The sequence below is a fragment of the Galleria mellonella genome, unplaced genomic scaffold (genome assembly GCF_026898425.1).
Source record: "Galleria mellonella isolate WM207_F2 unplaced genomic scaffold, CSIRO_AGI_GalMel_v1 utg139, whole genome shotgun sequence".
Classification (NCBI taxonomy): Eukaryota; Metazoa; Arthropoda; class Insecta; order Lepidoptera; family Pyralidae; genus Galleria; species Galleria mellonella.
The window spans coordinates 7,928,391-8,047,974 of record NW_026441995.1 but is presented as its reverse complement, the minus strand read 5'-3'; the positions used below and the strand labels follow the sequence as shown (position 1 = coordinate 8,047,974).

At 30.0% G+C, this 119,584-nt stretch overlaps 9 protein-coding genes across 10 annotated transcripts; 5 read left to right on the top strand and 4 right to left on the bottom strand.

Moving 5' to 3' along the window:
• Positions 1–5,624: 5,624 nt before the first annotated feature.
• Positions 5,625–39,569, top strand: LOC113512533 (protein yellow-like). Of its 2 annotated transcripts, none has more exons than XM_026896436.3 (7): positions 5,625–5,784; positions 25,763–26,011; positions 34,191–34,360; positions 35,081–35,245; positions 37,196–37,364; positions 38,023–38,207; positions 38,750–39,569. In XM_026896436.3, the coding sequence occupies exons 2-7, from the start codon at positions 25,795–25,797 to the stop codon at positions 39,194–39,196; spliced, it is 1,353 nt and encodes a 450-aa protein (XP_026752237.2). In that variant the 5' UTR covers positions 5,625–5,784; positions 25,763–25,794; the 3' UTR covers positions 39,197–39,569. The 2 variants fall into 2 exon arrangements, with proteins under 2 accessions (XP_026752237.2, XP_026752243.3); XM_026896442.3 differs by lacking the exon at positions 5,625–5,784 and adding an exon at positions 24,772–24,928.
• LOC116413007 (ATP synthase subunit O, mitochondrial-like) lies at positions 39,481–42,899 on the bottom strand. The gene is made up of 3 exons (XM_031909553.2): positions 42,770–42,899; positions 40,987–41,178; positions 39,481–39,908 (listed from the first exon to the last, which is right to left on the bottom strand). The coding sequence occupies exons 1-3, from the start codon at positions 42,846–42,848 to the stop codon at positions 39,565–39,567; spliced, it is 615 nt and encodes a 204-aa protein (XP_031765413.2). The 5' UTR covers positions 42,849–42,899; the 3' UTR covers positions 39,481–39,564.
• A 1,077-nt stretch (positions 42,900–43,976) lies between these two features.
• On the bottom strand, positions 43,977–50,184 carry LOC116412981 (UPF0764 protein C16orf89 homolog). The gene is made up of 6 exons (XM_052903374.1): positions 49,871–50,184; positions 47,971–48,120; positions 45,785–45,931; positions 44,463–44,756; positions 44,207–44,376; positions 43,977–44,123 (listed from the first exon to the last, which is right to left on the bottom strand). Exons 1-6 carry the CDS (start codon positions 50,070–50,072, stop codon positions 43,977–43,979), a joined length of 1,110 nt encoding a protein of 369 aa, XP_052759334.1. The 5' UTR covers positions 50,073–50,184.
• A 2,362-nt stretch (positions 50,185–52,546) lies between these two features.
• LOC113513448 (uncharacterized) lies at positions 52,547–70,221 on the top strand. Its single transcript, XM_052903410.1, has 7 exons — positions 52,547–52,920; positions 59,076–59,247; positions 60,028–60,209; positions 61,013–61,938; positions 68,082–68,227; positions 68,916–69,094; positions 69,320–70,221. The coding sequence occupies exons 1-7, from the start codon at positions 52,695–52,697 to the stop codon at positions 70,219–70,221; spliced, it is 2,733 nt and encodes a 910-aa protein (XP_052759370.1). The 5' UTR covers positions 52,547–52,694.
• LOC113513438 (uncharacterized) lies at positions 70,180–75,179 on the bottom strand. The gene is made up of 5 exons (XM_026897434.3): positions 74,742–75,179; positions 73,830–73,976; positions 72,869–73,065; positions 71,377–71,535; positions 70,180–71,278 (listed from the first exon to the last, which is right to left on the bottom strand). The coding sequence occupies exons 1-5, from the start codon at positions 74,868–74,870 to the stop codon at positions 70,288–70,290; spliced, it is 1,623 nt and encodes a 540-aa protein (XP_026753235.3). The 5' UTR covers positions 74,871–75,179; the 3' UTR covers positions 70,180–70,287.
• Positions 75,180–75,738: 559 nt separating this feature from the next.
• Positions 75,739–94,786, top strand: LOC113514183 (uncharacterized). The gene is made up of 5 exons (XM_026898181.3): positions 75,739–75,939; positions 90,506–90,775; positions 91,137–91,213; positions 91,897–92,083; positions 92,617–94,786. Exons 2-5 carry the CDS (start codon positions 90,589–90,591, stop codon positions 92,715–92,717), a joined length of 552 nt encoding a protein of 183 aa, XP_026753982.1. The 5' UTR covers positions 75,739–75,939; positions 90,506–90,588; the 3' UTR covers positions 92,718–94,786.
• A 3,254-nt stretch (positions 94,787–98,040) lies between these two features.
• LOC113514164 (L-xylulose reductase-like) lies at positions 98,041–102,727 on the top strand. The gene is made up of 5 exons (XM_026898162.3): positions 98,041–98,234; positions 98,352–98,604; positions 98,807–98,921; positions 101,210–101,412; positions 102,019–102,727. The coding sequence occupies exons 1-5, from the start codon at positions 98,183–98,185 to the stop codon at positions 102,128–102,130; spliced, it is 735 nt and encodes a 244-aa protein (XP_026753963.2). The 5' UTR covers positions 98,041–98,182; the 3' UTR covers positions 102,131–102,727.
• A 1,515-nt stretch (positions 102,728–104,242) lies between these two features.
• On the top strand, positions 104,243–106,733 carry LOC113514174 (D-erythrulose reductase-like). The gene is made up of 5 exons (XM_026898172.3): positions 104,243–104,355; positions 104,454–104,706; positions 105,013–105,127; positions 105,209–105,411; positions 106,567–106,733. Exons 1-5 carry the CDS (start codon positions 104,304–104,306, stop codon positions 106,676–106,678), a joined length of 735 nt encoding a protein of 244 aa, XP_026753973.2. The 5' UTR covers positions 104,243–104,303; the 3' UTR covers positions 106,679–106,733.
• Positions 106,734–107,245: 512 nt separating this feature from the next.
• LOC113514154 (casein kinase I) lies at positions 107,246–117,083 on the bottom strand. The gene is made up of 8 exons (XM_026898151.3): positions 116,713–117,083; positions 116,223–116,333; positions 114,906–115,098; positions 113,448–113,590; positions 112,781–112,983; positions 111,639–111,798; positions 110,592–110,672; positions 107,246–109,708 (listed from the first exon to the last, which is right to left on the bottom strand). Exons 1-8 carry the CDS (start codon positions 116,786–116,788, stop codon positions 109,650–109,652), a joined length of 1,026 nt encoding a protein of 341 aa, XP_026753952.1. The 5' UTR covers positions 116,789–117,083; the 3' UTR covers positions 107,246–109,649.
• Positions 117,084–119,584: the final 2,501 nt, after the last annotated feature.

The window sequence follows — 119,584 nt, the reverse complement described above, 5'->3', positions numbered from 1 at the left end:
ATTATAGTAAGCCACAGGCAGTCAGGCTACTTGTAGTGTTTAAAAGGTATTAAATTAAACTATCTTTGGAATAATATCAAAACTAAAATTTTAGTGATATGTTCATTAAAATTAGCGTACCAATCCAGTAAAAAAAATGAAAGTCCGTATCTGTATTCGAATCTAGACACTAATGATCCGTAATCATATCCGTATTTGCAAATATTTACATTTTAAACAACCCGACATATCTCTAGTGAGTAGGTATTATAATAATGCTTACTAATAGAGACACTATTCCGACAAACTAAGCTTGTACTCTGATTTGTCAGATCTTATTCATTTCATCTTTAGACAGACGGTATGAGAATAGTGGCTTAAAGTTCCAACTTAAACTTTATAGTACGTATTAAGGACAATACTGGTTGGTTGGATGATATTGCCAAAGTGGTCGATAAGACAATCTTTTGTATAATATTTATCATCACATTATTCTAAAAACAAAAATTCTAAGAAATATTGGAGGATCTAAATTGACTGTTTTTTTACATGGATGATAATGTAATGATAACTCCGCCTGCGCCAACGATATACGTTGGTGAGGTACCAATTAGGGATGATAGGTGAGAATGAAACAACAGGGCAGTTAGCCCATCGTGATGAATTCACTTGGAATTGAACACGATGGCTTCCAGGGGGAATCGCGAGGAGGTCGACTTGACATATTGCCAGTAATGAGACTACTAATCCCCATTACTAAAAAACAATTTCTTCCCTCCAAGTTTTTGAGTTAGGCCAAAGAGAGATGCTATTTAAAAAAAAACATGTGCGCTATTAGCTAATTAAATTTTGACTCGGTTTTGAATCTCGATGCTCTACCCGTACAATCTAAGAATTAAATAAATTTTAGTTAAAAAAGAGTATAAAGTAGTTTAGGCAAACTACTCGTACGCAGGCAGTTCTGTAGAAGGTAGTTCTGATCTATCTATATATAGGTATATCTCCAATTTCTCACAAACAATTACAAACATATCATTCTGATGCGCACAATTTCATCAACAGTATAATTAAAAAAAAATTGTAGGAAAAAAAACAATATGATTATCTCTAGGAAAACCATGCAGTATATATGACGTTTATGATAAATTAGTGCATACTCTATACTCGTACATACTCATACTGAGTACTTAGTATGAGTTTCAGTCAAAATGTTAATATATGCTTTGACACCAATTACTCATCAAAATATCATACTGGTATCTGCAATGTTTCATAAATATTTATAATCGTTTGTTTACACAGCCATTTGGTTTCACGGTAATAGGGACTTTTTTTATATTCTTTGAAAGACTTATCAACATAAATATAATAATAAATATTTTGAAATTATTGTTTTACAAGAGAGTAACCATGTATTATAATATGAATTGCTGTCATAAAATTAAATGAGTGAATCGTGACCATAGGCACGGCTCATAACCTCATTGAATCATGTGTTTGCTAGTAAATCTATGCAATTTGCTTGGGAAAATACGCGAGAACGAAATAGTCCTGAATTCGCAAACAATTTATAGGTATTGGACAAGATGATAGAACCTTTTTAGTTTGGACATATATTTACTATATTTGTTTTATATTTTGAAAATTGGTAAAATGTACTTCAAAATGATCGGTCAAAATTGGTTTATTATTCGTCATTTCAACCATTTATATATATACAAGGTTTCTCCCATAATTTTTTATAAAGAACGGAAATTCCTGTGCAACATCTGCTTTGCATACATCGAGTCCGGTCTAATTGTTGTCAGCTAGAGAGTATCAATAATTTGATCGATATTCCCTAGTTAGCGATAGTAATACTATTACATTATATGTGGCTAGTCAGTGATCGACCTAGAGTCAAGAAAAAAAGTAATTTATTCTATACATTACTATAGATCAGCAAAGATGTATTATTTTTTGTTTGTATCTAGACGTAGAGGATTTAAAAAAATTGGTCTTTAATTATTATTGGGGTAAAGAGAAAGAACATTTTAGATTTATTTCTATTTTGAATTTGGAAACTGTTTCAGGTGAATTAGCTTCTAAAAGGCTGTTTGTACGGGAACTAGAGATCTTATATTTAGATTCTATATAACTATGAAATTAAGAAAATGGGCTTTAGGATTTTTATAAATTTATACTCATCATTTACTGTGGAACCATTGGACTTATTATAAAATCTTATATATTTTATTTGTTTACACTTAATTACAGACAAAAATTACATTAGTATACATTATTTTGAATGAAGATATTAAACATTTTATCTTTATAAAAGTTATTTCTAATGAACTTGGAATCCGAATATTGTAAATATACAATAAAAAGGTACAATATCCTTAAATAATATAAATTACATCATAATTTTTCCCGCGGGAAGATTTGCGCAGCGAAACTAGTTAAGGATAAATAGCTAAATATTTCAAATAGCCATCACTATAGCCTAGAGTAAGACTCTATTTGTTAGGTGAGACACTGCATAGGCATAATGATGTCGATAAATATAATAACCTAATGCATACAACAATGTTGAGTAAGCTATAACTGTACCTACATACAATGTAGGTTAAAAATATCACATCATTCATCTACAGTAAAAAAGTGACATATTGTTTTAGTTCAACCTTAGTTGCAGGGTCACTTTTATTTTACCTGGCGTTCTAGAGCAAAATTTTTATTAGCGTCTTAAAAAAATGATTTCTGGTGATACCGAGTAATGAATCGATAGAAGTTATTTCTGTTGCTGGTTGCTAGTCATCTAGTATCATTGTTGCCATTGGTCTATAAATACACCAATATTTAGAAAATTATTATAAAAGATAATTAATCAGGAGGGGTTCTCTTAAAACAAACATATCATTGGTTATATTAGAAAGCTCTTCTCACATCCTAGGATAGACTAGTCAATTCTGTGGTGGACATGGTCCACCTAGTCCTCTCCTTAGGTATATACGTCTATAATGGTCACATTGATCAATTAAAACTACCGAAATCGAATTTGATACGTGACTTCTGGTGCTTCTCTGACCTCGGATATATAAGAATCATAGTATCAGGTCATCAGGTATATTTCAGCTATACTAACAGTAGTTAGTATAGATGAAATATTACGCCTGATGGAATGCGTCATAATAAAAATATTTTTCATCATATTGAATCAATATGATTGATTCACTCTTTACGTTATACTTACGTGTTCTTGGTTGTGACCATTGAATTTTTCTCTAATTCCTCATAACACTAGGTATCCTAACTTGAGAACCAGTTTGACATATACAAACTTATTGGGATGGAAAAGGACATAGGCTACTTTTTATCCTGCTCAATTAATACGAGTATATCTCCCGGTCATGCGGTCACATATATTGACATAATGCATAATTACATTCGAATTACTAAATAACAATACGTCATTACTAAATGTGCTGTCAATTATAGAATGTATAATCGTTACCTTTAATTTACCACAAAATGAGACAACATACGGTCGGCTAGCTTTGGTTAAAACTTATGAATACTAAAAACATAAAAGTAAGTTTATTAGTTACCTCTTGGTGCTTTAAAAGTTCAACCAGTCGTAATTTTTTTTATTTGTGTCCAATATTATTTGGGCAACAAAAGACATAAGTGCTACCTTTTAATCCAAGTTGCGGGCAAGGACTATGTCATAAGTATATATTTACGTTTATCCAAAGAAGATTTCATCATTTATTAATGATATTGTACTAAGTGAGTTTGTTTTCCGTAGCTGTTAAATTTAATAAATTATGATAATATTGTATTTTTAGTCAACTATCGAAGATAGGAGGATCATTAATATCACCAACGGTTGGTCTCATTTTTAGATGAATGAATTAATATTGTACTATAATATTCTTTATTTACATAGTTTATATAAGTAAATCCAAAGGTAAAATAATTAAATTGTGTTCCATAATAATTGAAATTCTACAAAAAGAACCGACTTCAATTGTGGCAAAATCAGTTACTTTGATATATAAATTAAATTACTACACCGATTTTGATAAAATTTAATATTTGATAAAGCTACCTGTAAGCTATATCCTTTCAGATAAAAAAGGAATATTCCAAATCGGTTTAGATCTGACGGATTTATGAGGCGACAAACATAAGTAATAAAAAAGAACAACCGAATTGTAAACCTCCTCGTTTTTGAAGTCATTTGAAAAAAACCTACTTCAATTGTGGCAAAACCAGTTATTTTGACTTAAAAACTAAACTACTGAACCAATTTTGATAAAATTTCTATGAGACAAACCTGTAAGCATATCCTTTCAAATTAAAAAGAACTTTCCAAATCGGTTTACAAATGACGGAGTTATAAGGTAACAAAATAATCTTCTTCTTGAAGTCAGTTAAAAATCATTACAGCATTAAATAATTAACATATTTTTTATCTTAAGGTATTATGTTTACTTCTAAAATATACATATTTCATAACAATTATAGTAATTTTTGTTCAAATAGCAATGTCAGTGTCCGGGTTAGGTAATAATCGCAACCCATAGATTGAAATTGATAATGTATCAAATAAAAAATATATTTTGGATTATATATAGTCATCGTTATGGCAAAAACACCAATCAAATTGAAAACATTCTAAAGATCTATTTATAATATGAAGACCACAAAGCAACACACTTTTTGTTTAATTTATATGTAATAATATATATAATAAAGAAGAAAGATTTGATTGTTTGTGATGAACAAAGTCAAACACTGCTCAATCGATTTTAAAAGTTCTTTCCCCTATAGAAAGATACATTATCAGCAAGTACCTAACATAAATCATATGTTATTTTTGAAAATTCTATTTATCTGTGCAAAGCCGGGCCAGATCGTTAGCGATCAATTATTACGTTTAAGAGATATTTTATTAAGAATTTTAAATCCACTGGTGATTACGGAGAGGAAGGATCCATAGTTCATTACTTATATCAATCGGCGGCTGTTGACACTTATTGGAGTACATTTAAAATGCGAAAAAAGAAATATGTATAAACTTAATTTTATTTTTTAAATGTCTTCACTGTAAGGTAAAGTTCATATTTACCTAAACCATAAATAACTTTCTCACTTTAACATTTCGGTCAATACATGAGCATTAAAAATGCTCAAAATTGAAGTGTAAAATGCATACGTAACGTAGTTAATTAATAGCGCATTTTGCAGAACGCTAAGTGCGCATTCCATAGATTATAGTTAATTTCGTATGCATTCTACGGAACACTGTCAGCTATGCATGCATTCTGAGGATATTTGTTTTCTCGTTCTGACGGCTATATCATTGATTGAAAATCCTTTAAGATTTATGAAACAGATAAAATCCTGTTCATGAACACTATTCTAAAACCCTTTTGCATATCGAAAAGGTCGGATAATTAATAATTTTCTTAGTTTTATAACAAATTGTACATTAATGATTCCCAAAATATTGATCTTTAATAACGTACAGTCAGTTTAAGAATTCTTTACTTGTTTTGTTTAGAAAAAGGTTAAAAAAATATTAATCCGGAAAAGAACCCTTTATTGGATGTACTTATAGGTGCATGAGTTATAATCTGGGAATTCCTATTACAGATGAAGATGCAATAGCCGCGTCAAATTGATACCACACTTATCAACAGTCATCGGACCTGTTTCACAACAGTACTCACTCGCCTCTTGCTACAGACACGCGCACATTTATATAATTTATTATAATAAAATTTACATCGAAAACATCTCGACGATATTTTTAAGGTATGTTAAACTTTAGTTTTTGTATTACTTTTTAACTAATATTTATTGCTATATGCGATTATATATAAAAAAATACTATATCACTAGAGTATAAATCACTAACATTATTATGTGTATAATGTTGTATTATTTTTTAACTTGCATTTATTTTTCTTGGAAGTCTTTATTTTTAAGTAATTAAAAAAAATTAATAAAGTGATATGTTCAATAAATGTACATCGATATTGATAATTCTTTGTGTAATCGTTAGAATTTAATCCTTTATTGATTTTGTTATTTTTTATCACAGAAATTTTAATTAAGTTTGGAATGTGCCTTCGCTTTTTATAAGGTTTTTTTTACGCAACTTGAAATGCTTAGTGGGTTGACGGCCTACCTGATGGAAAGTGGTAACCTTCAGTTATACACAAGAAAAAGCACCATGGACACTACCAAGTACATTGTGACGCCAATTTTCATGTAAATATTGTCAATGTTTTCATAATAAAATCGTAGATAGACTGTATAAGTTAAACAAGAGCGTAGTCTAGTGTTAGTACCTAATTATACAGTTAATTCTATACTTATCTTGTCTAACTTTACCGATTTCATAAAATATTATATAAAATTTAAATAGGGATATCCCTAAAAGAGTAAATAGAGCAACTTATTATCTAAATGTTTATTCCTAACTAAAAACATCATACATAAATCGTTACATCGATTTTTTTACATTATTAGTATTAATTTCGTTACTTCCTTTATTTTTTTTAATATTTTATTCAAGTAGATATATCTAATATTCAAATTATATAGATGCGTAATCTCGAAATATTAAAATATTAGAATAATTAACGGTTTAGCTCTTGTCCATCCATTGTAAGTATTTAAATGAATGAAACTGGTTATTGAATAATATATTGGTCTATAATATTTAACAAATAGACACTTATACCTAATGGGTATTAATTAATAAGATACTTATAATAATATGCAAGTATTTCTAGTATTATTCTAAATAACTTATATTTACATATGTACTTAGGTGAGATATCTATACAAAAATGGTTTTTCGTTGATTAGGCCTCTGTGTCTTATAAATTTTACTATAGTTGTAATCTATCAAACCAAAATAAAGTCATGCAAGAACAGCCTTAAAAAGTATCTTTTTTTTAATACATACAGTAATTAAGAATAGATACCAATGATAGATAGGTTACAGGTACCAATTCCATTTTTGTTAATATTTCAATGCTTCAGTCATTATAATATGATTATTATTCATTTTTGTTATTTTAATTTTTGTATATTATTTAAAACTGCTCCTCGTATAATATAACATTTATGAACCTAATTCCCGAGTAAGATAATTGTCGTCATAAAATCTATATATTCTATTATTTTAGGACTAATCTAATGTTAATCTCTCACAAGCAAACATACCATCAAAAATATAATAGACGCTTTCTCATTTATCATGCAATTTACTACACTATCATCATTATCATCTCAGCCATTATCTGTCCACTGCTGTACATAGGCCTCCCCCTAGACTGCTATAAGAAACGGTCCTGAGCCACTTGCATCCATTGAATCCTGCAATATATTTGAGATCATTTTATTGAAAGAAAATTAAAGTTAATTTTGAAATGAGCGTATTTAAAGTATAGGTGACCTGGTAATTCCCGTCTCTTATAAACCATAGATCTTTATTTAAATACACTTTGTCGTACTGTAAAAATGAGATTTTCTTATACTACTAACTACTATGTGGTAAACAAGTTAGTATGGTCCGTTTGATGGTAAACAGGGTTACCGTACCCTCTGGACGTTTGTAACACCAGAGATGTCACGCGCGTGTTGACGTCCCTAAATTAACCTAACCCAGATTTCTGATTCAATAAATAGTCGCGACAATTTAGACATATTTTTTTCTTTTAAATTGGTTGATAATTGGAGCGAGTAATACTCTTATAATCTTAAATATTTCTTGTAGTTGTTTAAACAGATGATACTAAAATTGTAAATATGTATAGGTATTTGTTTACCTATTGTCAACTATTTGCATTGAAAGAGGACACAATTTGCTTATTCCGTACCATAACAGCTCACGTAATACTTAATTATATTAATTATTATTACTGTCGAGATTTCTAGGTGAAACCTGTTTTATCGATAACAAAATTAGACGTTTTTAGGTATAAAGTAATAATGACATTACATCCGAATACCTAAATCTCATATTTACGAGTTTTTTTTATGCGACTTAGAATGGCAAATAAGCTGAGGCCCCACTTGATGGATAGTGGTAACCGTCGTTTATAGACATGAGCAGTGCCATGGACATAACAGGGTATACTGTTTCGCCCATGACACCCTCCATGCTCCTGTTCCCTATAAATCTCTGCCATATCCCACCGTTCAAACCGAAACAACCATGCAAACACAACTGCTTCACGGTAGAAACATAAATGGGATAAAGGTATCCAAGCAAACGACTTTTGTACAATGTCTCCCTCTAGTGAAATTATTATTTAATACGAACATTGAAATTAATTATACTAAACACTTGAACAATAAAAATATCTTACCTATTATTATTTAAAAACCATGAGAATATTGAAACTTTTATCTGTAAGTGGTTACTAATATTATAAGAACGTAGATTATAATTAAGTAATTACTACTATGTTAAAACTACTAAAGTTACAGAAACCAGCATAGCGTAGTAAGATAATTCTTTATCTAATTTTAATAGATTAATCATAATACCTGCATCGAATTCTTTCTCTTTCAACATATTTTTTAATCTACATTCCTATAAAAAATAAATTTAGCCTATCCAGCCCAGTTAAATGTAGTAATAATGCGTCAAAAAGAAAAGTTGACGCGTAAACTGAAAGTTTCGGAATCCGAATTTGTTTATCGGTGTCATATTGCTCGTAAATAATTTATTGAGTTTTAAAATTTACTATTTTCATAAAATGCTGTAGAATAGTAAATATATTCAACTAGCTGTTAACTGCGTGGTGTCGTGTTTCCACTTTTAGGTTGGAATTTTCAAAAATTTTTTCTTGCTTATCTTATATAGGGTATGAAAAAAATGTGAAACACCATAGATGTGTGTATAGAATTTGAGGGTTGCCCTCGATTTCCTTGCGATCCTATCATCAGATTCTGACTTAGAGATCACCTCAGGAGTATACTCTTTTGTTATAATAGAAAGAATTTTTGAAATCTGTTCACAATTGATGGAGAAATCGGTGGGCATATATCACCTTTTTTATGTCGGTAAAAATAAACCTTTGTTCCAAATTTTTGCTTTCTGTAGAACTGTATTAGTAAAGTTTTGAGCAATTGTAATAACTTTTAATTTTCTCATCAATTAAATATAGTGATTATTGTATCACTCGGAAGAAAATACGATTTCCAACTAGTGTAATTGGAAGATCAGGCATTGAACGTCGCGATCATCGATGGAATCGGTCACTTCATTCTCTTAGTGAACAAGTGAACAGCAACTTAGGTGTTTTGTTATAAAAAATTTCACATGTTAATAATAAGTAGGTATATAATTGTAATATATTTTTTTTGTGCTCAATCATATGCTCATATATATTTAGTGTTTTCAAATTGTATATTTTCCAAATAATTATATCAGCCATTAACTGTCTATTGGTGAACAAATACCTCTTCCTATTGGGGAATTTTGCCAGTAGTTGCCACATTGGCAGGCGAGTTGGCAACTGCAGTTAGGCTTGGTGATATTTTAAGAGTGGCGCTGCTGGCGATCCCTCGACCATTAAATTTCTTTAGTCTCCTCTTACGACACTCACGGTGAATAAATGAGTGGCCCATTTTATGACGAGATCACACGCATTACCATTTGGGTTGATTGGATCAATTGATGAATTACGAGTATCAACAAAACAATATTTGCGAGAAATTGATATGACCTATTATGTAGTCGCCTATATGTATTATTGTTTTAATTTTTTTCAAATATATCTTACAGGCTATAAATAATTAGTGAAAATAGGTTATTAAATTAAAATTATAAAACTCGATCGATAAAACATGTATCAGCGCGATTGAAAAAAAAAATATCAATTATAATTACTCATTCAATGATCTTCATTTTATGATTAGGTTAACGGTTTTATATGAATTTTGACAAAGAGCTAATTATACCGAACAAGCCTAAGAATGAACGTGGATATATGACGTCCTCAAATATTTCATGTCAGTGTACATAGTTATGAATAGGTACCTATCATGTTAAAATGTAGGTATCTAATTGGCGGTTACATAAAAAATTACGTGCAGAATGATGATACAAAATATTTATGAGTAAAAACGATTTTTTACTTTTCTTCGAAACGTCAATTATTGTTTATTATCTTTTGATTTAGGTGTGCTGCTATTATAAAACAGGTAATGATATCGCATAATTTATTATGCACACAAATTTTTGTTTTGTGTGTAGTGTACTTACACACTTAAAATTTTGTTTGGGGGAACTCCAGATTTAAATTTCTGATTTTGTAACGTAATAAATAAATAATGGTATTACTTCATTATGTCGAGAATATGCATTGGAAGAGAGGTGTATAGAAGAAATTGTGACAGACAATTCAATATAAATGATGAGGTTAATAAATATAAGAAATTGTTTTATTAAAAAATATTGTTTGGCAATTGTATTTCATATTGTATTATGGACTATAAAAACATTTCAACTCTTATCAATCGTCCGATCGATCTTTCTCACAGATATTATAATAAAAGATTATACAATAATAGTTTATACAAATTCTAGTGCCTAGAGTTTTGTCGCGGAATCATGGTTGGCTGATTTGAAAGCATTAGGTACTATATTATTTGGGTTGATCGCGTTTATCGGTTTCAAACCAGTATAAAAACAATCTATAAACTCCTTGTCGGCAAACTATCATTTTCTAAGGTACCGTTTCTAATTTTTTAGAAAGCCCTACAAGAACGACGTAAGCGATGCCGAACGGTTAATTTTTTTAAATTAGTTTGTGATAAAAACTGCTGATCGGCAGCTTAAGCTTATTTTTTACTTTGTTGCTTTAGTAAAGCAACAAAGAAATTTAAATTTCATATGGATTTAGAGACACGTTACACTAAACTGCGAGATTAAATAACTTTAAGTTCAATGATAACAATCATACATCATATCATATCACAACACATTACATTACAACACATTATATCATATCATCATAAATAATAATAATGGTGGTGATCATATATAAATATCTATAAGTAATTGAATAAGTAATCTATAAGTAATTGAAAATTTGTAATAGATTACGAGTAATGTTGTATCGAGTGACGGATAATCATCACTTCTTTTTCATCAATCCTTACATTTAAATACATTTAGATTAATAATTGATGGATTATTCAGTTTTTATGTCATATTTTTCAGTACGTACTATTGTGGAACTGCATGAGAGGTACCATGAGCATTTATTATTATACCACCCATGGTAGATATACCTCATGCGAATCTTATCTTAGGAATCTCAATAGCATTTGAGATTATCACGATGTTGTTCGTTCAGGATTAAACAATTAAATGCCTTTGATTATATAGAGTGTATATATAGATACACAAATATTTTGCCAAAAACAGATAGACTTTTTTTATCTACGTTGTCGTGAATAGGGTTACCATAATGAATGAATAAATGAAACTATTTATTGTTTCCTTCGATGAAATAATCTATATTATTAGTGACCCGGCATAGTGCGACCAACCGTTGACAGTAGAACGTTCTCTTTTCGGTTGGTTGTATTTATGGATCATGTTGTCTCTGTGTTCGCTCAAGATGGTGTGGTCACATATATGAATATACATGTATATATAAATACATGTATAATTGAAAGAATAAGATAAACAATGCACAATAGCTTATTTTTATTGTAAACTTTGACATTTGAACATTTTTTTTTATCTAAAAAAGTTTGCCACCTTTCAAATTAGATGATTAAATTTTGATTTGTGTTTGACTCTATCTATTTAAGGCTATTTGGGGCCGCAAGTAAAATTCTACTGGTTAGTAAATTTGTGTATAAGCGGAAATAAGAATATTTAGTTTATTTTGTATTGTGTATAAGTCTTAGGTAAAAGTATATTTAATAAATAAATATAAAATATATAGGATATAAATAACTAAAAATATTGGAGCATTTTGGCATTTATTTATTTATGTAGTAGACTGAATAAAAATATTTAATTAGTAAAAATATTCAATTATTAGTTAAATATAAAATTATAGTAGACTAAAGTAAATATAAACTATTGTAATCCCTATGTATCGGAACTAGGATTATTATTGTTTACTTTAAGATTTTATCTTTGAAATATTACACATAATAGTATGTACATGCATTAATAACAACATATTAGATGTATTAATTATAGTTTTCATAACCAGTTATTTGGCCACGTGTTGATTTATCTAAAAGTATTATATTATGTAGTAATAGTACTCCTATAAAAATATTTAAACAGATGACATTTGACTCTTTATTATGGGATAATATTATTATTCAATACCAACAATAGATAGGTATCGTATGAATAAGATCAAATTAATTTATTTATTCTTGTGGTAGTACAATAAGGATACCTTATTTTATGCGGAAGTATATAATAATATATATTGTATAGTCTTCTTATCAGAATTTCCAAATGTGTATTTTTACGTACACGTGTATAGTGTGACACAAATATAAACAAGTATATATGTTTTTATTTAAATTATAATGTGCATTAGAATCTCCTTTTTCAAGCCATTTAAAGTATGTAAAAAACCGATCCGTTATGCTTTCAAACGCGATTTTTCGCTTATTAACAGGGAAAACTAAAGTTCAAAGATTAAATTGTTGTCTTTCATGCATTGCGGACGAACTGAAATTAATATAGTCAAGTTTCTTATTTCGTAGAATATACTTTTGTCTATTCTTTTATAATATGAACATCCATAAGAAATAGTTTTCCGAAATATGTAACTATTAAATTCTCAACTAAGCTTCTCTGCTTATCCCACCAAAATTAAAAAGAAAGAAGTAACAAAAACATGCAATGTATACATAATATTTTATAAATGAACATCTAAACATTTTTTGTTTATTGGTACTATTACCGTTTTTGCTACTTAATTTACACAATGCATTCAGTTCACTTGGGATGTAATTTAAACTCAAGATTTATCTTAGCTAGTTTTTACCAACAAACCAAATATGAGAAAAGCAATGCAGGTATTATCAACCGAACAGTATGAGTGCAGTACAATCAGAGTGAATTAACTTGCGTATAACTTAATGAAGATAAGTTGATTAGACAAATATAATAAAGCCTATACATAATAACTAGATACTTAAATTTATAAACTGATGAACTAATCATTTGTCTTTATCATATTAATGTAATTGCAAACTTTTTCTAAAGATTCGATGATACACACATATAAACACACAAAACATTGCTCTTCTTTTTTCGGTGTGATTGCCGTTGGAAAAACAACGGAGAAAAAATTTTAGGTTAGCAACTAATTATAAGGCTGTTTATTGTACAAGTTCATTGTTAGTTATTCTTTAGAGAACTATATATCAGTATAATAAGTATGACGTCGCATTGTTTACCATTAAACTATAATATAATGAGTTGAGATGAAAATAATAAATATTTGTTTATTTGATAGATATAAAACAAATATAAACATTTGTACTAACTAAATGTGCAAAACAAATATTTAATGATCTACACTAAATTAGAGGTCAACTGAATAACTTCTTCATCATGAATAAAAAATATTTAGAATTATGTTATAGATAACAAAAAGAATTACCTTTTGTTTAGAATTGGAAAAGATATCCTGTAATATATTAGAAAGATACCGTTATATTGATAATATTTTAGATCTAATTGACTTGAAACGGAAGTTATTAATAAGTGTAAGATTAGTAAAATCTTACTTTCTTTTGGTATCAGTCGCCATGAAATATTCACGGACAGAATTTGAGATAGTTATCCAACTGATTTAAAAAAAAGAAAGCTGTTTTAAAAAAATAGCATTGATTATGTTTTTTTTTTGTTACTGTTTTTATTTGTTTGTGTCAGTTCTAAACAAATTTGGATTTATTTTAACTTAAAGGCTTTACTTTTAGAATATTCTCAAAGAAATTTAATATAAATCGGTTATACAGGTTATTTTTTAAATCAAAATATATGATTTTGCCACAATTAAAGTTCGTGTTTTTTTTAAATGATACTTTAGTTTCGCGGCCGAAGTTTCGGACATACACCATCAGTAGATTTGGGTTTTTGTTTTTATTGGTGTTCTATATTAAAATATTGTGTGCCTATCACTGCATGAATAATAACTCATATACGTAGAATTTACAGTACACAGATAGAGTATCGAGTCTTAAAAACATGTCAACTTTTTGTTAGCTAATATAATCAAATTAGCTAACTCGTTTTTTTTTATTAGTGTTCTATATATTTACACTTGGGTATACGTCGTATATCGATGTATCTATATTTAATTATTTAATAAATAAGGCTAATAAAGGAGTCATTTATCAGCGGTATCTTAAATTTGAAGCATAAATATGATATTAAATATATACATTTCTATTCCCTTTAAATTATTTTTTCTATTCTATGGTATTTTCTTACATACCATAATTACAATATTTATGTAGGTATATACATAGATATATTATTGAGTATCATGCACAGTATTTAATGTTATTCATATTAAGTTATATTGTTATGACACAATTCAAGTAGAATTGTTATTAAAACGGTCACCATTTTTAAGTAACTTCATAAGGAAGGGGATTTTGGGATGCATGTCGAGTTTATATAATATCTATCAATAAAGCGATTACACATTTTTAAATAACAAAAATCCACCTACGTATTGAATTAAATTCGCTTAATTAAAAAACTCAATTTTAAATGTCGTTTAGCTTTGCGAATATCTCTTTCAAAAACCCTTATATTTTATACCTATTTATTGTACACTTTAGGGGTTTATTCTATATTAATTTTGTAATTACTGAAGTTTATTTGTGAAATAATTGTACAAAAGTTATGATACTTTTAACGCCATTTTAGTCGCCCGTCTATTGCTTTATTTGTGAACTAGCTTTTTGCATGATATATTACCTAGACCTAGAGAATTGTATTTCTCTATGGTAAGTAGATTGGCAATTTTCATTTCAATCTAAGAACAAATTAAATTGTTTGCAAAGAATTGCGTGGCGTCGCATGTTGCAACTTTAACTTCTTTCATTGAGATTTATTGGAATGAACTATGGCAGTGACTACTGTGCCGGGTCCCTGGTACTTAATTTTAGTTTATTTTATATACTCCATAGATTTTTTAAAACGCTATGTATCGTAATAAATATGTGATATTTTGTGAAAAGTGGGCTGATAAATACTATATGAAATCTTTCATGGAAAGCTAATCACCCAAAAAAATAGGTTTTTAATAATACCAATAAATTATTTTTATAAATTGCCAGGTAACCAAAAAGTCGTATGTTTTTGTGCAAAACGATCATAATCTTTACGATCGTACATTAAAAAATAGACAAATAATAGTATGAGTACAACCCTGCTAGCAAGACAGCGACAAAATCACGTTGCATAACAATGTAGCCCAAGCTTATATCTTATGAAATATACGGAAGAGATACGGACTTAGAAAAAACAGAAATGTTGTTCTTTGTGGAAGTCATTGATGAAATTCTATGTATTTTAGCCCGCAAACTTTCTTCAAACAAAAACAGCGCCATCTAGTATCGAGTTCTGTAATTATCTCTTTGTTTAGATAGATATTCAGGTACGTATTTTATTTATAAATTTGGTTTGGCATATTTTTTCCAAAATATCTATTTTTATTTGGAATGATAAAAATATTGTTGCTGGTACTTATTTTGATAAAGAGTTTATTTTTATAAATAAATTATCCTCATTATAATATGCTTATGTAACGATGAATTTAATTTCAATGATATAAAGATTTAAAATTACTCGTAACACTATAAAGACTTTGATCAGCATACGTTGTTAGCAAACATTTTCATCTTAATAAAATTGATCGATACTTTCAAAATTGAGACAAAATTATTACTAATAGATTGACTTTTACGTATACTTGTTTTTTTGTTTCAATGTATTTATTGATCGTAATTTTATGCAAACTAAATAACATTGGCAAAGATACTTTATAGCATGCGAATAAGAGAATTAAATAAATTAATAACATCCTACAATTTTTCGAAAAATTGCAACCAAAATTTTAAAATACCTTCACGTATATTAACGCTAGAAATATACAAAAGGCATTCGAATTAACAAAACTCAAATATCCACATGTTGTTCCTCTCGGTTTTGGAATTTATGAACTTACTTATTCTTACTTATTCTTAATCACTCTACCTATTTTCATTATTTAACGATTAAAGTTATCATTTTCCTTTGTATAGCAAAATATATAAACACACGATTCTACGTTCTAAATTCAAATATTTACAATATTATGTACATGCGAAACATGTCATCATTCTACAGCGTGTTCACGATTAAAGTCGTGTTTTTTGTGGAGTAAAATATATATTGGACAAGTTCAATGCCATGGCCATGGTCAACCACACACATACATTATACATATTTCTGGTAACTCTAGAATATATATATATATATATATATATATATATATATATATATATATATATATATATATATATATATATATATATATATATATATATATATATATATATATATATATATATATATATATATATATATATATATAAATTCAAATATTTACAATATTATGTACATGCGAAACATGTCATCATTCTACAGCGGTTCACGATTAAAGTCGTGTTTTTTGTGGAGTAAAATATATATTGGACAAGTTCAATGTATATATATAATTAGGTGACCTGTTTTTTTTTATTAATATTCTGTACACTTACGCACACAATGTATCTTGACGCATCTATATTTAATTATTTAATAAATAAAATGAGTTATTGCGCATTAAAAAGATGTAGAATTCATACGACAATATAAATATAGAAATTATAAAGGAATCACTCATAATTATTTATCACGCAAAATTGTATGAAAAAGTTGACCCGCTTTTTTTGAAGCATTTGTATAGAGACATAGTATATAAAATAGTATTTAAAAAGAAACTTGTTTTAATTATTGCATTTTATGACTATATTATATTAACTTATGACCAATAGGTATTATATTGAGTCATCAATTTTGCGACATAGTACTTTAAATAATACTCATATTATTGTGAGTATTATTAAAGTACATAGTAAAGATGTGTGGACAATTAAACAGAACATAATATGCTTAATTGCCATTCTCGTAGTAAAATTTTATTACCAGAATTACAACATATAGATATCAGGAAATTAACTATGATGAAGATTATAATAAAGTTCTTATTTATTTACATTAGCGGCACTTTTATGACTTTTGTACTGGAACCGAGAATGTAAATATTGTTTTTATCTTTTTACTAGGGAAATATTGCAAGTTTTTATGATCGCCCAACCTATGTAAAGTGTGAATTAATATGGGAATGATATTATGTTTACCTACAAAATTTTTATATATCTCTTTATAGCAATGATTAGAAACTTTTTTTCAATGACGACGAGGTCATAGACCTTATCATTTATTAAGTTTGTGCCTTCATCCACAGAATACTTGTGAACTCACCTTATGTGTACAAAATGATGTCATGAAGATGACCTTGACTTTCAATCTATTCGGTTACCAATTTTCGTTTAAATTGATTGGTAATATATGCATAAAAACAGAATTATCAGACAATACAACAACTTTGTTAGTAAACCACTCATTACACGTTAGATTTTGCTGTCATACACACACATACACAGTTAACTCAGTCATACACAGATTGGCGAAAACAGAACGTGTAATGTGTAAGTGCAGCACGAATACTCACAAATCCTAACTTGTAAAAGTATCCTCACAACTCAAATAATGTTCATGTAATTTCTCGTACTATTTATATATTGACTACTTTCATCCTGGTTTATAAATATATTTAAATCAAGTGGACCAGGTCGTGGGTAAAGGTTAATAGACGAATAAATCTTTAAGATTATTGCTTCAAATGATTAAAGAAACATATATACGTGTTAGAGGTTGTATACGTACATATCTGCCACACTCGTCTCCCATTAGGGTAGGCAGAAAAAAAAGGAATGCCAAATGCTTTGGTTCAAACAAACCTCTTTTGCTTCTTTCACATTCATCAATCTTTTCATACACGCTCGTCGGTTATGGGTACTTTTAATTTGGATCTTCTCCAGTACGTCGCCTATTTAGTCGACATACGCCCGGCTAGGGCGGTCTCTATCGACATATCGATTCATCCTTGCTCGATAAATCTCTTTCGTAATTCTTCTTTCATCTATCCTCTCCAAATGGCCAAACCAGCGCAACATTCCCTTTTTGTATGGTTTAATAGATGCGTGATTTCATTCCGTTATCTCAATTATTTGTAATCAACAAAATCTATAGTCTAATAGGCGCAGAAGTATTTTAAATACTCGTTTGCATGTCTTTGACTGCTCTGTGTGATCTTGACATCTTATTTTCAATTAATTATAATTCATCAGATATTAGAATTTTGTACCGTACAATGTTAAAGGTGAGCTTTATAGTATATGAGTTCATTAACCTAATTGAGGTTGTAAGTTCTTCCTAACTGATACCATATTTTAAATTTTCTTAATTTCCTGGCGATAAAAAACTATTTCACGAACTTAATTAGATAATTGAAATTACGGTAGTGGCATCGTGTACGACCTGCCTATTACCTTATTATATTTAGTGCTACTAAAATAAATAAAAAATACCACTAATGAGTAAAGTATAGATAGATGCTTACAATGGAAAAATATAAAGGAAACGCACACTTTATTAAAAACTAAATAATGGAATAGGTACGCTTAAGTATAGATAAATAATGTATATCTATTATATAAAATGACTATTCTAATTCTTACCTTCAGTTCTACTTTGACAAAAAGAAGAACATTGTGCTAGTATGGGTGACAACGTTAACATAACATACTTTCAATATAGGGTAGTGAAACCAACAGATGAATGTACCCTAATAATTGAACAAATGGCCGAAAATTAGAATAAAAATTTACGTGTAAACGATTGTGCAGAAATTTTTCCATAAACAGCGACATTTTTACCTGCTTGACATAAAAAAATACAATTAGGTCTCAAATGTGTTGTGAATAAGTGACTGTTTCTGCGGTTTGCGTCAAAAATGTTTTTAATATGGAAGTCTATTTAAAGCACTCATAACTTAAGCTCATAGCTGTATTTAAATAATAGATTGTAAGCATATATAATTGTAGAAGTTGTAATTAAATTAAAATTTTGGTTACATTTCCCTTAATGTTATGAATGTAGATAACCAATAATTATTAAACTTTTTTCTTTGCTGTTCTAGTAATAGGTTCTATATTTGTCACTTAACCCAGAAGTTGAAGTAATGGTTAAAGCTAATTTTATAATAGATTTAAATATATTTAAAGTATATACTGGTACGAATTATATATTTGTACTAGAAATAAACTAATAAACACCTATAACTAAAAAATGAACATATAAAATATCTCTCATTTTATTTGTTCTACAAACTTTATTTTTGGTTTGTTGAATAGTTTTTTTAATTCAACATCCAGGTATTGATAAGGTAGACTCTAAAAGTTGAACTAATAAAAATGTTAGTTCAACTTTTGCATAATCAAATATAAATTCTAATAAGATATTTATCTAAAGTTGAACTGTAGTAGTTTTTAGGTACCTCTGTCTAAAAATGAACTAAGTAATAAATTTTGTTTAGATTGATCAAACATTATTATAAACTTTTTCATTTTGTTTTGACTATAATTATTAGTATGATAAACGGTAAAAAGTATTACATTATTATTATTTAACTACATTTTGTTTAAATTTACATTATTAATTTGAATCTCTGCTCCAAAATTTTTTATAACAAGTAAATATACTTACAATAGATGTTTTTAAATCAAGTTGTGATTATTTAGCCACATGAATTATCATAAAATTTACAAAAATTCTGAACAAATTATTAACAATATTAGTCCAATAATAAGGTACAAAATGTTCATAATTAGGGCGCATCGTTCATTTCCGGAGCAAAATCATACTTTTTTACGAGTGCAATTCGAGTTAATTCTCAAGTATATCTAATAATATAAAAAAAAAAATAGACTGACCGTAGTTACCAAAACCTGCGAAAAACTAATTCAAAGTAACTAAAGTCACTTAAGTGTTCATTTATTAGTTCCACGTCCCTACATGTATTAAATTGTTTTCTTAACAAAATAATAGTATCGTTAGAAATAAATTCTTGAGAAATTCATTACATTAATTTGATCTTTATTCCGTAGGCAGTAAATCTTTTCGATAAAAAAATATTAAAAGTAGGTTCAGATTTATCCGTAAAACATAAAAAATAAAATAAAGAAGGATTCCTTCTATTTAAATCGGTCGATTGTTTATTCAAAATAACTAATATTAGTACCATAATCAACATTCATTAACATATATAACTACACAATAATACATAATAAATAATTCAATTGCATTTGATAATTATTATAATTAGATATATCTGTTATAGCGTGCTCTAAGGCCGCCCTATAATTTCTTTTCCATTGAAGATTCTTTCCTGGTACAATAGTAGACCTTCAGTTGAGTGATTAATAGCATAACAATAAAATTGCATATTTCACGACTAAGTACATAGTGCAATTATCAACTAGTTTAAAATCATGAAGATGTTGTATGTCAGTCTAGTTTAGAGCGTTTTATTAATAAGTTGTGACAGTTTTTTCATTTTTTTCGTTTTTTATGTTTTCGATTAAATGTGTGTAGTGTATGTGTGTCTGATGTGATAAATAGTTTTTTCATATTATTATTATTGCATACGTATAATAAATTTGGCATCTAAGGATTTACAAAAGTCATAATATAATTAATGGTTAACATTTCGATGCATGTTAACAATAAGTGTAGCACATAAAAATATAGGCATATTCAACAGATTTTTAAATAGTTTAAAGCAAATTTATTAGATGTTATTAATTAAACTAAATTTAAACTGTGAAATGAAAACATGTAAAGCCTATCACAGAATATTGTCATAGATAGGTGTTAAAATTTTTTTAAGGGCCACTAGATTCCATATACTGGTCTGTTCCATGTATCTCATATATTTCAAAAACTACGTCAATGGTAAACACAAAATAGGTAAAGTACCTTAAGGTAATAATATTTAAAATTTATCTAAGGCTTCTATGATAAAGGTAGAATTAAAGACCAAGGGTCTAAGGTCTCTATCCTTATATACATCTCTTGGTTTCCTCTTTTATATCGGTTTCAATTTTTTTCATTAAAACGACTTATTGCAATGAAAAATATAAAAAAATATAGATTCAAATTTTCTACTTAGGTTTTATTGATATAGATTTAGTATAATTAACATAGGTATAGTATTTCGGAATTTCTCTTGAGAAAAAAGAGTCAAACTGCTCTAAATTCTAAGTTAGTCATAATACTAGTTACTAAGAGGAAAAATAAAAACCGGTTAAGAGCGTGTCCAATTGTTTAAAATAAGTAAATAGAGTTCAGTAGATATTTGAATGTTTTATATTACATATTAGGTATAGATATTTCTGTATGTTATTAAGTGAACCGAGGCTAAAACAATATTATATTGTGATATTGTAAATGGCTAGTCATTAAATCTTTTTCTGTTTTAGGCTTTATTTTCCCAACACTGAATATAAGCTTTCTCTACTAAGAAGCTATGATATATAATAAAACAATTGACCAGATGTATCCTGAGGCATGAATAGCATCAATACGATTCTAGTGGGTCGTTACCTTCTTATTTTAATCATTCTTGGTATCTATTCTAAAACTTAAAATCTTCTTTGTCCCTCCGACTTATAAGACCTGGCCAACTGAACTTAAAATTATAATTGCGGTTAAACTCTACAATCCTGATTCTTAACCTAATAATTTTACCGAATACTCGTTCTTTAACGGAGTCTTATACTTATAGTTTAAACATAGTCTCAGGTTCCAAGTTTACAGTTTTTATTAAAAGGATGCCCTGATCGAACACATTTCACGTTAAATACAGTGGAAAGGTTTCTTAGAAGACATCGTCAAGATTTCTAAAGGCCATTTACCCCAATACGATCCATCGATCGCTGGATATTAATATTCTATAATATTCTCAGAGAGTTTGTTTAACATAAGATATTCGATATTCCTATTTAATTGAGATTTTTCATGACTAGTGATACGGCGAAGTTTCGTTTTATTGCCTACGGATCACTAAAAACATGAGCATGATTAATATAAACGAACAGATTTTATATAATTTTTGCCTACCCCGTAAGGAATACGGCGTGATACATAATTATATTCTATTAATATTATAAATGCGGAAGTTTGTAAGGATGGATTGTTACTTTTCCACGCAATAACCACTGAACGAATTTAAATTAAATTTGGTTCACGCGTAGGTTACATTCAAACTTAATAGGTACAAAGGGTACTTTATGTACTTACTGATTCACTCAGGCGAAGCCGCGTTAGGTATAGTTAGATATAAATAAATATGTAAATCGTTGTATGTTGAAACTGCAGGAATTTTACGTTGAAGTAATTAAATCTATGGGCATATTCGTGATGCCTAAGATTTTATAGGTGATTATTACCATTTTAATTCTGTTTGTCATTCTATGTGGTGAATAAATCTTTTTTACAATCTCAAAATTACACAGATTTTTTTGTGTGTAGAAACTACTAGAACTAGAAGTTCTTCATCAAATTAATGCATAATTATATTCACACTTCATTATTTTTGAGTTTTAGTAAAGTGAATATAAAAACGCAAATCTTTTATCGAATTAATCGAACTGGATTACTTTTATAGTACCTACATATATTTTTTATACCTATAAAAGCCTTTTTTTACAATCCTCTAAAATTGTACTCTATTTATTTCGTATCTGTCATCTATTTCACAAAAGTAGGTAAATTATTATGTATTAATATTATAATGTAGATGCATAAAACGATAACGAATGATACGGACGCTGCTGTGTTGTAATGAAACCATATACTGATATGTCATTTCATATAGTGTGTAGTACCGTTACACGAGAAAACAAGGATTTTGAGCATCGATGCGATGAGCGGTCAGTATTTTATATAAAATTATTCAAGACACTCGTATCGGAACGAAGATTCAAATTTAAGATAGAGTTCTTAATTCGAACTAGTTAAAAAATATATCATAGGCATAGACAAAAGACAAATCTAGATAATTACTACAGAAAGTTTTATGTAATTAGTTTTCAACCGGTTATATGAATACAAATGTGACAATCTTTCGGTCAATATTTTTTCATTTCGACTTCATAAATTTAATTTATATAAAACAAAAACTTTAATAGTAAAAATACTACTAGTATTTCTTTTTAATTTAAAGACTATTATTATAATTATTCAATAATTTTTTGTGTTTTCGGCGCACTTTGAGTAAAATTTTATCGCCATTATTTACTCAAATCAGGTAAAATTTATTATTATTATAATCCATGATATTTTTTAAAGAATTCAGACTTGAGAAAAATTTTCAGCGACCAAGCATTTTGTTTTAAAAGGGTTACCAAAATCTGTTAAGGTATTTAAATTATAGTAAAACGTTGAATCTTTTTTTTATTTTAAATTACGATAATTTGTACGGATAATGATTACGAAAATAACTTAATATATATATATATATATATATATATATATATATATATATATATATATATATATATATATATATATATATATATATATATATATATATATATATATATATATACCAGTACTCGATGAATGATTTTACTTAATCTTGATCTTTTATCTGCACGAATCATTTTTGCACAGATAATGTTCTTGCATATATAAGCACGCACGCTATAGTAATTTTATACCCAGGTAATAATTATTTTAAATTTGAATTCTAACACGCCCATGTTAGTTATTGCATTTAATCTGTTATCCATTTAAGGACGTATATTATTTGCTAATTCTACAATAAAAAAAAAAATAAGTATTTAATAATAAATTGATTTATAATATATCAATTAAAAGTTACTACTTGTAATTAAATTGTGAAATAAAAATTTAGTCTAAAGTGAAATATCTAGTTTAATAGATTTCAACATATCTAATAACCAACTACCTTAAAAGTATTTGTAAGAATAAGAATGGTAATTTTACTTCATCAATACTATTTTTGTATCTACTAATAATAATAAGTGTTATTGGCTATTAAAAAACTGTTAACATTTTAGTAGTCTATAAAGTGTATCATTTTAAAACCATAATTTTAAATACATCGGTTAATTTAGATACAATAAGTACTTGTAATAATGGAAAAGTAAACTTTTCTTCATAGTTCATTCGATAATATTGTCTAATAATATTGTATAATTAATAGTATATACAATTCAACCCAATTAAAAATAACTCAAAATAGACTTTAAATCCAATGACAACATTCCGAACAGATATTACTTTGGCTATGGGGTACCTACTTGAATGTATGTAAAAAACATACGACTGGATTCTGCGAACATTGCCATTCTACGATAATATGTTCTAATTCCCATTGAATTGTGTGCAGTTTTATGTCTATACATTCAATTCTTGCCATTCTGTACTAAATGTGTAGAATTATAAAATCGGCATGCTATCATCAGCAAAACGGAGATCATTTATCGGAGTCACCGTGTTAGTGAATTCACGTACGCCGGTTGTTTGATTTGTTAATATTTCTTAGTAAAGTGATTCTTCGGGTGTAAACACAATCGTGTTTTTAAAGACGTTTCCAGTGTGATCAAAGATAGGAGTGTGGTTAAGTGATATAAAACATTATGGGACCGTACGGTCCAGAAAATGGATTCTGCGCAACAATTCTTAGCCAATATGGTAAATTTTAATATAAATTCCTTATTACATTAATATTTTTACGTATTGTTACTATATTAATGATTATTGTACGTCATATATCTATGATGAAAATGAAAGCCTTTTCTTTCTAAATAGTTTACTTAACTTTTTTAATATATAATATTTCCCTTTTTATGTATTTATATATCTACATATATAAAATTTGTTAACGGCAATTCTAATAAGTTTTCTATGCTTATCGTTTCCAATAATTATTCGTGTCTCATTTAAATTGGTGTTAATAGGTTTAGAAAATATTTATTGTATTCAACATTCAATTTGTATTATTATCTGTTCCTGATGTAACAAACGAGAAACATATATCGAAGTCATCACGTGTGATTATATATTTTGTTACCTAATTTTTTAAGGAATTTTATAACCTTCTTTTTAATTAACCTTCTTGTATCTAATTCAATTTTGTGAAATCGTTGTCAAGAACATTCATTACTAACAATGTTGATAAAGATGACAGATAGTGAGACGAGCAAAAACAAACCTAAAACATTCTGAAATAAAAGAAATCTCAAAGATATAATGGATATAAATGTTATTTCATAGATTGTTGTTAAACGGAAACTTCTATGGTTGATATACGTAATCGAAGACTGACTAAATACTTAAATACTTTAGGAACATCATTGCTCAAAATTTGCATTTGTAATTAGTTAATTTTTATCTGTAATTCATAAAACGATATACTACCTGTTAGAAAAACAATACCAAAATCATAAGCACCCATTTTTTGCAAATGGTCAATTATAAAAAGTACTTATAATTATTTATTATATCCTCATTTATTATCTTTTTTAGATCCTCAGCTGCTGGATAGATTCAAATTGGAGATGTCTTACGGCATCGAGAGATTCTTCTTGCTGTCTTACTGCTTGGCCTGCTGCTGGCCAGGTCTAGGAGCCAAGTCAGAGTTGCGCATCGTTAGGCAGTGGCCGGAGCTAGAATTTGTGTTCCCCAATGAGCAAGCGTATAGAGAAGCTACTGACAAACGTTATTATGTGCCTGGAAATTCGGTGCCAATTGATGTCGACGTTCACCATAGACAAGGTAAATTATAGTTATACTTATTAAATAATATAAAGTTTATTTGCATATTGGCATAATAGTTTATAGTACTAGTCATGCACGATTACTTTACTGCCCCTTTTTTCGAGATACTGAGGCGAGATTCGTATTTATGGCTCGAATATGTCCATTGGGAAAGAAAACGCATCTCGCTCAGTGTAACTAGACATACACACACATTTGTTCGTGTAAAGATTACAATTGTCTTTGTAGTAATAGAAGTTATACTTAGATAAAAATAAATAAATATAATTTCTGTATAAAATATCAAAGGAGTGATATTTATTTTGTTCGCATTCTCAGTACGACTTTAACAATTTAAGGTATAAACCTCTCTACAAAACTTTCATTTGACTCGATCCTTCGTCATGCGCATTCAGGGTTTCCTTACTGTTTTGATATCATCAACCCAGCGCACAAGTAGTATCCCGACTTTCCTCCGATCACTCCTTGGTCTCTACGCGACCGTACGATCACGTTTAATTTGGATTTGGATGATGGCGTCTGCTAATTTTTTTTATTCACTTAGCCTATTCATTTCTATTACAACTTATACTTTACCAAGATAATATAATCAAAATAAATTTTATGGGTCTATTTTTATATTAATTGTATCAATTGAATATCAATTGTAATATAATCAATGCATGCGGAGGATTTATTGCAAAGTAGTAATAACAAAGGTAGGTACAATATTATTGTCTATTAAATATCGTAGACTACTATACTGCCTTTGTCAACACGATAAAAACTTTTTTTTATTGTTAATTTACTTTTAAGTTAATACATGTGTTTAAATACAAAATAAAAGAAGCTTGTGTGTAATTATTTAATTGTTACAAGGCCCATCTTTTGAAGTGAGGTCATGTTCGATTTTTACCTTTGCAGTTCTTATACTTATTTGTAGTAAAATATTTAAGTTATATTGAAAATTTTCCGTAATTATAAGTGAAAAACAATTGTCAAAGGAAATAGTTTTTATAGCTCTTTTAAACAATTTAGACCGATAAGGAAGGACGTTTTGTGTAAGTACTTGTTTATAATACGATGACTAGTTGGGAAATTGCTTTTTTTTACAATACAATTCACATAAAAAATAGCTCTGATAACCTACCATATCTATTTACAATTTGACATACTGCGCGTGACTAATCATTTGTTTTGTTACAACGTGGGCACAGGAAAAAATGAAATGTCATCAATACTTTTTTCTCTTTATTAATTTAGTAAAGAATTTTCTGACTTTAAAAGTTACGTTAGTTTCTTTGCAGATACATAAAAAAATACATATTTACTGCTATAAATATGCTAGTATAGACAGTACAAAAGATATTTTAATCGCTATTCTAATCAAGTTGTCCCTTTAATCAAACGGTAATTAAACTAATTAACCGAGAAACAAAAAAAAAAATAGCTGGTAATTTACATGAATCTCCTAATAGTCCTATGTACTAATATAATACTGAAAATTTTAAACATATTCAGTGGTTAACATATACGAATGTTTGTTATTCAGTTGCACTTAAATCTTTAATTGAAATATGAAACACAGACTAAATCCTAGATTGTTTCTCATCTTATTTCCGTGGTTAAAATCACGAAACACACCTGGGCTTACTAATGTTGAGTATTTAAGAGTTTGTTATCCACTCATGTTTTAACACGAAAACGGATTTCAATGATATTTGGTACACAGATTAATCGTATTATCTCAAATTCATATATAGGATTATTTTTATTATAATACACTACAACTCTGTGGAATATTATTGTTTAAAAATAACCACAAAGACAAAAATGCTTAAATTCAACTTTTAAAATTTGAAAGTAAATTGATAAGATAGTAGTAAAGTGTTCTAAGTATTTTTATATTCGTATGCCATTAAAAGAATTCTACAAAATATTTACAGAGCCAGTACTTAAAAAAAAAATTGCAAGTAAATTAGATAAAATAAGTGCAGTTTTTGTAATATATTAATATATGTATATGGAGCAGGTGATTAGTTATGCCATTAATCAGTCGTTTCGCGACACTGATAGTTTATTTTAGTTTTAATAATAAATATCTTTGTATTATTCTTTAAGTGGTGCTATAAAGAGTAAATAAATAATTAAATTTAAATAATAGAAAAATGTTGTCACATTTTGTAAGTTGTTGAAAATGATGAAATTAATAGGTATCACACTTGTGAATACTAATGATGTAATATAATAATAGTAATTCCTCATTAATAAAAATTTAAAAAAGGAACAATTAATAATTTTTATTTTCTCGTTGATCTTGTTCTAATTTCATATTTTCAAAATAGAAATTGTATATTATCCTTTTAAGATGCTGAGCCGTCTCGTGTAATGCCTGGCATTGTACGTTGATGTGTGGTTCGATTATAAATTTGTACTGTACGATAACCGGAAAGTCTGTACGCATACCATTACGACACCGTGTCAAGCATCAAGTTCAACGTTTAACCATCATCAAAATAACAAAATATGAAAATGTTCCAGCTACATTCAAAATTAAAACACTTTTGATTAAATTGTGTGTAATTACAAAACTTTCTCTAAGTTACTAATAAAATACCTACCTACCTATTGTTAGTACTTATTTGTGTTTGTTTTGTACGCTTTTTTATGAAATGGAGATTAAAGATTTTTTAATTAAATGGAGATTAAACAAAAATTAACAAATTTCTGTTATGGACATAAGAGCCATGTCTTATGAAATGTTCATAAAAATTATAGTTGTGTAGAAAACAGCTATTTATTTTCTGCATAACTCGCTTGTAATTGTCCCATTAAAATATTACCTAGACTCTGCACATTATAATACAAATTTCATTAGTCTATGCAAGCATAATTGTATTATAGTTTTGTTAATGCTCAAACAATCGGCAGCAAGGTTATTTCAAGGTATTCCAGGACGTTAAGCTTATTATTTAATATTAATTTATTAACCGTTTATCTCGTTACGAAGCTAAATATTGGTAAAGCATAATAGTGTTTACATAAGTTTTCTTATCGAGTAAATATTAGAGTATTTTAAGTAATTATACTAATATTATACTATAATATTTCTGAAAGAATGAGGGCATACCGAATATTATCCTATGGAGATCTTAATACTAATCCTAATAATAAATAAAATAAGTGACTTGGGCGAAAGGGATTGTTAGTAATGGAGACTGAGAATCCCATTGCTAGCAATATACCCAACCAGGTCGACCTCCTCGCGGTTCCTCCTGGAAACTATCATGGTTAATTCCTGATGAATTCATCATGACGGGCTAACGGGCCTGTTTTCATTCTTATCTTTCACCCTACACTGGTGCTGCGCAGGCGGGGTTTCCATACCATTTTCACCTATCAAAAAAAATACTAATAACTTTGTTTGTAATATTTAAATAGTTATTTTGATAAAAGCAGTATTACAATTATTATACAAATTTGAGAAATTTTTAACAAAAATTGTTTGTTCGGAAATTTCTATGCTTAGTTTCTTAACTTATTAAGAGTAAATTAATCTAGTCTACGACCCAGAAGGCCCAAAGGTGGCTTAGATTGTCGTAGAACTTTTGTGATTATGTAGCATTTAGTCAGCGCATGTGCAAGCGTTTCTGTTCATACATCCTAATTTAATAGGTTATCAATTATATAGTCATGGGTTTACCAGAAGACTGAGTACACTAGAACTATGAAATTACAATTTAATTGACGAAACAATTGTAATTAATATGTTTGTGAATAAGGACACTAAATTATAGAAGTTGGAGGAGCGGCAAAATTTCAATAGTCTACTAAGTAAAAAAAAAAGTGGCAAATGTGTAAATGTGCCACAATAATTAAATCTAGTTTAAAGATGTGTCTATTTAGTTGACTAAATACCAATCAGAATATCTATTAGTTTCCTGATCAACCTACCTAGTTTCCTGATATCTATTTTATTTACATGAGCAGACTATACGAGAACTTGTTGGAGGCTACCGGAACTGCCTTTTTAGTTTGTGATTTGTACTATCAGTTCATTATGTATTGTTGTATTAGCTAGATAGTATCTTAACCAAGAAGTGCCTTGATTACAGAAATAAGTACTGTATTTTCCTGTCCTAGATTTCTAACAGTAGCGTCTTTCCTTGCTTATTTCTCAAAGATTCGCTGTGCCATTTAAAGTTTACAAAGTCACAATTCTTCTTATTAATTCTATCTAATTATCTGGAAATATTTTAGGAAACATTTATGTAGACTGAACTTTCTTCAATTGTTAGTTACCGATATTTTATTCTTATGTGTTTTGGGGTTTTAGGGTTGCTTAGGAAAAGTTTAATTTATTAAATTTTAATTTTAAATTACTGAGCTCATGGTAAGCCGGTTTTGATACATACACACGCGGAGCACGTTCAGTGATGTCTCAGGGCGTGATGTTTACCTACCATAGCATCGAAGGCCTGCTTAGTTTACAAAGCGGATATGAAGAATTAAGGAAAATAGTAAATAGTAAACAAATAAATTAAACATATATATATCTTCACATACTTAATCCCGAGAAAAGATGGCTAGAACGTTATTAACATTTAAGAGGCCGTCATACACGAGTAAGAATTCTAAAACAGCAAAAATAGTTACATAGGTGGTCGCGACGTTTTAATCTTACCACAGATAATATAATATTGTATTGTATTGTATTGTAAAGTCTTTATTGTATAATATATATATATATATATATATATATATATATATATATATATATATATATATATATATATATATATATATATATATATATATACATATATGATAATAAATTAATATCAACAACAAAAGATGTAGTTAATATTTTTGAAGATTTTTTTGCTAATATTCCGATTGATATTACATCTTCTCTGGACTCATCTCAATCTCGAGCAAAAAAATTACTAGAGACTAATATCGGTTGTTGTTCTTTAAGATTTAAATTTTCACATGTTAGCCCCTTTCATATCATAAAAATATTCAAACAGCTAAATTTAAAAAATACGGAAGACCTTTGGGGCATGTCTGTAAAAGTAGTTAGTTCTTTCATAGATATTGTTGCTCCCATATCCTTTTTTAATAAATGTATTGATAATGGCGTTTTCCACATTTAATGAAATTTAGCAAATTAATCCCACTATTTAAATCAGGAGATAAATTTGAGCCAGGGAACTATAGACCTATATCTATTTTGCCAGTTCTAAGTAAGGTGTTTGAAAAGATAATGTTAAATCAAATGTTACATCACTTCAGGGTTAACGGACTGCTTCACAGTCAGCAATATGGTTTCACCGCCGGCAAGTCTACCACTGACGCAGGTGTTGCGCTAGTGACACATATTTTCGAATCTTGGGAGAGGTCACAGGATGCACTCGGAGTTTTTTGTGACCTATCAAAGGCATTTGATTGTGTGGATCATAAAACGCTTTTGTACAAGCTCGAACATTATGGTATAAGAGATAATGATCTAAAATTAATGAGAACTTATTTAGAGGATAGGGTTCAAACTGTAGATATTGACGGTGTAAAATCTAAGGGAGCTAATATTAAGATGGGCGTTCCACAAGGGTCAATCTTAGGCCCCTTTCTCTTTTTAATCTACATAAATGACCTTCCCTTTATGGTAGAGAAAATTGCAGATATAGTGCTGTTTGCGGATGATACTTCGTTAGTGTTTAAAATTGGACGTCAAAGTAATCAATTAGACGATGTAAATTGTGCTATGTCTGCAATATTAAATTGGTTTACATGTAATAACCTATTATTAAATTCCAGCAAAACAAAGTGTATAAAATTTACACTTCCTAATGTAAGACTAATAAATACACAGTTATTGCTTAATGATGAAATAGTAAATTTTGTTAATGATACAGTTTTTTTAGGTATAACAGTGTTTACAATGGGCCAGTAGACTCAGTTCTGCTGCATATGCAATTAGAAGAATTAGACAATTAACAGACGTTTGTATATTTTATTATTTCCATAGCATAATGTCTTATGGCATACTGCTGTGGGGTAAAGCAGCCGATATAAACACTATACTCGTATTTGTTTTACAAAAGAGAGCCATACGTTCTATTTATGGTATGGGTTCGAGAGAGTCATTACGTCAGTGCTTTAAAGACTCAAATATCCTCACAGTTACTTCACAATACATTTATGAAAATATTATGTATACACGGAAGAACTTAGAGAGTTTTAAAAAACTCAAAGACTGTACAAGTAGAAACTTACGCAATATAAATAAGCTTATTTTACCTAAATGCCGTCTGCACAAAATCAGTAATTCATTCTATGGTAATTGCATAAGATTTTATAATAAACTGCCGGAATCTGCATTAAATCTGACAGAGAGGCAATTCAAATCTTATATTAAACAATTTTTATGTAAGAAAGCCTATTACAGGATAGACGAATTCATAGATGACAACATATCAAGTAAATAATTAGTTTATTAGCATACAACGTTATAATTTTATTTTCTCATTGCTTTCTTGATTTAATTGATTAATTTTAGAAATATGAAAGCGTAGCGGTTTTTGTATTAATTGCCGCATGCATTCTTAGATGGCAATTGTGAGTAGCTTTGACGTGGTCTAGTGTTTTGAGTAGTCATGCTCACTAAAATGTCCATTGTGGCGGCGTGGTGGGCCGGGTCATTGAAAATATGGTCGAGCGCAGTGATATATATCTCATCCGTCATACTCGTGAACGGGTGCTGCTTGTAGGGACTGGTCTGCTCTAATCACTATGACTGATTTCCTCTTATTAATTGTTTAACCAGTTGGTTATGTATTCAATATTTTTTTCTTTTTGAGTATTTAATTGAATTAGTGCTAATTGGTGGTTTGTATTCACACAATTAAACTTGAAAATGTAAAGTAATAATAAAATTATTTAAAAGAGCAACACGCAAGTTTCTTGCTCGTTCTTCTTGTGATGAGACAGCTTTCCGAACGAGCGGTTGATTAAAAAAAAATGTAATGACTTTTCAAAAGTGCTTATATGTAAGTTTATTTGAATAAATGATTTCTATTCTATTCTTCTATTCTATTCTATTCTATACATATATATATATATATATATATATATATATATATATATATATATATATATATATATATATATATATATATATATATATATATATATATATATATATATATATATATATTATATTATATATATATTGTATATTTATATATAAAAATTTAATATACAATGGCGGACTTATTCCATAAAGGGATCTCTTACAGTCAACCTTTGAGAAGCTGAAAGAAAACTGTAGAATGTATAACCGTACAGCTAAAGATCTTACTATTGTAATATAATTATAATTAGATGATATCTCTACATGGTAGACATTTGAGAAAAAATAATATAAGTGGTTTTAATAAAAGAAATAGAAGCCTAAACAATAACTTAAACCTGTTGTTCTGGTATCATGCAAAAACTATTGCACCAAATTGCATGCGGTTTCTACAATCGTATTTCTGAAGTTTCTGGTATTCTGGCATGGCAATTCTTTTATGTTTTATTTTTATACGCCATCTAGAAGTGGTAAATTTTATTGGTTTACTTACTTCTAAAATCTACGTGAACGAAGTAGCGGACAAAAACTTATGGTAGTTCTTAATAAGAAATCATCTTAATTTCAAATTCAGAATAAAAAAAAAATATGTAAATGAATATTTACTAAGAATTAACAGTGATACTTAGCTTTTTTACGCGTAATTGAGATTAATTATTTAAGATGAAAGCCTTTATTTATTCTTATTATCATATATATAGGAGAGATATGACTATATAAAATATTTTAAACCATTGTTACAACATAAGATAAGGAAGATACTCGTATTAGGCTATTGTTGACACGCTAGACAGGCAGCTTGATATACGGCTTCATTTTGAGTTTTATTTTTTTACAGTGCTGTAATGTGATATACCTTTTATATTCTTTCTCTTTTTCATATGGACAAAAGAATGCAGGTCAAAATACTAGTAAGAAAGTTAGAAGTATAAATAAGAAATATAAATGTAATCTATTTACACAAAATATAAGCAAGACTATTTTTGAGACCTCAGTCCTTCTAACACTTTATATTCTTAATGTATGTAAAAAACATATTTGATATAATATTGTATTTTTTAACAGGTGATCAGAAGTCTCGAATCTTTATCACAATACCAAGGTTCGATGAAGGCCGTCCAATGACGCTAGGTACAGTCGATGATACTGGGAGAGTTTCTGCTTATCCCGATTACTCTTGGCACGAAAATCAAGGACAGAACTGCAATGGATTCACATCTGTATTTAGAATCGCTGTAAGTATTACATCTTTGTTTTATTATTTACTAATTGCATTTATATATGCGGTATACTAATTATCCAGTATGCTAAGTTAGGATTTAACCTAACCTTGCACCAAATTCCATTAAAATCCATTCAGTAGTTTAAACGTGAAAGAGTAACAGATGTCCATCCATCAAAAGGTAACAAACATTTCCATTTTTATAGTAGTGGTAATAGTATGATTAATAAGAATTAGAAGTTAGTAGAGCTCTTCCGTTCTCTCAACCAGTCTTCTGATTACGTTTGTGGCATAGAGATTTAATACACTGATTTACTTTGCGATTGTGGTGAGTTCGATCTTCGCACCGCCCCAATATTTGTATTCATATATAAATCCGTTTGTATTAGTAAGGGCATTTTATAAGTACCTATATAATAAACTTAATAATTAAATCACAATGTCAATAATCTCTAATACTCTACTTGCTGCTTAACCACATATTATATAATCTAGTAATTACATAGACCTATCTTAATTCCACAGTTATGGATAGTCTTACGTGAATATGTTATACTATGTCCATAAATAGTTACGAATAGAACATAAATAATCTCAGATTAAGATCTTATAGGAAGACATAATAATGCTAAGCAATTCAAACACATTATGTAACATCTATCTATCTGTCTATCTATGTAATAACCCCCTTACAAAGCTCAATAATTATTTTTTTCCTTAAATCGCTTTACAGATAGACGAGTGTAATCGATTGTGGGCGATGGATACAGGGAAGATTGGCGATAAAGATTACTGTCCTCCCAAAATTGTAGCTTTTGACTTGACCACTGATAATGTTGTCTACACTCACATCGTCAACGCTTCGAGTTATATCCCGACTTCACTATTCATTACACCTGTAAGTATTACTTATTTTCCTCAAAATTAAAAAAAAAATAACAGTAATATGTTAGAAGTTGTGATTGACAATTTTAACCGATTGTAAGGTTTCTTTTAATGATAAAAAGTTTTACTCCCGAATTGGTCCTACAATATTTTTGACATGATTGAAATTGCTCTACTTATGTAATAAATTTAGGTATATTATTTTTTTTAAATTAATATTTATAATTTTTATCTATGAAAATGTACTTTATAAAGTATACTTTATTCTATAAAATAAAGTAGGATGCGACTCAAGTCGCATACTGAGCACGCCATTAAAGTATACGTCAAAAATACTATTTATTGTTCCAACAAGGAGACAGATCGTAGTATACATAAAGACAAAAAAAAAAGTATAGACGGAAAAGTAGGAATATATTATTTTTAAATAATATTTCACAACCCAATAAACTTTATACAGTATGGAAAAAGGAAATGTAGGAATACTGCTTAATAACATCAATAGGTATCTTCCTACTTGAAGGCAAAAGATATAATGAAATAAAAGGATAAGGTCATTGTATATTATCAAGGTATTTGATTTTATGTAAAACAATATTGTATAATAAGTTTAATAGAGGTAAATGTGGTGAATATTATTATTATAATTGATATATTTCATATAATATTAACATATTAATATAATTCGTAAAAAAATGCCTTACGAGATGGCTATTTTATTATCGTAATGTGCATTTTACATTGAAATAGTAAAATAGCCATTATTAGCATTTTATAAGCAGTGTAGATGCTACGATTAATTTATTTCCAACTAGCTGACCCTGCAAGTTTGTTCTCAATATACGAGTACTACATAATCTTTAATTCGATTAATGTTCAAAATCTAATACTAATAATCGTATTCTTGACAATTAAGGTGATACATATTTTAGTTCTGATAATAGTATAGAAAACCTGCTCTATATTAGAAATTTCATAAATATAATAAAATATAATAAAATTGCAAAGAGCTACAGACGCAGTTTTTTTCTTTTAATACTACGATACCTCAGTCAAAGCTAAATTATTGCTATGTTTATAAGCGCAGTAAACTCATTTCGCAAGAAATTTTATGAATGTCTACGTCTACGATTTAAGATTAAAAAAAAAGTAAATTAATTTACATGTTGAACACATAACTATTAAACAATAGAACAATCGTCAAGATTATTTTCCGAGTATCGATTTGCTACGTAAATAATTAACTTAAAAATGGACTTCATCCTGATTGCAGTTATTTACCGACTTTCATTGTTAAATACATATAAGTAGTAACACGTACTACGTCTTAAATACCATAATCTGGATGCTGTATACGAGTTAGCACTTAAAGTATTTTGTTTTATGCAATTTAAAATGGCAAACAAGCTGATGGCCCACCTGCTAGAAAGTGGTAACCGTCGCCTATAGACATGAGCAAGTACCATGGATATAACAGAGTATACTGTTTCGACCACTATACCCTCCTCAAGTGTTATTCTTCTGTACCCTGTAAATTCACTGCATTATCCCATCCTTTAAACCGAAATACAGCTATGCAAACGCAACTGATTCACGTTAGAAACACGAATGGGACAGAGGTGCTCAAGCAAACGACATTTGTATCAAGTCTCCCTCTGGCAAAACACACAGGAAAGGGATCATACCTTTATACGTAAAGATTCGGCTCATTGAATACACACATGGAGAAATGAAATAAAATTATTGCTATCGTTCATAGTTTTCATAATAAAAAGCAGACTTACAGTAGAACAATAGCAAACATTTGTACCACTTTGTACAAGCCAAAGTGCGTATGCAAGCATTTTGCAGATGCCAGTAATCACTGTTTTATACATTAAGAGATACATTATTTAAGAGATACATTTTTATATTGAACCTGTTATTACAGAAATTAAATATTGTAAATTATATATTTTTCCAGGTTGTTGATGTACGAAAACGAGGTACTGACTGCTCGGATACATACGTCTATGTAGCGGATGTATCCGGTTTTGGTATCCTGGTTGTTGATGTTGCCAGAAATCGTTCATGGCGAATCACGCATCGTCTTATGTTCCCGTATCCATCTCGAGGCACTTTTACTATTGATGGTATGAACACTATTAGTGTTTATTATAGTAATAAGTTATTGTCAACCATAACAATATACATGCAATTGATTATCAATTTTTCCTGATTTATTTGTGTTGTGTTTCTTATAGTGTGTTAGTGTTTAGTACTCAAATGTTTCTGATGACATATTTGTGGCCGCAGTTGTATTTGGATTGATCAAATCTAACGTGAAATGGTCTGATAAAAAATTAAATTACTAAAAAGTAATAATTCCATGGATATCACTGAATATACCCGGCTCTATATTAATAGATAGAACCAGAGAGAAAGACAAATAAGCTGGTTTAAATAAATAAGCTACACCTATAGTATGTGGGAACTATTGCTTATGGACATAAATACATGATAGAACATTTTGGACTTTATACACCGTGTCGCCTATTGTACCCCTCACCATGCACTGCCATTCCTGAGAATTAAAACCCTGGGACTCATTCTTTGCCACTTGTATAATCCATGGCAAGATAATACATTCATTAGTACTTCACAGTACAATTAAGCAAACTAAGATAGACAAGTTAAATACAATTTCTACCACCAGAAACTTAATATATACTAAAATACCTACCTAAAAAATTCTTTTATAAATTTTCATGAAAATGTCTCATTGTTATAAAATGATAATGCTATTTTCAGGTCAAAGTTTCGATTTAATGGACGGTATTCTTGGCATGGCCTTGTCTCCCTTACGAAATAATGGAATTGACCGCGATTTGTACTTCCACGCCCTAGCGTCTACTACTGAGAATGTAGTGCCAACTTCGTTATTGCGAAATGAATCCTATCTCCACGATTCCAATGCCGATCCACAATCTATTAAAGTAAGTGAATTTCATTGTGTTACTATTTATTTTCTACTTTACCAGAATGACACGTGTCTATGCTGTGATACTGATTCGACACTTCGGCGACTTTGTCATTACTACGTATCAATAGTCATCCACACGTCAATTCGCCGCTGTGTGTACTCGGCATAAGCTTAGACCTTCTTCTTTACAAGCACAACTTGCCAACCTCTGCATTTTACATCCAATTGGACGATTATGATTTAAATAAAACAAATAAATTATAAAAAAAAAATATTAAATGCTGACGATCTCCGTGACGTAGTCCTGGGTACCTTATTTTGCGTAAATTTGGTCTCAGGTTTGATTCCCGGTTAGGCCAATTTATAAAAAGAACTTTCTTTTTCATTGCCTGATTCCTCATAATACATAGTATCTTAGCTTTGAGAACTAGGAGATTGGTTTATTTGTGATTTTTGTTGTTTTATTTGTGTGATATTATTATTATTATTATTAAATATATACTTACTCGTAAAAGTAAATGTTTCAGTTCTGATATTATAAATTTGTATGTTTAGGTATTTGCAGAAGAACGTCCAAATCAAGCGGCTGCTGAAGCAATGGATCGCAATGGCATCATGTACTTTGGGCTAATGGAACCACCTAGCATTTGGTGTTGGAACGCAGCAACTGAATTTTCTCCCAGAAACTTCCATCAATTGGCTGTTAACAGGGAAACATTGCAATTTGCTAGTGGCGTTAAAGTCGTGAACAATCTTAAAGGAGAACAGGAATTGTGGGTTTTAACGTCTAGTTTCCAAAGAGTTATGACCGATACACTGAGCTCAAATAGAATTAACTTTAGAATTCATGCGGAGAAAATTAAAGCTCTCATCGAGAATTCCCCATGTAAGAATTCCCCAAAGGAAAGGCACGGAAGTCACCGTTACCATGCCAATCTCATAACGCCCAGCAGGGGTTACAAAAGTGGGACATACAAGTATGGAGCTGTCTCATATCTTTAGAAATTCGTGCCATGTCTGATCACTTGCTCAATAGTTTCATGTGGAATTATTGGCCGTTTAGGTAACAAAAAAGTATGTTATCGTCATATCATGTATGGAAAAAAATTGTGATTCCATGATACCAGAATTAGTAGATATAGTGAAGTTAACTTACAGTGGTGAGGTATGTACCTCGCTTCCACCTTGAAATAATGCGACTATAGTTGAATATAGTATAAGACTATAAATATCGCTACAGCGAATTTAAAAAATTATGTTACCATAGTTCTAAGATATGTGTACTTTTTAAATTACCTAATGCAAAGTTATAATGAAAAATAAAGATTAAATGAATAATGCTGTTATTTATTTTAAATAAATAACTAAATCTAGATAGATTGTTTTAATATGTCAGTGTACATTTGTATTTTTCTAGCGATACTCATATCGATATGTTTGTCTTCAACACCGACAATTATCCCACCAATAATTGATGGATCCACTTTTTCTGTAAGCTGTATCTTCTTTCCTTCTTTGACGAACTTCTTCAGAGCATCCATGAGAGACTTGCGATTAGCATCGTCTAGAGGTGTGGCAGTGATCACTTCACATAATGCATCGTTTCTATGTGCTACCATCACAGCGAGAAACATAGTTATCATTCGCCTCAATTTCTTCAAACGGCCATTCTCAGCTACAACTGCTAAAAAGTTTATAGCAGCAGCAGGCATCTCTGAAATAAAAAAAAATCACTGTAAATACTAAGTACAATGCCCAGGCGTTTACCTCCGATATCTGTCTGCCTGATAATAAAATAACGGATATATTGCTGCGACATAGTAGATATACGTCGCTACTTTTTCAGACACTTTACCAGAGGGAGACATTGTACAAAAGTCGATTGCTTGGGTACCTCTGTCCCATTCGTGTTTCTACCGTGAAGCAGTTGTGATTGCATGGCTATGTTTCGGTTTGAAGGGTGGCATATGGCGTGAATTTACAGGGTACAGAGGAATAACACCTGAGTCCTCAGGAATGGCAACGCAAGTGGGGGGGATCCTGGACGAAACAGTATACTCTGTTATGTCCATGGTACCACTCATGTCTATAGGCGACGGTTACCACTTTCCATCAGGTGAACCGTCAGCTTGTTTGCCATTCTAAGTTGTATAACAAAAAAGACAAATGATGACGAGTTAGCAAGTCTGACTAAACTCACAATGTATGACTTGTGAGTTTTGTGACACCCAGCGGCAAATAAAAAAGATACGATAAATTCTCGACATTGCAAATAGCTCCGCATGATTTATCAGTACATGCTAGCAGGGAGATTAAATAATAATTTTAATCAATACATATAATAAAATCGTAACTGGTCGCTGTCTGTACATAGAAGATATATAAGAAAAACTACTATAAGGGAGCTTTATGTACGCAGTAGAACCCATAACAATGATTTTTAGAATCTTTGTCTGTTTATCTGTAAGTCTGTTTGTCTGTAAGTTTGTGCACGCTTATCTCAGAAACGACTTAACCAATTTGAATACGGTTTTTACTAATGCGTTGTGGTTTGCTCCACTTAACATTTAGTGTTTATTTTATTTCAATCGGTTAATAAATAAAAAAAAAATCAATCTAAAGAATCACATATAAAATGCTATAAAATAACCGATCAGTTGAATTAGCTATAGCATTTTATATGCCCTATATTAGTTTTTCTCATATATCTTCCATTTACAGAAAGCAACCAGTTACGATTTTATTATATGTGTTGATACAAATTATCGTAACTTCATTCATTCTTTACGTACCAGCATCCTTCCCTATTTCTTGTAACATTTTGGCTTTAGCTGCAACTGATATCATACTAGTTTCGACGAAATCGACAACTTTGGGTTTGAGCAGTTCTTTTTGCAAAGCGCGAAGGTGCTTCTCTACTTCTTCTAATTGCTTCATTTGAGATGCTGCACTATATAGAGCAGACACGTATCTACCTTCAATTCCTTTTATAATAACAAAAATTGATAGCATTATGAATTTTATTAAGTTTTTTGCGTCATCCTTATTTATCGTTATTCATTATTATTTTAGCATTATTATAAATATGAAAGTATTTTGAATTTGATACATTGAATGAACAACGATACATTGAATTTGGTATACACACACTATTTGAGACGGAGAAAAGTTTAGGCTACTTTTTATACAGGTCAGATCAACGAAATTAAAATAAATGTAATAACATAGAATAATATAAAATAATACATCGAATGCTATATTGAAAGATTATATTGAAAGATCTTAAAAAGATTTTAGCAAAAAAAACAGCTTTAATAAATTTAAATACCTATTAAATTAAATTCATTGCGATCTCTTCGTCAATTTAAAACCAAATTTTATTCTTTTTATATTAGAAAAGTTATATACTTACAACAAATTGTCTTATGTAAATTTTAAAATGCAACAGATATTTATATTTAAATTATATTTATTATTTAAATATTAAATGTAGGCAGCTTTATATAATTTCTCTTTTATTTGTAGAGTATTTACGTAAGCTACGCCAATAATATAATATTTATTAGGTGAGTTTTTAAAAACACTTGGTCTTCCGGAAATAACCGATATTGGACGATAATGTAATAAATTAATTCAATATTCTTGATACATTATACAGTGCAATCTAAGCACTAATGAAGCTTTGCCATAGGTGACCAGAGAACTGATTCACATAGTTAATTAATTACCTTAAATAGGTATTATTTTCTTCGTAATTTTGTTTTTTTTTTTTCATAAAAAACATACTTATTAATACAAACAATACCAATGAATACAATGCTTTTATTGTGCAAATCTGTAACCCGCGATCATATGAAGAATCCCTCAGGATGGAAAAGATTATTAAGTATGACACTAGTAGTTAGTTTCATTGCAAGCAATATTATCTCTCTACCTGGTCGATCCACATATTGTCATTGTTATTTCTCAGTAAATTATCTTTTTTTAATGGATAATAATGGAGACGTAACCCCGCCTGCGCTAATGGCATACGCTTGGGAGTCACCAGTGAAGGATGATAAGCGACAATGAAAAGGCAGGTCAATTAACCCATCGTTATGAATACACCTAGAATTCAGCTCGATGGTTGCCAAGGGGGGCTACGTGATATGTATATATATGATAAAGCTGATATGATATATTGAGGATATATTGCTAACAATAGAACTGATAGTCTGCATTACTAACAATCCCTTCTTCTCCATCCTCCCGGTGAATTTATCACGATAAGCCAATGGACGAGACTTCGTCTATATATCTATCGTCATTCATTGATACGTTGTCAGCATATAAGTGTAGCATGGGTTCTGTTTGAATTGAAGCAATTAATCTTATACCTTTATTCATCTATCTATCCCAATTATAGGCAAGTGACAATATGGTGTATAGTTATACACCTAAGAACAAGTAAAAAGTGAACGATGGGAAAAAGGAATTCTCTTCTAATTCAAATTTTGATTGGTATAACTATCACATTTTCGAATTTTGGGTATAGTTGCTATTTTTGATGATGGAAATAGAGTTTGTGTTACAAACCAAATACAGGTATAGGTGGTTTCTTGCCCAGTGCAATACTGCACATGTTTCTTGTAAATATCTGAAGTATTTTAACCATATTAATAATATTACAGATTGTCTCAAACTAATCATAAAATATTATGTCAAATTTTACTGTCATTATATAAAATTAGTAGTAACAGTAGTATCGACTTATTAACAATGGAAAAGGCAAACGAATTAAGCTATACAGACTGATCCTCAATAAAAAGTTTAAATATCCATATTTTAACAAAGCACAATTGCCATATCTCTTTCAGGATTCTTTAGAATGGCCATTGAATATGGATATTTTTTATATGATCATACTTAATTGCAGACAAAATGTACTAACTGTGGTATCGGGTTGTAAGCTTAAATATTAGTTGTTTAGGTTCGTAAACGCAATTATTATAAATTATTATTATTAAAATTAATAATAACGAAGACATAATAACCTCAATGAGTTTTCCAATTATTTTTGTTTTAGATATATTTCTCTTATTTTATTTAAATAATTATAAAATCCTAATTAGGTTTTTTTTTATAGATTTTTAGCTATAAGTTGTTTGTCCTAAATATATTCACCAAAAAGCAAGAAAAATATAATAATATTATTTTTAAATAAAATCTAAAAGTATATTTGCTAATTCACTTACGGAAGTAAGATTAAATCATCATTCACCAATCTTACATTATTTCAGTACTTCCAGTACAATATTTCAATAGAATACTGTGAATATCTAGAATTATAATCTGGGTAATGTTCATTGCGCAATCACGAATAAAGAAAGTAAATACAATAAATAGTACTTACAAACGAACAAATTATTGAAAGAAGTTCTATTTTTCAATTCTTATTTAATCAAATTTATCAAATCGGTTGTCTGTAATATCACCATCATCTCAGCCATTATCCGTCCACTGCTGAACTTAAGCCTTCCCTATAGACTGCCATAAAGCACGGTCCTAAGCAACTTGCGTCCACTGACTCCCTGCAATGCACTTGAGGTTGTCACTAGAGGGTATCTGTATTAAATTTTCCATAAAAAAATTTTAGGTTTGGTTGGAATTTTATTTTAGGATCGAGAAGCTTTCTAAACCAAGTAAATGATATATAAGGTGAGTATAGTAATTTGAAGCAATAATAGTAAATTGAATAATGAATCACAAGATTTAATGTTATACAATAATATTCGTAAATTACTTATAAAAATACATCATACTGGAATGCTTGGTCAGTTTCGAGCAAGGCTCTCACATATATTACTAGTGATCCGAGAGCCATGGCAGATGTTAACGAATTACAATTACCGCCTTCAGATTTCGCAGCTTTTTTTACTCTATACTCTTCCTGTAAAAAAAAAAAATAATTAAATTTTTAGTTGAATTAAAATACAATTAAGGTAACAATGTGTGAAGTAATATACTGTGTACCTCTCGATCTTTCGGAGGAGGCGAAGAAGTAGGGCCAATAAAACCAGTTAACTTCATAAAAGGTTGACGATCATCTGCATAGCATCCTTTAGGTTCTTGCCAAGATATAATCTTATTCATCCATCGTGGTTTTATGAACTCTCCATAACCTTGCCATGAACAATATAAAACTACAAAAAATATGTATAATATTATCGTACTTGTATTTAACGCCAGAAAATTTTAAATGGATGTTATGTAGGATTTAATATATTACTTTGTTGCATAAACAACGTTCTAGTACCAGCAGGATGATCCCACGCTTCGAGTGATTTCGTCTCCTTATAGATTTGAATACATAATTTGTAAATATGTGCTGAAAGATCAACACCTTCCATGCAATCGAATAAGCGAGCCAATATAGCTGCGCGTACACGACTCATTTGTTGGAACGCAAGACCCGACCCTTGCATGATCTGTGTCTGACACTCAGGTGTCAATTCACAAACTCCCTCTGATTGCGTGGTCTGGCTCTCCATAGCTGATATCAATAACTGCATTGTACACGCATCTGTAATTATTAAAATACGTAACAAGGTTAAATACTTTCACTTTAAAATTTGCCAATTCGCCGCACATACTCAGGTGCAAATTGGAGTGCTTAAAACATTTGGTATTTGGTAATAGCGTTCTGTATAAACTAATAAATATTTAGAATAGGTATGTTTTACTTTCATATGCAGGTTTAGCTTTATTGCCTATATTGATGTGTTGAATTGACAATTGCAGGAATAGTTCGAATTTCGTGATTCGAATATCATTTCTGTGCTCGTTACTTCAGGAAATATTTTTCTATTTTAAATATTTTTTCAAATACTTTTCACATTACTTGCTTTCTTGAGCAATAATGACTTGATAAGTATTATTTTTAGCTCATTTAATTTTGAAAAGACATTAATGACCTATGCAATAATCCATAATTTAGGATTATATACCACAAAAAAAAAACGATTTCAATTGTGGCAAAACCAGTTATTATGATTTTAAAACTAAACTGCGGAACCGATTTTTATAAAATTTTCACCAGGGACCAGGGGTAAGAAACATAAAAAATACAACCGAATTGAAAACATTATTCTTTTTGCAGTCAGTTGTAAGGATACAATGCATTTCTCATTTTATAATACATATTATAATGGTATTGATTTTAAGGATCTGTTGCGACTTTACCTGCGAAAAATCCTTTTCTCCTATTGTCAGTTGACAACTAATTAATAAAAGGAACTAAAATTAAATTTATTTAAATATTTATTTGAAATCTGTGTTTTGATAAGATATTTCTTCCTTATTATTTGGGATGAAATAGAAGTTTTAACATTGGGCAGAATATTGATAAAAAAGGAAATAGTGAAAAAATTAATCGCGCCTTAAGTTTTCTGGATTGAAGATCGAACTATTCTAACCTAACTAACTATATAGTAACTAATGTTTTTAATTAACTATATATATATATATATATATATATATATATATATATATATATATATATATATATATATATATATATATATATATATATATATATATATATTAACATACCTGCAGCCTTCCTACTCGGCATCTTAGTTCTCGCTTCTTGTACATATTGCTCAAAAGTGAACCGATAGGGCTTCTGTGTTCCCATAGTACCAATTGTAATAGGTTCTAATAAAGTTACCCCCATATTTTCGAATATAGATTTTACAACTGTAAAAGATATTGGAAAATTCTATAAGCATTAACATTTATTACCATCATTAACTTTAAAAATAAGAATTGTCACAAGAGAAGACTCTAAGTCGTCTCCATCGATTAACTCTCTTCGACATATACGAGAATGAAGACTTCGCTCTGCTTAGAGAAGAATCAACTAAAAGGGAATTTGTATACCTGTAACATCAGAAAATACTTTCAAATACAAATACACACGTATCATCATTTAGGCAAAATAACAGAAATAGTTGATAGTACATATTAGAAGCGTCACATAAAACTCTGACTTATATATTATAAAAATACGATTAAGTACGAAATATACGATTTGGTGCCATGTGGTTCTGGCATGGGATAGGCCACTTCTTCCGTTCCTGTGGGTGTCTTAAGAGCCGACTAAGGGAGTTCAAGGGATAGGCAGCAGCGTCCCTCTTAAAATATTTCTAAAGCCTAACTGCAGTTTCCAATCCACCTGCCAAGCATGGTAACTACTGGCAAAATCCCCAAAGGAGAAGCTTATGTTCAGCAGTGGAGACTTAAAGGCTGACATGGTGATACGATTTGATACCAAAAATAAAACACGAAAAGTGTGTACTAAGACATAAAATCTTATCCTTAAGAATAGTAATGGAAGAGGAGATTATTCTCGTGGCGTTGTTTATAAACGACGATACTATATTCCATTAGGCGAGCTGTCACTTATTCTTTTAAATAAAAAAAGGTAAATACTATATTATACTCGTATCTAGGTATACTGCAACGATGTACACGAATCATGAAAAAGTATTGTACAAATTTTATGTTCAATTTAAAAAAATAAATCATTACCAACTAACCAACTACAACTAAGTTAACCAATCGATCGGGTATACATACTTTTTAATTTAATTAACAAAATTAAAAGACTTTCATATTTGTGTAAACATATCTAAAAGTCTTTTAGATTGACATTAATTGCGGGTAAAACGGAATTTTATTTTCTTCCCGCTATGCAAATTTTGTAGAATTTCGTATGTATTTTGCATTATGGTGTTACAGTTGCGTCACCATGATAAAAAGTAGGCTTAATTGTTCAATGAAAGCGACAGCGATTAGAATCGTCAATGGTTTATTGTAACGACTGTTTTAGATACGGACTATTACGATTTGTCGTTTATGAGAAAGTTGACATTTTATGTCGAGAGAACTAATACCTCATGCCATATCTAATATAATAAATAGGTTTATACATTTATATAATATAAACTTAGTCTGTATGGTGTGGTAATTTAAACTCGTGTATGCATTAAATATAGCCTATCTCATTTATATATTGTTCAAAATTTTAGTCAAGTTTTAAATTCAGGTAAAGGTAAGTATGATTTGTAAGATTCATTTTAACCGATTTTAAAAAAGAAGCCGCTCTCAATTCGACAATTTTTTTATCTATGTATAATATAGATAAAATATAGATAAAAGCGATAACCGACTTTTATTTAATCGGGAAGATTTGCTTTCTGGATTCTATTTAATATTGTAGATTACTGTATTAACGACTTCGCCCGTGGGACCTGAAGAAAAACTATTCTTCTCGTACTCCTTCCCAAAAATTTTATAATAATTAGTAGATTCTTTAAGATACTAAGAAGTAACAAACAAACTGTACGGGAAGTGATTGCTGGCAATATACCCTGTCAGGTCCTCCAGGTGTATTCATCACGATGGGCTAAGTGACCTGCTTTTTTATTCTCACCTATCATCCCTCACTGGTGTCCCCTCAGCGTATACCGTAAGTGCAGGCAGGGTTGCCATTCCATTATCATCCATTAAAAAAAAAACTATATTTATAATATTAGTATTTTCATATTCTTCCTTGGTTGCACATGTATCTTTCATTAGACGTATTGTTTTTGTTGTTAAGCAATATACATTTACGTGGGTCGCTTGTAAACATTATACATACTGTTGAGTTTCTTTAAATATTTACAATTAATTTGGAGGTAAAAGAAATAAAAAAAAAAAACTTTTAAAATTACCACAACGAATATACGAACCGTATTCATAGTCCTTACTGCGATAAACCAGCTTAGTGTAATCAGTGTTGTTACGAATGCGATCCATTTTTCTTGTTATGTTTTTTAAGTTCTCACGTAGTTTTTCTGGCACAGATTTGTCTAATTCATTTATAGTATATTCTAGCTGACCTATGATTATAATATAAATGTAAAAGTTAAAATTATAATGAATGATTCAGTATTGAATATGTGTATTATAATAAAGATATAAAATTTAAAAACACTATGAACAATCAAATGAATAAGATAATAGAAGCTTTTTTTTATACAACTTAGAATGACAAACAAGCTGACGGCCCACCTGATGGAAAGTGGTAACCGTCGCCTATAGACATGAGCAGTACCATGGACATAACAGAGTATACTGTTTCGCCCATGATATATAATAATAAACAGTAATATTTATTTAAAATTTTTGTCGTTATATTTGCACGAAAATATATAACGATACGGAATTAATAGAGATATAGTTCAATATTGGAATGCCATAAACTAGCAAATGGCAATATTACACTATTAATCAATTATATTTCCAATAACCGTGAAACAAAATTTACATATACTCTAATATATTATATAAATCCTGTTAGAAGGATTAGCAGTAACCAGTGTAGTTGGTTACTGCTGATGATGTCCATAACTACAATCTCATATAATGAATACAATAAGTGCATTTCAAACTAGATATACCTACATATAATATATTAAACATTGTCAAATAATTCGATAAGGCGTATGTTGTTTATTTAAGAGCTTCTTCATGAAAGCCATATAATTGAAAAAAGAATAATACTAAAACTGATTCTGTCAACATCACAATCTGCGTATTTTACTTATCTAATCATTTTCTTAAAAATTATAGCAGTTTACATATTTACTTCATATTTACAGATGTCTTTATTTGTTTTCCTGGAAGAAAATCTTAACTTATAGTATAACTTTAACCATCTCTAACATGTTAGTATCTAGCATCTGTTCTAAAAATAGCGAGACATTTATCACGTTTGGTGACCATTGTGAACTTTTAAGTTGGTTGACACAGATTTTTATTACTCAAATTCGAATTATACTTATTTAAATGTGTGTACATTTATTATTTTCTTACTTTGATACTTTTAAGAGAATATAATAATATTACTAAATAATATAATATTACTAAGAATGTTGTATAGCTCTAAGTATATAAAAAAGAAAGTTAGATACATAATAGGCGTTGTGAAACGCAATCACCTGTCAATGTAACGTAATATATAAAATCAGCTATCAACGTACCTATTTATAATAAAGTATCATTATCTTAATATTATAAAAATAAAGGGAGCTGTATTTCTTTAAGTGACTTCTAGTCTTTTTTATCATACTAAGAATGGCAAACAAGCTGACGGTCACCTGATGGAAAGCGGTAACCGTTACCTTTGTACAAGAGCACCATGGACATTAGAAAATAGACTGTGTCAGTACTTTTTACACGTTCATAAAAATTATAGTCAACCGTATCTAGATCCCTGCCCATCCCACGTATTAATGAAACTTCGCAAATACATAACTAAAAGTACGTATGTGCCTTATTTTAAGCGTCCAGCCCCCCTCACCACCCTGAAAATAATGTTAAATATGCTAATGACTGTAGTGTTATCGCTCCGTACCCTGTAGTTTCACTACCATATCCTACCCTTCAAACCAAAACCCGAAACATAATAGCTTCACGGCATAAACGCCGAAAGGACCGCGGTACCCATGTTGACCTTTATGTAAAGTCTTTCTGACGTCTTCGTCAATTCACTCTTAAGTTAGAGAATTTTTATACGTGAATAAATAAATTTTATTATTTAATTTTATTTATTATCAATCATAAATTTAATTGAAAAAAAAAACTGACCTCTTGCAAGTCCCAAAGATATATACCACTCGGGATCCTTCGAAGGCTTTTGTTCATAGTAATCCAGTAATTTATCCAATGTTATAGATATTCTGTACACTTTTGGAACATTATATATAAAATCTTGTGTGTCAAAATAAGGATATATAGCTAATACTGAGCTAAGAGTAAAAGCAAACAAGACGACGTTCGTTGCATACATTTTTATCAAAAGTGACCTGGTAACAGTTAAAGAAGGTAACAAGAGTGTGGAGCGAAATTGTGTTGACGTGGTTTCCAATTATTGGAAAAACTTACAATTAAAATTTAAACAATATATACATAAGCACGCTGTAGCTATCGCGTTCTGTCGCGGTAGGAATAAGAAGTTATGATTTTTATATTTAGTAGGTACGTACTTAGAAAAGAAAATAAATCAATCGGTCGGAAAGTTATGAAGTTATTAATTTAAAAGTAAGCTAAAATCTACAGTTTTGCCCATGTAAATTATCCTGTGTATTTTTTGGGAATAATGGGCCATTCCCAAAAATACACAAAACTCTTTTATAAATATACTAAACATTCGAACTAATTTAATCATTTAACAATAAGTAATAAATATGAAAAATATAATACATAAATTTGTTATAAAATAAATTGCAATATACCTGGCTTATTTTTTATTAAAATAACTTCATAAAAGTAAACATATATAAATATGATTATATATATACAAATCGTTGATACTTACTGACTTTCATGAGTTCTGTCAGCAATTTAGTGTACAATTTCAATTCAATAATTCAATTACAAAAAAGAGCACGTTTGAATTCTGAAATTTAAATATCGAACGCTTTCATTATTGCGTCACAAATTTTGAATTTTATAGAAGAAATTAAAACATGATCTTGCTTCTAATTACCCTTTCTGGGCAATCCCAGAAATTTGGTTATAAATTGATTTTTGTTATATAAATAAAAAAAAAATAAACTATTAATAATATATATAATATTATCAAAGCAACTTTACTATTTCAGTTAAAAAGATAATGATTAAGTTTACGTTTGATAGCACTCAACTTGTATAAAACCCGATATAAACTCGTAAAGAATTGCATAATGTTATTAAAAGACTAGGAAGCAGAAATAACATTATAACAAGATGAGTCCTTGGCACACTCAAAGAGAATGGTGAATGCCTATCCACTTGTAAAGGGGCTACGAGTATTTGCAAAATAACACATCATAACTTATATTTTTAATTACATCAATATTTGTGAAATGATTGTTACTAGATACTGTAAACTAAATAAACATATAATCAAACATATTTACTCCTATCAAATCCCAACAAATGTTTAGAGATTTTATCAAAACAAAAAAAAAAAAACAGCATTTTCTCTGTGGCCGAACCCGCTCATATAGAAACTAAATATCACTTTCGGAAATCACACAATACAATCTCAATTTTGAGTGAATAAAATAATGATTTAGAATTGAATTAACAGCGAACACTAGTATCGGACTAACTATAGATTAAGGATAGTACCTGACATTAATTAGGTTTCTACTTAGCGAAGACAACAGATTTCTAAAGGTCCCATTATATATTATAGAATTAGCCTGAAATAACAAAAATATCAAAATAAATAAGAAAAATTAGATATAACGCTGCTGATAACTCAGAATTAAATAAATTTAAATTTATTTATTTATTGAAATTTAATACCCCTAAATAGAGTAGTAGTAGTAGTCAATAGTCGATATGAAGGTAAGGAGCAGATGCAACTTATGAATTCGTATTTCGTATGCTATTTGTGACATATTCGATCAGCATTTAAAATATAATAGCACGACTAAAATATATTTTCTACTTACATTTTCTATAAAATTATTTCTATAAAGTCATGAATATATTTATTTATTTTTATTTCGGCAATTACCAATAAATAAATTAAATGCTACTTATTTACGTGACGCTTGATGATACGACACCACCCAGAACTAATCCATTTAATTTTAAATAAATTGGGCATAGCTTGATATAATCGATTGTCACGACCTATGCCTTATAGAAAGTTCTCTATTCAGGTACAACTTCTGAGTTTAGATATATCTATATCTCTCACTTTTTTTGGATTACAATATCAATTATTGTCAATTCGACACTTCTGTAATGCCAACATTTTTTTAGCCCTTAAGAAACCTTGCGTAAAGATAGAATCATAAATAGTGTTATATTGTAATTTACAGTAATTGTTATTAATTTATTTCAAGTTAGGAAATTATCATTTCATGTAGGTACTCTATATACTTAGCATATATGTAAAGGTCTGCCTGCAAGCCAGATATATTAAATGTCGTTGCTGATTTTCTTACCTTTGTTCCTGTGTAAAGTAGTGTTTTTTATTGCTACAAATTAGAGCTGCGATTTGATACAACACAAGTTTGTCAAGGGGTAAGGAATACGTTTTGTTTAAATTATATTTATTTATATATAATTACATTTATAATATACCTTCACTTGTTGCGTATAATTCATGGACTTACATATACTAGTACGTTTTAATAGCACCTAGATTTTCATTATGTAATATTGTATCGCAATAGACTGCTTCAGTGATTAATTTAATTACTCCATAAGCAGATGAGCTGTTAAAGTGAATGCATTCTCACATTGAAAGGGACGTAGGCGCATGCTACCAGACAAGCTTTAGTACTCTGCTTGTACTCACGCGTACACCGCGTTGTTTACTCGTAAATCTCCTTATTTATTTGTGAATAATGATTTTCGTCAAAGTGAGAAGGATAATTTAATTTTGATATCTACATTATGTAAACAAATTATGGCGCTGTCCCATCAATGGTTTGTACAGTGGTCATCACCTTCTATGGTGATTAATGATATCAATAACCGTTACAGTGATGTAAATGATTGGAATAAGGTAAACAAACAATGGGAATGGAGAGTCACATTACAGAATAGTGATGGTGGCTACAACGAGGATCCAAATGGTCATAAACAGGATTACGACTACTATGAACGTAAAACAACCGCTATGAAAAAATACGGTAAGAGTTTTTAATGATATATATTTATGTACAATTATAGTTTAGAATTATCTTACCATTTGGTAGGCAAGCGTCAAACCAAAATTTTAAGAATATTTTATTTAAATGTTTTGTGGTTAAATTAAATAATTTTGATAGGCAAATAAAAGAATAAAACGAATCAGTAAATATAGTGGATACAGTCTTCATCGAGGATTATCAAAGAAAAAAGTTGAAAAACTTTACTTTTAGTATCTGTTTCACCGAAAACAAAACTTACCGTACAAAGGAATTCTAAAATATTATTTATATTTATTTATTTGTTAGGTAATGCTTTAAATATTCTGTTATGCAGAAATGTGATTTTTTTATTAACTTATACTTATTTTTTTTTTCTTATGTAATTGTGAGTTTTAATGTTTAAGTTGATGGTGGATTAATAATATTAGTAAATAAAACTTCTTTTGGACAGTGTTGCACTTAGTTTCAGTAAGGTAAAACTCATGTATGAAACAAAAATTGATATTCATTGCTGTATTTTGGTTTAAATTAAAAATCGAACACTTTGGGATAAAAAAGGCATTGGTCTAGTGCTACATAACAACTGAGTAATGGCACCTAGCTTAAATTATTAAGAATAATGTCTTATTTGCCAAAGGTTGCCTTTAAGTCGTGTTTATTTATATTTTATTGGTTTATAACGTTATCTACTTTTGTCATCATTATGCCTGTTGAAACTATAAAGGTTTTCTGGAATAAAAAGCATTTAGCAATTTTATGAATAGGTGTAAACGATTTCGCATACTTTCTATGTACTTCTTACGCGATATCTTTGTCAACTTTTGATCGATTTTATTAACTTTCTTGAAATAAATAGTTATTCTTTGTGATGGTCCTATATTAATCATTTTGCTATTGTTACAGTTAAAGTATCTAGCTATTTTTTACATTAACTTGTTGAAGATGTAAGTTAAAAGAATTTTTATATTTATAACAGTGCATATGAATGCATATACTAAATGTACTTTGTGTTTATCAGTCTGTTAAATCATAGGATTCAGAGGTGAAATTGATTGCGCTTAGCTTTGAAGCTTGACTAACGACTGACATAAAAAAAAACAAGTTCTGTTCTCTAACTCTTAATGAGTTTTTTACAGCATAGAAACTTTATGGTTTCGTAATTAGATTTTATGATGTTTAATTTGATCTAAATTTTTAATAATGATAGATTTCAGCAATGGTTATTTTTATAGAGCTAGTTGTACTGATCTTATTCGCTTGAATTTCGAAACTATGTTACTTACCCCTCTGGCCACAAAACAAATAACCAGACAGAAGAAAAACATCGTTTAAATACTAAATTTTTATTAAGTAGTTTAAATTACCTAAATTTAAATTATTCTTCTTTCTACGAGCGGAAATAGATCCGCTCTATTTATTTAAAAAAATATTTATTTCATCTCTCTAGCTTCATTCTCTGGGAAATTTGTTTTCAATTTTTTTTACATAAAACCTGACTTGAAATTATACCTTTTCTTTTATATTTTGTAAGAGATCAGCACAACAGAGGACAAAAACTTTTTTCAATCATGAACCCTAAATGTTCAACTTGCTTTTAATTTTCTATGTTCAGGGTTTCAAGGTCAAGCGATTGACCTGAATATCACCTGGTAGAAAGTAATGAGGTCGAATACGAAGCTTGCGCGTCTACGAACAGCGTCAACATTACCTTGAAATGAGTGCTATCTTAGAAATAATATAATAATTTATTAAAACAAAGTGAATGTACAAAGTCATTTAAATAAATAAATAAACAAAGATTATGAATTTTAATTTTAAAGAAATCTTTTAGTGAAAGTAGGGTTTTATACGGCAGATTGTATAATATGGCGTATAAATAATCATCTTTTCTATTTTTGGTTTAAAGCAGCAATGCACAAGTCTTTGCGTTTCGATTATTCCTAATTTAAGCAAGATATTGTGTATTTTTAGAATGTTATTAAAATTGCACCACTAGCTTCAGTGTTTACCTTATTTACCTTAGTTCTTGGAAATACAGCACTTAGGACTCATCAATCTTCTAACATTTTCTGAGACCCATAAGAAGGAAATAATTATAATTTACCGTCACTCAACTCAACGCTTCCACTTATTACTACCAGTGTAATAAAAAAAAATCGATCAGGTGCGTGTTGGACTCACACGATGAGGGTTCCGTACATAAATATATAAGGAGTAAAATAAATTGCCATTATTGCATTTTTTGTACAAAATAGACATCTAATTATTGATACTATAATACGTAATTTCTTATTTTGGGCTATAATTGTGGTTAAAAACTGAACCATATAATTAAGGTTGTTTATGGTTTTTTTTTTCAATAATTTGTCATAAACGGTAAAATTAGAGACATCTTGTTATTTTCCTGCAATATTCACATATAATTTTATAAGCTTTATTTATTATTATATTATTCATTCAATCAAGCTATTTCTCTGCTTTCTCTGATTGCTCAGACATATTTAATGACAAATATATTTTTAAAATGTTGTACAAAATTTGTAAGTTTGTAAAATAAAACTATGGCTCACTACACGTTTTGGGAAACTGTAAGTGTGGTGAGTAATTTTCAAATAAATAAATAAAATAAATAAATTCAATACAATCATTTCAGATTATTCGCTTTAAAAACTTCGAAGATAAGAGGGGAATGGTTTTTTCTCACATTTACAATCATAGCTAAATAACTACATAGCATAAAAATAAATAAAAATCAATCTTAAAATGTATAAATAAAGTTCTTTTATATAATACTCCACTTAGACTAGTAGCTAATTTAAAATTTTGAGTACTCATTTAGGATACCCTAGCAAAGAAAATAAAAATATTTTTTAATTATTGCCATCGCAATATATGAGGACCAATAATATATAAAACTATTCAAAATTTCAAATCGATAGATCAATAGTTGCTGAGATAATAATGCTGTGACAGACAGACGGACGGACAAAGTCGCATCGTAAGGATTCCTTTGTATCTTTTTGTTACGGAACCCTAAAAACATCAATTGATATTAAAATTCATTACATGAACAGGTTTTTTTTTAATGGATGATAATGGATTGGTAACCCCACCTGCGCTAACGGTATACGCTGGCGAGGTGCCAGTGAGAGATTGGTGACAATGAAAAGGCAGGTCAGCCGGCCCATCATGAATACATCTGGAATTCAGCACGATGGTTTCCAGGGGGTACCATGTAGAAGTCGACCTAACAGAGTCCCTTCCCCCTCCTCCCCACGCAAAATAGTTATACGCCTATAGAGTTTTTATCAGTTTAACTACTTCCGTATTGTTATTTGTAATAAATAGTTCTATTTAAAAAATATACTTTAAACCAATAAACAAATAGAACTTTCTTTTTTTATACTTATTATTCCTTTGGTTTGTACTATATGACTGTATTTGGCTAAATATCTTAAAATAGGTAGGTTGGTGCCAAAAGTTTGCTACGGCATATTATAAATGGATATTTTAAAACGGATATTTAAAAAAAAATCATACTCATACATAAATTACATTTAATTTTGGATGTCCTATGTCTTAATGTATCTATATAATATACTCTCATATAAATACATTACAAGAATGTTGCTAAAACTCCGTAAAGGCAATAGTTACCGTATTCCATTAATTTGATTGCACAGGTGACATATCTACTACCCGAATTACATAGTAAACAGACGAGCATAGATAAATCTGCAGGCCTAGTCTGTCTATGCCTATAAATGTGAAATCACGCAACTATATGTTCGATACCTACATGTTGTTCTTGTGCAATAGGTACACAGTAATGCCTTAGTGAAAGTAAAATGTTTTTATTCCTTTAAAACTGTTGTTAATAAAAATGTATCTACGTTCATATATGTATATTTAAGAACATTGTAGAGAATAAGCGAAGTACTTTAAGTCAAACATTTCCAAGATACCTTTATTTATAAAAAAAAATTAGAAATATAAATAAAATAGAGACGATCTATTAAAAATCAATTAATTTTGTATTTAGCGTGTAAAGAAATATAAAAAAATGAATTGTAAAAATTCGTTACCCATTTCAATATTGTTTTACAGCGAACAATATGCAAAATGCTGTCAAAAAGTAAAGCGGATAATCCATTCGATATGCGTTGCGTGAATCTAAGTATTATTGATATCGGTGTGCAAGAAGCGTAGACAGCCATACTCTTCTAACTACTACGAGTTTATTGCCTCTTGCGGTTTGTAAAGAACTACAGTAACTTGCACTAGCCGTACAAAACCTACAGACCAACACCAATTAACCTCTTTACCAGTCCAATTCTTATCTCTTTAATGATAGGTACGGAGGAGAAAGGGATTGTTAGTAATGGGGTCTAAAAGCCCCATTGCTAGCAATATACCCTATCAGGTCGATCTCCATGCGATTCCCCCGGGAACCATCTTGGTTAATTCCTAGTGCATTAATAACGATGAGGGAACTAACGTGTTGTCATCCTCACCTACCATCACTCACTGGTGCTCCGCCAGTATGAGTATATACTGATAGCATAGACGAAATTACCATTCCATTATCATCCATTAAAAAAAAAAAGAGAAAAAAAGGTACCTGCTATAACAATTAGAATACTATGGATTTAATACCTAATTTACTAAAATATTTATACAACTTCTTACACGTAGACAGCTTATAAAATTATCACTTTTATGTTAGGTAATTTAGAAGTAGTTTACCTATATCTACATAACAAGAACACTAATTGTCGGAAATAATCTCGGATACTAATTCTTGTTATTCTAAGCTGAAACATAAATAGCATTCAGTCAAACCGCAACGTATAAAAACATGCAAAAGATGTAAAAAAAAATACTATCATTAGTTCTGGGTGCCGACAGCGAAAATAAGTACGAGTATAGACTCATATTTAGTTTGCAGTATGGCAAATTTTTATTTTGTCTTACTTATTAAGATTACATCACTTTATTGTAAATTTCTTTTTTTATTTTATTATGCTGGTAAATATAAGCTAATGTCTTCTGTTTATCCCAGATTCAGTAAGAGATCCGTGTTTTGTATGTGGGACCTGCATCCATGACTTACGGTATAGAGTATGTAAATAGCGAAAATTAAGGCACTACATTATTCGGTTCATATCCAGTTATGTTAACACGGATGACTAACATACATGAAAACACTGTGTTACTGTAATATCATTGTTCGAGTAAGTTTAAAACAAAATCAAGTCATTGTTGACAAAAATTAATTAAATTGAGACCTTATTGAAAAAACAATTGGATGACCGAATGCCAGTCTTGTTTGAAAGTTGGTTGTAATCGTTACTTTTGCTCGTATATACTTAATATTTTCAATAAGTATTGACATTTATTATACTTTTTCAATTAAAGCGTCCATTTTTTGTAATTTTGCCTCAGTTTCTAATATCTACGATGTTTATTATGAGTAAGTTTTAAAAAAGTGAAAATATCTAATCTAATTGATAAGGGAACAAAAAATTTGCAGTAGGGTCTAGCGGTAATTGCTGGAACCAATGGTACAGTAAGTGTAGTCGATTGCTTGGGTAACATGAATGTGTTTGCATAATGAATGGAACGGGTACAGAGGAATAACACCTGAGTCCTCAGGAATGGCAACGCATGGGGGGTATCATGGGCGTAACAGTTAATTATGTCCATGGTACTGCTCATGTCTATAGGCGACGGTTACCACTTTCCATCAGTTCGTCAGCTTGTTTGCCATTCTAAGTTGTATAAAAAAAAAAAATATATAAAAGTTAATTTCTGGTAAATTCCTCATTACGGGCCAACTTCACTATATCTATCATCATTCATTAGTATCGTTTATATCGATGGTACAAGCAGGGTGGGGTAATTCTATATATATTTACAAAAATTTGAAAAACTTATAATTAAAACAAATAATTGATTATTATACCAATTTGTATACCATCTTATTAGATATTTATATGTATATTTATAATTATGTGATGACTACTACTATCAAGTTGTATTATTGTTGTAATAAATAATATTATTAAATAAATATTGTCTATTCTCAACTTCTACTATTAAGTATACAAAGTATATATAAGTAATAGGTAAATTTATTTTATTTGTGTTTGTAGATGGATCTCAGGCAGCTGGTTTTGCGCTATGGTTGACTATGTTAGGTGTAGCCCGTGCTCAGACTATACCTGCGGACTTGGATACACCACCTTTTAGTACACTCTACAAATGGAAGCAAATCGATTTCGAGTTCCCCTCTGCGAATCACCGATGGCAAGCAGTCAACTCAGGGTAATTATTATACTTTTACAATAATATTTCCGATTACTTTTAAATTACGACGAGGTTTCCAATTCGGTTGTTTTTATGTTGGTTACCTTATTACTTCGCCATTTATAAATCGATTTAGAAAAATGTTATTTGAAAGGGTATAATTTTAAATTTGTACTATAGTTTTACCAAAATCGGTTTAGTGGTTTAGTTTTTAAATCAAAATATCTAATTTTGCTATGATTATAGTTAGTTTTTTTTTTTTTGTAAAATATAATCTTAAATTATTATTGAATATTCATTCTTCTCGACTTTTTTTTTTATCATTTTATACTTTTGTTTTCTCTAGAAATCATTCATTATTATCTGCAATCTATTTTTTTCTTTATATTTTGATCACAATCAGTCGAGTACTAAGTTCTCCACAACTGCAACAATAAATTAACACTGAGTATCCCATCAGGGATTATAGTCGTGAGCATGTAATTATGTTTTTTTTAACATATTTCGTCACTGTACAAACCTTTTGTAAAAATAAGCAGAGTTTTTTACATCGAATAGAATATAGTTCGAAATACAGACTCATTTTACACGATTTGGTAGGGAAAACAAGGTAACGGCTCACTTGGTTGAACGTGATAGCCATCACCTATAGCCATAGATTACACTATAGACAACGTATAATCCATTCACGTCAGCTCATGCATAACCATTCTTGAGGGAAGTATATTTACGAGTACTTTTTGATTTACATTTAATTGTGAATCAGTAATAATATTATGATTATATCTATGTTTCCAGTAAATATATACCAAAAAACGTATTGCCACTCGGTCTGGAAGTATGGGGTCCCCGTGTATTCATCACTGTACCTCGATGGAGGCGTGGAATACCGGCAACTGTGGCTACAGTCTCACGATATGGAGGATTGACTTCACCGCCACTAAAACCATATCCTAATTGGCAATTTAATAATCCTTCAAGTAAGTTTTTTTTTTAATTACATTAAAATAAACAAATTTTAATCATACCGTAAAGACTATGTCAATGATTTTTGCAAGTAATTATTATAAGAATACTAATCAAAGTGGTTCCACTTAATTTAATGATAACTACCACCAATACACATCATAATAAACACTACGTAGAGTATAGATAAGTCACGTCAGAGGGTGTACTGAAGACAGCTTAGAAACTATTGTCATCAGAGGATGCCACCATCATATGAGTAGTAATAAGACAAAGTGCACAATATATGCACGAAACCCCATGGGACTGCTCATGTACGCCCATTCTTGAAGATTACGGTATCATGTCTTCACAGTATAAAGCAATTTCGTCGTCATATAATGCATTGACATAGAAATATGGAACAGTTATTATCTTTTGCCAACATTTTCTATACCGAAACATTTATACAGAAAGCATAGTTCTTGGACCACAAGCATACAAAGATACTAAAACATTCGTTTACAAAGTAAACTTCTGTAGTCTTGTCATAGAATGGGTTACCCCTTCCTTTCGCGTGACGTACAAGGCGAATTTAATGGTCAAGAGATGGACAACAGCGTCTCTCTTAAAACATCACCAAAGGCTAACTGCGGTTGTAAACCAGTCTGCTTGGCATGGCAACTACTGAAGAATTAACGGCTGATAAGATGATATAATAAATCAAATAGACTCTCAAATACACGTTTAGCATTGTTATTATTAGTCATGGGTATTAATTATTATTATTAAAATTTTTACAAATTATACAATAAAAATTACAATTCTATATTTTCAGACAACGGCAAAGACTGCTCTGGATTAACATCAGTCTTTCGAGTCCACGTAGACCCTTGTGGAAGACTGTGGGTACTAGATTCTGGTCAAATTGATTCTGTAGATAAAGCAAAGCAAGTTTGCCCACCCAGTTTGCTAGTATTCGATCTACAAACGGACACACTTATCGCTCGTTATACAATCCCCAAAAAATATGTACTGGAAGATTCCCTGTATGCAAATTTAGTAATTGACACAAGAACAGAAGACTGTTCAGATGTTCATGTTTATATAGCAGATACATGGCGTTTTGGACTCCTCGTCTTTAGAGAGAGTGATGGGAAGTTTTGGCGTTTTTCTCACCCCTTATTCTTCCCTGATCCGTTAGCTTCGAATTTTACGCTGCACGGGCTCAATTTTCAATGGACTGATGGAATCTTTGGATTAGCACTATCTCCGATCGACACTTACAGAGAACGTATATTATTCTTTCATTCTATGTCGAGTTATAGGGAATTTTATGTATCAACAAATGTGCTACAAGATCCAACGCGCATAAAAAATAGTTCATCGGATTTTAACTTGGCTGGTGAGAGTAGAGGATTGTTTGGACAATCCTCCGCTTCAGCTATTGACGATAGAGGCGTTATGTTTTATGGTCTAGTCACCCGTGATAGTGTGGGCTGTTGGGATACAAAGAAGCCATATACGAAGCTAATGAATGGGGTGGTAGCTAAGAATTCCGAGACTCTAATATTTCCTAATGACATAAAAATTGATCAAGAAGAGCGACAACATGTTTGGGTCATTTCCAACCGTTTGCCTATGTACCAGTCAGGCCCATTAAACGCTGATGATTACAACTATCGCCTTATGTTTGCGGACACGGAAGAAGCGGTAAAGGGAACTGTTTGCGATCCTGAAATAGAATATCCTTCATTTAATGTATAATATGAAAGTTGTTGCCATAAAAGTGATATTTAAAATAAATTATTTTTTAAATATATATAAAATAATTATTTCTAAAACCTTACATGAATGAATTATAAAAAATAATTCGTAATTAAAAAGATAAATTATGGCGTGACAATTCTAGTAAACTTTTAATTTTATATATCTACGTTCTCTAGGTTTAACTTTTAAAAATTTGCCTATTTGTTTATCTGTTTTCCTTCAAGTCGACTGTCCATTTGAACAACGATCTCTATATTCTAATTGACTTGATGCAATATAAATAAGTATGCCAAGTAGTCCCGGCATAGAATGGGCCACCCTTTCTTTTTCTGTGGATGGCGAAAGAAGTGACTAAGGGAACGTAATGGTTAAGGCATGAACAGCAGTGTCATTCTTATAACATCACCAAAGAGTAACTATGGTTGGCAATCCGCCTGCCAAGCGTGGAACAACTCCCTTTATGGGGAATGCTTATGTTCAACAGTGGACAGTTAACGGCTAATATTATAAATAAAAAATATAAATAAGAGTCAAGCTGTATTTCACGATTCGACTTTTTAATTTTGTGCTATGTTATAACCAGCCCCAGCACCAGTTTAATATACCAACTAGCTGACCAGACAAAAAATTTTTCCGACTACTACCACGTACTATGTCCATTTTCTCTAATTAAAATAAAAATAAAAAAAAAACAATCATTAAAATCAATTAGCAGGTTTCCGATATTAGTGCAAAGGAAAATTAAGACACAGGGTTTTTATAGAATAGTATTGTATTGTATATAGGAGAAATAATTTTCATTCAAATACAGTTAACATCTAACGAATTAACGCCTACTTAAAACCTACAAGCCATGCCTCTGCGCGTTTTCTCTCTCTCTCTCTAAAGCTATATTATATAAGTATAATCAAAACAGGCGTACAAAATGTTTATTATCATTAAATTACATAATATCTAAGATTCTTACGATTTTTTTTTATTTTTGAATTTAAAAAGTATATATATGCTTATATGTCTACTAAATAGCATAATAATGGCTCATATGTAGAACAATTTCTTTTTATTCATAAGAAATTTCTGCATAAATGGCAAAACAAAATCTTCTATATTCACTTTCTTTTTTAAATTTTAAATATAAACAGTTGCACATACTTTATTTTAGCAATAAGTAATTTAAATAAATCTAATGCAACTTTACCTTATACTAATCCAGTTGACTAGCATGGTGATAGTGGGTTAATATTTTCTATTTAATGGAGAAAGAAGAAGAAACCCGTAATCATTAATGTGAAAATAATAATCTGTTATGATTATGAAATTATCATAAAACAGATTAAAAGCCTTTCAAAGATCTCATAACAATAAATACAAAAATATAGAAAAAGATGGCATCCAATTAAAGAATATTTCGATTCTTTGATATGGAGTCTGCTTTCTATATCTTTCTATAGTCTCTTTTCGAAAAAAAGGTTAGCATATAAACAGTAATTTAAATAAATCGAATGCAACTTTACCTTATACTAATCCAGTTGATTGGCCAATAATTTTGAAAAAAAATTTCGTAGGTGGGGTATTCGTATACCCGGGTGGCCTATTCAACAAAATGTATACTCAAATAATAGAAAATTGGCCAATCATTTTGAAAAAAAATTCAACAAAATGTATACTCGAGGACCCGAGAGGACAAGGAATAGGGGGGAAGCGATTGTTAGTAATAGGGATCGAATAGTCTCATTGCTAGCAATACATGTTATTAGGTCAACCTCCACGCGATTCCCCTTGGAAACCATCTTGGTTAATTCTGTATGAATTCGTCACTATGGGTCAACTGACCTGTTTCATTCTCATTCACTGGTGCCCAGCAAACGTATATTGATAGCGCAGGCGGGGTACCATTCCATTATCACCCAATAAAAAAACACATGGGATAGATATGATACATAATGATCCGAAAAATAAATTCTTTATACTCAAAGACGAGTTATGAGTAGGCCTATATATTATTCATTTATCAGATCTCAATGTGAAATTTTCACAATGAGATCTTCAAAAAGAAGGAGTTTTTCCATTGGTTGTATTTTTTTATGTTTGTTACCTCATAATTCTGTAAATTTTAAACCAATATGAATTTTTTTTATTTTATTTGAATGGATATACTTACAGATTGGTCCCACAAAATTTTATTAAAATTGATTCAGTAGTTTAGTTTTTAAATCAAAAATTTTAACTGCAGTTATGCTAGAGCCGGTTATTTTTTGGGACACAATTAGTAATTATTGAATCACCATAGATACCACATACTTCAAATCTTATTATGCGATTCTAAAAATATTCAGTTTCAGTATACTGATAACATAACCATAAAAATCACACTTTTCTGTCTAATATAGAAGCTAATTAATAAATGTCATCTTAATGTTAATAACATATGTATATATAAAAGCCTAATAATATCTTATTTTATGAATATATAGTGTAAATCATGGCATCCTTGAACAACCGATATATTTTATTATACATACATAATTAAAAGTTAAAATTCGATAATGCTATTAACAAATATTACAAAAGAACCTCGGGTAAACCGGATTCTTAACATATTTTTTTCTAGAATACTGGTAAATGTTCTAGAAAAAATATACTGTATAATCAATTACTATTAGAATTATACATGTACATAGCAATGATATTTCAGTCGAATAATAATTTGACTATGTCCAATAATAATTTTGATTCCTTAGAATCGATCGATCTTAATAGAACATCAGCTTAAAGCTGTAAATTGTTTAATGTTTGTCATTTAAAGATAATTCCCAATTGATTCATGCTTCCAAGCAAAGTCATCTTCCGGTATGCCACGTCCGAAAACTTTGTGTACTTAACCAAGCAAATTATTATTTAAAAGGATACCACAGTCACTGTTATGATCCGACATATAGTATACATATATACTATATCTCGTTATATATATATATATATATATATATATATATATATATATATATATATATATATATTTAAATAACGATATAAACAAATCAAGAGACAAGACTACTCTATCTTACAACAGATTTATTCACTAAGAGATTATAGCAGATATGCCCAACAGTGTATGAAGCAAAAGTCAATAATGTCTCCATCTACCCCTACCCTTATATACACTACTAGTTTTCTAAAACAAGCACAGTTAATAATCAACTTGTAAATGAAATCATTTTGTTTATGCAATAATATACAACCGGGCATTCAAGAATAACAAGCAGTTACATCTATCCAATTCATACGTGTGTTGACCGAAAAACTGCACAGACGCGCGTTGTCGTGTTATACTGTTAAATCTGCAAGTTTATCGAAGTATCACAAAATTTATTTTAAGTGAGAACATGTAAATAGGTAAGTACATATGTTTCTAGTAATACATACATAGTCGCTCAATCACTGTGATATGTATATCGATGTATATAGACTCTAGGATAACTATAATACCTAGAATTATTTGTGCCCTAGAAATTAAACATGATCATAGTTCCTAAAATGTTTTAAAAATTTTATTGGTATTAAAAGTGAATAAATAAATTAAAAGGTCATAAAATGAATAAATTGCTATAATCATATATCTTATACGTTTGGTATACTCCATATACATACTAAAAAAAATATTAAGTTTCTAAACTTGCTTCTGTTATTATTTAAATGTAGAAACGAGTATAATATTTAAGTCTTATATATATGTAGCTATATGATTTTAGATTGAATACATCTTCATGTACTATTTACCACCGGAGACTAGCGATTTTCAGGGTTACCTATACCATAGATAGTATAATACCATACTCTCATATCAACTTTAGAAGTTGCCTAGCACCCGCAAAAGGATCCTAGACCACATTTGCGGTGCTAGGCCAGAATATTTATTTTAGTTACTTATCAAATCTAATTATATAGTCTGTTCGTAGATATTAATATTTCCATATTTGATTGGTCAATATGAGTCCCATGCTTTTATTCATCAACTGATAATCTTATTTTATCGCCTGCTTTATGTATTATGTATCATTATGACCTATCTAAAATTCGCTTAATAATTTCCTGCCAAACAAGTATTTCCTGCGGAGCTCTGATTTAATTAAGCCGAAAAGAAGATATCAGATTGTATAGCTTTTTTGCTCTACTTTATTAATATTTCTGAATAAAATATAAATAAATGAAAAATAATAAATTAGAAACAGGTAAAATGACGTCTAATTTTGTTTAAAATGTCCGGTTTTATCTTACAACTATAAACTTCATTTCACATGTAGAAATTTAAATATATATCTTCTTTTGAAATTCTTTCGTAATTTAGTACTTATCTACATATTTCGACATTTAATTTCGTTAATTGACTCAATAGTTTATCTATTCCTCTCACTAATATATATATAGATACAACAATGAATATGTCTGCTTGATACATTTTCATAATTATAGTAATTTATATAACATTAGCTGTTGCCAGCGACTTCGTCCGCGTTTCCGTCGTTTTTAGTAAAATAAGTAGTCTATGTCCTTCCTCACGGTTCAGTGGTTTTGATGTAACAAACACATTTCCCTTCATTGCTCTGCTCCTATTGATCGTAGCGTAATGAAAAGTATACTATAACTTGCCCAGGAGTATGAAAAATGATTGTACCAAGTTTAGTTAAAATCCGTCGAGTAGTTTTTATTTCTATAACGAACATACATATCTATTTCTCGACAATTATCTTTCCTTAGTCAGCCCTTACGATGGCCATAGGAAAGGAAGGGGTGCCCTGTTCTATACTGGGACCAAACGGCAGAATATAATACAGAAAACACGTAAGAACATATATACATATATATACAACTACATATAAAAGCTATTTATGCAAATTTCGAACATATAGAAATGCAAAAGTATTACGTGTTTATATATGTATTAAAATAATTTGTATTTGTTTTATCATTCTTTCTACAGTTCTATAAATTTCTAACAAAAAAATGGATAACTAAATACGATTGAAAATATTTACTACAGTTTCATATAAGCATTCTCTCATACTGGGCCATTTTCCTTGGATTTAATCTACAGTAGGGAGCTAACTCTAAACTAAAATGTTACTAAATAAATATCTAACGTGACGTGAAGATTCAACATTCTTTTTGGAAAGAGGCAAGTCATTTAAATTGAGAATTACAGAATGCACTTATTTATTTAGGTATATGTTTGACAAATACAACAGCACATATTAATACGTATAAAAAGACGATTATATCTAGATGATTTCGACAGCTCTTAAGTAACCTTTAAGTATATTCCTTAAACTTGGGTTTATAATCATAACGAACTGGTTATGTTGATCTGGACGCCCTTCAACTACTACGGTCAAACATAATTAATCAATCTAAATGGCTAATCATGTGTATTTTAAAATTTGCATCTAGAACTAGGTACATTAATTTTATTGCTTCATTTTATAAAAGTTTAAATTTTTGCATTATAGCCAGATATGAAACTGTAAATTGATCATCGTTTCTAAAAATACTATTATTATATTAGCCCCATAAGAAGGGTTTGGCTAGTAATTGCCACGCTTAGCAGGTGCGTTAGCAACCGCAGTTAGGCTTTGGTAATGCTTTAAGGAGGGCGCTGATTGCCCGGCCATTAAATAAAATAAAAAATAAAAAATACTACAGTAGATAAATATAATCTTAAGTGTATATCATTTTTGAACCGCGAATAAAAATTTTCTAGTATTTAAATCTATCTAGTTAATACCAAATTTGCATGGTGCCTCCGTATATTATTATTTTTATATTTAACCAAGAGGTACAAGAGAAATTTTGTGCGCAGACAAAATAGTCATCACAATTGATTGAATATTGACAATAAATTAATATAAATAGTTAATTAGTTTACACTATAAAAATTCACTTCTGCTGTCACCGGCTCATATCACGAAATAACCGTTATAAATCCTTATTAGACGCAAAACATTAATTAGTAATATTTTGAATAGTATAATAGGAAATCAGATCAAAATAATTTCTAATGACCTTATCTGACCTCTTTCTCAATTTATTTATAAAATATAATAACTATTTTTCTACAGACATCAGCGTAAACAATGTTAAAGGGCCTGACATTATTGAGTTTACTAACTGTAAACCACATACATGGACTAGTTGCTCACAAAAAAGCTATAGGCACTTTGTACAGATGGAAACAACTGGAGTTCGCATATCCAACGCCTGAAGAGCAAGAGGATGCAATAAGCAATCAGTAAGTTTTGGATGATTTTTTCTTATGTATATGATTTTTTATTTTATTGCCAAGCGTGACAACTACTGGCAACTCCCCCCCCCCCCCCCACCCCCAAGGGAGATGCTTATGTTTAGCAGTAGATCGTTAAAGGCTAATATGATGATAATGATATGAACAAATTATATTATTGATAAAAAATAAGATAATCTAAGAAACCATATAATCTGAGATACGGGTAGTTTTACAATAGGTAAGTATATTTCAGTATTTATATTTTCAATACTATCTTGAATTATGTTCGCAATCCCCTTGCTACGAGGAATTATGATGGTCTATGAACCTTTTTAACTGTCAAACGAATACTATCACACAGTAATATGATATAAATAATTGAACGAATGAAAGAGTACACTAACATCTGCAGCCGATTAGCCCGTTAGAGGCCCGGAGCGGCAAAGCTGAATGGAGCCCCCAGTTTAAAAAGTTGTTAAATTTAAATGACACTTAAGTAAACATATATAGAATATGGATATGGATGAGTAAAATGGAAGCGTTTGGAGGTCCTTCAGGACCAGCAGCCCGGAACGAACAGCCCCTTCTGCTCCCCCGTTAATCCACCACTGACTGAGATGTTTATTCATAGTAACCAATAAACTTCAGTAGATAGTACATGTTGGTTCAATTAAATGCATCAACGATTTTTCAGAGACTTCATCCAGTCTAATGTAATACCATTAGGGGTTGAGAGATGGAAAGACCGAGTATTCGTGAGTACCCCACGGTGGAAAAAGGGAGTACCAGCCACGTTGTCCTGGTTGCCGATCCATGCTGAATCCGAATCGCCACCACTGGAACCATACCCAGACTGGGATTGGCATAACGGAGGTAATTATAAATGTGAAATTTTATATGTTTATTACTCAATCACACAAACGACTGAATTTAATTTGATATTCCCCAGCACTCACTTTTTATAATAAAAAAATATATAGTCAAAGATTAGGTCATAGCGGGTAATAACCAAATACTCAATATAAAGAAATACTTAAATAGAATTAAGTTTTTAATCAGTGAATGCCACATTTAAAATCCATATTTTTTTATTTACAGAAAACTGTACTGGTTTTACATCAGTATTTCGCATGGCAATTGATCACTGCGGAGTAATGTGGGTTCTTGACTCTGGGCAGGTGGAAGCTTTTGAAACACCGCGTCAACTTTGCCCACCAACCCTATTTGCTATTGATCTAGAAACAGACACCGTCATTTCACGTTACCAAATTCCAAATGAATTTGTTCTACAAAATTCACTCATTACAAATATTGTAGTAGACTCAAGAGATGCTCGTTGTAAAGATCTTCACGTCTATATAGCTGATGCTTGGCGCTTCGGTTTAATTGTATTCAGAGAAGAAGATACAGCTTTTTGGCGATTTACTCACTACAGTTTCTATCCAGAACCATTACTATCGAATTATACACTACACGGACTTAATTATCAGTGGTCCGATGGTTTGTTCGGTATGGCATTAGGCAAATTTCAATCAGGAGATCGACCTCTCTACTATCATTCTATGTCAGGCTCCCATGAGTTTATAGTTAGCACGGCTGTCCTAAGAGATCCGTCACGCCTTAGTAACGCTGTAAGTGAATTTAAACTTCTTGGTGAGAGCCGTGGTCCCGATGGACAAGTCTCAGCCGCAGCCGTTGACCGCAACGGTGTTATGTTCTATAACCTCATTTCACGAGATAGTATCGGATGTTGGGACACGCGTAAAGCTTATAAAAATGAGAACTTGGGTCTTGTAGCTAAAAATAACAAAACATTGGTTTTCCCCAATGATTTACGGATAGATCATGAAATACCACAAAAAGTCTGGATAATAACAAATCGTTTACCGTTCTATCAATTCAATCTTATTAATCCTGAAGAATTTAACTATCGGGTAATGTATTTAGATCCTAATCAGGCTGTAGAAAATAATATATGCCAACCAAATACGCCTGAATAAGAAAATTAAAATACATGTTGTGGAATTATTGAAGAAAAGAATGACTCAATATCACTTTGTATATTTTTATGATTCATTCCGGTGATATTTAATGTTCCATTTTATATTTTTTTCTTCTAAAGATCTTTTTCTAGTTATAGTAGGTTTTTCGGCAGAGCTATTAGATAAAGATAAAGATTCCGTTGATTTTTTAAAAAAACAATTATGTATTTCCTGATTCGAAGAAATTTCTATAATCTGTAAACTCAGAACAGAAGCTGGTTGTTTAATTGTATTCAAAGTATTTAGAATTTTTTCTTTGAATTTTGGTTCTAAATCTATACTTATAGGATTAGCATCATCAGATTTATTGCTAAAAACTACAGACTTCTCACTTAATTTTTGCTGTATTTTCTTATTGTTCAAACACTCTGGTGCATTAATTTTTCTTCGACTTATTACTTTTTCAATATCTACTGTTGTTGTCTGGTTAGATTCAATAGTTATTGTGTGTTTATGACTTTTAACTACATTATTTTTTTCCCCTTTTCTATGTAGATTGTGAATTATTTTTGTGTTTAACTTATCTTCTGATTGTAGAGTTAAAGATACTTCAGGATATTTTTTCATAAAAATTTGCGGATATTTCTGTAAATACGAAGCTGTTTTTTGGCTCGTAGTACCAACAAGCAGTGGTGTTTCCGTGTCATCAACAGGCATATTTGCACAATCAATATTATCCATTTTTGGAACCGTCATTAAAGACTGAGAATTAAAAGAGCATACATTGTTTGGATCTTCCTTTTTCTTTAAAAATACAGCAATATGCAATAACATGACTACAAATTGTTCAAGAATACGATCACTATCACGTGGTATCGTAACATCACTACCAAACCAATCTTCATAGAAGCCTATATCTGACATTAATCGATTAGATGTGGTAGAAATGGGTTGTAATATATCATAATCAATAGGGATTTCTTCAGTAATCAAATCTGTAGACTCGTCTATGCGTGATGAATAATCACATTTTATCTGATTAGCGGTTCCATTAGAAGAATGTCTTTCATTGTACCTGCAAAAATAAAATAGTAAAAAGTTAATAGCAAAAAACATAAGTAAAGAACTTAAACGTTTTAAAAAATAGAGTTTTTAACTTAATTTGGAACTTACAAATTTGTGACAAATTTTTTGCGCAACTCCTCTTCTCCAAGTAACGATTTAGTCCGTCGTCTACGAATAGCTAATTCAAGACCGTAATCATGGTCACTAGTTTGTAAAACTGCAGGGAATGTTTTGAAAACTGATGCCACTTTGAGAGCGTGGTAATAACTGGGAAATCAAAATGTAAAAAATATTTTTATATAAAAACAATTTTTATGTCGACTTTATTCACGTTCTAAATTCGGCGACGCCAGACTAATAAGACTAGTGTCGAACTCGATAGAAGCTCTTATTCACGAACGCGTTTCACGGCTATGTAGCTATGTACACATCCATGGAACAACAAAATATGAGTAAAATCAACATAAATAATTACAACACAGTATGTCTCACGATAATTATTATTCAATAATAAAAAGAAAGATATAAAAGATCATGGAAGTTACTGAAGCAAACATTTAAATCTCAATGGATTCTAATTTACGTTATATTTATGTCTTCATGTCAGGTTGCTTCATTGTGGACACTAAATTACACTTATACCGAATAATGATTAAGCGATTAATAGGGATTAAGTAATTTGAAATTATGTTTATATGTTACTTACTAATATAATAAAATTGTTTGCAAATATAAATAAATATAGGGATTTAAATATTGCATTATAAAATTATATTTTTTTTTCTTTTGCACAATTTTAGAATGCTGTTTAAATATGTAACTTAAAAATACAATTATTACTTTTTAAACTACACGAAGGTACACAATATAATAAAGAAAAATTAGTATAAAATTCATTTTAAATGTAATAGAATGTAAAAGGCATATATAAAATATAAATAATAAATATATAAGACATTAAATTTAATTATTTTAGATCAAGGCTGACCAACAAATTTTCTCTAAAGTCTCAGTAGGTATCTAACAAATAAATATTTTGGCGTTATCGATAATTCTACAAAAAAATCATGACCGTCATTCATATTCATATACATAAAATAAAAAGATTTTTATTATTATTATTTCAGCCGTTACTATTCACTGCTGGACATGAGCTTTCCCCATAATGGGAGATTTGTCAGTAGTTGCCACGTTTAGCAAACGGGTTGGCAACCGCAGTTAGGCTTTTAGAGATGTTTTAAGAGAGACGCTGCTGCCCATACCTCGCCCTCCTTTAATGGTCTCTTACGACACCCACGGGAAAGAAAGGGGTGGCCTATTCTATGCCGGGGCACACACGACGATAATAAAAATAAAAACAAATTTGTTGTTAAACATTGACAGTATTTACTCGTAGTTCGTATTTATTTAAAAACGAATTTGTATGTTTTGTTGAGATTCTCGATATTTGAGTCTCTTTTTATTATTAAAACCTAAAACCTGTCTCTATTTACTTACATGTATATCCACAAGAGTAGGACAATAATTTTACATTATTTATGTTGTTAAAATAATAACTAATGTAAATTAATTGATATTTGTGGTTATCTTGTCAAATTACCTATAGACGAGTATCCACATGTAAAAAGCAGGCATGATAGACGCAACTTTGATAATAAGAAATTTTATACAGGGTGGCCTAGCGGGACCCAATAATACACAAGTGCCGAGGCCAAGCGCAAGGTTCGTCAATTCACATAGCAACTTTCTTACAGCAGCTAATAAAAGCCAAGGTAACACTAATGCAGGTCGCTCCTCCTGTATTGAAAAAGAAATATTATTAAATATCTAAAACTGTACAATCTAGTTACAGTGACAGTCATATAGAACCGGCAAAATTACATTACATCGTTACAAAAGATATACAAATCTTTTTCTTCTCGTTTCTTGTTTCATATGTAGTGTATAATATAATGCATATAATAAAAAAAAAAGTTTGTACTTATGAATCAAATTAAGACACATTTGCTCAAACCTATTCCACATTTAAATGATTGACTAACTGGTTACTGAAACAGGATTTATTAGTAATGGATATACTTAAATAGATGATAATGGAATTGTAACCCCGCCTGAGCTCATTATACACTGGCAGGGTTCTAGTAAACGATGATAGGTAAAGATGGAAGTAGGTCGGTTGGCTTATCGTGATGAATTAAACAATAAAATCAATCACTATGGTTTTCAGGGGTTGCTAGTCCCTATTACTAACAATTCCTTCTTTTCCAAATGAATTGTTTCATAATAGTATGAAAATCTAACATGAAGTTATGTCTATCTAAAACTGGTTGGTCGGTCTAAATTAAGTCACAATACACGGCTTTCACTGATTTTACCAAAAGATCATCTACTTAATTTGTACATATTAACAACAATACAATAAGAATTCATTGATATATGTAGATATATGTATAGAATAAAAATATTACTCGTTTTTTTAAACTGTGTGTGTTTTTTGTTACTAAATATAACACAAATTAAATAAATATATAATATTATAAAGTTGTAAAATAAACAAATACCAAAAAGACAGGATACATCAGAACTATATAAGAGGCGAGATAAACGTATACAGTGAAACACTGCACGAGCATCACTCCTGAGATTATGGTGCGCAGCATGCGTTGCACTGGCAGCGTTAGATCGTCGGGCATCCTCATCTGCCATACCTATTAATAAAAGAATCATTTTCTTATAATTATTTCATTTCTCTGACACATTAAAGGAATTTGCTTGTTTTATTCTACCATATTAATATTTAAAATGTGTGTTTGTAAAGCTACTTGTATGTTTGTTATTCAATCATACCTGAATATATTTGAATAAAATTTGGTATCGCATAGGATACTTTATACACTGATTTAAATGGTAAATACTGTAAAATGAAATTATAAAGTGAATAGGTCTAATAATTGATAGCAATATTCAAAACTTTAATTTCATCATTGATTTCTAATACATAATACAGGAATTTTGATTAGAGCTCCATTAAATGGCGCGTAAGTAAGCACTAGAAAGGATTTTTTAAAATTTCACTAAACTGCAGGAAATAGCTATTGTCGGATAAAATGGAAGTTGTTACCTATCTACCATAGTAAATTTAAAAAATTTTTAATAAATATTTCGTTATCATCATCATCATCGTATTATTTATTTTATCATATACACAAACCTAGATTCTATAATTCTTTGTCAAGGTTAAATAATAAAACAAAAAAATCATTATTTTGCTTGATATAGTCTCTAAAACATTAGTTTCTGGCTTTGATCATATATATTAGCGCTGCTATATAATTGTTATTTTCCAGCCGTTGAACTATTAACTTCTAATTAAGTACCCGTAATTTTTTACCATAATTAGGCGTAGATACTTAAGTCACTTGTTCCTAACAACATTTTTGGAATAGAGTGCATTAAGTAGTTTTAAAGATTACCTGTTTCAGATTGGCGTTTACTTTAAATAAAGTTGCGTCGAATATTGTCCGCACGAGTCCTAATAAAGTCCATAAGCATACTTCGGACTGTAATTCTATACCAACGTACGAAAGAATATTTATCATCATTTATCACTCAGATCATTTGCAATTTCTTTATATCTCAAAATTTTGATAAAATGTTAAATATTGCTGTCCGGATATTGTGTAATGATAAATCTTTTAAATATTTTGTTAAGGTTTTTCCATTTTATCGTTTGATGTCAGATTTGACAATTTCAATCAAAAACTATTGCAGCGGTAAATTCACTTGAGAGATTTTAAAATTTTGCGTGAAACAAGTGTCAAAGGATTTGAGCAAATCAGGATGGCACTTGTTTCTTTCTAAGAGATGATGTGGTCGAAGTTATCAGTCTCATATGACGTACTGATCCAGGCGGCCTAGCATTACACCGCAAAGTATAAAACTTGCTAGTAACCTGTCGATATGAAGATGAAAAATAATACCGTTAACCGATGGATATATAGAAAAATCATTGTAAAGATCGAGTCATAATAATTATAGTATAATCTTTCTAATGAATATAATGACAATATTGAATGTTATAATAAAATAAAAAGTATGTTTTATAATAATGACTTTCAAATTCTTTCTTTCATACTCGGTTCCATATTCTTTTGACTTATTTACCTAACATATTAAGAACAAAACAAAGGCGAATATTTGTTGTTTACATCTAATTGCGTTGGTAGTATACCATTGATAAAACAGTCTAAACTGTCACAGTGTGATTATTTCACAAAAAATCTGTACTACTTAAATATATTTGATCAAAGTTTATGCAACTACGACAGGCGAATACATCATTAGGTACATTTAATTGAATTATTCATTTGTTTTGTACTACTAACTACGTATTTTTAATGAAATTGAAGTATTGGTAAATCGAAAGACTGGTGATTTGGTCATTAATATATGCGTCAGTGGCTCACAACAGGGTTACTACTAAACCAAGCTCAGACTGACGAACGATCTTTGAGAGACGGACGGCTCTATCGCACAGCTTGTGCGGGATTATTACGCGCTGCGCGGTATTTACTCTGTGTAATCAATGGATTTTATTATTTTTTAATTAATTGTGTCTTGTAAAGTTAATTGTGTACAGCCAAGTGTTATTGTGACTTCTTTCCCGCCAAGGTAAAATTAAAGTAACTTTTTTATTTGGTAAATTAATTAATTTTAATTAAACTTTGTCGACGATAATTATCTATCTCTGTTAAAAAAAATAGAGTTTGAAACTATATGCGTAGCGTTGGCCGTGACGTTGTTTCAGAATACCCAATATATTTGGGTTGCGTCCTTGCCTTGGGCGCGAGCAGTATGACTCGCGGTTTATTTTTAATATTTCTCTAAAGATTCAGTATCACACCTTGTTTATCGTAACACTATTGCACCTTTAACTTGTTCGCACTCAATTTTAGATAAAGAATGTAAACTTATACCTAGTCTGTGGTAGCAAATATATATACATGTATTCAACACTTTTTATAAAACATGAGAATGTAAACAAGTTGAAGGTCCACGTAACAGAAAATGGTAATCACAAAATATACCTAGACGCCCATGGTACGCCTCATGCGTTAGCATTCGTGAATTAAGGTGTTATAACTTCCTGGATACTCAGTAATTCCCTTAATGAAATAGTGCTAAATCCCATCCTTCAAATTGAAACACAATCATATATGTACAGTTGCTTGATGGTAGAAATACATTATTAATTTCTTTTACTACATATAAATCGGAAAACATGTGTGTTTCACACTTGTATAATAAATAATACTGTATACTGTAATATCGTGACGTGATTAATATCATTATGTATACCTACTTATACTAATATATGACATTTGCGATCGCGTCAATTTTCTTTATAGTTTTATTTAATTTAATACTATATATTTATTTAATTATTATCAACTTTAAATCTTATTTCCGAACACATTTAACCAATAAAAACACAGTTTAGTATATACGTTTAATCTAATACAAAACAAAGGCAAGTTAGAATCAAGAAATGATGTCATACGCGACACGATATGCAATTCAGTATTTTCTACCTACTAACGCATACAAACATAGCCTAGTGTCTATTTCTACTAGAGGTCATGTTTAATACGTTTTTAATCGCACACGTATCTTATATAAAATATAATGTATCTAATGTAATATAATATTTTTCTTTTATATATTTTAGCGAACATATTTCCGCTTGCAGTATAAAAAATAAGAACTACATAGGTACTTCTATTATAATATGGCTTGACTAGTGTGACTCGCGATTTTATACACGTGACCAGAACATGCCCTCTATTATATCTTGGTTAAATTAAAGCGCTAAAAGATAATAAACAAATAAACAAACAAACTCACTTTTACATTTATAATATTATAAAATATTTTTTATATATTAATAACTTCTTAGTATATGTATTTTCTTGTAAAATGTGAAATCGTTATAACGCATATGTACTACATAATTTTTTTAAATAAAATAAAATATATAACATCTTTTAACGATGTATATATACATGCACGACGGAAATAAATAAGTTAAATAATAAGTATAACATAAATAAGTATAACACAGTAAGTTCGTTAAATTTTCGGTGTGCGTCATGTATATACACATTAAAGAAAAAATAAAAAATAGAATTTGTATCTACTTAGGAAATAAATGGCGTTAGAAAAATATTTACGTTTTATACAATTGGTATCTAATTGTGTATAATATTTATTCTTTGATTCTTTCTATCCAAAGGTTGTCTGGAAGAGATCGCTTAGCAATAAGACCGCCTTTTGTACTACACTATACTTATTGAAAATTTTTCGACAAATCCTGTTATGTCGGTGCAATAAAGTGTTAAATAAATAAATATTTTTAATCTGGCACTATAAAATATCCGGAAGTGGAATTCCAAGATTATTTATCATCATAACCACTTATAGAAGAATCTATATTAGTGGCGTAAGAAACGTGGGTAGTGTGGCATTTTGTACAGTTTATATCCCACGCTTTGTATGTGCTACCTACAATCTTAGGGCCCTTTTCCTTATAACTGATGATATGCTACTAAACGATTTAGATATTAAAATTCTATAAGTGAAATCAAAAATACCATTGAGTGATTTTTTATTTTCATATTAAAGATAGCGTAACCTAATCATTTCAGAATAATTCTCTAAATAGTATAAAACATAATGTGACGTATCTATGCTTGCTTCTTTTAAACCGCATGCCGTATTTTGATATAGTTCCATTGGCATTTATATATTTTATTAAATACCGAATTTACACACGTTTGAAACCAATATTAATAGTGTCAATATATTTATTTATAATATACTAAATATTATTTATTTATTCTGGCAATACATCAGATGAGCTATCTGCTTGTTTGCTATCTCCTGTTGCATAAAAAGATACTGATGATTTCATTAATTCAATAATAAAGAATTGAATTCCTGTTATAAAACCGTACTCTTATTGAGATTTGCCATAAGGTTGTTAATAAATAAATATAACTATCGCCTCTCTCACTATCTACAAATTGATCAATTTAACAATAAAATATTATACCTACTCTAATACTGATAAATAGAAATTAACTATACATCTAAAACAGATTATATTTTATTATTATTGTCTGACCTAATAATAGTTTGCTTGTTTTTTAATAAAAATAAACTATTATGTGGGTTAACGTGCTAGGAATTTGCTTTCATAAAAACGGTACGTCAATAGTTCGTTGCACAGATTATTTTAATATAACGCAACGGAAACATGTGTAACAACATAAACCAAGCGGAATTCCTATTGTAACTATTCTGATATAGTTTCTAAGACCGCAGAGAATACGGAACTGTCTTTGTAAAACATTAAAGATAATAATTAATACCTATTAATATATTAATCTTTAAATCACTTTTATGTTTGAAAATAAAGATATTGCAAAGAAACTGATCTAAGGCAAATATAAATATAGGTTACTGGTGCTGTCAGAAAAAATATTAATATTATTTTGGGATGACATGATAAAAGAGAAGAATTTAACTATATTTTTAAGCAGAGCTAAACCACTACCTTACGGTAGTTGAATAAAAAGATTTGAATGTATATGGTTTACGATAACTAGACTAGAAAATAGCACATTGGAATCCGCTAATATCACCGTTCCTTCGGTGATATGCCGTAGTATGTACGTGAGAACATGTCTCCGGACTCTCCATACATGGTACACCATACGGTGCAGACATACCATCATATGATCACCCGTTTGTTTTCCCGTACTTTCTAGTTCCATATGCAGGCGGAATCCAGCTCGTAGATTGTGTCTAACATATCTATGATTTGTAGATTGTATATATAAAGCCATTATTAAACATTTCAAATAAATTTTATAAATCTACTAGCTGACCCGACAAACTTATTATTTATTTATTTAATTTCTGTTTTAATTTAATAATTTATTTAGTCTTATACAACCACTTACCGGGATAATTTTTTTTCTTATCAGGATAAAAACATGGGGTTGTTTTTCAAATTCGATTAAACAATATAAAATTACAAAATTTCATTAAAATCGGTTGAGTCGATTCCAAAAATTTGTGTGAACGGACATCGCGACACTGGATTTTTATATACTCGTATTAAGATTGAAGATATGCTCTTTGAAATTGAACGCATTTAGGTATCTGATTTAATTATGTATACCAATAATAACCAACCAAAGTGTAGATTTTTAATGGCAATTAATACAAGCTTTAAAATGCCACATAGGTTTTTACTACTAGTCGTTAAAAATTATCAGCACTATGCTCAGTTAGTGCCTATTTCGTACATAATTAAGAAAAATAAGTGTTAGTACAATTTATGCTGCCGATAACATTTTTAAAATATTATATTGTTATATAAAGTAAGTATAAAATATTCTTACAATATTTCTATTCATTAATTATATACTTATATTCATAAGTATTAGTGTATCAGCCATAAACTGTCCACTGCTGTACATAGCCTCCCTATAAGCCCATAAGTCGCCTCTTATGATACTCACGGGAAAAAAGGAGGCTACTCCTTACTAAACTACTACTATTCTATTCTATATACTTACTAAAAAAGGAGTAGCCTATTCTACACTGGAACCTATACGAGTACCTTACTCGTATACTCGTAAGTATACCTTCTTATAGTAGATAAGTTTTATAAGTTATAAAAGTATTGTCATCTATTTATCAATTTTTACAATAAAAAAATTTTATCTCATAAACAATTAACCATGTACAAAGGTGAAATAATTCAAACATTACTCATTTAAAGAGATCATTGTATCTTTTGAAATGCATGTAGGTATACAAATCATTCTTGAGTTGCTAATTTCATACTGTAGTTTCCTTCGTTTCTCATTTCCATTAGCATATTCGTTAAACTTGTTAGCGTTCATTTCGGTTGCAGAGAAACGGTATTGTTATGGTGTAAATCATATTAAAACACATTTCTAGATAATCTATGAGTATATAGATACATACCGTTATTACAATTTACCATATTTTAGATTTAAAATTTTACAGTATAGTACAATACTTGTGTAGAATCGTAGAAAAACAGAACTGTACTACAAGTGAATATTATACAAAATGTTTGCTACAAGTTTATAATATATATAGAAGTTTCATATAAACCTCAATAAAATACATAATTACATCTAATTTTAATAATTGCTTCAGACAAGCATGTATGCAACTGTATACACGCTTCAAATACGCTTATTTATTATAAGTACAAATACCTGTAACATTTTACCACGTAAAATTTTACCTATACCTATAATATAAATTCTTCTCTTTCATTTCTTTTAAACATCTCTAATAATATTTCATTTTACTACATGTTGGGAACAAAAAATAATGATGAAACATGTAGCCTTACTTCATAACCACAAAAGCCCTTGGATAAATGACGTACAAAATGGGATGACTTGTTCATAATATAAACTTTGCTAATCTGACTCACCGTTGTATATTGAGTAAGCGCGTAATGACGTATTCGACATGAATATGATACCAATAACGAATCCCAGACATCGATGAACTAATTATTCAGGAGTGCAAACGATTTAAACCAGGCATTTAAAAATAAGTTATAAACATCAATAAAAATAAATAGGTCTATTATTATCAAAGTGTGAATAATAATAAACGCTGTATGTTACCTAATTACATGAGCGTATAATGGAAGAAGGGGTATCTGGTAAGTTGTCACCACAGCTCATTTATAAAAAGGAGGAAGAATAAAAATTTTAAATAATTTCAACGAAAATTCCATTTCAAATTTTTATTCTCCTCTTGTATACATTTAAATAATACAACAAAGCAAAGTATTTCAAATCAAAATACAATAACAAAGAGATAACCTCACCAAATCTCACCATTATTCATATATTAAAATTTTTAAAAAACCTCACCCTATGAGTGTTTCCTAATTTATATTGGGATATAAAAGTTATTTAGGAAAATCATATTGCTTAAATAAATTGCGACATTACTCATATATTTATGTATATAGATAAATATACAGGCTTAATTACTATTTATTTATTATATATTCATAAATTAAGGTAAAAAAAAATATTACATATTTCCATTACTTTAACCTACCAAAATTTATCTGAGCAATAGCTATAGCGATATAACACAATATGTCATATCCATTTAGAATTACAGTTATAAGTATCAATAGCCTACTTAAATTTATACCAATATTATTGTCGATGTTTTGACGCAAATGCAATTTAAATCTGTAAATAACATAAAAATTTAAAATAACTAGGTAAATAAGCTTCATAAGAAAATTTATTTCCAGCGAAATCGCGAATCTAGTCCAGTTATGTGCAATTTTCATGATTTTTTTTAATCAGTAGTATTTAATTCCCATGTTAATTCAATATTCAAAAATATCGTAAAATTTATTGCAGAACAAAATCTTATATTGTCATTCATAGCAATTTTTTTTTTTTATTTTATTCCTGTATTAAGTAAGAATAATTATAATATTTTAAAAATTAAAGCATAAAATATTGTACAGTGTAATTACTTCCTCCGGGTCCCCTAATGTGATTCACAGTAGAACCCACAATATTTGTTTGATATAATTATATCACTGTCATCTTTCCGGCCTTTTCTCGTTGTTTGGTGTCGGTACATGTTAATATTGAATTGATATATTATATCATATGTATGCAATGGTGGCTAACAAATTGCTTTGTATCTATCTTATTATATAATATCAAACAAATAGGAAGTAGTTTGAATCTGCCCACAATTACGCGACAGTGGGTTTAGCATGGAGCCTTTTTTATAACATAAGTAGTAGTTGACCTTGGTTTCCGTACTACAAAGTCAGGCAGGACCAACTGAGGTCTATGACCATATATAGTTTTAGTGTTAAGTCACTGCTTCATGGAACCATAATAAGCGACATTGACATTGCGGCTGAGTGAGTTGAGTATTCCTGTTGTAGCGATTATTGCAATGATGTCATAATACGACCGTGGCAAAGATGACGCAGATCATCTCACGAAAATAGCAATGCAAATTGTTTATTTAATCATTTATATTTATTTGCATACTGCGTTGTACACAAAATAGTTGTTATTATAGTTATATTATAAGAACATAAGACATATGATACCCGGTGGGGCACCGCAAGGAAAACCAATCACTCGTATAACGATATAACTTGATCATTATTTTTTGTTTTATATAAATATATATCTGTGTAAATATATACTGATTAATTCCGTATATATATATATTAATTGTAATATAAATTCATGTAAATTATTATATGAATTTAATTTTATTGTTTAATATTTTCATGTTTTAATTTTAAAAATAGAATCAGATGACCTCACGTCGTATTAGTAGACCTAAATATACGCAAAATAATAATAATGGGCCCCAATAGTATATGAAATATTAAACTACTAGACACAAAAAATACAGCTTCATGAGATAAGCGATAAACTGTTTACCTTGTATACATTGTCGCATATTGAACTTGCGTTGTGATGTAATGTGACATGGTGCCAATGCCAATCTTGTAACTTGTTTTCTAATGGACTCTACATTCCCTGCATACATAATTCGGTGAAAAAAAAAACAGAGTAGTAGTAGGCATGTGAAGTAAATAACTATCAGAGTTCTTTAATTATGTAATGCCTGAAAATTAATCTACTATTACATAAAAACCCCTTAATTTTTTTAATAATTCATGATATTATAACATTAAAGTTATTTTTCTTCTATGCATTTAAAAATCAATTTATTTAAGTTGGTATTTAGATAGTTATATAGTTTATCTAATATTTAAAATTAATTATGTTTAATTTTCTTTTTCTTCAATCTTTAGACTTACTAATTTAATTCTGTTATAATCGTTTCTATATGATTAGTATGACCACAAAATGTGTAGGCAAGTTTAACTAGCTAATGACAATGACATTCCCAATAATTAATTTTGACATTATGCTTTGCTACTATGTATTAAAATTGAAAAATAAAATATTAACATTAATATATTTTTATATTAACATTTCATAATGATGTTAAATGATAATATCTACTTCAGGTTTGTGTTGTAGATTAATTAATGTTTAGCTATTTGTGGACGATTTCCAAATCGATGAGTATCTATTAAAAACTACAGCAAGGAGTTTTTCAGAAAGTACGTTAAGAGGTTTTTTCAAGGTCGATAACTCAGCAATACTCATAGATACTCATCATTTTAGTTTTGTTGGCATCCATGGATGCCATATTTTGATGGCAGCCGCTGTCCCTTATTAACCATGTACCTACATAATTCTATTTCTGAAACTGGGAGGTCGATTTCGAAAAACCTAAACTTTTTTTTAAAATGACATTATTACTTTGATAATTTAATACAACTCTTACGGAAAGGACATTAATAAATTAAATATAAAGAGCAATTACGACGCAATTCTACTAGATATTTAAATTATTGTAATATTCAATTCTAATTTTTAAAATAGAAAATGGAGCTTCACGATCGACTCCAGTTTTCTCATGTGGAGATCCACAAGACGGAAACTGGGAATTTTAGAAATAGATGGCTAATATAGTAGGTTGTGGAACTTCTAGTAGTAACACTGGTGGTCAATATTCGAGTGTTGGCAGTCACACATATACTAATGATAGCGGCATTAAATTAAATAATTCTAATCAAAGAACCAACTTGGAACTTAGCATGCTATACGATCTAATTCGTAGCTACATTTAACGCAACGAGTGAGCACTTCATAGACGTTTGATAGTGAAATTAATACTAATGGGATTACGGGACAGTGAACATGCACATGTGGGAATCGAGCGTGGGCACAGAGCGGAATACTCAGATCAATTGCATACAGATGCCGCGCGGTCGAGCGCTGCATCACGCGTTTTTAGATTGAGTTACTTAACATCGATTCAATGAATTGCCTGAATGATGTTGGGTAACGTTATTGTTTGATTGGGACATGTAATTACGGGTTGATGTTGTAATCATTAATCAATCTTGTCATGCAGTTTGGAGACATTGTCCAAACGCAAAGACGATTGGTGAATAATGTTGAGAGTAGATCATGTTCACGATGATTACGAAATTTATAACTTGTTTCGTGTTTTATATATAGAATAGATAGAATATTATTTATCATTTGTACTATACCAGATACTTATATATTATCTAGGTAGTATAAAAATGTATAATTGGTTTTGATTCGAACTCTCAATTTCAATTTTTTTTTGTATCTAATATCTCAAACATTAAATATATAAAATATAAATATTTAATTATTATTTTATATATTTAATGTTTGAGTATTATAGTATCTAATATTTGTTACATCTAAGAAGTTAGTCGGATTTGAATGTTTTGCACACAATAATTATAATACTTTCACTTTAATAGACGTAGACAAAGCTACGAAATTCAATAAGTTATATACTTATGTATATATCTTGGTTCAGTACTAATTAACCTACAGTTTTAAATCATTTTAACTTACTTATTTAAACTGTAATGAACACTTTACACGGGATGGTGTTCTCTATCAGTATTGGGCGAACAGAAAAATAAGTAATCGGTGCATCTATAAACTAAAAAAACATAAATTTATACTTAATATATTTATATATTATTATAAACATTTTTGTATGTAAATATGTACTTTGTAACATTAAATGACTATTTAGTACTACGAGTAGGTACACTTACATTTCTGTGTTAATCATATTATAAGACCATCAAAATATTATGCTCTTATTACTCTTGCGCCCGCACCGATCATTACCATGAACCCTATTTAATTATTGTTGATGCGTTAAATAGAATAAGTACTTTGCAGTACTTGTAAAATAAAGAAAATTTACTGTTTAAGATATAATGCAATTTGGAATGCGGAAAGTATATGTAGAAGACAGCACTGCTTAAAACTTGGAAAGCATTTACTTTCCCTGAGTGGGAGAATTAAGGAAAATTGTTAAAAAATGTCCCATTTGTTACATTAATCATATTTAAGTAGTAGATAATTACAGTTTAAAATAATAAAAAAATTAAAGAAAGTCATTCGCTACCATTACCCCAGACTTCGGAAAATGAAATTCTATTTAACACTCATATGTGCAATGAGAGTAGTGGTAGATATTAAATAAACTCCTTTCTAGTTTTTTCCTTCGTGTTTTTTTTTTCTGTTACTTAGGTTATACTGACAGTCCATACATCTCTTCCTTTTTAAAATGTATATAAAAAAATACTACATTTTAGATACACTTGATATTATTATTTGTTTAGTTAAAAATCTTGACAAATCACTTTCTAAATTTTCATTTATAATATCTCTTGTGCCATCTACTTATATATAATATATCTCACTTTAAGCTATCATGTTAAAGATAATGAGCATTCCTAATTTAAAAAAAAACAGTTTGACTCGTAAATGGGCACATTAACAATATTACGAGTTGAACTACCGTAATGACATCTGTTCTGGGCATCAGCGTTGCGTAATGTAGGTGGGTACTATACCTACTAACTACAAAGACAATACGCACAGCGCCCGCGCACGCTCAAGTCATAATAGAACTACGCACTATTTTAGGTACTTTTATTACAACGTTTTATAAGAATAAACGGTAAATCTTAATACTTTATACATTTACTTGTGACTTCGTCGATTGGACGTCAATTGAACTGATTCTGAATAATTCTTTCCACAATCGATAAAGTTCACTTCAGTGATTATCAATAGTTATCAATTAATTCTCAACGGCCTTCAAAAATAAGGTTCTCAATTCGGTTGTAATTTTTTTATGTTTATTACCTCATAACTCCGTTAACTGTAAACTGATATAAAAATTATTTTATATCTGAAAGAAAATGCTTACAAATTAGTCCCATACAAATTTTATCAACATCGCTTAAATAGTTTAAATTTTAATTCAAAATAACCACACCTTTTCCATTTTACTACTATTGAAGTAGGCTTTTTTGTGTAGGACATAATTAAGTTACGTGTATGTCTTTAATTAACTTTGAATATGCAGTTAGAATTGGGCTTGCAAATTCTTTTTTCCACAACAAATCTAATTTAAAACGTACCTTCATAGTTCGTGTATCGTAAAAGCTTTTCAGGGTTACGCCTGACAAATTGTTAATGGGTTATAAAATATCTAGGTGTGCTGTGTTCGTAGGGGCGTCCTAATGGGGCCTCTAGAAGTGGGTCAGGCCAATGTCGGGTGATAGCTGGCGAGGGTTATCGTCGCCCCTTCCAGTTCCCGCACTGATTACGCTATTTGCAAACCAATGTACCCAAAATCATTATGCCGCTCATTATTCTAGCATTCAACAACTATAGGATCCTTAAATTGACAGTATACTATATTCACCTTTCAATTCGAAATAAAAATTGAAATTTTTTAATAAAAAGTATCACCTAAAAATTCAATGAATTAAGAAAATGCTTCAAATTGTAGATCAATTTGGATCCATGCCAATGCAATAAACGATCAAAATCTGTGCATGCTCGATGCTTGTGTTGTAGCGAGTTTTAGATGAAAATAATGGAATAATCTTTAATTGATGTTCATTTATATCCAATAGGTATATGTTTATTCTAATCACTCAGTTATAAAATGACCTCGCAACTCTAATAGCAATATTATTATAATAGATATTAACAGAAAATCAACATGATGGAACCATTGTATTACTCGTCGAACTGCAAAGTCTGACATAGAGATCTGCCTACCTAATCTGGAAAATAGGTTCTTAGGACCTCTATACAATATAATTTTATATTATTGAAATGTATGTTACATGTATGTTAGTGCATATTTTTTATTTATTCTTTAAGTGGTTACACATTACAAAAAATGTTAGGTATAAAAGGCGGACTTGCTATAAAACATTTTCTCCCAGTCAATCTTTGGCAAAAGAGAAATGTAATTACGCGGTAAAACATTGAAAATTGTTATAGATAAACGTATACGTATTGAATTACAAATTATATAACACATACAATGGAGAAGTACTGCACATATACACGGGTACAATAAACAAATATTACTATGTACATATATTATTAATTTTAATATTAATCACTGCGGTTGTGATTCACTGTTCATCTCAAAAGGTAGAAAATTTTTGTTCCATACTCTTATTCAATTTACCAGATACTTAATATTGTCAGTTACCACAAAAACTACTACATTTTAACCAACCGAATTGTAGGTAGGTACTATACCGTTCTCTCGTGTTGAAAATTGCGCTCATTCTGGATCGTCAATGGTATTGCCGATGCAGTCAATCATCTGGATTACTATTACGAAATTGTGTTGACCAGAATAACCGACTGCGACCCAATAAGTACGCATGCGCCTCTATTCATCATTGTAATCATATTAATGTGATATTTTTCTTATCTAAATCTAATATTATAAAATACATATCTATTTTATTTTAAAGAATCGATTTAATTCTTCTATAATAAATTGGATGTATTTGTGCTAAGATGTTGGCCTATTTTTATAATAATTTTTAAGACAATTTAATTTAAAAGATTATTGTTCTTTTTGCGTAAAATTCCAACTGTGTGCTTTACCACTTTAGAAAATAGGGAACCAATGGCATTAAACCCGTAGTTTAAGTAGCGTGTGTGTATCTATCGCCTACGAAATAATAAATAAAATAGCCCTGCAGAATCCAGGTGAAACGGAGGAGTTGAAACCGCGAAGAGACGCGTCAATAACTATCAATATGCCATCTGGTCTACTCATCTAATGAATATCCAAGGAAATCAATTACTGCCGGACTTTATGGTGTGTTGTTATAATTTCTGATATAGAGGTGTAAAGTTTCCGCAATACAGTTATAAGTAGCACAATGTTTCTTTCGTACAATAATTTGAGTCAAAGAGATACCCAACAGGTCGGCTTTCTCTTTAGCACTGTAGACCAAATACTATTCAGCATTTGTAGTAGCGCCTCTTATGGCAGCTCTAAAATTCAATGTTTATTAAATACATATATTATTATAACACATGCATGAAAAATGAAAGCTTTCAATGTTATGATAATAATTCTGAAAAATAATACAATTCCAATTGATGATTTCATATTCTTACAGAAGGATTACGTAGGCACAATTCTATTATTGGGTCACTGCAAATTCCTAACGGGTAATATCACGGGAGTCTCGAAACAATGGCACTATTAATCTTACTCTCTGGTACCCCACTACAGAATCGAAGTAACTCTGTACAATTTATTAAAAATGAGTATCAATAGTTAATATACTTTATAAAATTGTAATTAAACAATGTAATGGCGTAGCATCATGTCACATTTATTTATAATGAATATACACAACTATTTCATGATTAGATCATTGACCAGTTTTTATCAGGAATGAATAATTTAATAAATGTAACAAAAGTTTACTTGATAACGTAAACGCACGTAAAAAGCGTTCTTGATATTTCAAGTAACGTATATTAAATTTTTATTGTATTTCTTTGTACATATAATATTTACAAAAACAAACTAAAATTATTCAACATAATAATATTGTTTGATCGCACAATGGAAAGGTTTTAAGAGTCGTAGAGAAAGTAGTATCAATTACTCTTTATGTTGTAATATTATTTTTTTTAAATGAAATAAAAATATGTATTGATATTTTTTTATACATAGATAGTTAAGTTTTATCGTTATGCTATGACATGCTAGGTACTTTTACAATACCAAAATATCCAATTATATGTAAAATCAAAACGCAGAGATAAAACGTAACAAACTAGTAAAAAGGCCATTATAAAAAAGTTATTTATTATACCGTACTATAAAGACTGACAAAAGTTGCGCGCCGCGACGTTGCTGTCCTAATGAAACATCCACGTGGTAACACCAGAAATAGCATTGCCGCCAACCGGTGTGGACGATAACGAGCATCTCGCAGTTTGGGCAGTTAGGTACCTACATGAACGGATGTCGCCTCATCTACGATATTTTTAGAGTCTATGATATTTTCAACAACAACCTAGCATATGATGTTGACGAAATGACGGGACACCATCACAGAAATTCAGCTTACCTCAATTTAGTTTACGTCATGTTATATATTAATATATATTTCAGACCGCGTTACAACTCTCCGAATACATCTTTACATTAAAAACTTCCTCAATCTCATCAGTGTTTATGCGCAATGCGCATACCATGACAAATGACGAAGTATCAAAAAGATATCTTTTTGATACTTCGTCTAACTAGCGAGTTCGTAAGAACTAACGAGCTTTGATTTTAAGGCTACAGTTATTATTAAGAGGGAAGATTCGATTGTTTGTTTCTTTGTAAAGAATAAACTCAAAACTACTCAAATGATTTTAAAAATTCTTTCACCTATATGCACCAATCATATGTAGAAATAGAATCATTAAATTAAAAATAATATTATCAGATATCTATAAATATTATATTAACAGCACGTTGAATAAGAGACAGAACGTTATCAAAAATCTTCATTTGTATAATCAACATTCATCTATGGAATGGTCCGTATGTCGTCTAGAAACACAAACAAGTCTAACGAGATAATGTGTCTGATGTTATCTCGTGGCAGTCGTGTGAACGACGACTAGAAATCACAAAAAGTCGATGCAACGAGGAAACATAACGGGTCAAGCCAATTCCGAACGCCCACTTCTAATGTTGACACACCTTATACTATGCTGTTTTAAATCAAATGTTAAAAGTCAAGCTTTCTTAAATTAATACCTAATCACAACCTGCCTAAGGCACTATTGTTTATCGTTATTTCATAAAATTATTAATATCAATGTTTTGATTCCATTATTAATAAACCTACTTTCTTTTTCGAAATAATCTTTGTAATCTGTATCAGTATATTTAATGCATATGTTACTAAATTTTGACCGAAAAACTCTTTAAAAGAAATTAGCAACAAATCGAAACATTCAATCATTTGATCGATTTTGTATTTATACAACTATTAGATATCACAACAGACACACACAACACACATACAACATACTATCTTTTGGTCGAATCAATTATTCGTTAGTTTAGATTTTTATTAAATTCTATTGAAACAGACCATACTCAAATCTAGAATTGCTTTCTGTTACAGAAGTTATGAGGAGATAAACTATCAATATAACGATAACGAAGTCTTCTATCATCTATTTGAAGCGATAGTTATAAGAAGTAACAATGAAACGACTACAAAAATGCTGTTGCTGTGCATCAACGCGCACCGGTACCTTGATCACCGCAGTGTTGGGGATCATTCTATCCATTGCGACTATTATAACAGTATGGGTTGTCGAGAAACACAAAGTATCCTTCAGCACATTCATATTTGATGATGATTTTGATAAAAAACTTTCAGATTTAGACAGTGAGTATATTTGTGTTTATAAATTACAAATTAGTCCATATTGAAAGATAAAAATACCAGTATATGTTTGAAAACTTTGTTTCCTTTAATTTGCTAAATTGAGTCCTATCTATTTATCTCAAACTATCGCATAACTGATATATCAAAGGTGTCACATATTCTAAATAAGAAATATTTTCTAAATTTCTTTATTCATAAAAAACTAAAAGTGAAAAAGAACTCAATCATAAAAATATATTATTTTTCCAAATATATTTTTTTTATCTAAGTCTTTACAATCAGATGCATCTGATTGCTTAATCTGAAATTATAGTCTTTAACATTATACATTCTACATTCCTTTATCATTTGTTTGTTGCAGTTCCGAGAATTATACTAACATTGAACCTGTGTTTTACAATTTTAATATGCTCGCTTCTTATCGTAGCTGTTCTTAAGGTAAGATTACATTGTTTATTTAACTTTTTTTACTTATTACCGGTATTTCACACTTTGACTTTGAATATACCTGTTGAGAAATGTGGACTTTATTCTACCCCAAAACAAATATTCTAGTCTAAGTTAACAAATATTTGAACAATCCTCGTGGATAACAATATTGTTTAAAGAAATAAGAGGTAGAATTTTATATTTTTTTATAATATAAAGCGTAGTACTTTATATCATTTCTTAATTATTCATTTTAAAAATATTAAAATTGTTCTTGTGTTCTTTCATGCTACTCAGAAATCATTTACGGTAAGTTATCGAAAAAGTAACACAATCATTTTTCAAACATCTTCCACATTTTTTCTTTTAAATTTAAACGTTACTTTCTCGTATGTACCTAAATACTGCCAAAATAGCAATACGTAGGCGATAAATACCTAAATTTATTCTTTCATACCAATGGTCTTGTCCGAATCTGTAAGTAAATGTTTTCCATTTACTCTTATCAAATTTTTAATTATCTATGTATATGTAATTTCCCTGAGTTTTGATATTGAAAGATGAAAGTGAAACATACTGAAATTGCCCCGATATTATATTCTAATAGAAAGAATTAATCCGAAGCAAATTTTTGTAAAATAATGACTTTTTTATGTAATAAAATCTTAAATGAATGTGTCTTTATTTTCCAGAGACGCTCGTGGTTGATGCTACCATGGGTGGTGTTGGGTATTGTATTAGCTATAGGACTGTTAATTAGCGTGCTTCACACCTCCATTACATACTACCTCATGGAGGACAAAACTGAAGAAAAAGAAGAACATCGCGGTCATGTCGTATTGGCCACTGCTATACTCATCGGAGGACTTATATACTTATGTAAGTACTCATAATTCAACTCAACATATAACTACAAACTTCTTTATATATGAGATAAATTATCTAATTCCAACTTTTTGCACAACTTCATTTATATGGATCGATTGCATCTGTTTCAATGTCACCGTTCTACATAATATCAAAATCATTATCATCTTTTTATGGCAGTGTAGGTACTACCAGTGAAACTAAATATTTTTCTCAAGAATTTATTAATCCAAAAGCGGCATATTGTTTTATTACAGAACACATGAATAATGTAATTATTAGTGTATTATATGTGGATGCTGTTACTATTCAATAAAACGTAGGCGTCAGTTACCACTTTCCATCATGTGGGCCGTCAACTTGTTTGGCATTCCAAGGCATGTACAAAAATGTTACAATCTTTTTAAAATCTCCATTCAATAATAAACGAAGAAAACGAAATCAAGAACCACTGAACTCGTATATTATTAATAATATAGTATTTAACAATTTAAAGCATATCAGACATTTCTAGGCACTAATAGACTTTTTTTTTACTTTTCTAGGTTTATATTTATACTTGTGGGCAGTAGTCTTCAGCCACTATTTGGATGTGCGTGATGAAGAGGAACGTGGAAGATATCGCAAAGCTCCGTATCGTAGATAAAGTACAAATAAGTCACATTCTCACATAATGATTATCAATAGCATCATATGAAGTATGATCTCGATGTGTTCATTATAAAGTCAGCGCACGTAAATACACGCAAATTAGACTGATAGGTTTTTAAACCTTAAATTTAAAACACCGTAAAACTTTACAAATGTTATAAGTAATATATAATATACTTAAATTATTGTATATATTATGGACCAAGGGTACTGAAGACATTATACAGAATGCTAGGCTAATATAAATAACAAAATCGAATCAGGCTGAATATGCCAATTATAAGTCTGACTCTACATGTTGTCTCAAAGTTCTCGACGTAACAAACATACCACAACTAAGGGAACTGGGCTACTTCTTTTGACACCATCTTAGAGTTCAGTAGGCGTCCACTAATATTTTATAATAAAATTATAATGAAGTGAAGTGATCGCCAGTGTATCTTAGATGCAATATATATTTTTATTATTTTGTTCGATCAATAATAAACATTATTCATAAAACCAAAATAATTTAATTATGTAAATTAATCTAATATATAATATTGCTCCTTTATTTTGCAAACTGTCCGAATAATATCAATAATGTCATATTAAGCACTCGGTTCATAATATATCCTAATAATAAAAGCGCAAGGATTGCATTGTTGTTCTTTCATCTGAAGCGTGAATAGGTTAACTATTTGCAAAGAAAGTATCGATACTTTTGAATTAATACTCGGAGTTAAATAATAATATAATAATCTTTTTATGGATGATGACAGATTGAGACACCCACCTCTGCTAATGGTATATGATCAATGTAGAATGGAATAATTAGATCAGTTGGCTGTTATGGTGAAATTTCTTAAGAACCACAACGGCCTTTAAAGAGAATTTTTTTATCAAAGACCGTGTACATCTAATGACTATAACTTCTATCGATGACAACCACCGTGATCATTGATCATATGTGGACATTTTTAATTGACTCCATGAAGAAGTTTTTTATTTAATATCTTATTATATTAGACCGGCATCGTATTAACAACTTCCCTGGTGTTGTTAGTGTCCATAAACTGCGATAAGCACTTACTATCTAGTAAACCGTATGATTGTGTGTCGCCATTTCACATAAAAAAGTCAGAAGATTGTTCTCTAAATTCTTTTGCAATCGATAGGGTTTACTCTAACACGGTCACGATAGAAGTCAAGTCTATGGTACTTATGGAACAAAATATTTAAAACTGATAGATTATAAAACAATGGACTCGGCAGTAATCATACGGTTATTATTAAAATTTATTATAATTAATTTTAATCATCGGTAATATCATAACATGCATTATAATTATTCTAAGGTTCTGGTTTCAGCTATGAATTATAAAATCGAATACCGATGAATTTTTTAATAATTTACCGATCAGAGATCAATAATATTTATTGCCATTAAAAGTAATTTCAAACTTTTTTGTTTTTAAATTATTTTAATAAAGATATTAATTCCTAATAATGTAAAATATTATTGAAATAAACAGTTATTAGATCTATTCATATTATAAATGTATTCAGTATTAACTGATAATAAAAATTTGAGCCTCCATTAAATGTGTGCCTTATAAATATATGTCTAATGTATTTAAAGAAAAAATAAATAAATAAAATCCATATTTTGCAGAAATTTTCCATATTTATAACTTAATTTTAAGCTTTAATTAAATTTTATTATAAATTTGTGTCTATTTTTCTCTAAGTTTGAGGGACGATCCTAAAAAAATATTGTAAATACCTGTAAAGTTTGTAATGTAAAAGAGCACCTGTCTGTAGTCACTATTCCATGTTATAAAAATATAGATCTGAACTTAGGGACTTCGTAAGGAATAAATTAATAAATGTTATTTATGAACCTGTTACACCTTGGACGAGTCCATTAGATTATGTTGTTTTATATCTAATCAATTAGAATAGATATAAGTTACCAGATAAAATTCTTTTAACAATGTATATTTTAATTTATTTACTTATAATATATATTCTTTTATACGTCTGTAATGTGCATATAAAATTTTAATAAATGTTTAGATATAATGTTGTATTTTGTTTCTAATCTTCAATGAAACGCCTCATTCGACGAAATAAAGATTAACTATTTCCATAGACACTAGTTCCTCTTTTGGTATAAGGTGAATAAAGTGCATGTCTAATAGCGTGGGCTAAGACAATGCCATAGGATGATAATAGCAAACAGTATTTTTACGAAGCTTTTCTTCAAAAGATGGGTAAAGAGGTTTCTTGAGGGACGACAACATGCGCGTATTACCCCTGGTATTGCTGGCGTTCATAGACTACGGTAACCGCTTACAATCAGGTGGGTCGTATGCTTGTTTTCCACCACCTAAACAAAATCTTTTTAATCTAAATAATAAAACTCTTTAAAAACTATTAAATCCTTCGAAATCAAATAAAAAAAAATAAGTATATCTATTCGAAGTACCATATAATTAGGTATTTGACACTTAGCAATTAATAAACCACATACAAAAAAGCTTTTTAAACTAATGTATTTTATACTTACCACAAATTGGAAAATACTATGTTATAAGAACATGCCCTTGGTGAAGTAACCACGACAAACTATATATACCGCCTCTCAGCACATGATTGCGCACAGTCTGTCTATAAGTTTGAGGTTGTCTTTATGCGAAGTCGAAAAAATCGGAGTATTAAAATGTTTAATAAACTGTAATTAAAATATTTATTAGGCATTACGTTACAGAATTCTACGCAAAATGGCGTACCTATTTAAAATTATTTTTCAGGGGAAGGAGAGCCTGGCCCCTAAAAAGGCACATAGGTACTCTCGAACTTGCCTTTCCCAAAGGCTGGTGATGGGTACCAATGAAAAATACCAATGGGCACAAATTTAATTCTTTTAACGTTAATAAATTGTCAGGTGTCAAATACTTTTTGAAAAATATTTAACCTTGTATTCACGAGTAACAGAATTTTAAACTGTAAATTCTTAATTAAATAAAAATCTGCCACATTACAAGTGCTGTAATAAACTGTAAAAAGAAAACCCAGAAATATATGACTGTTATTTCACATTAGCTAAAATTAGTGTAGCTAGCTGAGAATTGCTGAAAAAACCGTTTCTACCGTGAAGCAGTTGTGTTTGCATGGCTGTGTTTCGGTTTGAAGGGTGGGTTATGGCGTGAATTTACTGGGTACAGAGGAATAACATCTGAGTGCTCAGGAATGGTAACGCATGAGGGGTATCATGAGCGAAACAGTATACTTCATGTCCATGGTATTGCTCATGTCTATAGGCGACGGTTACCACTTTCCATCAGATGGGCCGTCAACTTTAAATGTTTTAATTTAGATTGATTTCACCATACAACACGATTAGCTTTTTACATTATGCTTAGGTACCTACTTAGAAATAGGTCATAGTTCCTACCTATAAGTTATTAGTTTGTTTAGATATCCCCAACTAATAAAATTTAGGCTCATTTAATATTTTATGAAAAAATATATGAAAACAAAAGTGTATGAAAAATTTGACGAATATACCATCAATTCCTGTACTTAGGGTACTGTTGACATATATTGCCGAGTATATTCCTGAAGTACTTAAATATTTTATAAGACCTACTATCGTATAACTTTCGTGATTTGGGGGAAAGGTATTGTTAGCAATTTGACAGCCCCATTGCTAGCAATATGCCCTATTAGGTCGACCTCTACGTGGTTCTCCCTGGAAACCATCGTGAACAATTCTTGTTGAATTCATCACGATTGGTTAACTGACTTGCTTCATCTTCACCTATTATCCTTTACTGGTGCCCAGCCGGTGTATACCGATAGCGCGGGTGGGGTTACCATTCCATTATCACCCATAAAAAAACTTTCATGATGTACTTGGAAAATAATTAAAAACAATGTTGCGAGCACAGCGACAGCACACTTGTAGTGTGACATAATGATCTTGAGTCACAATAGGTAAAGTACCTATAACGTACTTTGTTCTATCTATCAACTTGCATTGTATACAAGTCTGGCTGTGCAAAATGTGATAATGGTGATTTCATAATATAACGAAAAGTATAAACCGAGTCACCTTATTGGTGAAACTAGTGATTATTACAATCTGCGTGTTTTTTCAAGTTGACCTACTATAATAATTATTAACACACTGGAGGGATTTCTGCGAACAAAACCCAAATTTTTCTTAAATGTTTTCTATTTTCTGTTCCTATGGGAAATGCCAAATAAAGTGTTTTTATTCTATTCTGTTCTGTTATTCTTCTCTAAGAATAGAGTATAATTATAGGTATTCAGTTCAATTTCGTTCTATTCTATTCTTTGTGGATTAAGATAAAAGCCGACAGATGACATCGAAGTCTGTGACATAAATACAGGTAATATATACCAACTTACTAAATCGTGCCTAAATAGTAATAATGCAGAACAACAGGCTCATCTAAATAGAAATACCTAACCAAATAGTAAGTATATCCAGTATTGCTCTATAAGTAGCAAATTGGGTCCCACATGGCAAGCAAAGGAGCTGTAGAACAATCCATTAGTACAATTCCTACAATTGGAATTGTTTTAATCAGTTTTTGTTATCTCCAGGAACAACAGACTTAACTCTAACCAACTCCATTTACTTAAACCACTTAAACCTAATTACAATTTAAAAATAAGAATAATTTATATTGTCCACAGCTTCAGGCTTATATTGTTAAGTAAATGTCCTACTAGGGGAAAAGGGATTGTTAGTAATGGTGTCTAATACCTCCATTGCTAGCAATGTACCTTATCAGGTCGACCTCTATTCCAGCGGCTGCTTCTCAGAACTCACAGTTGCCAACCTTTTTCTTTGCTTTTACTTTTTGTCACACTTTTTCATGACTAAATAATTTTCTCGTAAAACATTTACAAAAATTATACAAAAAGACTAGTTATACCGTTGAGAACAAAATTATCAATAGCCCCTTGCTAAACTATTTTTTTTTTTTGGATTGTTACCTTTAAATTTCTTTTATGAATTTTGTCTCTACATTTTATTTAGTAATTCACAATATAACTCGTATATAACTATATAGTGTAATACGCAATTTTTTATTATTCAATTCCATTTTTTCATATAATTTAACCAAAAAATTCAACGCATAGTTGGCAACTCTCTAGAATTTTATTTGAAAATCTGTCTAAAATTCCAGACAAATTATCATATTGAAGACTAGGCAGCATAGTTTCCGACCTTAGCCTTCCACAACGGAGCAAATGTACTAAAAAAATTAAAATCTGTCAAATTCTGAATAATAATTGAATGAATTCTTAATTTCATTCGTATTTCTCTCTGACGTATCGTAAATAAACCATCTGATATAAAGTTTAGAATTATATTTTTTTATTTTAAAATAACATAAGTGTTGTAACGTACACGTAATTTAAACATTTCAATTATATAAAATGGAAATCTCATTTAAAGGGAAGAGAATTCTAGTAACCGGTGCTGGACAAGGTTAGTTTTAACATTTTAGTTATTTAAATTGCTACATTACCACCACATTTGGTTACAAACATTTATTTAAACATTTATTAGCAAATACAATGAAATGATTCTAAATTTGGATTACAGGAATTGGTCGTGGTATTGCAATAGAGTTATGGAGAGCTGGAGCAAATATAGTAGCTTTATCTAGAACGAGAGCTCATTTAGAGACATTGCAGAGCGAGTATCCTTCTATCGACATAGTGGACGTTGATATTGCTGACTGGGATAAAACACGAGAGGTCGTTGAGTCTCTAGGTCACTTTGATGCGCTTGTGAACAATGCTGCGGTTGCAACTTGCGAACCCTTTCTCGAATGTACGCCCTCAGATTATGATAAGTTAGTATTCATTATTAAATTGAAACATGTAAAGCATAGTACATATGCGATATTTTACTCAGATATGTTTTAATATTTTTATTATTTATTCTGTTTTAAATATTAAATATTTTTATTAAACTCACCTTCACATTTGTAATATTAGTAAGGGTTTATTCTATACAGTTATCTAACAATTTTTATCTATATTTTTTACTTTCAGAATGTTCAATGTCAATGTAAAAGCTGTTCTCAATATAAGTCAAATTGTTGCAAGAAAAATGGTTGAAAACAAAACCCATGGTGCCATTGTAAACATATCCTCTCAAGCCTCTAAGGTAGAATTTGTTAATTATATTTTTCTTTATATTTTAATAATATCAATATGTGGGTTTGTTTAGTTAAGCTTCATTAGAAAACTTAATAGATCTAAATCCAGATTATAGAAATTATAAAAATATGAGGACATACAAAAAATTATATTATTTGATTTTTCATTTCACATAGCATAGGCACAATATAAGGAGTCTTCATACAGTGGTTTATCGGCCATAGAAATCTGTTCTCGTGCCACATTCGTTGCAAGGGTTATCACATTTATTTTTAACTGATTTCAAAACAAGGAGATTGTCAATTTGAGTATGTATGTTTTCACATTATCCATATGAATAAATTTCAATTCTGAATTATTTTGTGTAGTGAATTTAACTACTTTGAAATTTTCTATGTTCTAAACTCTTTATTTGAATAAATTCAAAATTCAATTAAATTTTAGAATTTATAGTATTTAGGTACTATATGACTCGATTTGACTAGATCAAATCAGTAAGTTAGTAAATTAAGTTCAGCCAAGTTAAGTATCAAGTCCAGTCATGGTAAACAATTTGAATAAGTTTCGCAAAATTTGAACAGATTATTCAAGTTTGGCCCAAGTCAAAGTTTAGTGAAATAATTAAGCTAAATGTTGTTAGTTTAATCAAGTTTGACTAAATTGAGTCAATGTTGATGACTTAAATTGAGGTTCGTATAGTTAGGCTGTTTGTTTCAGCTTACCAAATTTGGTCAAGTATGGCTAAGTTTAATCCAGTTTAATCATCTAAATCAAGTTACATATAGTTTGTCCACTCCAATGTAGTGAAATATAATAAGTATAGCTAAGTATGACCAATTTGCTCAAGTTAATTCTCCTTCAATAGGAGGAGAGTAAAATCAAATTAGCGAACTTTAATTTCAATTTCCCTTATTGAAGTTGGTTAAAAGTAAATGTGATAATGTTATAAACTTGCATAAAATTACCCAAAACTTTCTATAAAATTAAAAATATTGACAACTACAACCTTTTTTGTCAAAATCAATATCATAATTTTTTAGATCAGCAAACCCAAATTAATCAAAAATGATACCAGAATAAAATGTAAGTACACTATACATACTACTACTATAACTATAGTTATGTTTTCATAAAATACCATATCAAAATAAAAAACTAAATTCCATGACCAAAATAATAAATTAGTTCAATAATAAAATTCAAAAGTATTAATGTGTACAATGACCTTTGGCAGGTACCAAGTGAATGTATAGCATGCATAGTACCTCCCCGCCATGTCTCCCTTCAAAAGTTATATAGCCACTTTCGTGAAACTACTATATGAAAAGTAGTTTTTATACTGTAGTTAAGATTGTGGGATAGAGTATATAGGTAGTTTAACAATCTGGCAATTGATATTACAAAATCTAACAAACTCCAAGTTGGACGTGAACATAGAATGTTCTGTAACATTATATTAAGTTAATTGCGACCTATGCTAAGTACTGTTCCATAAAAATATAATAATTTCTATTTGTAAACCTCATACATTCCCAATAGTGTTTTTACTACGAAGCAGCTGTACTTGTTTGGCTGAATTTCAGTTTGCAAAATAGAATATTGCAAGTAAAATTGCAAACTACTGAAGCATAACACTATAGTCCTCAGAAATGGCAATACATGAGGGTTACTATAGATGTTACAGAGTATTCTGTGATGTCCACCTACTGTTCATGTCTGTAGTCATGGTTACCACTTTCTATCAGGCAGCTAGTTAATTGAGCTTTATTGCCATTCTAAGTAGCCCAAAAAAAAAATACATAAATAGAAGTGTGCCTTGCTTTCATGAGCTTAATTATTTAAATAGCCCTTGTTGCTTTGATCCACATGTTTTTATCCATACAATTTATTTTATGATATCACTTATTCTATATTTATCTTTGGGCTTTAAGGAAACTGCCAATATTTACCTCAATGAATCAAGTAATCGAGCTGTTATCATAGTTAAAATAATATATTTATTTAACTGAATGTTTATCTTTATACCTGTATAGCAAAGATATAATATAAATATGCAAACATGTAATAAAACCGTAATAAACTAAGAACTGTATTAGTAAGTAAAATACTTTGATCTTCAAGTTGGCTAATTACATAATTGTAATATCTATAAAATGTCTGACTTCATGAATCAATTGTTGATGAATAATCATTCATTCTTGTATATACCCCAACAACAATTGGCAAATGCCTCTGATTATACTGTAAGGGATTATTTACAGTCTAGAAAATAATTTATAATTGTTGATTTTCCAGGCAGCCTTAAAAGATCATACCATTTACTCTGCTTCCAAAGCAGCCCTTGACGCTTTGACTCGTGCCATGGCATTGGAACTGGGTCCCCATGGTATTAGAGTAAACGCCGTAAACCCTACTGTCATAATGACCGAAATGGGCAAGGTTGGATGGTCTGATCCCAATAGAGCTAATGAAATGCTTTCAAAAATACCACTAAATAGGTAAAGGTTTTTATTATGTCCATATTTAATTATCTTGTCCAAATAAATCTTCAATATAGTACTGTACCATTAATGCCTTTGAAATATTGGTACACTGAATTAAAAAAAAAAAATAGTAATTTAAACAGTTTGGTACATTTAGTAATTTAATATTTATACCAAAAAAAAAGATATTTCGTATTGAACCCAGTAATTGTACTGTAACAATATTTCAAACTTTCAGAAAAATTGCCTAAAACAAAATTAATTAATTTACAAATTTAAGCAGCATGAAAAATATCTTCTGAATTTATGTCATGTCTAAAATCAAATCAATATAGTAAGACAAGATGTGTTATATTGAAAAGTTTTCAATTCTGTTTTACATACTAATTCTGTATGTTCCTAAATACCTTTGTATAAATATTTTTTTCATAAAAAGATATCTTCTATTAACGCAACATGATTTAGAAATAACTAACTACAAGTGCTGACCTTAGTTGATATGTAGTTCATAGATAGCACGAATTATCTTTTTAATAAATATTAAACAATCTTCATTCTAATATCAGCTCTACTCCATAATGAAAATATGAATTTTAATTAACTGTTACATATTTATTTCAGATTTGGTGAAGTATCAGAAGTAGTTAATGCTGTGGTTTTCCTTTTAAGTGAAAAATCCAGTATGATTAATGGTGTTGAACTACCCATTGACGGAGGCTTCCTTGCTACATAAAAATCTCAAGTTTTTTTTTATACCAAAGACATAAAAACTAGACATTTTGTATTTTCATAACTTTAAGTTAATAACAATTTATCTCCTTTTTAAAATATTGTTATTATCTACCAAAGAAAGCTAGATCACCACTTATGATGTATTAAAACTTGTAATTCTGTATTAGTTTGCCATTTTTTAAATATAAGTTAAGAATATATGATGTTTATATTGTTCTAACATTTTAAGAACATCTCCACTTCTCCAGTTATAATGAATCTTATGTACATATTGTATACTTAATATAATACTTAATGATTATTAAAAAATGTTTATTGTATAAAAGCTAGCTTGCATTGGTGACAAATGTTGCTATAATTATTTCTTCACTATTTATCAATTTGTATGACCAGATAGAACGTACTAGGACGTGACAAGATGTTTATTTATATTACAGAGAAATGATAAGCATTGGAAAATATTTCCGACGACAACTACGAGTATCACTATGCGTAATAACTTGACACCAGTAAAGTGCTTTCCGATATTGTCTATAATTTTTCAATATGGTGCCTACTATCATTCAATTAATTTGTTAAATAAATGCCATTTGTTATACTTTTGATTTTTTCTTCGTAATATTGACGAAAAGACTACCAGACAATAAATATCTAGAAACACAACTCTAACATCCAGACCCGACACAATTTAGTAAACTTATACACCGATTAATATTTATTATGTCATACATACATTTGTTCCGCAAAATACAATATGTAACCGCACAACGTCAGGCACATTTAAGAGTTTTTTTTTTTTTTTTTACAACACAGGGGGCAAACGAGCATGCGGCTCACCTGATGGTAAGTGACTACCGCCGCCCATGGTCACCCACAACACCTACGGCATTGCAGGTGTGCTGCAATACAATTATTACAATTCATCCCTATCCCAAATAATTCGAGGTCCAAGTTGCCTCTCGAAAATTACCACAGTTTTTATTGCAATAAACTTATAGTATTATTATTATTTTAGCCGTTAACTTCACTGCTGAATATAAACCTTCCCCGTAAGGGGAGTTTTCCAGTAATTACCCCGCTTGTCAGGTGGGTTAGCAACCGCAGTTAGGCTTTTAGAAGTGTTTTAAAAGGGACGCTGCTGCCCATCCCTCGCCCTCCCTTAGTCGACTCTTACGACACCCACGGGAAAGGAAGGGATGGCCTATTCTATGCCAGGACCACACGGCGAACTTATAGTAGCACAAGTTTAAATACATATACCTTAAGAAAATATGTAAATACATAGAGTAATAAGCACTCAAAAGAATCATGATTCAATAGATAAGAATAGTACTTGGTCATGATTCATTTTGTGTACTTAAAGTCAAAAACCTCGTGTTAAATTGCAATAAGTTTTTATCAATTAAGAGCGAGGTTCTCGATTCGTCTAATTTTTTCCGCAAATATATTACAGTTACTCGCTAATTCTGAACAGATTTTTTTTTAAATGATAATGGAATGGTAGCCGTCGTGATGTATACACCTGGAGTTCAGCAAGACGATTTCAAGGGGGATCACGTAGAGGACGACCTGACAGGGTATATTGCTAGGAATGAAACTGGTAGTCCAAATTACTAACAATCCCTTTCCTCTCCTACTTACTGAACATAAATAGGCATAGTCGTAATTAGAGGGGGGTGAGCCATGCTCACCCTAGAAACTTAAGCAGGATGCAATCAAAGCTTCGCAGACATACCAAAGTGAACATATGCGCTTTTTTTTTTAAGCTTGAACTTTCAGGGGGAAAATTTCATATCTACATGTCATTTATCGAACGGATTTTACGAAATAAATCATTTTATCGTCCAAACTTACCATTATAGCCTAAGCGCTTCATACATTACAATCAGTGTAATAATTAGTCTGCTTTAGTATCTACCGACTTAGTTCTAACTAAAATGGATTTACGACTACCAGGAATGTAATATTAAATTATTTTACATCGGGTATAGGTAGGTATTAAGTTTACGATATTATCCTGTTATCTGAAAATTTACATAATTCCATGACTGTGGCAATCTTATCACAAAAATTATAAACATTAACTATCCAGTTACATTATTATTCTCTGTAGATAATGTAATGTTTTCAACTTAACGCGTTTGCTGCTTACAACAACAGAATAAACGATAATTATGGCTAAACACTTTAACGGCAAAAGAATACTTGTGACCGGGGGCTGTCAAGGTAAGAAATTTAATAAAGGCAGTCTAAAATAAATAACTTGGTAATGGTTTATAGTTGGTAAATATCTCTTAGACCTAGATACATCTCTCATTTTGCAGGTATCGGATACGGCATAGCTACAGAATTATGGAAGCAAGGTGCTAATGTTGTTGCATTATCCAATCAAAAGGAAAGCTTACAAAAACTCCATAAAGAATATCCTTCCATAGAAGTTGTTTGTGTAGATCTTCGAGACTGGGCCAAAACTAAAGCAGCTGTAGATGCCCTAGGCATCTTCGATGGGCTGGTCAACAATGCAGGCATTGCCAAGACCGAACCATTTTTAGAATGCACACCGGAATACTTTGATGAGTAAGTTTTGGTATATAATGAGCTGGCGCCCCCTCTAATATGCCTATGACGATACCCAACCACATTTTTTAAATTATTGATAATAAAAATATTAATATATATTATAACTAGATGGGACAGATAAAAGAAACACTAGGTGTCATGTCGTATAGGGAGGTCAAGGATATGGCCTGGGATAGAACTGGCTGGAAGATGCATGAATTAGTTGGACCGACAAGAGGAGTCTTAAATGAAAAGAAGAATATTAGTAATTATTTTGATAATATTAATATAACTTATAAACTTATTTATAATTTGTTATTATAGGACAATTACTGTGAATACCAAAGCCGTGGTCAATGTGAGCCAAATTGTAGCTAAGAAAATGATTCAAAATAAAATAAAAGGATCTATAGTCAACATTTCATCGCAAGCATCAAAGGTAAATACGCTTGGCCTCGTTGTTGGTACATTAAAAATATATATCATTTATAAATATTAAAAAAAAACTTTAATTTAACAGGCAGCTCTAAGAGACCACACAGCATACTGCGCTTCAAAAGCAGCAGTGGATTCTATTACTCGCGTGATGGCTTTGGAATTAGGGCAATTTGGAATACGTACAAACACAGTCAATCCTACTGTAGTTATGACCGACTTAGGTCGTGCAGTATGGGCAGAACAAAGTAAAAAGCAGGCCATGCTATCAAAAATACCTTTAGGAAGGTAAGATCTAGATGCGATTTTCTATTACTGAAATATAAACATCGATTTATAGGATATAACAATCTATATCCTTTCTTATTGTCATTGTATTCAGATTATACATGTAGACTCGGAAATCATCAAACAATAATCAAAAAAGGACAGTTTGAAATGGATGATAATGGATTTTTAATGGGTGTAGATGGAATGGTAACAGTGTAAGATGACAGGTGAGGATGAAGGTAGGTCAGTGGCCCATAGTGACAATTGAACAATAATAAACCACTATGGTTTCCAGGGGGAACCGCGTGGAGGTCAACCTGATGGGGTGTATTGACAGCAATGAGGCTGTTAAATCTCATTACTAACAATTCCTTTCCCCCGATAGTGGAATGGTAACCTCGCCTCCGCTAACGGTATACGCTGGTAATATGGGCACCAGTGACGGATGATAGGTAATAATGAAAAGGCCGGTCAGTTAGCCTATTGTGATGAATTCACTTTGAGAGTACGATAGTTTCCAGAGATAACCACGAGGAGTCCGACCTGACAGGAAGTATTGCTAGCAATAAGGCTGCAAATGCCCGTTATTAACAATCCCTTCTCCCAACTAAAAGGGCAATAGTAGCAGGTAGTGGTTAGGTACACATTTAAATCCAAGCAAGTAAGATTCTTTTTTAACCGATTGTAAAATGTTTCTGCTTGTAATTTTTAATGATTAAAACAGTACTTTCGGCAATACTGAACTGAATTTTTAAAATTCAGTTTACTTTTGTTTTATATTAATTTTGTTTGAATAAAATCCTATTTGCTGCTATATAAACCCCCTCCCTCCTTTATTATTATGTAAACTTTCAGGCTTCTATATTACAGAAATTCCGTCGATTAAATTTAATTGGAGTTCAATTAGGCGCTTAATATGTCTATTTTAATTCTCGCTTCCGATATTTGAATGACAGTTATTCATCCTCGGATGTTCATCCTCCCTCATCCGACCTATTCTATTTTATCAAACTACAAACACGATGTAGATACCTACTTACCGTTCCTCCTCCCTCATCCGACCTATTCTATTTCATCAAAACTGCAAACACGGTATAGATATCTACTAAGCCTATTTTTAATTCCCTCATTCAAATTATTTTCAACATTAAGGTCTTACCTACCTTTTAACAGGTTCGGTGAGGTGTCCGAAGTAGTGAACGCGGTTTTGTTCCTGCTAAGCGAACAAGCGAGCATGATTTCTGGTGTACACTTGGCCGTTGACGGAGGCTTTCTAGCTTTATAAAAATTCTACTAAAGCTAAATGTTGTTTAATCGAATAAAGCGAAAAAAATACCTAATTTAATTTTATTCAGTTTATTGTGCCAAATGAATTATACATACTGGACATAAGAAACAATGCAAGCATAACAATTTATATATAATGCATATTATGCTAAGATAGGCTAGCATAGATGTAAGTATAAAGAGAAAATATACCACGTGATAAGGTAAATTAAATGTAACACAATTATACTTCTAGAACTATAAATTAGTCCAATCTTTTTTTTTTTTCAATAAAAATTACTCGCACTTGGAGGGAGTAAATATTCTCATATACTTAAATTTAGTGTTTTACGATATCCAATAAAGCCCACGATTCTCCTCTAATCCCATATCATTCTACAACTACTAATATCGATTCATCCCCTCCGCGTAACAACGCGTGAACCGTTCCAATCCACGTTCAATGAGAATTATTACTTCAAAGCGGGAATATCAACCGGTACACGACACGTAGCTACACAGATTCGATCCAATCAAAAGGTATGCGTAGAATAACAGCAAAATAATCGAATGACATTAACACTACAACAGTTATGTATGTATTTATTTTCATTACCTAGGATATTGTAAAAAACAGTGTGTCAGCTTATCTAAATACCTTACAATTATTATATATACAAGATCCATAAAGTCTTTCGTCGATTAGAGCGTACACTTACGCTAGAGCAAGCACGACCATTCCACGCCAAAAGCGTTTATCGACATAAAAAATAACGGCACTCAACACACGGGACAACGCAGGAAAGTTGCCGAGCGACCGCCGCACAGTTGCCGAGCGACCGCCGCACAGTTGCCGAGCAACCGCCGCGACGCCGCCGCACTCCCGCGCACTCGCCGCATACTGCTCAATCATCGCTCCGTTCGCCGTCGCTTATAGCGGTTCAAGATAACACTGCCGTTTTGAAGCATATGAACACAATTTTAACACAATGCATCTAATCAATGTTAGTTCACAAAAAATATATAGATATCATTAAATTGTATTCATGTACATGATGATATATAATTATAAGAACTAAACTGAACACTTCAGTCGACTCAAAACCTTTCAGATACAGCACACAAGGGAATAATGTTGTCTGTTTAAATAACATGCCTGTTTAAAATGCTATTATATACCCTGTTGACTAACAACTTATGTATTACAATTGAATTAAAGTAATCATAATGTATATAGTCAATGAAACAAGCTCCAGATAATGAAATAAAGTTCAAAATAACTACATTTCTTATATCAATATTTAAAATAATTTTTAAGTATTAAAAAATTGACATGTTTAAATAAAAACTAAAAACTTATCTGAGGATAATATTAATCTTATAAGATTTGTAGTACAACCATCAAACGAAACTAAAATATTTACATAAAATTGAACCTAATTCTCAGTCATATTAAGAAAAGGGTGGTCCATTATGATGAACATTCATGTACAAAAAAAAATACAAACAATACGCCACTTGCTACTGAGAAATACATAATACAGCACTCCGCACTTATGAAGTAATTAATATTTACAAACTTCAATAAACTAATTACACATGTTCAAAATAAACTATATTTTTCCTGTTTCTTGTGTTGGAATATTTATTAATTAGGGTACAATATAATGTAATACTATAAATAGTATTGCATTTAAATGGGATATAGCAATGGTAACCAATCAATATTATAGGCAATTTGTTAAGTGTACAAAGGTAAAATTTTGGTAAAATATATGAGATCATAGTTTATACAAAAAGAAAAGATATAGAAGATAAACATGATGGGATTAGTAATTGTCTGGAAGCATGTAAACTTTCAAGGATTTATTAAAAAAAAAAAAAATTTTACTTTTGTTTTTGAAAAAAGTAATATCAGGCCACACGGGAGTGAATACTTTGGATTAAATTGAGAGAAGTCAAATTAAATACATAACCTTTTTGAAAATGATAAAAAAATACAATGATTCTGGAATAAAATGTTCAACAATCCACTATATTATTATTCAGGTCTAGCTCAATTGAAATTCTATAATATTTAAACAATTTAAAAATTTATCTAGTTAAAACTATGGCAGTGGCTAGACAGACCAAGTAGGTCATGGAGATTGAATGTTTCAATTTTTTAAAATTTGATGGATGTGCAAAATAATTTGGAAGACAACAATTTTGATTAATATGTTAAAAAAAATGAAGGACAAAGACTATTATTGCACACATTTTTAACTCATTTACATTTATATACACAAATGAAATTTTATTTCAGTAGTTATCAGTCAACTGTTGTGTAAAAATTGCAAAAACAATTTATAGCTTAGAATCAAAACCCAAAAAAATATTAAAATTGTAATTGCTATGCCCACAACTAAATGTTTTACTGTAAATTAAAAAAAAAAAACATTTAATATTTTTTTCATTATCTCTATTATAATCACAATTTAGTTTAAAAGTAAAAAAGAAAATACATCCTGATGGTCATATACTTTAAGAGATAGTATAATTTGTCAGTATTTCGCCTTACTCTTAAATCTAAATATAACTGAGCATAAAGTACAATGGATGCTTGGGTAGGCCTATTTATATAGCTATGCTCCAATGAGTCACAATAAAACGACAAAAACGTTCTATTTCATTTAGTCCACGGCCCACTCATAAACTTACTTATTCTAAAATTAAATAATTTACAATATATGAACGTTAACATGAATGCGTACAAAATTGTTTTCTTTAATACAGATTTAGCATTCCGTGCCGTCACGTACGAACGTCGTAGTACGTTCACGCTGTCAATTCCTAACGAATTTGGCGACATCGTAGATGGTAAATTCACTCGTCATGTAAGGGGGTGCCGAGTCTGTAATGTTTGTTCGGGAGAACATAACATGCAGGTCACAATACTAACAGGGCTTCAGAATGTTGGTGTTATATTAGTGTACGGAGGGTGAGGCCCCTCACCGCCACTCCGAGATGGCCGCCACCGTCGTACTAGGTTGTCCTGCCGCACCAGCCGCTGAAATATTAATAAGTTCAATTTTTACTATACTCATACTGCTGCTCCTATTTATATAATTTTTCCATAAACTTTTTAGAATGGACAGAACGATTTTTTTTTAATTAATTTACTTCAGAACATTTGGATAAAAAGCAATGCTACAAGCAAACTAATTTTTCAATATTGACTTTTTTGAGAATAGATGTATCTTTTCATGGTCTAGGTTCATTTTGTTTAGAATATTTAGAACACTTTAAGGTTCATCTACTTTTCCTCTCTAACTACAACTTAACACGTTAATCGCCATGTCAGTCATATGTGTCTGACGCTAAGAAGTTCTACATGAGCCATGTCAGACATATATGTCTGGCGTACGCGATTTGGTAGAAGGCCACATCAATCACAGATGTCCGACGCAAACGATACATTTGCATTATGTTTCGAAAGCTTGGCCTATCAGGAGCAAAACCTGAAAATTTCTTGGCTTACTACAAACAATAAAATGAAATAAACATAGTTATATAATGGTGTATTGTTTCAGTTGAAAAAAGTAAAGTCATATGTGTGACATAAAAAATAGTCTTTTCCCGGGAATTTTGGCAAAAATAATTTTTTTCTGTGATACATTAAGTTTCCTTGATGCATTTTTAACTAAATTATAACATTACCATGGCCCATGTGAAAATTTTTCTAACATTATCGTGGTGCTTAATGTATTAAATTTAAAAATATTACTATCTTATATACTTTAAATATTGCTAATTACAAGTATATTGAAGAAAAAGTGTAAAAATTCAAATATGTGACTGAAAATTCTTATACCTTTTTTTTTAATTAATTTAATTTTTATTTAATCATGCACCATATAAAAATATTATCTATTAATTTATATGTTACTTACTAGTTTCTTGTTCTTGATTTTGTTCATGGCGTCTAATAGTGCGATCATTACCACCTGATTGGTAATTTCCTCGTGGGCCTCCTATAAAAAGTAAAGAAATCGAATTACAAAAAAAAAAAACAATACTAAAACAATAATTACTGAATCCGGCTTCACGGTTGCAGTTCATTCTGTAGGTGGTAGGTAGATGGAATGGTAACCCTGCCTGTGCTATCGGTATACATTGGCGGGGTACCAGTGAAAGGTGACAAGGTGAGGTCGACCCTATCAAGTTCGTAATGAGATTTAAGAGCCCCATTGCTAGCAATGGGGCTGTTAAATCTCATTACTAACAGTCCCTTTCTCTCTCACAGCTCCAGTTACAACATAGAATGGGACACTCCTTCTTCCTATGAGTGTCGTAAGAGGCGACCAAGGAAATTTAATAGCCAAAGGGCAGCAGCGACCTTCTTAAAATACCCCTAAAGCTTAACCATGCCAAACCAAAATGATGATATGATGCAATTTGTAAGACTTATTGTTTACTAGTGCTTGGCCTGTACGACAAATCTCTCCAATCCATTATATAGGTTATATTGTGGTAGTTTTATGGTTATTTTTTTAATTATGTGATACCAAATTCAAGTTTCCAGTCCCAGTTATGTATTAACAAATTATTAATCTAAACAAATATTTTTATATGAATTATGATAGTTGCAGTCAGACACAAAAAAATAATAATTAAATTTAATTAGAAAAAAAAATGGTTTTCAAAAATAAAATTAATGGATTAAAACTAATACAATGAGTTAAGCAATGTATCAGAGTGCTCGCCTCAGTAGATCACGTAGACCACGATGCCTTAATGTATATTCAGCATTTTAGTATAACTAAATTATAATTAATAGTTTTCCATTGAATCGGCAATATACAAATTGAGGACACTAGTGTCGTGCGCAAATTCATTAGCACGTGTTGGTAGTGATGCTCTTTATCAGCAGTTCTATAACAGTTGCGTATGTAATATAAATGTGTAAATAATAAACATGATTTCGAAAAAATACATACCAAATTTGAGCATATTCCAATCAAACATATAGTCATAGGTGAATCCTTGTCGATGGAAGAGAGTACGGAACAATTGACGGAGGTGACTATAGTCGGGCCTCTCCTCGAAACGCAGCCGTCGGCAGTACTTGAGGTACAGTTGGAACTCAATTGGGTGGTTCTAGAAAACACGATTTCGGAAACAATTAATCAATGTAAATATTTATAAAAACATAATTATTAACTTTTTCATTATTACAAACTAGCTGTGTTCCACAACTTCTTCAAAACAGTAAATGTGACTAATAATAGGCAGAAACAAAAAGTAATCTTTTAAGTTGTCAAAAGGCAATAAATAAATAAATAAGCACACTTGGTTTCAAATATATATGACTACGTGAATCCCGCGGCTACGCATATATAATTGGGTACATAAAGTATCCGATATGCTAAGATAGGATATCGGATACTTTTCACTTTACCTTACTTTTTATTTTATGGAGAACCTACTCATATACTAAATGTAATAATTCAAATCCGTTTAGTAGTTTTTGCATAAAAGGATAACAAATATTCATCCATCCTTACACACTTTCACATTTTTAGTATTAATAAAATAAAAAAAAAAAAAAATTAAATGCTCTTGATATGCATATCTCTTAACAATGGCTAGACAGATTTGGTTATTTTACATTAAGATTTTTAGTGAAATTTTTTTTTTTTTATTTAAATAAGTCAGCTAGTCAATAATATTACTAAGGATTCATATTAAACATATTAATTAGTTAACAAGACAAGTAAAGGAAAAAATCACAATAAAAAAGCATAAAATGAACTCGTTTTGCCTGAGGAAGCATACAAAAATCGTTTGCTTGAGTACCTCTGTCCCATTCGTGTTTCAACCATAAAGCAGTTGTGTTTGCATGGCTGTATTTCGGTTTGAAGGGTGGGATATGGCGTGAATTTACAGGGTACAGAGGAATAACACCTGAGTCATCTGGAATGGCAAAGCATGGGGGGTATCATGGGCGAAACAGTATACTCTGTTATATCCATGGTACTGCTCATGTCTATGGCGACGGTTTCCGCTTTCCATCAGATGGACCTTCAGCTTGTTTGCCATTCTAAGTTGTATAAAAAAAAATGTAAATATTTTTACTTACTTTACAAAGCTCATCAAATGGTGTTGAAAGTTTCTTTTCAGATATTCTCTCATATTTCTGACGTTTTGTGGCAGCTTTGAGACCCTGCCATGGAAGGCTACCGCGGTTGAAATACATTAGCACGTATCCAAGTGACTCCAAGTCATCACGACGCGACTGTTCTATGCCTAAATGCGTATTAATCGAAGCATATCTCGCCGTACCTGAAATAATTTAGTTTTATTTTAATTAATTTTATGTATTTAAAAATTTCACAGAAAGAAATTGGATTGAATTATCTACTGTATGCAAATGACGAGGTGGTTAATAGGTGTCTGCATAGTTTTGTTAGTAATTTTCATATAGATTATTCAATACTAACTGTATCTTTCTGCTTTACCTGTGATTTAAAATTATAAACACTACACATCTTGAACCTGGATATAGTCCAAATTTGATTCAAATCCTTTTAGTTCTTGATTAACAATCCATTTAACATGATTGAGTAACAAACATCAATACATTATTATAAGCTTATATGTAATTTGAAAAAGAAAACTCAACTAGTTTTACACCTAGTATCTGTAAGTATCTAATACTAATATTCTTATGAACAATATAATTACATAATTTATCAATTGTGGTATTATTATAATTACATTGTTATTTACAGATTGACATTATTTACCTGTTAAATTCTTGTTTTCTCTGTATGGAATATGTTGCAGCGTGCGTGGATCTTTGTACTTCTTTGCTAAGCCAAAATCTATTATGTATACTAAATTCCCTTTTTTACCTAAACCCATAAGAAAGTTATCTGGTTTGATATCTCTGTAAGAAAAAAAAATCTATATGTCATAAATTTAAACTAAAATAAAAGGAAATATTTTTTTTATATGCAATTGTTATTTATACTGAACCTATGTATTCTGAAGAATGTCACATTAATAAAAGATTACACTCATCTCTATTTCTAATGTAACACAGTGAGAAAATTGGCGGTGATTAACAATTCAAATATAATTACATTGTAATCTATAATACAAAAACATATTTCCCCAATAAATATAAAAAACAACAAATAGATAATAAACATAAATGTCTTAGTTTCAAATATCCACCACTTAGCAATTACATAGACATCATAGATTAGGACAAGTAGAAATTATTACTTTACATGAAATAACCTATTAAAGAGATGCTCCTCATACTGTTTACACAGAATCAATATATGAATATATGAATTATTTATAACTTATCTTACGTATTTTTAAAGTTTAATTTTTTCTGATCAACAATTCAAATCAAACATGTCACACTCATCGTTATTTGTGAGATATTAAATGGGACCCTATTGTATTGATTATGTTTTATTGCCTAAACTATTATAGTTTATTTATATTTTCTGTTATTTTTACAACTGGTTGATAACATCATATCATGTTAAGTCTACTTTTTATACTAGTTATCTAGATGTATTAAAGTTCAATAATTAAATAAGGCTTATGGTTCTCATAACACAACAATGTTTTAGTTTCAATACAATAATAAGTAAGAATAACTAATAGCAGAGCTACCCAGATGAGGCCTATGCAACTCGACCACTGTTGCATAAAGAGAAAGAATATTAGATTTTTTTTATCTTTGAGACAAATATCAGTAAGGGGTAGATAAGTTTCAATGAAAAATTATATCTTAAGACTACTTTAAAACTTGAAAATGACTTTCATCTAGACATTCATAATTTACAAATATTGGATACTGATATTGTTATTTTATGTCATTTCTGTTAAGAGAAAACATTTTGAAAAAATACAAATATTAATAGTAATATACTATTTTTAACTCCTAAGAGTAGTCACAGGAAATGTTCAATAAGAATATGAAATGAATAGCATACCCAGACAAGTTATACCTGTATAGCGATATATATTGACTTCATGTATTGAGAGATACTGCCCTCATGTCAACAATGAACAACTATCAATCATTACTTGATAACAGTAACTAATAGAAGTTTAATATATATATTATTTATAAAGTATATAATTTGACTTTATGTCTTGAGCTTTGTATGTGAATGTAATCATTTAAGTTTGATGTGAAATAATAAAATATTGAAATAAAGATAATTAAAAATACATGCCTATGGATGAAGTTTCTATAATGAATATCTTCAATACGGGTGATGAGCTGATCAGCAAGAATTAGCACAGTCTTCAAGGAGAAACGGCGTGAACAAAAATTAAACAAGTCTTCCAAGGAGGGACCGAGCAATTCCATAACCATCACATTGTAGTCTCCTTCAGACCCACACCATTTTATTGCAGGAATACCAACTGCAGACAACACATATTTTGTATTAGAAATATGAATACGAATCATAAAAACAATTTATTAAAAATTTCATAAGTACACTTAGTACTTATGAAAGTATAAACAATACATGTAAATTAATCCATTAAAATAATTTTATTTTTAATGGATAATTAACAAATAAATTAATAATATTTAATAATTAATTAATTAATAGTATTTTACATCTAATTCCACAATTATTTTTCTACATATAAGAGGTATATGTAGTAATAAAGTAGTAGTATGTATGAGTAAAACTATTGTGGAATAATGTATCCTTATGATATAATTACTTTATTAAACTTATTATTATTAATATAAAACATATAATTGTTTTAAGTCTTTGAATTTCTTTTATAAGAATATTTTTAGAAATAGTAATTACTATTTAGTATATACTATTTTATATTTTCAAACACTTGATTGTTAACTTGTAACATGTTAAATGAAATAATACTAAATTTTACTGTGAAATATTAAAGTATTATGACTACAACTATATTACTATTTCTAAAACTAACTTATTAACAATAATATAATCAGTTATAAAAATGGGTTTGATAATCAAATGTTTTTTTATTGACTTTTTATATGGCATACTTTTTGTATGCTTTTTATATGTAAAATAAATAAGAATTTATTACTGTGGATCCCATCATTCATTTCTCTATCCAATTCTGTGTTGATAATTGAAACATTCATGTCAAATTTGATGTTTTTCAAAAGGAGATAAAAGTCTAATAAGACTACATTACAGTTATTTATATACACTTTTTTTGTTAGTTTTCACCTTACCTATTTGCTCTTTTGTTAATTTAGACACTTCATATTATATGATTATGACCTTTATAAGTCAGTTATGAAGAAAATATTCAACATAACCAATAAAAGGTTAAGTTCATTTTAAAGATACAAGATAACAATGTTTAAACTTATTTACTTTTTTATATATAATTTGCAATGATCAACTTTTTTTAGAAAATGATCTTACTGTATAACAGAAACTGAATTAAATAGGTCAATTAGCCTTTCCAGTAACAATATCACCTTTTTTCACAAGTTTAGAAATTTTCAATAAAATTAAAATTACTATTAAATTACTTACGTCCTCCTTGCATAAGCTTATAAAATTTACTTTCTATGTGTAATTGGGGATGTCTTGTTTTTATGCATTCTAATTTAATTGCTACCTCCTCTTTGGTCACAATATTGGTTCCTGAAAAATAAATTTGATTTGAATATTTTTAAGCAGTTGAATCCTTTAGTTACCAATTTGTTTTTAATTTTAATACAACACAAAATGGAAAACCATTTTGAGAGCTGTGTAGTAACTTATTCTCTAAGAAAATTTCCAACATTATAGATTCAATCAAATGAATCATTAGTTAGGTACTTATTTTATAAAGATGACCTAAAAAATATAACAATTATCGATGTATATATTTCATCAATGAAACGTCTTGTGAAAATAAAGACTATCAAAGATTACTTAATGTCCACCACTTCAAAATTACATATTTCGAAACAAAAAATCGCAGCTGGCCTACTACATTAACCATCTTTCTTTGTTTACAATCGTTTCTGTTAACACTTACCAAGATAAATATCCCCAAAGGAGCCTGAGCCAATTTTACGACCCAGTCTGTACTTATTCCCAACTCGAAGTTCCATTATGATATTTTAGATGAGATAAAATCACAATAATATCACTGACCACCAAATCATTACAGGACGGCCATATTGCGATAGACGCAGATCTCTACTTGGGCGAACTGTGTAATTTTGGCTGGAATTAGTTCCTATACTATATTGATTATTATTGAATAAGGGTTTATTTTATAGCCAATCTTATAACACTTTTAGATTACTTGTATTACATAAAGTATTTTAGAAAATCTCGAATATCCTAGTTATACACGCACATGAGGAATCCTTTTCGAGAATCAGCCTACAAGGAGATATAGTAATGCTCCATGGCAACACTAATGAATGTTGCCATTATTTGAATTTAAAATTCCATTAATTTAATTAAAATAAAATTATTTTTTAAAACATTATGGTCTAAGAACAAGAATTACATAGAAGTGATAAAATTGACAATTTATAGCAGGCTAATGTATATAAAATATTATGCGGCCGTATAACCCTACCAAATTCAAATACAACCTGCTTGCGTACTTTCTACATAAACTGTGTCGAATATATAATCTAGTAATTGACATATCAAACATTTTCAATACACTAGCCTGGTATGAATGGGTATGAAAGAGATTTGAGTCAAGCACACATCTACTGACGCTTGTAAAACAGATGTGGAAAAATGAGAAAATAGTGTAAAGGTGTAACTGTCTATGGAGCTATAGTAAATTATGAACAAAAAAGACAAAACAAATTGAAATTATTTTTTATAGTTACCAAACTATTAAAAAAATCATTCAAACCTTATCGCTAAATACATATATACATTTCTTTTTTAATAAAAGAGTAAATTAAATAAATATCTCGATAAGACTTTTAGACGAGTGGCAAACAATTCTATCGACCGCAGAATAAGGATAGTATCTATGGTATTTTCGTTCTACACCATCGATGTATTCGTTAGTATGTCAAGATTTGTCCATTCCATTTTCTCCGGTACCCTTTCCAGATGCGAATGAAGTACTGCAAAAACACCTAAATATTTTTATGGCTATATATATATATTCTTTTTTTGCATAAGTATTCCTATGCCCTTTTTTACGGGGTTAGGCCCACTCTATAAAATAATTTTAAATATGCCAATGCAACATGAAACTCCTCTAATGTTATTAAGTCTATGAACTGCAGTGACCTCTTTTGAATAGTTACGCACAGTGCGGTTTCAGAAAAGCTTCATTTCGCGAATGCTCACGTTGTGGAATAATCTTACTGTCGAGGCTTTCCCTAGAGACTACTTAAGAAACTTTAATACACCCTTTTTAGAGAACCCCATGCTTCTTCAAAAAGGGCTTGTTAAGGTTTCTTAAGGGTCGATAACGCGTGTATAACATCCCTGATATATCAGGCGTCCATAGGCTACGGTAACCCCACTTACCATCAGACGGATCGTATGCTTATTTGCCACCATAGTAATATAAAAAAAAGATTATAGGGGCTGCAAATTTGGGGACAAAATTTAATGTTATTAATATAAAGTCATAATTTCATTAACAAAAAATTGTGAACGGTATCGATGGAACAAAAAGTCTATTGGCGGCAAATATGTAAATCCATCATATTCATTTCCATTAATGCCCATGGAATATAAGTTCTCTGAGTAGTCTGTAGCTCAGAGGTACTAAGTAGGCCCTGGATGTCGTGTCTCATAAACAATTTGCAATAGCCGATAAAATTTTGCACGATATTGATAGCGAACTAACAGCGACTAGCGGACGGATGTAGGTGCTGCCTTAGCAGATCTATATAAAAACTACTATCGTTCTACAATATTACTACAATTACATGTGTGAGGGTGTCGCCCTCTGGTATTAAGAATTTCTAGGCCACTTTTGCTATCATTATCTACGTGTAACCTTTAACGTCATTTGAAATTATGTACTAACGGGTAGAACTAAATAATAGTTTTAGTTCCTCCAGATGCAGTAACACCAACGTACACTTGCTTGCAATAGCTTTTAGATAATAATATGAAAGATGTCAATTTATATTGATAACAAATATCAAGCAATTTTCAACTATCGCAAATTGCAAAATATGTAATCCGGGGTTCGATATGGTCCTTTCTGATTATATCGGACAGTATCGAGTCAGATCCTCGAAGTCGGTACCTGCAAGCCGGGATAGTTGGAGAGTCAAACATTTCAGTTTAGGAAAATAAAATTCAATTGTTTTCACTCTTGCATTTATCATAAACATTTATAATAATAATCTGTTCTAATAGGAACAAACATCAAATCATTTCTTCCAAAAATAGTTTAGGTATGTTTTATGAAATCGGTGCTACATTTTTCTCTTATAGCGTTTGCAATTTGATTGTATGTCGTTATATAACTAACTCTAATTTACAAAAATATTTTACTTGTAACTAATAACACATTTCAAAGATACTAAATAGGTACTATGTGTTTGGACATTATCTACTTAGTATTCCAATTAGGTAATTGAACAAAAATAATAAGACTTAGTAGTAATATCTACTAGATATTATTAAGCAGGTTGTCAACTTTAATAAGGAAAAAAACCATCAAGCTAATTGACAATAAACCCTACTTTTAATCACACAAAAACGTAGATAAAAAAATATTTTATTTGCCTATTTTAATTTAGGTAACTAAAAATGCAATAATTAATATTATTATACAAATAAATGTTAGATAAATATAATATCTAAAATTAGGCTAATTTTCATTATTTTAGGTGTATGTAATAGGATTAGGTACTAAAATATATATAAGATATAATAAATGGTAACTTTTATATGAGATTTCG

Bases quoted from the DNA above. Each gene is read 5' to 3' on its own strand.
- LOC113514164 (XM_026898162.3), top strand. From the start codon at position 98,183: ATGGAAATCTCATTTAAAGGGAAGAGAATTCTAGTAACCGGTGCTGGA. The intron at 98,605-98,806 runs GTTAGTATTCAT...TTTTACTTTCAG, and splicing joins ACGCCCTCAGATTATGATAA to AATGTTCAATGTCAATGTAA. The intron at 98,922-101,209 runs GTAGAATTTGTT...TTGATTTTCCAG, and splicing joins TATCCTCTCAAGCCTCTAAG to GCAGCCTTAAAAGATCATAC.
- LOC113514154 (XM_026898151.3), bottom strand. From the start codon at position 116,788: ATGGAACTTCGAGTTGGGAATAAGTACAGACTGGGTCGTAAAATTGGC. The intron at 115,099-116,222 runs GTAAGTAATTTA...TGTTGTCTGCAG, and splicing joins TAAGCTTATGCAAGGAGGAC to TTGGTATTCCTGCAATAAAA. The intron at 111,799-112,780 runs GTAAGTAAAAAT...CGTGTTTTCTAG, and splicing joins CATTTGATGAGCTTTGTAAA to AACCACCCAATTGAGTTCCA.
- LOC116412981 (XM_052903374.1), bottom strand. From the start codon at position 50,072: ATGTATGCAACGAACGTCGTCTTGTTTGCTTTTACTCTTAGCTCAGTA. The intron at 48,121-49,870 runs GTCAGTTTTTTT...TTATAATCATAG, and splicing joins ATCTTTGGGACTTGCAAGAG to GTCAGCTAGAATATACTATA. The intron at 44,377-44,462 runs GTAATATATTAA...TATTTTTTGTAG, and splicing joins AACGTTGTTTATGCAACAAA to TTTTATATTGTTCATGGCAA.
- LOC113513438 (XM_026897434.3), bottom strand. From the start codon at position 74,870: ATGATGATAAATATTCTTTCGTACGTTGGTATAGAATTACAGTCCGAA. The intron at 73,977-74,741 runs GTAATCTTTAAA...TTTTATTAATAG, and splicing joins TAAACGCCAATCTGAAACAG to GTATGGCAGATGAGGATGCC. The intron at 71,536-72,868 runs GTAATTTGACAA...TTGATTTCCCAG, and splicing joins ATGTGGATACTCGTCTATAG to TTATTACCACGCTCTCAAAG.
- LOC113514183 (XM_026898181.3), top strand. From the start codon at position 90,589: ATGAAACGACTACAAAAATGCTGTTGCTGTGCATCAACGCGCACCGGT. The intron at 90,776-91,136 runs GTGAGTATATTT...TGTTTGTTGCAG, and splicing joins AAAACTTTCAGATTTAGACA to TTCCGAGAATTATACTAACA. The intron at 92,084-92,616 runs GTAAGTACTCAT...TTACTTTTCTAG, and splicing joins CGGAGGACTTATATACTTAT to GTTTATATTTATACTTGTGG.
- LOC116413007 (XM_031909553.2), bottom strand. From the start codon at position 42,848: ATGGTTAAAATACTTCAGATATTTACAAGAAACATGTGCAGTATTGCA. The intron at 41,179-42,769 runs GTTTGTAACACA...TTATTATAAAAG, and splicing joins ACCACCTATACCTGTATTTG to GAATTGAAGGTAGATACGTG. The intron at 39,909-40,986 runs GTACGTAAAGAA...TTTTTATTTCAG, and splicing joins AGAAATAGGGAAGGATGCTG to AGATGCCTGCTGCTGCTATA.
- LOC113514174 (XM_026898172.3), top strand. From the start codon at position 104,304: ATGGCTAAACACTTTAACGGCAAAAGAATACTTGTGACCGGGGGCTGT. The intron at 104,707-105,012 runs GTAAGTTTTGGT...TTGTTATTATAG, and splicing joins ACACCGGAATACTTTGATGA to GACAATTACTGTGAATACCA. The intron at 105,412-106,566 runs GTAAGATCTAGA...ACCTTTTAACAG, and splicing joins TCAAAAATACCTTTAGGAAG to GTTCGGTGAGGTGTCCGAAG.
- LOC113513448 (XM_052903410.1), top strand. From the start codon at position 52,695: ATGGCGCTGTCCCATCAATGGTTTGTACAGTGGTCATCACCTTCTATG. The intron at 68,228-68,915 runs GTAAGTTTTGGA...ACGATTTTTCAG, and splicing joins GAGGATGCAATAAGCAATCA to AGACTTCATCCAGTCTAATG. The intron at 69,095-69,319 runs GTAATTATAAAT...TTTTATTTACAG, and splicing joins CTGGGATTGGCATAACGGAG to AAAACTGTACTGGTTTTACA.
- LOC113512533 (XM_026896442.3), top strand. From the start codon at position 24,874: ATGGGACCGTACGGTCCAGAAAATGGATTCTGCGCAACAATTCTTAGC. The intron at 34,361-35,080 runs GTAAGTATTACA...ATCGCTTTACAG, and splicing joins CATCTGTATTTAGAATCGCT to ATAGACGAGTGTAATCGATT. The intron at 38,208-38,749 runs GTAAGTGAATTT...TTGTATGTTTAG, and splicing joins CCGATCCACAATCTATTAAA to GTATTTGCAGAAGAACGTCC.